The sequence below is a fragment of the Dendrobates tinctorius genome, unplaced genomic scaffold, assembly GCF_039654945.1.
Source record: "Dendrobates tinctorius isolate UK_male_01 unplaced genomic scaffold, ASM3965494v1 ptg000039l, whole genome shotgun sequence".
Classification (NCBI taxonomy): Eukaryota; Metazoa; Chordata; class Amphibia; order Anura; family Dendrobatidae; genus Dendrobates; species Dendrobates tinctorius.
The window spans coordinates 65219951-65364129 of NW_027361707.1; the positions used below are offsets into that span (position 1 = coordinate 65219951).

General features: G+C 43.5%; 1 protein-coding gene across 1 annotated transcript; it reads left to right on the forward strand.

The window, feature by feature from the left end:
• The first annotated feature begins 2207 nt into the window (after positions 1-2207).
• Positions 2208-114399, forward strand: DTHD1 (death domain containing 1). The gene is made up of 10 exons (XM_073574726.1): positions 2208-2807; positions 13429-13957; positions 18985-19315; positions 22027-22206; positions 32590-32834; positions 48169-48327; positions 85858-86147; positions 91557-91801; positions 103001-103058; positions 113667-114399. Exons 1-10 carry the CDS (start codon positions 2522-2524, stop codon positions 113966-113968), a joined length of 2625 nt encoding a protein of 874 aa, XP_073430827.1. The 5' UTR covers positions 2208-2521; the 3' UTR covers positions 113969-114399.
• The last annotated feature ends 29780 nt before the right edge of the window (positions 114400-144179 follow it).

A 144179-nucleotide genomic window follows, 5' to 3' on the forward strand; every position in this document is an offset into this window, starting at 1 on the left:
AGTGTGAAAGAGGCCTTATGAGACCCCCCACCATGGATTATTCAAAAGACGCCTGAGAAATGCATAGGTCAGTAGAAAAGTGCTCACAGTTCATGCATACAGAAGAGTATGGATGCAATAGGAAACACGTGGGGCACAAAGCATTAAGTCTAGCATTCACACCAGTCTTGTTGAGGGAATATTCTGGAGTCTGACACAACTGATATATGAAGAAGCAGAACCCTTTTCATGAATCAGGAGCACCAGATGAGCAGTGTACACCTCTGTGTGCGCCTCACCACATATCCTACTTTAGTCCCTACTGGAGTAATATTTGTGGCATAGCGAATCCAGGTTGGATGATGACAGTTAAAAGCACAAGTGGTTTCACACTTGCGTTTTTTTGCGCTGTTTTTTAGCGCAAAAAAATGCATGCGTTTTTTTCCCCTATCTTTTACATGGGTGTGCATAGGTGCACATACACATGCGTTTGTACACGTTTGTATGTGCATGCTTTTTTTTGCAGTGTGCGCTCGGGCGCACAAAATGCATCCTGTTGCATTTTTTGTGCATCCGACTTGCCCCCAAAAAGCGCATGCGCACGCAGTGCGTTTTTTTTTACAGCAAAACACCCATTATAGTCTAAACGGATGAAAACCCGCAAAAAAATGCACACAAACGCATGATGCGTTTTTTTCATGCGTTTGTGTGCTCAAAAAATGTACAGCAAAAAAACGCAAGTGTGAAAGTAGCCTAACATTTTTTTTTCCTAAAGCTGTGTGCTTTAGTGTGGTTTTTGCCCCTGGTGGCCATTGGGATTATTGCACTGTGGTGTCCTTGTTCTAAGTTTGCCCCCGGTGGTGGTGAGCGTCATTGCACTCTTGTGTCTTTAGTTTAGTGCACATGATTATAATGCAGGTGTGATTGGTGGCTCTGCTATAAAAGAGTCACAGGTGTTGCAATCAGCGTTGGTGATAGTATTCATTTCCAACCACACTTGGTGGAGAAAGGAGCTGGAGAGAGCCCCTTGCAGCATGGTCAGAACCCTGGTGTGGAAGGAGTCATAGGGGATTTCCTTGTAGCTCTGACAGAGCTTGGTGGCAGCGTTTCAGGAGGAGAGCTGCATTCTGGTGGTGGACTCTGTTGCCAGGAGCAAGTGCAACAGAGTAAAGCTAAGTGGTGTTTCCCTGTTTGTGCCTTTCCTTTATGTGTTTCAGTGCAGTGGTGGGATTAGTCTCTGCACTGGCCATTTCACTAGAAAGGGGTAGGTGCATGGCGAGCTAGGGTTTAAAGGTATCCTGAGTGGCGCCCAGTGCGGAACCGGCTTAGGGATCGGTAGGAGTGTAGTGACACTGACTCAGGGGAGTGCAGGAGGTCTCCACGTCCCCTTTCCCTATCGCAGGGCCCACCATTGTAATTGTTTCCCTGGTGTTTCCCCTTATTATTTAAATTCGCCCTGCTGGAGGCGGTGTATCCGGTTTTACGTGTATTTCTGAAATTCGCCTGCTGGAGGCGGTGTATCTGGCTGCACATCTTATTATTTAAATTCGCCCTACTGGAGGCGGTGTATCCAGGGTCGCGTGTGTCATATAAATTCGCCCTGCTGGAGGTGGTGTGTCCAGTCACACATAACCATTACAGCGAACACCACTGCTCTTCATGAATTTCATGAGTGGTAGTCACTATGCCTCTGTCTCACCCCACCTTTGCCCATTTGGCCAGAACTCAAAGAAACTTTCATGAGGATGGCAAAAGTCTCAAAACTTTGGCACAGCTTCCAGTTGACTTGTAAATTTTGTAACTTTCAAAAGCTTGTTCACCAGAATTCTTGCATGAGTGCATTGATTCATCAGGTCCATAGACTTTCTATATAATCCTTACTCCGCTCAATGACCATGCTTAAGAAGATGTGGACTCCTGTCTCCTCTAACTGCACATTTCACAGGGATTTTTTGAGTGATCACTGGAATTCTCAGGACATGGAAAATCACCTATCTACAGCAAGATGACCAAAAACAATTATTATGATTATTTTTTTTTTGCAAAGGTTTAGTTACTACTTAAAGATGTAATACTAATTTTAGATTTTTGGCACAATCCCTTTAATCTTATTTTTCTTTCAATTTGTGTTAAGTAACAGGAACATATCTGTATAAATAAAAGTAAATCCACATTGTTTCAGTAAGTATATTTGATGTGCTTAGATCAAACACAGATAAGCCCAGACTGCTGACTGTTTACAGCATATGGATTTGCGTTTGTAAGTCCCACAAACAAAGAACATGTCATTGAAGTGATGGACTGCAGTAGTGGACAATTCCCTTCCTTATCTGGGATCTCTGTGTACTGTGCTGTCTCTGCCACTCCTTGCAGTGGCTATAGTAACTTGCAGCCATTAGTCATCCAATGACTGGGAGCTGGAAGAAAACCTGCTCAGATCACTTTAAGAGGTAGAAACAGCGGACAGGGAAACATCATTCAAATCTCACTGCAACCTGGTAATAACCAGCCAGGAACAGAATTATAGAATTTCACGGTAAGGATGGAAATGCCATCAAGTAATTGCCCAAATGCTAGGGATGATGATCTGACTCTGATTCTGGCACAGATTAAACGGTACAATGAGAGTGTGAAAGATGCCCTAGAGGAATCATATCCCAAAAATCATCAAGACTTTAAAGAACTCATGTGTCTATTAATTCCTTTAATCCGTGACCTTAGCAAAACTCTGTGTGTGAAACTGAGTGGAATAACAAAGACCCTGCAAAGCACGCTTCATATTTTAAAGGGACTTCAGGAGAAATGTAAAGATCTCAACACAACAAACGGTAAGATTACTGAAACTGAATGCATGCAAAATAAATAAACTGCTGAGGGAACGTATACTATATATATATATATATATATATATATATATATATATATATATATATATTTGTGTGTGTGTATGTATGCAAAGAGGATTTGGAGTCTTGATGGAAATTGATGCCATTCCATCCTTTATCAAGTATAAGCTACAATCTTCTCACTATCTCCAGTAAAAAAAAATAATAAAAATATTGGTGGAAGAAAAAGAAAAAAATAATAATGTCTAAACATGATTAAAAACTTACCTCCTTTTTGTATTTTTAAATTAAGAGCAATTAAAGTAAGTATTTATTATGTATATATATATATATATATATATATATATATATATATGTATATACTGCTCAAAAAAATAAAGGGAACACATCCTAGTACATTGTGTTGGTTAAGTGTTCCCTTTATTTTTTTGGGCAATATATACTGTACATATATATATAGAGAAAGAGAGAGTGCTGTGTAAAATATTCTAGGAGGTTATGGAAAATTGCTGCAATGTATGAATGGTTTCAAATATGCAAGGTTTAAAAGTTATTTTTTATCAATTAACAAAATACGACATACCGCATTTACTCGTGTATAAGTCGACCTAAGTATAAGCCGAGGCACCTAATTTTGCCCCGAAAAACTGGGAAAACTTATTGACTCGAGTAAATAAGCCCGGTATGCATTGTCCCCTCATCCCCATCTTTGTATGCATGGCTCCCCTTCTCCATACTTGTATGCACGTCTCCCCGTCCCTTTCCTTGTATGCATCTCTCCCCATCCCTGTCCTTGTATGCATGGCTCTATATCTCTGTATGCATGGCTCCTTAATCCCCTATCCTTGTATGCATGACTCCCAATCCCTGTCCTTGTATGCATGTCTTCCAGTCCCTGTCGTTGTATGCATGGCTCTCCGTCCTTGTATGCATAGCTCTCTGTCCCTGTATGCATAGTTCCTTATCCCCGATCCTTGTATGCATGGCTCCCCGTCCCCATCCTTCTATGCATGGCTCCCCATCCCTGTCCTTGTATTTATGGCTCCTCGTCCCCATCTTTGTATTTAGGGCACCTCGTCCCCATCCTTGTATGCATGGCTCCCCATCCCTGTCCTTGTATGCATGGCTCCATGTCCCAATCGTTGTATGCATGGTTACTCATCTCTGTATGCATGGCCCCTTAACCCTATCCTTGTGTGCATGGCTCCCCGTCCCTGTCCTTGTGTGCATGGCTCCCCATCCCTGTCCTTATATTTATGGCTCCTCATCCCCATGTTTGTATTTATGGCTCCTCGTCCCTATCCTTGTATGCATGTCTCCCCGTCCCTGTCCTTGTATGCATGGCTCCCCATCCCTATCCTTGTATGCATGGCTCCACGTCCCAATCGTTGCATGCATGGTTACTCATCTCTGTATGCATGGCTCCTTATCCCTATCCTTGTGTGCATGGCTCCCCATCCCTGTCCTTGTATGCATAGTAAAAAAAACAAAAAAACCCAAATCCTTCTTGCCTTCCCTGAGCACCCTCACTGCATCTCGTTCCGGTGCCAGAAGCTCTTCCGGCCTAGCGATCGCGTGTCCCTGCTCATTAAGGTAATTATAATGAATATTCACCTCTTTCCACTCCTATGGGAGTGGAATGTGGTGAATATTCATAACTTTAATGAGTGGGCACCCGTGATGGCCCTGCAGCTGCTGGAAGCTGGCGACTGTGGCTGTAGCTGTGAGCGCTATAAGAGAAATGAATATTCACTGTCAGTGCAGTGAATATTCATTTCTCTTTAGCAGTGAGCACAGGCTTTAGCCGCAGCCACTGGCTCCTGCCTCTGTGACTCGCTGCTCCACAGCTCCCCCTCCCTCGCAGTCTTTCTGGGACAATGACTCATGTATAAGATGAGGGAGGCGGTTTCAGCACAAAAAAAGTGATGCAAAACTTGGCTTATACACGAGTATATACAGTAAATGAACAAAGGAGAAATCTGATTCTGATCAATATATGGTGGGACAGCCCTTGCCCGGCCTTCAGAACAGCATTAATGCATCACTTATTCTAGGTACATCTGCACACAGTTGTTGAAGGAACTAGGCAAGGGTTTTTTTCCAAATATTTTGATAAACTCATCACAGATCTTCTGGCTATGAGGCTTAGACCACATTCACAAAATTATAGAATGTTAGAGCTGGAAGGAACATCCAGGGTCACCGTGTTCAACCCCCTGCTCAATGCAGGATTTACTAATTTTTCAGTATTTGTTCAGCATTTTGCATCAATATTGGTAAGCCAAAACCAGGAGAGGGTGATAAATACAGAAGTGGTGATGGAATAAGTTTGGTGCAACAACTCTATTCCTGTCTATGAGTGTTTAATTGCTAAATTTGTTAAATTTGTATGCTGTTCATAAAGTTAGAACAAAAAAAAACCCAGAGGCTCACACAGGGAGAGCATGTGACTGTATTTCCTGTTTTCCTGTGTCTGTGTATGAGAGAAGCAGCCTGCTGCTGTAGATGCACAGATAGAGACACACAAATGATTTATTCCTGATCTATTAAGTTTTTCATATATTTTTCCTGTTTGTTCCTGAATAAAGAAGCTCTGTTGTCACACACTTGGAGAGTATCCTGAATAATCCGCTGCCAACAAGTGGTGACATGTTTCTATTATATTTTTCCTCTGATTGTTCCATTCTTGGTTTTGGCTACAAATACTGATGAAAAATACTGATCAAATACAGAACTTGTGAACATGGCTTTATGCAAATCATCAAATCATTCTGACTCTTCATATAATCCCAGAGATATTAGATGATGTTGAGATTAGGGCTCTGTGGGGACCGTATCATAATTTCCATGATTCCTTATGCTGAGTTTTGGGATTTTAAGCAATATACGGTCACAAAGTAATAAATATTTGTGGAGTGTAAAGGGAATGAATGATATATGGTTTTCTAAATATTTAAAAAATATGAGTTTGAAAAGTTTGACGTAAATTTGTATTCAGCCCTCTTGAATATATACTTTGTAGGACCACCTTTTGTGGCAATTACTGCTGAAAGAGTTTAGGGGTATGTCTCTACTAGCTTTGCACATCTAGAGGCTATAATGTTTGCCTATTCTTCTTTGCAGACTAGCTCTTACTCAGTGAGATTGGATAAAGTCTGTGAACAGTAGTTTTCCAGTCTTTCCACAGATTCTCAACGTGGGTGGAGAGGTGCGAAATTTAGAGCTGTCAGCTATCTGGTTTGTTTTCAACTTTAAGGCAGAGACACACTGGCAAATTTTTCGTCCCACAATCGGATCGTAAAACTTGCCCTGGCCGGCACCTCTCCTGACCTAAGCATGACAGCCTGATGGATTACTATGCAGCTGTCAAGTTCAGGTCAGGAGAGGTGCCAGCCACGGCAAGTTTTACGATCCGATTCTCGGACGAAAAATTCACCAGTGTGTCTCTGCCCTTACTCTGTAAAGTGTGCCTATCACTTCTAATGTTGCGTTCACATTGCGTTTCTGCACCTGTTCAGTGGGCCCGTCGGAGTTAACATCTGAACCACCAACAAAATGGGGTTTGGACATGTGCGCCAAAGGACTGTAATAGTGACGACAAAGCGAATATGAGCTCCGCCCTGAATCATTTTCAAGAATGTATGCCTATGGGAGATGGACACTTAGCTGTCACCATCACAGTGTTATGATTCCACCACACGGCGGGGGAAGAAGGTGCCACTGAGCTCCACCCCCTACTGACCCTACCTACTTGCCGGTCCCACCCTAGCCGGTGGGCGACAACTGGGCGGCGGTCCCTACCTCGGCGTAAGTGCAGGGAGCTACAGTGAGGGTAAGCCGAGGGTGGAATGAGTGCAGGACAACCTAAGAGAGACAAGCAGCAGCAAGGAGGACTACTAGTGTGAAACTAAAGAGTGAATGAACCTGAAGGGGAAAACCACGAAACCCCAAACTAACACAAAAAGTACTAAGCTTACAGCAAAGACAAAAGCGGAAAGCTGGAGTCCCAGGGGTACTCGAAGAAAGAGAGACCGGGAAGCTGTCAGAGGTTGTACCGGACAGCGCTGTAGGGAGACAGGAATCCGTACCACAGAAGAATCACCGGCAAGGAGTGAAAGCCCTGTGGAGTGCTAAATAGGAAAAAGGCGGGACATAAGCACAGGAAACAGTGAAGCAGCCAATCACCAGAACGGAGGAAGAACGAAAAAGAACTAGTTGATCAGAAACTGTATATTAAGACTGGTTGTGTGGCGCAACCAGTAAGGCAGCGAGACTTGCTGTGGAACACAGACTAGACCCCGGTATGAATCCTGACATTACCCCCTCCTTTATGAGGGGCCCCTGGACCCTCACACAGGGAAGGCTTCTCAGGAAAATTGATATGGAACCTCTTACATAACCTGGGAGCATGAACCTCAGAATGAGACACCCACGACCTCTCCTCAGGGCCATACCCCTTCCAGTCCACCAGGTACTGCAGGACCCCACGAACTTTCCTGGAATCCAAGATCTTTCTTACCTCAAACTCGGGGTGACCAAGTACAACAACAGGAGCAGGAGGTGTGTCAGCCGGACAAACTGGAGGTACATAAGGTTTTAGGAGAGAGACATGGAAAACCTTATGCACTCTCATAGCCTGGGGGAGATCCAATTTGACAGAAACAGAGTTGATTATCTGAGATATTTTAAAAGGACCAATGTACCGGGGAGCCAGTTTACCAGAGGGGACTCTTAGTTTCAGATTTTTAGTAGAAAGCCACACTTTCTGCCCAACTTCAAAGGAAGGACTTCTCCTTCTTTTCATATTAGCGAAGTGGCATTGTGACTCATGAGCCTTTTTGATGCTGCTTTGGACTTGCTCCCAAACTGACCGCAGATCAGAGGAAACAATCTCTACCTCAGGATTGTCCGAGGGATCCTCAGAGAAAGAGCTGGATTTAGGGTGAAATCCCATGTTACAGAAGAAGGGAGATATCCCTGTGGAAGAGTTCACCCTATTATTTATGGCAAACTCTGCCAGGGCAATAAAATATGCCCAGGTCTCTTGCTTATCAGCCACATAGCAACGTAAGAATTGTTCAAGGGCTTGATTGGCCCGTTCTGTCTGCCCATTGGTCTCCGGGTGAAAGGCCGATGAGAAAGCAAGGGAAACGCCAATTTTACTACAGAAAGCTCTCCAGAATTTGGAGACAAATTGGGTACCCCTATCCGACACAATATTAGAAGGAATTCCATGCAGCCGCACCACATGATTTAGAAACAAGGGGACCAATTGCTTGGCGGATGGCAATTTGGGTAAAGGAATAAAGTGCGCCATCTTACTAAAGCGATCCACCACAACCCACAAGGTAGTCATTCCCAGGGAGGAAGGTAAATCAGTAACAAAGTCCATGGAAAGATGGGTCCATGGCTTGGAGGGAACAGGTAGAGGACATAGTTCACCCAAAGGCCGTGAGCGGTTAACCTTAGACCGGGCACAAATGTCACACGCCTTGACATAGGCAGTGGCATCCCGGCGTAAAGTCGGCCACCAAAAATTTCTGGAGATTGACTCCATAGTACCAGAGTGACCTGAAAGAGGAGAGTTGTGGTGTTCATTCAGCAGTCTCAAACGCAAATGACAGGGAACGAACCATTTATTATCAGGAGAGCCGGACGGAGACAAATGTTGAAATTGCTTAACTTCAGCAAACAAATCAGAGGAATTAGCAGCCAAAAATACTTTATCAGGTAAAATGGGAACAGGTGGGTTGTTTGACTGTTGTTCAGGCAAGAAGCTTCTAGAAAGCGTGTCTGCTCTGGCGTTTTTGCAGCCGGGTCTGAAAGAAATCACAAAATTAAAACGTGAAAAGAACAACGCCCACCTTGCCTGTCTTGGATTAAGCCGTTTGGCCGTTTTGAGATATTCAAGATTTTTATGGTCGGTGAGGACAGTAACAGGATGTTTGCCCCCTTCCAGGAAATGTCGCCATTCCTCAAAGGCCAATTTTATAGCGAGCAGTTCCCTATTCCCAATATCATAATTTTTTTCAGCTGGGGAAAACTTCTTTGAGAAGAACGCACAGGGTTTCAAATGAGTCAAAGACGAAGTCCCCTGTGAAAGTACTGCCCCCACCCCTGCCTCCGAGGCGTCAACCTCAACAACAAAGGGTCTCTCCTGATCGGGCTGGGTAAGAACAGGAGCAGTGGCAAAGCTCTCCTTAAGAAACGTGAAGGCGTCCACTGCATCTTTACTCCAGTTTACCAAGTCGGAACCTTTCACAGTAAGATCTGTGAGAGGTTTCACCACAATGGAGAAGTTTTTTATAAACTTGCGGTAAAAATTGGCAAACCCCAGAAATCTTTGAAGAGCTTTCAAAGATGCAGGACGAGCCCAATTAAGAACCGCTTCTACCTTCTCCGGCTCCATTGTGATGGCCTGGGGTGTCAAAATATGACCCAAAAAAGATAGACTTTGGACCCCGAAAATACATTTTTCTTGCTTGGCGAAAAGTTGGTTATTGCGGAGTACCTGGAGAACATCCCTTACATGATTTAAATGTGAGTCCCAGTCAGGAGAGAACACTAAAATATCATCCAGATAGACAATTACATAGCGGCCAATAGCATGTTGGAAAATATCATTAGTGAAATTTTGAAAAATCGCCGGAGCATTGCACAGCCCATAGGGCATAACTAGACACTCGAAGTGGCCCTCGGGGGTATTGAAGGCGTTCTTCCACTCGTCGCCAGCCTTTACATGAATGAGATTATACGCCCCCCTCAGGTCCAACTTCGAGAACCATCGAGCCCCCTGAACCTGGTTAAACAGGTCCGGAATCAACGGTAGTGGATATTGGTTACGGACAGTTATTTCATTAAGACCTCGGTAGTCTACACACGGCCTAAGTCCTCCATCCTTTTTACTGACGAAAAAGAAACCTGCGGCCAGGGGTGAGGTGGACGGACGGATATGCCCCTTTCTTAGAGCCTCTTGTACATATTCACGTAAAGCTTCTCTTTCAGGAGGTGATAAATTATATAGGCGTCCCTTAGGGGATTTACAATTGGGAACCAAATTGATAGTACAGTCATAGGGGCGATGAGGTGGCAACTGCTCAGACTCCTTCATAGAAAAGACATCTGCGATGTGCCCAAAAGATTCTGAAGAGAAGCTTGTACGGAGACGATACCACAAACGTGTGTTAACAAGCATTTCTGTGAACAATCTGCACCCCACTTCTCCAATTCACCAGAAACCCAGTTAATGTTGGGGTTATGGAGCTGGAGCCATGGAAGCCCCAGTATGACACTAGTTGGGAGGTCATGCATAACCAAAAATGACAGCTGTTCCACATGCAGTACACCAACCTGAAATGATAGCAATGGAGTACAGAGACTAATCTCCCCCTTTGCTAGTGGGGTGTTATCAATACCAACTAATTTAGTGGGGTGAGCAAGTGGAATTAAAGAAATACCCAATGAGACAGCAAACTCATAACACATAAAATTAGCAGTAGCCCCTGAATCAATCATGGCAACTCCTTCTCCCTTAGAGGAGGTGAAAGCAATAGAAATTGGCACTAAGAGTCTCTTAGAACTTAAAGGAATTACCTGTCCACCCACAGGCCTAGGTGGTGTATTCCGAGAAGATTCCTGTGGAGTGCCAGGGCGCCGCGGGCAATCCTTTATCCAGTGCCGAAGATCTCCGCAGTAAAAACAGGTTCCAAGTGCGTGGCGTGGATGGCGAGGACTAGGATATGTGGTCGCTTGCATGGCTCCCAAATCCATAGGTTCGGCAGCTGGCAGATTCGGAACAGCCGGAGTGACCCTAGAGAAAACGGAAACTTGCGCTGCTGCCTGCTCCGATCTCCTCGCCCTTAACCTGTGATCTATTCTGACCATTAAAGCCATCAGCTCCTCCAGAGACTGGGGCAGGGTGTAGTGTACCAATTCATCCTTTAGGGCTGGTGAAAGGCCCCGCTGAAATTGATTCCGAAGGGCGGGATCATTCCAACGGGTAGCTAAGCTCCATCTGCGAAACTGGGTGCAATAAACCTCTACCTCCTGATCACCCTGGGTCAGGGAGGTAAGGTTTGCCTCGGCCAGAGCGACTTGGTCAGGCTCATCATAAATATTCCCCAAGGCTTGAAAGAAGTTGTCTACTGAATCCCGGAGATTTGAATCTGGCGGCAGAGAGAAGGCCCACTCTTGGGGTCCCTCCCGTAAGCGAGAGATTATGATACGGACTCTTTGAGCTGGGGGGCCAGAAGAAATAGGTCGTAATTGAAAATATAATTTACAATTTTCTCTAAAAGAAGCAAATTGGCTTCTATCTCCGAAAAATGGCTCGGGTAAGTTAACTCTAGGCTCAGAATTAGTTGTCCCTGCAACGGCAGCTGCTTGAATCTGCTCCTGACGCTGGACCTGCGCAGCAAGATCTTGCACCAGCTGAGTAAGACCCTGCATTTGATTGACTAAAGAGGTCATAGCGTCCATAGGGATGGCCGGTGATTCTGTTGTTATTCCACCACACGGCAGGGGAAGAAGGTGCCACTGAGCTCCACCCCCTACTGACCCTACCTACTTGCCGGTCCCACCCTAGCCGGTGGGCGACAACTGGGTGGTGGTCCCTACATTGGCGTAAGTGCAGGGAGCTACAGTGAGGGTAAGCCGAGGGTGGAATGAGTGCAGGACAACCTAAGAGAGACAAGAGCAGCAAGGAGGACTACTAGTGTGAAACTAAAGAGTGAATGAACCTGAAGGGGAAAACCACGAAACCCCAAACTAACACAAAAAGTACTAAGCTTACAGCAAAGACAAAAGCGGAAAGCTGGAGTCCCAGGGGTACTCGAAGAAAGAGAGACCGGGAAGCTGTCAGAGGTTGTACCGGACAGCGCTGTAGGGAGACAGGAATCCGTACCACAGAAGAATCACCGGCAAGGAGTGAAAGCCCTGTGGAGTGCTAAATAGGAAAAAGGCGGGACATAAGCACAGGAAACAGTGAAGCAGCCAATCACCAGAACGGAGGAAGAACGAAAAAGAACTAGTTGATCAGAAACTGTATATTAAGACTGGTTGTGTGGCGCAACCAGTAAGGCAGCGAGACTTGCTGTGGAACACAGACTAGACCCCGGTACGAATCCTGACACACAGTCTCTGGTCCCATCGAAGCATACATCCGAATCCAGTTTTGTCGGGGGTTCAGACGTAAACTGCGATGGGAGACTGAAAAGGTGCAAAAACGCAATGTGAAAGCACCATAAGAAAAACACAATTCTTATGCAGGTCCATCCCATAGCCTGGAACAGCTCATTAACATATAAGAAAAACATGCATTTCTCTGGAATAAGATATCAGATCTCAGATAACAAGGTGTCATTTTATTCAGCTTCCTATGACCCACAGGCCTCTATAGACAGCTTAGGAGGTTCGGACGTAAACTGCGATGGGAGACTGAAAAGGTGCAAAAACGCAATGTGAAAGCACCATAAGAAAAACACAATTCTTATGCAGGTCCATCCCATAGCCTGGAACAGCTCATTAACATATAAGAAAAACATGCATTTCTCTGGAATAAGATATCAGATCTCAGATAACAAGGTGTCATTTTATTCAGCTTCCTATGACCCACAGGCCTCTATAGACAGCTTAGGAGGGATGACCCTACTAACAGATTCCCTTTAAGGGCCCCGTCACATATAGCGATCTCGCTAGCGAGATCGCTGCTTAGTCACAAGTTTTGTGACACAACAGCGATCTCACCAGCGAGATCGCTGTGTGTGACAGCGATCAGCGACCGCCCCCCCTGCCAGTATCGCTGATTGCTGTAGGAAAGCCCTGGACTTTTCTTTGGTCGCTGGTATCCCGCTGGCCAGCACGCATCGCTGCGTGTGACAGGCGGGAGACCAGCGATCAGCTGGTAACTAACGTACACATCGGATATCCAAGGGACGTGCGTCCCTTAAAAACCCGATGTGTATGTTAGTTACCAGCGCGCGGATGCATGGAGCTGGTAACTAATGTACACATCGGGTATCTAAGTGACGCACGTCCCTTGGATACCCGATGTGTACGTTAGTTACCAGCTCCCTGCATCAGCGCGCTGGTAACTAACGAATACAGCAAAGCCGCGCGCTGGGCGCCACTGTGCTGATCGCTGGTGAAGCTGTCTGTTTGACAGCTCACCAGCGATCATGTAGCGACTCACCAGCGATCCTGACACATTGATATCGTTGTCGGGATTGCTGGTGAGTCGTTATGTGTGACGGGGCCTTTAGTCTCAATGTCATAATTGGTAAAATGTTAAGTAAGCTGAACAGATAAGTGATTGTATTATGGTTCTCTTTGAAGAGATCTACTTTGATTTCCAGAATCTTGTAATACGCAGTTTATTGCTCATATACAGATTAGTTATAGCTCCCGTGGTAGAGTGATTAGAAGGTATCTAAAACAAAATAAAGCTAAAGATGAGGCCTCATAACGGAAACTCAAATAGAGCTGGTAGTGGTGTGACTGCCTTCATAGGCACTGATTTGAATCTGAGATTAGAAAAGTCAATAATGATGAGAAAAATGTCACAAAATTAAAGTTTCATTAATCTCATTTTGTTCCCTACATTCAGATTACATCAATTACCTTATTATGGTCAACCAAATACTTGAAGCTACAGAGAGAAGTCTGAAGCTTAGTGAAGAACATTTGGAAAGCATTGATGCAGAACCAAAACTATGTGCCAGTGAAAATCATAACAATGATGCTGCTTTAAGAATTAATTCCGAAAATATCAATGGAATTGCTAAAAATGAGGAAAGCGCAATTACTACAGAATCTTCTGAATTGAATGAAGATACAAGTCAGGAGAGAAAAATAGAGACAAATGTACAGAGGGAGGAACCTGACAATTTAGTAATAATCAATGACGGTGGTGATGAAACCAATGAGCCAGAATTCATGGACAACAATCATTTCTCAGTAACTGAGGAGCAAGCTCATTTACATAACACAAATATAACCTGTGACCAGAAAATAAATCCTCAACCAGAACAAAGGCAGGAGAATGTAATGGAGCAGTCTAGTTCAGAGGTCATAGTTAATGGGACAAGGCATAAAGCTGATTGTTTATCGGATTCGGGAGCCTGGACCTATAAAGAGTAAGGAACATTTTATAGCTTCTCGCTATTATAATGTTCATCTTTTTGGGACAGTAAGGGTGAAGCTAGCATTTTTCATTAAACACATCAGGCCCGATGCCTCAAAACTCTTACACAGGAATTCTAGTGTGAAAGCTTTGAAAAGTCGAAAATGCAGCCGCAACTCAGAGTTACGTCTAAATTTTGGAAGATTTAGCGTTCTCAGGCCAGTTCTTCCCAGCTCTGACAAAATAAGAATACCAGAGGTAAGACTGAAGAATGATGAGTATCGCACATCAAATTGACGAGCAGCGGCCTTCGCTACTCTACACATCTTATTCCAGCAGGGGCAGGAGTAAGATTTGTGGCGGGGCGCACACAGATGTGTACACCCCTCATCTGGTGCTTCTGATTCATGAAGAGGCACATGCCTTTTCATGAATAAGGAACATCTGACTCCAGCACGCCCCCTCATCAAGACCAGCATGAACAACACCAACCTTGATGAATTTGGCCCATCTTTTATGTTATAGCAACATGCTACCAAAACCCTTGACCAGTTTCAAAATATATCACAACAATGTATTGGTCAAAACATAGAGACATATAGCACTGACATCTGGTGTCAGAGTATCACAAAATCATGATTTTTTTTTTAAGTTGGTAATCTTACACACAACATATCTCACAATATGTTGAACCAGGAGGGAAAAGGTATGTTAGGAAACATTTGTAGTTGTCAATTTTGAATCTGACAGCTGCTGTTACATTATACATTAGGATTGTTTTTTATTATCTGTGTTCTTTCCTCTTCTTTCTTCCTGAAACATAATGGAAACAGCTATTGATTGTTCTTTCTAACATTCATTTTATTATAATATATTATCAATAGCGTGTGCTGTCCCTGACTTGTAGGTTTTCCCTTTATTGTATTACAATTTTAAATATAAGCAGTCTATGAAGCTGTGGCTCTTCAGAAGACTAAGATTTTTTTTATATACCTATAGTATAGCAAAGGCTAATCAAACTTTTTCTACTAGAGCAAAATTTGGTGATACTTATATTTCTCCAATTTTCCGTGGCAAATTTCAACATTTATTTCAATGTCTGGGTTTCAACATTGACTGTGGCCAAGGGACGCTGTAATTGACAGGTAAACCGCCCCTATGTGACTGTGAGTTTTGTGAGTGACAGTTCAGTCCAATCTGATCCTGAGGCATGCTGGGTTGTAAGAATGTTGATTAACAGGTCTGCTGCTCAATCTGATCTAGTCTGTGGGCATTTCCCCAGGTGCCTCCCAACCTTAATCATTTGCAAGGTATTTAGCTGGCTAGCTGATAGCAGTCAGTGTCCGTTGTAGCTTTGCTTAAGTTAGGAGTGTTTGCTTAGTCCTGTGTCTCTTTTCTCTCACTTTGTTGCTGGACCTAGAATTTGTAGGGACTACTCTTGTGGATTACACCCCTCTGACTTCAGGTATCGGACCCCAGACTTGGTCTCCTACTATAGGTTTGTTTTACTCCCTTGTCTTGACATATTTTTCTGGCTTTTGACCCTGGACTGCAACCTGACCATGCCTTTGTCTTATTCCTCTGTACTACAAGCCCTCCAAGTTTCTGACCTTGGACCGCCTGACTATCCTGTATCATGGTTTGTTCATGAGAAGTGACTCAGTGTCACATTCAGTTTATCTTTTGCTTGTCTCCTAAACCTAGTTAAATAGTATCAATGGGTGGTACTTTATCGATGAGGTTAGTCTTATATTGTATGTATGATGAAAACAATGGTATGACATGTTCAAGTATACCTAAAATTTCAACTAACTTTTCAGAAAAAGCTGTCTTGTGTATATATTAGGAATAGCTAACTCTGACCATTATATGACTTGCATCCTGCATTTTTCATCAGTTTTCTCAACAAGATCTATCTCTAATTTTAAGTTGTTCCTGAGCTAGTGGGTGAAAACTAGCTGATATAATCTCTCTCATTCATTGAACACATTAACATCCAAGGGATTTGTGAGGATCTGATGTTGTGGGTTAAAGGCAGGTTAACAATGTAACTATTTTTTATTCCTTATGTCCATGGATTTACAGCAAATACGGGTAGATGGCCAAAATGCATTGCCCCCAGTCCACAAGATGCCCTCCCCGGGACAGGTAGTCCCACTGTTCCTGTACTAGGCCATACTCACTGTCGCCCAACTTTTGGTTGGCCCACAGATTTTGTATCTCCCACCAGTATAGTCAGAACTCACTGTTCATGAAAACCAGATGACAGATTCCTGAACCTTAACAGGGGGATCCAGTCCAGCCGGCACCTGATCTCCAAAAGTCTATAGGCCATCCATCCATGGCTCCAGGACCTCAGCCTAGATCTTCTCCTCTCAATTTCACTCTCTCAACTCTCTGACTAAAATATATGGCTTCTTTTTCTCCCTCCCCCTTAAACATTTGCTTTTAGCGCAAAAGAATGAAGTCTGGCCTTATGTATGCATATCATCTAGCCTGCACGTCTTCCTCTGCTTACTGTCACTGAATGGAACATTGATTCCTGAGGCTGAACTGACAAGCAAGCAAATGTTTAATAAAGCACAACAATAATATAGATTAGATGTAATCGGAGCCCCATGCTGGGAAAAGTCTGCATTTCTTAGAGCTGTGGACTCTGTTCTACGTGCATTGGTCCAATAGTCTTTAGTAAGTGGCCAGCTCCTCACAGGACACCTGTTCTTGTTTTTTTTATGTAGCACAAAGACAAAAGCAGAACTTAGAACAATTTACAGCAGGCTGGAGGATAATATACAGTAATACTTAGCATTTTGTTATCCCTTAAAAAACTGACATTTCTGCATTATTATTTAGCATTTTTTGTATAGCTCTATTATATTCTGCAACACTTTACATTCTTAATTCCCTATCAGTAATCAGTCTTTGGAGCATGGGAGGAAACTGGAAAACCCAGAAGAAACCCATGCAAACGTGGGGATAACATACAAACTCCTTGTATGTATTGTCCTTGGTGGGATTTGAACCCAGACACCAAGTGCTGCCAAGCTGCAGTGCTAACCACTGAGCCACCATGCTGCCATATAAATGTGGCCTAAGTTATAGTCTGGAAGTAATTAAAGAAAACAAAATCAAACACATGAGTGAAAATATTAGACTTTTAATTTTTTTGTTTATTGAGGAAAATAATCTGCTATCACATATTTGCTTTTGGCAAAAGCACTTAGGATTAGCAGATAATTTGAGAGTAAAGTTAGAGTCTGGTGTTTTAAATCAGTAAGATGACAATTCAGTGTGAGTGAGCGACCAATTATACTTAAAGAACCGGTATCTATCAGAGTCTGATTTTCACAAAACATGCTTATGACAGTACAGTTCAGCAAGACATACACTAGGGAGAGGACCTCAGAAGAAGAATTGCTGATGTTGATCAGACTGGAAAACATTAAAAAACAATTTAAAGAGTTTGGAAGTCACCAATCCACTGTTTAAGATGGAGTGTACAAAGAGAAGACATTCATAACCTTTACCTTCCCCTTTAGTGTTGACCAACAAAGATCACTCCAAGACCAAGTCATACAATAGTCCATGAAGTCGCCAAGCAACCAAGGTAACCTCTAGCCAACTAAAAGCTTTTCTTGCAATAGTTAATGATCATCACTAGTCCTCCATCAGGAGAACACTGAACAGCAATAGTGTGCATGGCAGGATTGTAAAGAGAAATCATATCTTTCGTTTGCTGTAGACCACTTGAACAAGCTAGAAGGCCATAAGAAGAAAGTTTTGTGGTTAGATGAGACAAAACTTTAGTTTTTTTTTTGTTCAATTGAGAAGCATTATGAAAAATATTGCATTGTAGCATGAAAACCTCATACCAAGTGTGAAAAACGGTGGAGGTGGTGGTCGTATCATGGATTGGGCCACTTTTGTAGCATCGAGGCCAGGACAACTTACCATCAACAATTAGCCTCACTTGTTCAATGTGTAGTCATACTTCAAAGAGGATGAAGTGACAGTTTTTATCTCTTCTGCAAATGTATTATGGATTTTCATTTTCTTGTATGACAGAAATGTTGTGGAAAAAACTAAAGCAAGCGATTCATGAGAGAATACTAACCAACATAACAGAATTAAAGATGTTTAGTAGGGTGAAATGAGCTCAAATTCCTGTATGCCAGATGAAGGACTAATCAACAATTACTTAAAGCATTTAAATGCAGTTATTACTGTTCATTCTAAAAGCAATAATTTACATAATTTTGCTACTTACAGATGTGATATTGGTTACTTTTCTTCATTGAAATTAATCGCAAAGTGTAATATGTTCGAGGTCATTTGTTTGATTTGGTTCTCTTTAAGTTTTTGAAAATCTGAGTTAATTTTAGGTCAAATGTATGCAGAATTATGGAAAATTTGAAAGAGTTCACAAACTTTCTAGAACCATTCTACATCAACACTGAGGGGTATAGCTGTGAATCCATTACTGAAGAAAGATAAGCACTAAAGAGCTGCAACCCAATCTATGTCTGTGCTTCTCCCAGCACCTTATTTCTACTCTCCTTCTCTTTCAATAAGTAGTTATAGTATTATCCTTCAATGACCTTGATAGTCTGTCTTTTCTTTGACCAATACAGATTTTAGCAGTTTTTAAAAGTGAATGATTGAAGGGGTGAGGGTAGAAATGCTCATATGTGAAGACAGAAACATATTTCCCTGATTAAATGCATTAAAAAGTTTTTTATATATTTGTTTGCACTATTGATTTATTCAAAGATTGGTTGACAACTGAGACCTTTTAAGGTTTATTACATGAAGATATAAAACATTCAACACTTACAATATTATTCAATGTGTATTTTCCATACACAAAAAGCAGTCCAGTTTTATTTTTTTGGAACCTTTAGATTTTAGATTTTAGCAATATTGAAAAAAATGCCCATTGTAGTATGAAATATAAGTGTGGTCAACTTTAATATATTTAAAAAAAAATTTTCTGTAGATTGGCAGCTTTGAATTGTAATTGTGATTTTTTTTTTGTTATAGATTTACTCTACAAGATGATGAGGTCGGTGAAGAACTTCTTGCCTGCTTTATTAGGGCACCTTCTTCCATCTTGCAGAAACTACAGTGCAGATTTATGGATGAGATTAGCTCTTTAGTGGTATCGAATTCAGAAGAATTGGTCAGCAAGGTGTTGAATATATCTTGTCTTGATGATCGCTTAAAAATCCCTTACCCGATTAGTATTTCAATTCCATTTAGTAGCCATTACAGAGGAAGTTATAAGGATATAATGGTAAAAGTCATTGATAAAAAGTTCCATTCAAGTTATTTAACGCCTAATTCTTTAGAAGGACGTCATGGAGAACACAAGGTAAGTAACACAGTTTATAACGTCTATTATACATACTTTTAATACCATTCTAAACATTCTTCTGTAATAAGTTGATTTCACAAAGTCATAATGTAGCTATATATTAACAAGCAAATTTTGGCTACAAAATCTGGATTTCCACTTAAGTATGAGACCCTTAGAGTTCTCTTGTCATCTAAGTTTGGTACAGTAGAACAGCAATCTAGGTTTTAAACCCATAACTGAAATATTAAAGAGAGTTCTTATGTGAACAGGCTACTGGGATACAACAATGCAGATAATGATGATGCGGAAGTAATCAACAAAAGCTGTTTATTTTCCTACCCCAACATGAAAGTTTAACTATAGGAACAGATGGTTATTCGGGTATAGGGTAATAAATCACACAACCTTAGCAATAATGACCATAACAACAGTACAGCAATTGCAATATCTTGTTCTATGTTCTATCTGGTTATCTCTCAGTTAAACAACTATCAATGTCTTTCTGCCTTAGCTCAATGGGCGTCAATCCCAATGATAGGCCCATGATCGTAATATGTTCTTCTAGCACCTTTGATTATTATACTGGCACTAAAAGGGATCATCGATATTTCCCGCTAGTCCTTCCTAAGCGAGTCATTCAGTACCCTGTGTGAGTTCATCACACTAGCCACACTCAGTTCTTTCTGACGTGTGGCCCAGGCCCACAACCTGTACCGTAAGTCTAAGCTGGAAGTAATGGCCTAGTTCACTCGGGTCTCTTTGCCACCAAGGTAGACGTCTAGCCTCGTACAATCATCAATATCCGACATTTGGTGCTTGATCCATGGCATCTGTATATCAGATCTTGGCTGGTGAAGACTAGACTTCAGGTCTTGACAAATGGAGTCTGGGCCTCGGGTATTGACTGACAAGGTCTGGGCTTTGGTGCTTCTCCAACGATGTGCCGCCTTCCTCGGCCTCCAGCCACCCTTCGGTCATTCTGCATCGCAACAATCACCCAACCTCTCTGTCTCACTTGCTGGTGCCAACCCCCTTCCTGCCTTACCACGCCAACCTTTTCTATTTGATAACTGCTACCACCTGATCTAGCTTACACTTCAAGTCCATCCCTCCAGAAATGTTTACTCTATTTTTTAGTTCTACCCTACTCAGTTCACAGAGTAGATGGTAACATTTGGTTGTGCCATAGAACATTAATGAACCACATCTTCTGCTCTCCACCCTCATGCACTTATGAAACCTGTAAGTCAATAAACTTATCTTGTTGCCAATGCAATGCAATCCAATAGATTTGCAAATTACCAAAAGTGATGTTTTCAACATGAAAAATTTCTAAAACATTCTGGACATTAGTTGTCTCCCTTTTGACTATCTTGCCATCCACTGCCTGTTGTCAAGTGTAATCCATCTCTAGCAGTAGAAATACCAAGATGGATTGCAGTAAATGAGAAGGACTTTGCCTTTCTGTTCTGAGGGAAAATGTAGTTCCAGTATTTACAGTGCTAGCAAAATGCTGAGGGCATGATGAATTACAAAGTATAACAATTTGGAGAATTTCTGAAAATTTTGGACTGCTATTTGCACGAAAAAGAAGTTTTAACTTGAGCTGCATGATGATGACAATATCATGTATATTCTGATATAGCGTAAAATGAAGGCCTATATTGTCAGATCATTGGTGATAACTGTCTCAGTAAATATATACCTGATAGCTGTTTTCCAGAAAGATACTGCCTCTTAGACCATGTATAGGTGGATACATTGTTAATGTCCATCACTGCAAAAGCCTTGAAACAATTTTACATTTTTCTGTGTTTCTGTAAACCCCATAAACAGTGAATAAAGCAGCAGGGTAAATGTTCAGGCGCTCCATTCAAGATTCTGTTTAATGTGGTCATGCACTGAGGAGAAAAAAGGGACTCAGGACCACCTATTCTAATGATCATGGGAAGGCCAACTGTTGGAATGTTGGAACTCCAGCAATCAGACATTTATCACTTCTTATGCAGATAAGTGATACATTATCATTTTAGGACATCTATTTTTAGGTTTCCCAATTTGGCTGGATTTCGACAAACAGTATATATTCCCTAGCAATGACAAATTATGGTAATTTTTAGGTCATCTACTCTTATTTTTCCTGTCTGTAAACCAGTGGCAGGGACGAACCTTTGATACGCATGCCGTTGTCTTCTGGCTTGATTAGGGATTCTTTACACAATATGTTTTTCCATATGTTTTTTAAGTTGAAAAATCAGTGTTTTGCAGAACCAAAGTGAATGAAGATTGATGACATCTCGCGCACATGCTGCTTATTGTTTCATTGAAGATTTGAACCTTCAAAATGTTTTTCAAATCTGCAGGATGTCAATCCTTTCAGCTTTTTGCAGCATTTTTCACCCATTCAAATGAATATGAAAAAAAAATACAAGAAAAAAACACATAAAAAATGCAGCAAAAAAGCACTTATTTTTGCAGTTTTTCCTGCCAACACTGGTTTTTGCAGCAGAAAAATCTACTGCAAATACTGAACGCTTCAATTGTTTTTTTTTACAAGTTAATTTGAACACGAGTATAATTGTGGGCTGATTTTATACTCTAGACTTGTTCTTTTCAGTTTGGCTCATATTCTTTATGTTTTCTGCAAAATGTTATGTGCAGCAATTTCATATTATCATCTCACAGGCTCCTTACACAGTTTTATTTCTGCCATTTGTTTAATGCAGGGGAGTTTTGCAGAGGTTAAAGTGTATAAACTTGGCACGTTTTCTGTGGTTTCATGTCTGAAAAAGGAGAATTTCAATGTTCTTAAAAAAGGATTATCTTTAAAGCTGAGCGTGGATTCACGGATTTCCTTAAATTACCCCCCAGGCTGTTTCAGCTCTTCAGTAATTGTGCAGTTTAAGGTAAGTCTGAATTTGTATCTTTCCTTTAAAATGTGTTACATCTGGAACATAAATCGTCAGAGTTATTCCCCAAAGCAGCAGTCCTTGAGTCAAAAGTGGGGAAGGCATTATTACAACTTAGACTCATTGTAATGTGCTGGCAATGATAAGTACTCCTAAGGGGGTAAGTATTTCAAGAAACTGACTTTTATGTACTCACCTTAAATTTCACCATCTGCAGGTATAAAGACTCCTCTGGATAATCTCCAAGATGAACTAAGCTATTTTCAGTTTTAAAAAATCATAGTTAATGTTCATGGAAATTTCACACTTCCTAAATGAACCCCTTGGGTTGGTCAGACAACATCTGAATTAGTAATAGAGCTGTATGAAAGCGAGAATCTACCTACTAGTCAGAAGCGAGTATACACGTTGCTTGGGTTTCCCCGAGCATGCTCGGGTGTCCTCCAGGTATTTTGGCATCCTCGGAGATTTTGTTTCTGTCGATGCTGCTGCATGTTTTGTGGCTGCTGGACAGGCTGAATACATGTGAGGAATGACTGTTTGTTAGGGAATCCCCATGTGTATTCAGGCTGTCCAGCAGCCGTAAATCATGCAGCTGAGGCGATGAAAACTAAATCTCAGAGCACGCCAAAATAGTCAGAGGACACGCGAGCAACGAGTATACTCGCTCATCACTGCTACCTACTAGTAATATTCTGTAAGGATATGCAGGTTTGTGATAATATATATATATATATATATATATATTTTCATAAAATAACTTTTCAATAAAAGTAATACTACTACATAAAAAGGATGTGAAATTCATTATATAAACTTTTCACATCTTTGTTTGTAATTTGATTAAAATTAATATATTGGAAACTATTAGATCAGTAACATGGTGATTGTCACCCACCTGTCCCAGATCAAGGTTTTTTTTTCTCGATCTGCTATACTCTGTTGTGCTCAACACTGGCCTTTGCAGGTGAGTGATCCCATGTGATTATCTGAACCTACAGTAAATAAGGTCTTACATGACACACACCTGCGTTTTGGAGATAAGACATAAGTGCTCCGTAGTCCTTTCTGGCTGTAGCCTCCAGGACATTTGCTACCTGTTCCCAGTCTCCAGTCTTACTATGGTCTCCAGGACTTCTGCTTCCTTTCTGTGGTCTCCAGGACCTCTGCTACCTTTTAGATATCTCCTGTCCAATTGCAATCTTTATGACCTCTGCTACCTGTCTGCATTCTCCAGGATCTCTGCTACCTATCTGTTGTTTCCAGGACCTCTTTTTCACCTGCGGTTTCCAAGACCTGTGCTATTTGTGTATAGACTCCTGCATCTCTGCTATCATAGAATTATAGAAAGGTAGAGTTGGAAGGTACCTCCAGGGTCATCTGGCCCAATCCCCTGCTATGTGTCTGCAGTCTGCAGGACCTGCTCCCAGTCTCCTGTCTACCTGCGTTCATCAAGACCTCTGCTGCCCATTCCTGGTCTCTTGACCAGTTGCAGTCTCCAGGACCTCTGCTACCTGTTTATGGTCTCCTGGGCTTCTGCTACTTTCTTCTAGATCTCCTATCCATCTACGGTATCCAGTATGTCTGCTGCCTGTTTCCCACCTGCTTCATCTGCCTGCTTCACCAATGTCCCATGTGCCCAATCAGACCTTGGGCTTTGACAAAAAAGCTTGACACAAACATAAGACTTCTAAAAAAGGGAATAATGTAACCATATTATCCAAGTACATTAACTGGTCCTAGAGATGCTGAGAAATAAACTTTGAGGACCACAGACTCCCATTTTTTTTTGCTCAAGCTCATGAAAGCTGTGGAGTTCCAAAAAATATACCATGAATCACTAAATGGAACACACTGGAAATGTAGTCAAATAATAAAAGGGGTTGTCCAAGACTAGCACATTGATGAACTATCCATACCATGGGTCATCAGTTTCAGATCAGCAAGAGTCCAACACCTGGCACCCTAACCTATCAGCTGTTAACTGGAAACTCCACCAATTAGCTGTTTGCTGTAACAATGACAGCTTGATGACAGCAGGGGCATGCATTTTAGTTACTTACAGCAAACAGCTAATTGGTGGAGTTGCAAAGTGTTAGACCCCCACATATATAATACTAATGATTTATGCTAATGATTTATATTAAGGGAAAGAAGGATCAACCCTCCTAAGCCATCTATATGGAAATGCAGGGCACAGGAAGTTGAATAAAATGACATCTTGATGTCTGCAGTCCAAAGTTTTATTCAAGAGAAATCCCCATTTTTCTTATATGTAAATGAGCTGTTCAAGACTATGGGATGGACACTAATCTGCATGAGAATCTGCCTCCAAGGCATATTTTACATGAAGGGGACATTTTCATTGTGATATTTAATGTCCACTCTCTGCTCTCCTGATCACACTGCAGAGCTGTATGTGATTATATCTGACACATCTGCAGGCTCCTCTCAGCTTCAGCTTCCATCTCACAGGAAGCCAATGTTGCAATACAGCAGAGCTGTGAGAGCTGTAGTAATTGTGTTTGTTGGAACACAAAGTTCAGTTCTACTGTACTGCATAAGTTCCATGTCTCTTTCCATCTTATCCAAGGACTTATCTACTTATCTGTTACTTCTGACTATAACAAAGTGATCACTATGGTCTACTCTTTTTTTGTATGCAAATTTTTTATTTTTAAGAAACTTTTTTAAAAAATTGTGGCTGCATATCACCAGGAAAATATGAAAAGAATTTCAAACAGTCTTTTTTTTATTTCTCACGCTCAGATTTCTTCTGTGCCCTGGCATTTGTTTCCAAAGCAGCATTATCTAGGTGTGGCAATATGATATATTAATATCATGCGTTTTCCATAGGCTTTTCTTTAAAGGGTAAAAAAACGAAAAATAGAATAAAAAATATGATAAAGGAAATGCTTGAAGGTGGCAGGGAAAACTGTATACCAAATTATGAAATAAGTGAGTAAGTAAGAGTAATAACCCTGTGACCAAGAAGCAAAGAGCAAAAGCCACAGAAAAAACGACCATAAAGTCCCATATATTATTGGAATAATAATAAATTTTATTTCTGTAGCGCCGACAGCAGCACTTTACATTTCAGAGGGGACTTGTACAGACAATAGACATTACAGCATAACAATAATCACATAGATTATAACAAATACCAAGAGGAATGAGGGCCCTGCTCGCAAGCTTACAATCTATGAGGTATAAAAATACAATCATTTATTAGTTAAACAGGTACAATAACAACGTTTTTCTATAAAAACAATACATAAAAATTTCATACAGATAGCGATGCACCTAGGAAGATAAGGTACTAAATGGAAAAGCCAGGGGGGATATGCAAAAACAAGTATCAAGTTCTGAAAAATCCCCAAAATGTGCAAATTGTATAAAAGTGCTTATGTAAACAAAGGGGAATTAAAATCACAATTGATGCAAGTACATGATAAATATCAAAGTGTGGGTCATTAGATTCAAAGTACTCATTGTGAATGTGAAAAAAGTCACATACATAGTGTAACACAGAATAAGGTGTGCATAAATGCACACTGAAATAATAAGGATAAATTGTATCCAAAGTGGAAAATAACTTACAATGGCAGTGTGAATCCCTGGCACCCAGATGGCGCCCTCCCCAACGCGCATTTCAGCACACTGCCATTATTTTTTATTGATAAAATTTTATCTGTTCTCTGTTATTGTACCTGTTTAACTAATAAATTATTGCATTTTTATACTTTAATATACAGGACTTTTTGATCGTTTTTTCTGTGGCTCTTGCTCTTTTCTCTTTTCTACTAGGACAACACCTTCTTATTCCCCATGTTTGGCCCTTATAAAATAAAAAAAAACATTCATACTCAACTGCGGTGCCAACTCTGTTCCAGCTATGTTATCTCTCAAGAAGGAGTGGGAGCAGCAGCTGGTTGCTCACTTACTCTTAATTACTAAAGGCCCCTTTACATTTAGCGATGCACCAGTGATCCTAACCACAATACGACCCGGTCAGGATCGCTGGTGCATCGCTAAATGGTCGCTAGTGAGCTGCCAAACAGGCAGATCTCACTAGCGATGCAGCAGCGGCCGGCGGTCGTACTTACCTTTCAGACGCGTCGAGGGTGTCCGTCTTTCGCCTGTGTCCATGGCTCGCTCGTCGCCGCCAGCAGGAAGCCGACAATGAGAAATGGACCAGGCCGATCTTGCGCGATCAGCGATAGCCAGCGGGGGAGCCGGTCAGAGGTAAGTATCACATGTAGCGATATCGCTAGCAATATTGCTGCTGCGTCACAAAATCGATGATGCTTTAGCAATATTGCTAGCGATATCGCTATGTGTAAAGCCCCCTTTATACGTCCGAAGGTGGGGGACAGTGGCATCAGCGACGATTGGACACAGGGCTCACGTGTCATAAAATCCACACGTGAACCCCTGGAGCATGAGTATGTGTGTTTTAATTTTGTTGGCTCCAAACATGAGGAATGAGAAGAGCTCTTCCTAGTACTGGGCAACTCCTTTTAAAGCTACATGTAAACAAATGCATGAAAATCTTGTTTTTTTCACAAACAAAAATGATGCCATTAAACAAAGTAGTTGTACGTTATCAGAAAGCAGCTCTTCCATTAATGTTACATTTATAAATTACCATTCTCTTTGAAAGATTCTGGATAGATACATTTGTGGCGCCCCTGAGGCTCAGTCGCCACAGAGGTACTGCACCTCCTCCTAAGGTGTGGTATCCCATCATCCAGGTAAGGTGGAGACTCCTGACCACACTCCAACACCTGCACCCCACACCACAAAGTAGTGTAGCAAAGCACTTTTGGAGGCTCCCTGCTTGGAGTATAGCAAAGCACCCATTGGTGGCTACCTGCTTGGAACACGAAACGTGCTGGGAGGTGGGTGGAGTTAGATTACATTACAAGGAGCGGGAATAATTTAGGATTAGAGGTCAGTTGGTTGGAGAGCTAGAGAGAAGTAGATCCCCGGAGAGAGGGATAGATGGATGGAAGTGCTGCAGCAGATGCCAGTGACCTGGGTCTACTGGCACGGGAAAAGGAGAGAGAGAGCAACATAAACTGAAAACCTGATTCTCCATAGAAAGAAAGGATTAGTACGGAACGTGAGGAGTACAAGAGAACAGAGGACGTGGATGAGAAGAGAAACCTTCCTAGAATTTCTAAGCCCAAGGCCGGGGCCCGGTCCCCAAGGTTGTATGGATACTAATGGTCCTGCAGCAGACACTGGAGGAATAGAAGTAGTGACCACTCTATTCCCACACAAGACTTGGGGGCATAACAGCAACTGGATAGTGAGCCGGGACTTAGCAGCAAGGAGTCCCCGAAGCAGACTACAGCTGTCTGACATACAAGTAGAGTTCATAGGAACATCAGACAGGAGGAACTCCAGTGTAACTCAGTACTAGAAGTACTTCATCTAAAGGCACTATAAGAGGAGATGTTCGGAAAGTAGGGATGGGCGAATCCTGAAATACTCGGAATCGCTAGACTCTAACGAGTCCGACTCGGAAACTCGCTACTCGTTGCGAGTCTAGCGAGTCCAATGTTAATGAATGGGGATGCGAGTATTGCAGCGATTCCTGTGCTGCCATTTTTTTTGTTCCAGTTACTTCCCGCATGTGGCTGTGCCCACCATGCGGAAAGTAAGCAGAACAATTGCGGATGGTACCCACGGTCCGGAGGAGAGGAGACTGTCCTCCGGGCTTTGGGCACCATATCCCTGTAAAAAATAGCATTTAAAAATAAAAAATATTGTTATTCTTACCCTCCGACGTCCCGCGCAGCCTTCCCGCCTCTCCACGCATCCGTTCCCAGTAGTCCTTTGCGAAAATGCCCGCGATGGCGTCCGTTCTCGCGGGATCGCGAAGTCTCGAGGTCATTCGCGCGACGTCATCGCGAATTACCGCGAGACATCGCGATCCCGCGAGAACGGACGTCATCGCGGGCATTTTCGCAAAGGATTACTGGGAACGGATGCGTGGAGAGGCGGGAAGGCTGCGTGGGACGTCGGAGGGTAAGAATAACAATATTTTTTATTTTTTTTACATTTTATCTTTTACTACTGATGCTGCATAGGCGGCCTCAGTAGTAAAAAGTTGGTCACACTTGTCAAACACTATGTTTGACGAGTGTGACCAACCTGTCAATCAGTTCTCCAAGCGAAGCTACAGATCGCTTGGAAAACGCTAGCATTTTGCAAGCTAATTACGCTTGCAAAATGCTAGTTTTTCTGTGGGAAAATCGCGGGAATTTAAAATGCAATTTTCCCGCGGAATGGAATTCCGGAATTCTCGCGGTAATTTCCGCGAGAGTTCCGGTACTTGTGCACTTAGCCTTATTTGCATTGGACTCGTTACTGTGCGAGTAATCGCTTGGAAACTCGCAGAGTACCGACTCCTGCGAGTCCCCTACTACTCGCAGAGTAACGAGTCCTAACGAGTAGATTCGCCCATCCCTAGCGGAAAGGCATAGGTTGGCGGAGTCTTGGAAAGGAGTATTCCATCTGGCCTGGGGGTTGACTGAGTCCCTTACCCGGAGGACACGGCACGGAGGCAGGCACCTGTTTGTACAACAGACTGTGAGTAAAGCTTTGGAACTACATGCCCTGGTGTCCTCCACTTATTCCTGCGCCAACCTGTCCAGCACTGCTGCATCCCTTGCGCCTGACACCACACCAACTACGTGTCACCTCACTTACTCTGCCCTGGGACTACAGTCCTGCCTGTGGAGGTCTATAACATCATTGCTGCACCACACCATCAGTCCCAGAGGATCTGCATGCAGCGTCAGCTTAACACCTCCCTTGCCAAACACCACAGGTGGCGTCACGAACTATTCTTTTCCATTACAAAACATCATTCAATTTCCATTTTACTTGGGTGCCCAGGGCCATGGATCGGGTCACCGCTGCTGTGATCATCCCCTCTGAGAGACTGGCCCGGTACCGAGTACCCCACAGCCCTGGGAGGGTGACCCAAAACTTGACATCACGAACAGGATGACGAGACCCAATGCCATTGTGTTCTGTGTGCCTAAGACTCAAAGTTTTTGAAAATGTGCAGAATACCCAATGTAATAGACTGTAAAATGAACGCTAAAAATGGCCGCTGGCGCGGTGAAGAAGGGCGTGACAACATGGGTGGTCCTAAGAAAAGACCGCGGACTGTCCTGGGCCTCCCCTGTCTGAACTTGTATGCGACAAAGACATGGCTCACCCCCCGAGCGGTTCGTATACTGGCTTGGTATGGAGGACTTGGAAGAAGACACCGCCCTCAGAAGGAGGGGCGAGGGCCAGTGGCGGGAAAAGAGCTCAGGCAGGAAGAAGAATGCGAGAATGCCATGATGGAAGGAGGAAAGAAGCCAGAAGAACAGGGGGAGGAAAAGCAACTTGCCCCCAGGCCGCCCCTGCGGAGTATACATCTGCTGAGACACCCTCTGCAGCACCTGTCACCAACTCAAAGCAGATATTGTCACTGGTTAAGGCCTGCCTGGAGGAGGTACATGAGGGATCCAGAGCAAAATGGAGAACTGGGACCGCGGCCCCGTCTGGACCGGGCGTGACCGCACAGGACCCTGCTGACGGCCTTGGCAGAAACCAACCTGGCCCCTGGCCGGATCCAGCTGTGACCTGCCCTGCTGGCAACTCCGGGAATTGCGGCCGCTGCTGCTCACAACCCTGCACCCGCACAGGGACCAGAACCTCAGCATGGAGCGCAAGGTATGATTACCGCTCCGGGCATGACCTTGGTGTTGGGAGTAGAGCCAATGAATCGGAATGGCCTGATTGACCCTTGCCGGTGGCCCCAAGCTACGGTACCCATCACGGAAGTCCCGATGGAACTGGAGGAGGACGATCCAGTGGTGCCGGCGATAACACCTGCTGAACCACTGACTGCAGCAGAGGTACCCCTGGAAATTGCTGACGCACCATCCCCTGAGGCAGTCGATGTCTCCATGGCCCTTTCGATTACCCCGACTGGTCCCAATCTCACCCTTTGGGAAGCAGAGTACCTGCGATTAGCAAGCAATCAATCACAAGATGAGAATACCCAGAGCATCTCCCCTGGAAGCAGCCCAAGCAATCAGCTTCCAGAAACCCAGGAGGGGATCACCACCAGTAATGTACAGTAAACGAACTTTGTTGCCCAGGAGGGTATTTGCACCATCGTGCCTGTTTTTTCAGTTTTTAATATTTTTCTATTTTTGATTATGTTATCTGTTGATCCAGTTGTTGCCTAGTTCCATTGGCAGCCTTTGCACTTGAACTGTGGAGATCATGGATGCTGAGTGATCCGGAACTGTAAATGTAAATAGTTTGCACCTCTTAGGTGCTCTCTCTTGGTTTTACATAGGAACCTTCCCTTGAACAAGGACTACCTCGTTACAAGGACATTTCAAGACATAATGGCTGGACCAGTGTTTACTCTTTGCACTTGTTGATAATGATTAATATATTTTGAATAAGAAGCTAGACAATGATAGTGTGTAGTGAAAGTATTAATGGCAGATTTTATAGGGTCTAATTGAGAAAGAAATACAGTGACTGTGTTACAGAGTTTGAATAAAGACGTGAGAGTTAAATAAAAATGTGAAAGATAAATGGAGAAGAAAAGTGTCACAAGCAAATGTGTTGCTCGAGTGATAGTGAATCTGTTCCTGTAGCACTTTGAATTAGGTAGCATAACTTTAAATATAGATAGACAGTTAACTTGTTTGTAACGTTCAAGAAACAGTGCCTCCCACATTGGGAAGTTTAGCATAAGACATGTTTATTATGCAATATAAAAATTTTGTATGTTCCTATATTGTCAACGTTGTTTGCCTTGCAGCCCGCGAACGTGCTGTGTTTAATGGGGGGGTATGTGGCGCCCCTGAGGCTCAGTCACCACAGAGGTACTGCACCTCCTCCTGAGGTGTGGTATCCCACCATCCAGGTAAGGTGGAGACTCCTGACCACACTCCAACACCTGCACCCCACACCACAAAGTAGTGTAGCAAAGCACCTTTGGCGGCTCCCTGCTTGGAGTATAGCAAAGTACCCATTGGTGGCTCCCTGCTTGGAGCACGAAACATGCTGGGAGGTGGGTGGAGTTAGATTACATTACAAGGAGCGGGAAGAGTTTAGGATTAGAGATCAGTTGGTTTCGAGAGCTAGAGAGAAGAAGATCCCCGGAGAGAGGGATAGATGGATGGAAGTGCTGCAGCAGATCCCAGTGACCTTGGTCTGCTGGCATGGGAAAAGGAGAGAGAGAGCAACATAGACTGAAAGCCTGATTCTCCATAGAAAGAAAGGATTAGTATGGAACGTGAGGAGTAAAAGAGAACAGATGACGTGGGTGAGAAGAGAACCCTTCCTAGAAGTTCTAAGCGCAAGGCAAGGGCCCGGTCCCCGAGGTTGTGTGGATACTAATGGTCATGCAGCAGACACCGTAGGAATAGAAGTAGTGACCACTCTATTCCCACACAAGACTTGAGGGCACAACAGCAACTGGATAGTGAGCCGGGACTTAGTAGCAAGGAGTCCCCGAAGCAGGCTACAGCTGTCTGCCATACAAGTAGAGTTCATAGGAATATCAGACAGGAGGAACTCCAGTGTAACTCAGTACTAGGAGTACTTCATCTAAAGGCGCTATAAGAGGAGACGTTCGGAAAGGCACATGTTGGAGGAATGTTGGAAAGGAGTATTCCATCTGGCATGGGGGTTGACTGAGTCCCTTACCCGGAAGACACGGCACAGAGGCAGGCACCTGTTTGTACAACAGACTGTGAGTAAAGCTTTGGAACTACATGCCCTGGTGTCCTCCACTTATTCCTGCGTCAACCTGTCCAGCACTGCTGCATCCCTTGCGCCTGACACCACACCAACTACGTGTCACCTCACTTACTCTGCCCTGGGACTACAGCCCTGCCTGTGGAGGGCTATAACATCATTGCTGCACCACACCATCAGTCCCAGATGATCTGCATGCAGCGTCAGCTTAACACCTCCCTTGCCGAACACCACAGCTGGCGTCACAAACTAATCATTTCCATTACAAAACATCATTCAATCTCCCTTTTACTTGGGTGCCCAGGGCCACAGACCGGGTCACCGCTGCTGTGACCATCCCCTCTGAGAGACCGGCCCAGTACCGAGTACCCCACAGCCCTGGGAGGGCGACCCACATTTATTACACTCATATCTCATAACAAATCATCTGATCGCAGCTTGGGTCTTCTCTTGACAATTTCTTTTTCGCACTGAAATCCAATATTCACTTGGTTTTTCATCAAGAAAATGGCAATGGTCAAATTCTCACTACAAATTTCTACTTCTACAGTTTCAAAGCCATTTGTAACTTTTATATTATTATTGCAGGTTCAACCAATAGATACATCATTGATCTCTGTACTGAAGGTGAAACATGATATATATCATCCAGTCGTGTCAAGCAGCCCACTCATTCAAGTGAAGCAACCATTAGTTCAGGCTTTCCACAAGCCCGTCACGGTTTTCCTTCCTTGCCCTCCGAATCCAGAGAAAAAGAAGACAGGTGATGATGAAGAAAATAGGAGGGCAGCAAGCGCTGCAGCTTCAAAAACTACAGGAACACATCAGATTCGGTAAGGGTTTTTTTTATAGAACACTGAATCCTTTGTTGTTGCTTTTAAAGCTCCTATTATCTGTAACATACACTGTAAATTCTTTATCACATTTTAGTCAGTTTTAATTTTCTCTTAAAACACATTTAATTATTGGAATATATTATGCTCCTTTGCATTCCATTTTTTAAGAGAAAAAAAACAATTAAGAAACTGAAAGGGAACCTGTTGCCTAATTCAGGCTGCACAAACCGGCAGCAGCTTGAGTCAGAGCCTCACTGAATGACTGCAGCTATGTGGGTTTTTCTTTGAAACTAGACTCGGCTTCTCCCAGCACCACTGCAGGTGATTGACAGGTCTTTCTCATAGCGTGATTGACATGCCTCTTTCTGTGTGTTCATGAGACTTATTGGAAGACTATGGGAATATTGCGCATTTCAAAGCCAATTTACCATGTGGTAATCACGTATCTTAAAACCAGTATACCATGTGGTCTCTATGTAATTTCCTATGACTTTGTGCAGGGTTTGAAGTATTTTTTGTTGGTGATATATTTTATTAGTTTATTAATTTAATGTCTTTTGATACTTAAATTAGATGATGATTTGTTAATGAAGGACTAATTTCCTGTCTTACAAGCATTTATATTCCTGTGTAAAGCACAATTTCTATCTTTATACATTTGTGACTTTGGGATTGTGTGCTCCACCATGGAATGTTGGGATATAAAATCTTTTGTTATAAATATTTACAAATACTCGTCTCTTTGCATTCCATAGTGGAACGCTGTATAATGGAACCATCTGTTCCAAAGTGAATTGCTGAATTATGTAATTCTGGTCTAATAGTTTTATGCATTCCGAGGTGAAACGTAATCCTGGAATTTCTGGGTTGCAAACACGTCCCTGATTGGTACACGTAACAACAAGGGTAATGTTTGACTTGCGAATCTGCCAATACTGTATTTTTCGGACTATAAGACGCACTTTTTTCCTCCCAAAATGCGGAGGAAAATGAATGGTGTGTCTTATAATCCGGATGTACCTGCTCTGGCTGTGGTGGGAAGGTGGGGGAGCGATTTTGGCAGAGCAGCAGGTCACAGAGGCTGGAGCTGGCAACTGTGGCTAACTCCTGTGCTCACTGTTAAAGAGAAATGAAAATTCACTGCATTCCACCCCCATGGGATGGGACCATGCATACCAGGACTGGGATGGGATGGGGCCAATCATACCAGGATAAGAATGGAACCATAAGCTAATTATGGTTCAAAATATCAAATTAAACTTCAACCGATGTACACCAAGTTAATGACATCATGTCCAAGGCTTAAATATAAGAACCATCACAATAATTGATTACGTTAAAAATTTCAAATTTTTATTAATTCAATAAAATCACAGAATCAATTAAAATAGTCATATACAAGGTGCCTCAAATAGATATGGGAACAATACAGCCCGAGTGTATATAATAATTAATTAATTAACAGAATAATATAACACAAAAGACCATCCAAAAATTCAAGTTGGAAGTACGGCGAAGTCTAAAAATCACTAAAATTGACAAATCCCCGGACCCGGATGGGATACACCCCCGCGTACTGCAGGAATTAAGTACAGTCATAGATAGACCATTATTTTTAATCTTTAAAGATTCCATAATAACAGGGTCTGTACCACAGGACTGGCGTATAGCAAATGTGGTGCCTATATTCAAAAATGGGACAAAAACTGAACTTTGCAATTATAGGCCAGGAAGCTTAACCTCAACTGTGGGTAAATGTCATGATCCAGGTTGGATTATGAAAGATTTTGCACAAGTAACCTTTTTTTTTCCTTTAAGCTGTTGGCTTAAATTTATTTTTGCCCCGGTGGCCATTAGGGTCATTACAGTGTGGTTGTTTTAGTTCTAGTTTTGCCCCCGGTGGCCGTTAGGGTCATTGCACTCTGGTTACTTTGGTTCAGTTGCCCCCGGTGGCCGCTGGTGTTAGTGCACGTGATTATGAAGCAGGTGTGATTCCCTGGCTCCTACCTATAAAGGAGTAGCAGGTGGTCTCACTCACTAGTGGCGATATTGCTCTTTTCCAACCAAGTCTGGTGAAGGAAGGAACTACAGGGAGGAGTTCCTGGAAGCTCAGGGGAGCTCTTGTGTAATAGCTTCAGGCGGAAGCTGAATTCAGGTGTTGAGACTCAGGGGTGAAGCTGAACTTTGGTGTTGTACTCTGTTGCTGGGAGCAAAAGCAACAGAGCAAAGTTAAGTGGTGTTTTTCCCTGTTTGTGACTTTCCTTGAGTGTTTATTAGTGCAGTGGTGGGATTAGTTTCTGCACCGTCCAGTTCACTAGAAAGGGATAGGTGCAGGGCGAGCTAGGGATTGAGGTATCCAGCTCGTCGCCAGGTGCAGAACCTGCCTAGGGATCATCAGGAGTGTAGGGACACTGACTCAGGGGACTGCAGGAGGTATCCACGTCCCCGTTCCCTATTGCAGGGCCCTCCATTGTAACGGTTTCCCCAGTGTTTCCCTTAACTCTGTTTAAATTCACCCTGCTGGAGGTGGTGTATCCAGGTTCACGGGTGTTATAGAAATTCGCCTTGCTGGAGGCGGTGTATCCAGTCACACGTGACATTACAGTAAAATTCTGGAGGGTTTTCTAAAAAATACTATACTGGAGTGTCTGAAGATGAATAACCTCATGACCCAATATCATCATGGGTTTACGAGGGACAGTTCCTGTCAGACTAATCTAATAAGCTTTTATGAAGAGGTAAGTTCTGGACTGGACCGGGGAAATGCAGTGGACGTGGTATACATGGACTTTTCAAAAGCTTTTGATATGGTGCCACACAAAAGGTTGATACATAAAATGAGAACAATGGGAATAGGGGAAAATATGAGTAAGTGGGTTAAGAGCTGGCTCAGGGATAGGAAACAAAGGGTGGTTATTAATGGAGCACACTCGGACTGAGTCACGGTTAGCAGTGGGGTACCACAGGGGTCAGTATTGGGCCCGCTTCCTTTTAACATATTTATTAATGACCTTGTAGAGGTCATAGAGAGTAGAATTTCAATATTTGCAGATGACATTAAACTCTGCAGGGTAATCAATACAGAGGAGGACAATTTTATTGGAGGATTTATGTAAACTAGAAGTTTGGGCTGATAATTGGCAAATGAGCTTTAATGGGGATAAATGTAAGGTCATGCACTTGGGTAGAGCAAATAAGATGTATAATTATGTGCTTAATTATAAAACACTGGGCAAAACTGTCACCGAAAAAGACCTGGGTGTATGGGTGGACGACAAACTCACATTTAGTGGCCAGTGTCAGGCAGCTGCTGCAAAGGCAAATAAAATATTGGGATGCATTAAAAGAGGCATAGATCCAATGAGATATTTCAGTTTTTCTTTTTTAATAAATTTGCAAAAATTTCTAAATTTCTGTTTTTTTTCAGTCAAGATGGGGTGCAGAGTATACATACATGAGAAAAAGAAATTAACTTTTTTGAATTTACCAAACGGCTGCAATGAAACAAAATGTGAAAAATTTTAAGGGGTCTGAATACTTTCTGTACTCACTGTATAGGATGTCACACAAACATTTAATCAGGTACAATACATAGGATGTGTCACAGGTGGGGAAGTCTTTAATATGATATCTTTTGCCAGTATAGGGGTGGTGGACGTAGTTCCCCTTTAGTACATTGTTACACTGGTGGCACTGTAAGCACAAAAAGTAAAGGGCATGTTTGAAACATGGAAGAAATGATGATTGGCATTCTGTTATGTATGGATATGCTAATTATAAAATGATCCAATGTTTTCACCTCATTTTAGCCCTATCAGCTGCTGGCACTGCCATCAGGGGCTTATCTACAGCATTCTGTAATGCTGTAGATAAGCCCCCGATGCAACCTGAAAGAGAAGAAAAACAAGTTAGATTATACTCACCCTGGTGTCCGGTCCGATGGGTGTTGCGGTCCGGTCCAGCGCCTCCCATCTTCATACGATGCCATTCTCTTCCTTACTTCTGCTGCGGCTCCTGCGCAGGTGTACTTTCTCTGCCCTGTTGAGGGCAGAGTAAAGTACTGCAGTGCGCAGGCGCCGGACCTCTCTGACCTTTCCCGGTGCCTGCGCACTGCAGTACTTTACTCTGCCCTCAACAGGGCAGAGTAAGTATGCCTGCACAGGAGCCGCGGCAGAAGTAAGAAGGAGGACTTCATCTCTGGAAGATGGGAGGTGCCGGACCGGACCGCGACACCCACCGCACCCGCCCCTCCCTGCCCCCCCCTGCCCCCCCCGGTGAGTATAATCTAACTTGATTTTCTTATCTTTCAGGTTTCATCGGGAGCTTATCTACAGCATTACAGAATGCTGTAGATAAGCCCTGATAGTGGTGCCAGCAGCTGTTAGGGCTAAAAAAAAAAGGTGATAGATTCCCTTTAAGGAATTAAACATAGGGAGGCCTTTTGAATCCATGAGCTTCAAGCTCTGGTTCCACAAGGTCTAAATAAAGATTATGATTTACTTGTTTATATATATGTGAACTGTTCTATATTATATATAACTTGACCTTTTTATTACAGGGATTTCGCACAACTGTATATGATGCAGGCACTGTGCGGTAATGTATTTTGCATGTGATGGGTACTCAGTTGAGTTCATCTGATACAAGGCTGACTGAGTACACAGGTAACCTGTAAAATACACCAAAGCTGCACAAGCATAGAATTGGGAAGTAATTAAGGAAGCTACTAATCAAGAGCACATCTGTATGCTACCCCTTGAGATTTATAGGGGTTATCCCCCCAAAAAAGTGCATCATTAGATCTTGGAATAATAATAAGATAATGAGATATTCTTATAAATGTGCCCCTACTGTGTACTGTGCAATGGCTGTGTCTGACCATATAGGGACATGGTCTGATCATACCACAGCTCCTGGTCAGGAGAGAAAGTAAAAGAGAGTATTCAGACAGGACAGCACGGGGTCACAAATTATTCTTTCTGGGAGATAAAATCTTTCCCTTCCTGTTTAGGCCTGTTTCACACTTCAGTTTTTTCAAATCAGTCAAAATCCACCAAAAAGTGAAAATGGCGGATCCGCTAAAAATGTGTAAAATCGGATGCTAGCGGATGATACAGATCCGTTTTTTGACGGATCCGCTATATGGATTTGTGTACGGATCCGTCAAAAACTGGATCCGTTCCATCCGCTTGCATCTGTTTTTTCCATCCGTTGGGTCCGTTTTCTGACGGATCCGTTTTTACACACCTTCCAAATGGGATGCTCCCAAATATGATTGGCTCTTGGAAAATGCTCCCAAATGTGATTGGCTCCTGGAAACTAGGGAAAACTATATCTATGGTGTTATTATACAATATCTTTGAAAGGTTGTAGAGCTAGTGGCAGAGATGGAAGGAGTAATAGCGAATATTAACACCCTCTGTGTGGAATTAGATTTTCAATGCAATCGTTTGGCAATTCTTGCTCTGCAGAGGGAGAAAAGAAGACTGCGAATCCTGAGTCGGAGGAAGAGACGGCAGTGGATTCAGCCTATCAATGCACAGAGGTTTATCCTTGGCGTGTTTTCAACACTTTATCTGGAATTGAGGGATAACCCGGACAAGTTCTTTAATTATGTGCGCATGAGACAGGACTTGTTTGAGATTTTGGTGGAGCATGTTGGAGCACAAATTCAGAGAAGGGACACCTACATGCTCTTTTCTGTATCACCGGCGGAGCGTTTGATGGTGACCCTTCGGTAAGTTATCTATTTTTTAAAAGTTTTCAGATTCTTCAGACTTTTATTGTCATGTGGCTTGTAGTTTGTATTAATTTTAAATTTTACCCTTTTTTTAACAGATTCCTGGGAACTGGAGAATCCTTCACCTCCCTCCATTACCAGTTCCGGCTTGGGATATCGACAATCTCTGGAATAGTCCAACAGACCTGCCGGGCATTGTGGGATTGTCTACACGAGGAGTACATCCCACAGCCAACACAGGAAAGGTGGCTGGAGATTGCGGACAACTTTCAAGAAATCTGCCAGTTTCCGAATTGTGTTGGTGCAGTTGATGGGAAGCATATAAGGATTGTGAAACCCATTGGATCTGGATCAGAATTTTTCAACTACAAGAAATTCTTCTCCAATGTATTGATGGCCATTGCAGACTCAAAATGCAAATTTATTGCGGTCGACATTGGTGCGTATGGTCGATCCAACAATTCGTAGGTATTCAAGATGTCCGCAATGGGCCGTCGTTTGTATGGAGACAATTTTGAATTCCCACCTCCAAGACCACTCCCTGGAACAACAGGCCCACCAATGCCATTTGTATGTGTTGGTGACGACGCATTTCAACTCTCCAAACATCTTCTCAAGCCATATGGAAGTCATGGATTGACACACACCAAAAAAATCTTTAACTATCGCTTGACAAGAGCGCGAAGAGTGGTGGAGTGCGCTTTTGGGATTTTAACTGCAAAATGGAGATTGCTGTTAACTGCCATTAAAATGAAAACTGAGACTGTGGATGAGGTGGTGAAGACGTGTGTCATCCTGCACAATTTTGTAATTTCAAAGGAACCTGTTTCCATGGAAGAAAATGTTTGTGAAACCACCTTGTGGGATTATCAACACACACGTGTTCGGAGTACTGGGTCAGTGTCAAGAATGAGGGACACATTTGCTGACTATTTTCTGTCACCAGAAGGAAGAGTTGACAGGCAAGATTTTTTCTTTTATTTTATACCAAGGTTCCTTTTTTTAGATAAGAAAAACTTTAGTAATTTTTCCGTTTTTCTTTCATAGATTTGATACCTTTACACCAATTGTGTGTAATAAAAGTGTGGTGTATTTGTACCTGTACATCATCGGTGTACTTTGAACCTTTACCAAGTGTTGTGTTTTTTTTACCTGTACACCACCGGTGTACTTTGAACCTTTACCAAGTGTTGTGTATTTGTACCTGTACACCACCGGTGTACTTTCAACCTTTACCAAGAAGTGTTTACGTTAAAGAAAAAAATTAAACCACAGAATAAAATTCTTTTGAAACAAAAAATAATTTATTTTAATAATTTTAAAAAAAATTGTTACAGATGCCGGTATTGTTGGGTGGAGATATCATCGGAGGGGTTAACAGGGTTGACTACATCGAGGGGAGGGGTGGAGGACTGGGAACGGAGTTGGTGAGGATCAGAAGTGGAAGGGGGGTTGAAAACATGAGGTTGGGGTGGGAGTTGAACAGAGGATGTTTGTGGGAACATTGAAGGTGTGTGTGGGGGTGGGTATGATGAGGGTATTGGGGTATAATGCAATGGGGAAGGAAGGTACTGGGAAGAATACTGGGAAGAATGGAATGGGGAACTAGAGAAAGGAGAAGGAGTGGTAGGAGGATGGACAGTGATAGGAGGGACGGTGGTAGGAGGATGGACGGTGGAAGAATGGACGGGGGAAGGATGGACAGAGGGAGGATGGACGGTGGAATGAGGTAATGGAATAGGTGCATGGGTAGATTTGGAGGACTGGGATACTGCAGTCAATAGAGCATTGTGACAGGCTTGCATCACATGCATCTGCAGGTGAGTATTTAAACCTTCCATTTGCCGGACAACTGAATGAAAAAAAAATATGTCTAGGCATCTGGTTTGACTCTACATTCATCCGTTCCATGTAACTTCTGAGTTCCATGATACTTTGATTGATCATGTTCAACTCAGAAGTTAACTGTTACCCCAAAATACAGAATGCATTCTGAACGGTTGAATTCAGATTCAAACAGTCAGACAAGGTTATCCTTTCCTGATCTCTGAGACGCTGCCGTCCAGAACCAAAAGTTGGTCGAGATGTTGCGGCAGTGTCAGAGGGATGGGGTAAAGGGAACTCTAAATAGTCACATAGTCACCTGCAGCTTCATGTGATGAAGACTGCCCTGCTGCTCCAGTGCTGGTGGAGGGGATAGAGGGACGAGACAAGAGGGAAGGTACAGAGGGGTAGGATACCTCGATATGGTCCCCGGTGGCGGTCTCTGAAAGGATCACTCCAGAGGGAGGTAACTCAGAAGCAGGCTCCCAAGTGCTGCAGATGGTGCTAGAAAAGAGAAAAAAAAATTAATATATTTACATTTCATTTAGCATTGCTAAAAAAAAAAATTAGGTTAAACATGGAAACATACAGAAATGGTGTTTAATATTTACCTTCTGCTCACCATCGTCGACCACAGGAACGACAGGGCTCTGTAGTGTTTATACTGGGTGCTCCTGCGTCCTCTCGATCCACTCGGGGCCTGCATCTCCTTGTTGAAGTCCCTCTTGAAGCGATCCCTGACCGACCGCCACCGTATGATAACCCTGTCACCTGTGAAGGGAAAAAAAAAAAAAAGTGGTTAGTATTAAAAACTTCACATGCTGTAATATTAAGTTACTGAAATTGGACTACTTACACACAAAATCCCTGGCCCTCGCATCGAGCTCCTCCCAGTTGTCTGCAACCTCCGAACACGCCTCATCCCATAGCCGTCGGGTGGTTGGTTGGTCGGCATGGAAGCGGTTTCCCATGTTCCACAGCGGCTCCCATGGTTGCACAGCCTCGATGAGGGCATCCACATCTATGATTATCCCCTCTTCCACTGGTATTTGGGAAGCACGCTGTGAAACCTGTGGAAAAAAAAAAAGATTATTAAATTGAAACACATGAGCTTAATCAATCAACCAAATAAAGGGTTACTTACTGTTCGCCGACCACTAGAGGCATCACCTCGACGACGCTGGGATGTCCTGAGAGTCGCTCTAGTGCGGGCACCGGATTGTGAAGACTGTAAAAAAAAAAGGTATGTGGTTGGATGGATGTGGAGTTATTGTGTGTGCTGTGTGGAATGTTTGTGTTGGCTGTAGCATTATACAGTCATATGTTAAAGTTTGGGCACCCCTATTAATGTTAACCTTTTTTCTTTATAACAATTTTGGTTTTTGCAACCGCTATTTCAGTTTCATATATCTAATAACTGATGGACTCAGTTATATTTCTGGATTCAAATGAGGTTTATTGTACTAACAGAAAATGTGCAATCTGCATTTTAACAAAATTTGACTGGTGCAAAAGTATGGGCACCCTTATCATTTTCTTGATTTGAGCACTCCTAACTACTTTTTACTGACTTCCTGAAGCACTAAATTGGTTTTGTAACCTCATTGAGCTTTGACCTTCATAGCCAGGTGCATCAAATCATGAGAAAAGGTATTTGAGGTTGCCACTTGCAAGTAGTTCTCCTATTTGATTCTCCTATGAAGAGTGGCATCATGCGCTCCTCAAAACAACTCTCAAATGATCTGAAAACAAACATTATTCAACATAGCTTTTCAGGGGAAGGATACAAAAAGTTGTCTCAGAGATTTAACCTGTCAGTTTCCACTGTGAGGAACATAATAAGGAAATGGAAGAACACAGGTACAGTTCTTGTTAAGCCCAGAAGTGGCAGGCCAAGAAAAATATCAGAAAGGCAGAGAAGAAGAATGGTGAGAACAGTCAAGGACAATCCACAGACCACCTCCAAAGACCTGCAGCATCATCTTGCTGCAGATGGTGTCACTGTGCATCGGTCAACAATACAGCGCACTTTGCACAAGGAGAAGCTGTATGCGAGAGTGATGCGAAATAAGCCGTTTCTGCAAGCACGCCACAAACAGAGTCACCTGAGGTATGCAAAAGCACATTTGGACAAGCCAGTTACATTTTGGAAGACGGTCCTGTGGACTGATGAAGCAAAGATTGAGTTGTTTGGTCATACAAAAAGGCATTATGCATGGAGGCTAAAAAACACAGCATTCCAAGAAAAACACTTGCTACCCACAGTAAAATTTGGTGGAGGTTCCATCATGCTTTGGGGCTGTGTGGCCAATGCCGGCACCTGGAATCTTGTTAAAGTTGAGGGTCGCATGGATTCAACTCAGTATCAGCAGATTCTTGACAATAATGTGCAAGAATCAGTGACGAAGTTGAAGTTACGCAGGGGATGGATATTTCAGCAAGACAATGATCCAAAACACCGCTCCAAATCTACTCAGGCATTCATGCAGAGGAACAATTACAATGTTCTCGAATGGCCATCCCAGTCCCCAGACCTGAATATCATTGAACATCTGTGGGATGATTTGAAGCGTGCTGTCCATGCTCGGCGACCATCAAACTTAGCTGAACTGGAATTGTTTTGTAAACAGGAATGGTCACAAATACCTTCAACTAGGATCCAGGAACTCATTAATAGCTACAGGAAGTGACTAGAGGCTGTTATTTTTGCAAAAGGAGGATCTGCGAAATATTAATGTCACTTTTATGTTGAGGTGCCCATACTTTTGCACCGGTCAAATTTTGTTTAAATGCAGATTGCACATTTTCTGTTAGTACAATAAACCTCATTTGAATCCAGAAATATAACTGAGTCCATCAGTTATTAGATATATGAAACTGAAATAGCTGTTGCAAAAACCAAAATTGTTATAAAGAAAAAAGGTTAACATTAATAGGGGTGCCCAAACTTTAACATATGACTGTATATGAATGTGAGTTTTTGTATGTGCTAAACTTACACTCTGCACGCCCCCTCCTTGCATTTCTCCACCCTGCATGTCTCCTCCTGGAAGCTCCTCAGATACAGCTTCCTGTGAAAACAGAATACATGCATATATGGTTAATAAAAATTTACTTGTAAAAAAAAACATTATTTATATTACCTCAGTTCGCTGATGATGTGAGGGGGAGCTCCCAGAAGAAGACATTATTTGGTCTGCTGCGGCCTGGCGGGTCTGCTGCGGTCCGGTTGCGTTTCTTCCTAAACAGATCTGCAAGTATAAATACACTTGTTAAGCTACTATACAAAGGATAACAAAAGCTTTCAGGCCTTTATACTTACTGAGAAAATATAACTCTTTTATTTGGTCTGCTGCGGCCTGGCGGGTCTGCTGCGGTCCGTTTGCGGTTCTTCCTAAACGGATCTGCAAGTATAAAGAGACTTGCTAAGCTACTATACAAAGGATAACAAAAGCTTTCAGGCCTTTATACTTACTGAGAAAATGTAACTTTTATTTGGTCTGCTGCGGCCTGGCGGGTCTGCTGCGGCCTGTGGGTATGGTGCGGTCCAGTTGCGGTTCTTCCTAAACGGATCTGCAAGTATAAATACACTTGTTAAGCTACTATACAAAGGATAACAGAAGCTTTCAGGTCTTTATACTTACTTAACTCTTTTATTTGCTATGCTGCGGGCTGGCGAGTTTCCTGCGGTATAGTGGGTTTGCTGCTGCCTGGTGGGTATGCAGTGCTTTCTGAACTGATCTGCAAGTATAAATACAATTTTAATAACTTAAAAAAAAATCTTGATTGGTATTGCATGTGTGTGCAATTCCCACACAATCTCTGAGAGTTTACCCACACTTTTAAGTGATTGCATGTGTGTAATTCCCTGACAATCTCTTACTAAGAGTTTACCCACACTTTTAAGTGATTGCATATGTTTAATTACCCTAACAATCACTCACTGAGAGTATACCCACACTGTTGATTGTATGTGTGTAAAGGCCCCGTCACACATGATGATTTACTAGCGATCCCGACAATGATATCAACATGTCAGGATCACTGGTAAGTCGCTAAGTGATCTCTGGTGAGCTATCAAATAGACAGCTTCACCAGCGATTAGCACAGCGATGCCGAGCGTGTGGCATCGCTGTGTTCTGTTAGTTACCAGTGCGCTGATGCAGGTAGCTGGTAACTAACGTACACATCGGGTATCCAAGGGACGTGCGTCCCTTAGATACCCGATGTGTAAGTTAGTTACCAGGTACCTGCATCAGCGCGTTTGGTAACTAATGTACACATCGGGTATCCAAGGGACGCACGTTCCTTGGATACCCGATGTGTACATTAGCTACCAGCTGATCGCTGGGCTCCCGCCGGTCACACGCAGCGATGCGTGCTGGCCAGCGGGAGCCCAGTGACCAAAGAAATGTCCTGGGCTTTCCTGCAGCGATCAGCGATACCGGCAGGGGGGCCGGTCGCTGATCGCTGTCACACACAGCAATCTCGCTGGTGAGATCGCTGTTGTGTCACAAAAATTGTGACTCAGCAGCGATCTCGCTAACGAGATCGCTATGTGTGACTGGGCCTTAATTCCCTGAGAATATCTCACTGATAGTATACCCACACTTTTAAGTGCTTGAATGTGCAATTCCCTAACAATTTCTCACTGAGAGTTTACCCACACTTTTAAGTAATTGCATATGTGTAATTTCCCTTACAATCTCTCACTGAGAATATACCCACACTGTGATTGTAAAATCTCTCACTGAGAGTATTACGAAACTTGGATACCAAACACCTACACTTAGTTACCTTTTTTGAAGATATACCCATACTTAATTTTACCTGGTTTTAAAATAATACTACGGACAGTTTTTCTACAGTTTTTATTGATTTTTTTTTAATTTAATTTTTCTTTCAAAAGTAGGAGCTACTCTGCTCTTTATTTTAAATACCACAATAAATGAACAATAAAAAAAATACAGAACACATAGTACAGTGACACCACATACAATACCACAGTTACACCGCATACAATACACATAACACAATCACAGCACACTTGCAAATATGCAAATAAAATTACAATAGTATGAAAATAAAATGCAGTACACATGCAACAGAAAAACAAAGTATGAAAAAAAGCATAATAAAAATACACACACACAGACATGCAACACTGGGAGGTCATGGACATACAGGCAGGACGGCAGACCACACACACAGGCAGGCAAGCCACAGACACACACAGACATGCCCCACACAAATAGGTTTTATACTCACACAATTTCAGGCTTTGCTGGCAGGCTGTTGGTGCTGGCTGGCACTGGCAGGCCTCTCGATCTTGGCTTGGAGCTAGGCAGGTGCTAGCAGGCCTCTTGTGGTGGCAGGCATCTTGGTGCTGGGCAGGCAGGCAGGCTGTCTCTTCTCTTTTCTCTCTTCTTGTTGCTGGTGCCAGATGTCTGGGCCCAATGATTAATTAGCCCACTTTTATATAGTTTTGGACTGTCTGGAAAAGTATCTTTTTTTCTGAGCATGCTCAGTGCGAAAAAGCGGATTCCGCCGGCAGATTCTGCAAAATAGCGGATCCCGGCGGACCCGCCGCCCATAGGCGGCCATTCTATCAAATGGCGGACGACGGCGGATCCGCCGTCTCCCGCCATTTTGACGGCGCCAAAAAACGTTGCAAAGTTCGTTCACCTCAGACAGAATCCGCCAAAAATCTGGCGGATCCGCCGAATAGCGGACGTAAGGGACGACCATCCGCCAAAATCCGTCACTAATGTATCTCAATGGGAAAAAATGACAGATCTGCCACAAGAACAGCGGATCTTCCATTTTCACTTTTTGGTGGATTTTGACTGATTTGAAAAAACTGATGTGTGAAACAGGCCTTAAATTCATGTTTTACCTCACAGAAAGAATCAGCTGTGATCTAATCCTTTGCTGTAATGTCCATATACTCTCTTTTGCCTCCTCCCCTGCCCAGGTGGTATGATCAGACATTACACAGTACACAGCAGGGGCACATTCATAAGATTACCTCAGCACAGGAACACTTGTTTTACACGTTTAATTGTTCAACTTATTTTTATTCTAAGATCTCTTGATTAAAATGTATTTTGTTCATAGAACAACCCTTTTTATTGGACTGAATAGGAGAGGTAGCTGAGTAAAAGATGCTGAGAGTATGAAGTGGTTATGAATACAGCAAGTTGACAAATACCTGACCGAAGAGATGAGCCAATTGATCCGTGGAGGATGGAGAAAAAGTTGAATTTCCTGAAATTAAGGGTTTCACGCGAATTCAAACATTTTGAAATCTGATATCGGGCTCACAAAAAATAAATGTTGCCGGGTACCATTTCTTACACTGCTGAAGCACCAGAGAGCGACCTACTGTCATTTTTCGCTGTTCCGCGAACCTCCCCATAATGCCCTGAAGCTATGACATCTTATGGATTATCATACCGTGTGCAATGGTGGTCAATACCTCGGCTATCACAGATCAGCGGCTTCAAGCATAGCACAATTTGTATGACAGTTTTCCATGTCCATAGTCACTTGATAAGACTCATGCTTATGTAGCTATAAGTTCTTATGGTCAGCTGGGTTCTCTCTCTCGCCTGTAAAGTATAAGCTGCTACGGTCAGCAGGATCCTCTCTCTTTGTCTCGCTTGTAGAATATATGCTCTTATGGTCAACAGGATCCTCTATCTTCTGTAGAGTGTAAGCTCTTATGGTCAGCAGGGTCTTCTCTTTCTCTCTCCTGTCGAGTATAAGCTCTTACGGTCAGCAGGATCCTCTCTCTTTCTCTGGCCTGTAGAATGTAAGACCTTATGGTCATCAGGGTCTTCTCTCTTCTGTAGAGTATAAGCGCTTATGGTCAGCGGGATAATCTCTCTCTCTTGTGTAGAGTGTAAGCTCTAATGGTCATCAGGGTCTTCTCTCTTCTGTAGAGTGTAAGCTCTTATGGTCAAGATGTATCTTTCTCTCTCCTGTAGAGTTTAAGCTCTTATAGTTAGCGGAGTCCTCTTTCTCGATCCTCTCCTCAATGTATATTTTCCAAGCAATTATAAGCTTTAGAGAGATTCACACAAATGTATTCACCAATAATCTAATTTTTGGTGAAAATTAGTTGAAGTCGACAAATTTGAATTTCGAAAGATGGGCTCATCTCAACCTGACACCAATCTGTGATGTGAGCACATCTTGTCCACATGGTCAGAGGTAGGTTATACAGTAGTTGATGAGCATTGGTTGGGTAGTTCTTTTTTAATGCTTGTATGTATATTGGATATCTATAATGGAAATTTTTTGTTGCTGATTATGCAAAAAAAGGACACACAATGACTTTCTGGTCTCTACTGGCTAGTTCAATCTGTAAACTGTAATTCATGGAGAGTAAACTGAAACAATGGTGATTCCAAGATCACCTACTGTACGCAGATGTGAAAGTCATGGATCTATATTCTAGTCATGGATTATTTTAAGGTACCTCTACAGCTCTAATATACTGTATTTGTGACTGCTAGAAAAGTGCTATTCTTGCTACCAAAATACCAATATAGCCAATGGAACCCTCAATAGAGGCTACTCATGCAAGTTATTCTCATAAATTTTGGACTTCACTATGCACAACAGCCCATTTCCTCTAATTCCAAATGATTTTTCTTTTTAATAAATATTTAATATTTCAAAGGTATGGAAATATGTTTTATTGTATATTGCATTTTAACTCTTGTCTTAATGTTGGATAAATGTTGCTCTTTTATATTACAGAGCAGTCAGTGCCTCGGTGAGGAAGCACGGTGATAATCCTAGTGAATTATTGAAATTACTCGCATTAAAAGAAGATCAGTGGATTATTTTAGATGACATTGTGGTTAAAAATGTACAGAATGGCTTAGTCTCACTTGAAGTAACTGAGTATATGCAGAGGTAAAATATTGCTCACATTGCATGGTTATGATTATTTTAATATGTTTTTTTCCCTTAATTGGGCAGATGTTTCAAACTATTTACAATAGTTTTCACTCATTCATAATATTTGTGAATCTCTTTTTCTGATCGTCACATTTATTTTAACTCATTTTTGGAATTTTCTGGCACTTTTCCACAGCTATATACACTGCTCAAAAAATAAAGAGAACACTAAAGTACTACATCCTAGATATCACTGAATGTAATATTTCAGTTGGAAATCTTTATTCATTATATAATGTGACACGTTGAGAACAATAAAACATAAAAATGAGCAGTTTAAATCAAAATTAATATCCCATGGGGGTCTGGATTTGGAATGATACTCAAAATCAAAGTGGAAAATCAAATTACAGGCTGATCCAACTTCAGTGAAAATGCCTTAAGACAAAAGACAAAGAAATGATGCTCAATAGTGTGTGTGGCCTCCACGTGCCTACATGACCTTCCTACAATGCCTGGGCATGCTCCTGATTAATCTCCTCCCAGACCTGGATTAAAGCAACAGTCTACTCCTGGACAGGCTGTGTGGCCCTCCAAAGAAATGCCTCCCTACACCATTACTGACCCAGTTCTGTCCTCACTAAATGAGGCAGACTCATTGTAGCTTAATCAGACAGCTAAACCACTATACTGAGGTCCAATAAGGAGAATGTCTGTGCTTTTATTGAACTTGATAGTATATTGGCATGGTGAAACTGTAAACAATCATAATACATACAATCAGTGTAGGGTACAGCAGAAATACATATTATGCATGTCATACATTGGTCATGAACATCTACAAAGCTAGTAACTGACCCAGGAGTAGGACTCACTAAGCTAGGCTAATATTGGTACAGGAATCTAATATATAAAGCTCAAAGTGTGTATGTATGTATGTATGTGTGTATGTGTGTATGTGTGTATGTCCGGGATAGGCATCCGCACCGTCGCAGCTACAGCCACAAAATTTGGCACAGTCATACGTCTGGACCCCGAGAGCATCCTAAGCTATGTTGTGAGGTGAAATTTTATCCCCGCGCGTTTCAATTCACCAAACAATTTTGCCCCTATCTACATACTGGGGAAAAAGTGTGTGTGCGTCAAGCCTCGCCCCTCATTATGATGTCATAATGCCCCTATCTACATACTGGGGAAACAGTGTGTGCGTATCAAACCCCGCCCCTCATTATGATGTCACAATGGTTGCCATGGCGACGCTGATGTCATCATAGGTTGCAAGCCCCGCCGCTCATTATGATGTCTTAATGGTTGACTATGGGATGGAGGATGTGTGATGGGTATATGGGCACTGGACTATGGGATGGAGGATATGTATGAATGGATATGGGCACGGGACTATGGGATGGACGAAATGTATGATGGGTATATGGGCATGGGACTATGAGATGAAGGATGTGTGATGGGTGTATGGGCACTCGACTATGGGATGGCGAATATGTATGATGGGTATATGGGCATGGGACTATGGGATGGAGAATATGTATGATGGGTATATGGGCATGGGACTATGGGATGGAGGATGTGTGATGGGTATAAGGGCACTCGACTATGGGTTGGAGGATATGTATGATAGGTATATGGGCACAGGCCTATGGGATCGTGGATAAATATGATGGGTATATGGGCACGGGACTATGGGATGGAGGATAATTATAATTTGTTATAACTAACCACAGTTAGTTACTATGCCCGGGCAGCGCCGGGCTCTTCAGCTAGTTAGCTATAAAGAGCATAAATACTTACCGGCAATGTAATCGCAAGGGGACAGCAATGGATGAGCTCCTTCTTAGATACAAGCTGAAGGAAAATGTAGGAAAGTGGAGGGAAAGCCACCATAATGCATTGCAAAGAAGGGAGGAGATTCAGACACAGAGAATAGAAAAAACAGTAAATAGACTGTGAACATGACTCTGGCCCAAATAAAGATTGTTAAGACTCCTAAATATACAAATTAAACTACAAAATTATGCAAACAAACATTCAGATAACAATTAGATGATTAGATGTTGGAGACAGAACAGACCCACTGCCAAACCAGTAATACTGGAGGATGTTGCAGGCAGCAGAAATTTCTCCATTGGGGTCTCCAGACTCAGTCATGTCTGTCACACCTGCTCAATGTAAACCTGCTCTCATCCGTGAAGACCACAGGGCACCAATGTCGAATCTGCCAATCTTGGTGTTCTCTGGCAAATGTAAATCACCTTGAACAGTGTTGCACTGTAAGCACAATACCCACTTGTGGACATCAGGCCCTCATACCTCCCTCAAAGAGTCTGTTTCTGACAGTTTGAGCAGACACATGGATGTTAGTGGCATGCTGGAGATGATTTTGCAGGGCTCTGGCACTGCTTCTCCTGTTACTTCTTGCACAAAGGAGGAGGTAGCAGTTCTGCTGCTGGGTTGTTGTCCTCCTGTGACCCCCTCCACATCTCCTGGTGTACTGGTCTGTCTCCTGGTATCAGCTGGACACCGTGCTGACAGACACAGCTACCCTTCTTGCAACAGCTCACATTCATGTGCCATCCTGGATGAGCTGCATTGCCTGAGCAACTTTTGTGGGTTGTAGACACCATGTTAGGGTTGTGGATTGCACTAAATATAAAATATAAGGAAGTGCGATCGCAACCTGCGGTCCACCGTGCATAGATGGAAAACTACAGCTTAGTAATGGCGGAGAACTAAGTGAACACCGACGGGTTAACCACTGACCCGGTGTGCACAGGAGCGAAGCCTGTTAACTCCACTGGACTCGGCAGAGGAACGCATAGCGTAAGGTCACAGAACTCGGCCCTTAGACCGCAGGACTGGAGTCCGTCTAGACTGATAGCGCTCTGCGCCGCGAATGCAGTGCCAGCAAGAGTCACTATAACAGATAACGTGTGCAAGTGTGCACAGTGCCGCTAAGGCAGACACCACTAATCGCCCAGGATTGGGCCAGAAAAGGGCACAGGTTGCGCAAGGTGTTTGCACAGGAGTGGCTGTCACTTGCCATGCTACAATAGTGCCCTGCAGTGGGCAACACCATCGGACGCTAGTGTGCAGAAGACGACTGCACTGTGGCGTATACACTAGCCACTGACAGGCGCTGACTCTTACCACTAAACCCTAACAACAGACACAACCAAGGGTAGGGGTTTCATAAGGAGTCAGTCACCAGATACATGCATGCATCATCATACACTCCATAAGTATTTGAGTTTATACTAGTTCACAATCCTCTTGCAACAGGACAAGCTGGATGGCAAAACAAATGTTAGTAATATCCCAAAAGTAAAAGGAATGGGAAAAAAACTTTTAACCATGCCAAAGGAGCTGAAAAGAAAAGTCTTGAGTAGTGTTGAGCGATACCTTCCGATATCGTAAAATATCGGATCGGATTGGATCGGACCGATACCCAAAAAGTATCGGATATCACCGATTCCGATACCAGAAACCAATGCAAGTCAATGGGAAAGAAATATCGGAATTAAAATAAACCCTTTCTTTCCTTGTAGGTTAATTCTATATTCCATTTTTTTTGGAAGTGCATTGAGCAGCAAGGTGGTGTGCTGGTAAAAGGGGAAAAAAAAAAAAAAAACCTCTTAAATCTTCTTCCTGAGCGAGTGTGAACGAGCTGAGTGTGACCTGAGCGTAAGTGCGAACTGTGGTAAGTGTGTGACTTGAAATTCATTGAAGAGGTATTTGGAAAACCTATAACAAATACCTGTGTGAGTTGCTGAATTGTAAGTCGCTGAGTGCTTTCTACCTGTTCAATTTTTGCGGGGCTTTGGGGGCTTGTTTAACCTATATTTTCTCTCTTCAGGGTTAATCTCTTATTTTACTATCTGTGTTTTTAAGGGTTAACTATATTGCATTTAAATCTTGAGGTGTAACTATATTCACAAGGGGTTAATTAAGGGTGGGAGTTCATACAGTAATTAAGGGTTTATAAGGGGCAGTTTATAAGGGGCAGCTGGTTGGGGCTCAACTCCTTTGGAAGTGCATTGAGCAGCAAGGTGGTGTGCTGGTAAAAGGGGAAAAAAAACAAACAAACAAACTCTTAAATCTTCTTCCTGAGCGAGTGTGAACGAGCTGAGTGTGACCTGAGTGTAAGTGCGAACTGTGGTAAGTGTGTGACTTGAAATTCAGTGACTTTAGATTCAGGGAGTTTCCAAGGGAGGTATTACTGAATTGCTGTTTTATTAATACTTTTTATTTATTTTTGCTTATCTTATTGTCTGGTGCAATCCCCATTAGGATGTGCTCCACTATTGCCAATGCCATCCAGTGCACGTCTTGCCACATGTATGAAATCCTTGAACAGCCGGTCGAGGGTGCATACTGCTGTGCGAGATGTGAGCACGTTGTGCATTTGGATCCAGATACTGGATCTAAATGTGCAGCTGGCAACACTGAGATCCATAGACAATATGGAAAGGAGTCTTCTGCTCACTGAGCAGACGCTCAATGGGATAGATGAGGGGGGGATGCTAGGTTGGAGCTGCAGGACAATGAAGCAGCTAGCTGGGTGACAGTTAGAAGGCGGGGTAGAGGGAAGAGCACCAGGGAGGCTAGTCCTGATCTGGCACACCCCAATAAGTTTGCTAAGTTGGCAGATGAGGGGAGTGTTAGTGCAGGAGTAGCACTGCTGCAGCAAGGCATGTCCTCTGAAAGCCGGAGGAGTGTCTGCTCCAATAAGGGGGGAAATAGGAGAGCAGGGCAGGCCAGACAGGTTCTGGTAGTGGGGGACTCAATTATTAGGGGAACAGATAGGGCAATCTGTCACAAAGACAGGGATCGTCGAACGGTGTGCTGCCTACCTGGCACTCGAGTCCGACACATCGCTGATCGGGTTGACAGATTACTGGGAGGGGCTGGAGAGGATCCAGCGGTCATGGTGCACATTGGCACAAATGACAAAGTTAGAGGTAGGTGGAAGGTCCTTAAAGATGATTTCAGGGAATTAGGCTGTAAGCTTAAAGCATGGACCTCCAAGGTGGTATTTTCGGAAATACTTCCTGTACCACGTGCCACGCCAGAGAGGCAACGGGAGATTAGGGAGGTTAATAAGTGGCTCAGGAATTGGTGTAGGAAGGAGGGGTTTGGGTTCCTGCAGAACTGGGCCGACTTCTCAGTTGGCTACAGGTTCTACGCTAGGGACGGGCTGCACCTCAATGGGGAGGGTGCAGCTGTGCTGGGGGAGAAAATGGCTAGAAGGTTGGAGGAGTGTTTAAACTAGGGACGGGGGGGAGGGTATTCCTTTTATAGGAGGGGAAGACAGTGCAGATAGAGACCTGGGCACAAATAATGACATTGGAGGTGGAGGTGGCATGGGGGGTGGGGTTAGAACAGTTAATAATTTAAGAAAGAATAGAGGTACAGAGAGATACATAAAGTGCATGTATACTAATGCCAGAAGTCTCGCCAACAAAATGGAGGAATTGGAGTTAATGTTGTTGGAACATAATTATGACATGGTGGGGATATCTGAGACGTGGCTGGACGAGAGCCATGACTGGGCGGTTAATTTACAGGGCTATAGTCTGTTCAGAAATGACCGTACAAATAAGCGAGGGGGAGGCGTGTGTTTATATGTAAAATCATCCTTAAAACCCATCCTTTGTGATAATATATATGAATCTAATGAAAATGTAGAGTCCCTGTGGGTAGAGATAAGGGGAGGGGGGAAAAATAATAAATTACTGATAGGGGTTTGTTATAAATCTCCAAAAATAATGGAAGCTACAGAGAATATCCTCATAAAGCAAATAGATGAAGCAGCGACTCAAGGAGAAGTCATTATTATGGGGGACTTCAACTACCCTGAAATACATTGGGGAACCGAAACCTGCAGTTCCAGCAAAGGTAATAGGTTTCTGACAACGATGAGAGACAATTACCTTTCACAACTGGTTCAGGACCCAACAAGAGGGGGGGCACTGCTAGACCTAATATTAACCAACAGGCCAGACCGCATATCAAATGTAAGGGTTGAGGGTCACTTGGGTAATAGTGATCACAAATTAATACGTTTTCATGTATCCTTTAATAAGATGTGTAGTAGAGGGGTTACAAGGACACTAAACTTCAGGAAGGCAAATTTCCAACGGATGAGAGATGATCTTGGTGCAATTAACTGGGACGATATCCTGAGACATAAAAATACACAAAGAAAATGGGAGACGTTTATTAGCATCCTGAATAGGACCTGTGCACAATATATACCGTATGGGAATAAACATGCGAGAAATAGGAGGAAACCACTATGGCTAAATAGAGCTGTAAGGGGCGCAATAAGAGATAAAAATAAAGCATTTAGAGAATTAAAGCAAGTAGGTAGTGATGAGGCATTAAATAAATACAGAAGATTAAATAAATTCTGTAAAAAGCAAATCAAGACAGCAAAGATTGAGACAGAGAGACTCTTTGCCAGAGAAAGTAAAAATAATCCCAAAATATTCTTTAACTACATAAATAGTAAGAAGCTAAAAAATGATAGTGTTGGTCCCCTTAAAAATAGTCTGGGTGAAATGGTGGATGAGAATGAGGAAAAAGCCAATATGCTAAATGACTTTTTTTCAACAGTATTTACACAAGAAAATCCCATGACAGATAACATGATCAGGGATAAAAATTCTCCATTAAATGTCACCTGCTTAACCCAGCAGGAAGTACGGCGGCGTCTACAAATCACTAAAATTGACAAATCCCCGGGCCCGGATGGGATACACCCCCGAGTACTGCAGGAATTAAGCACAGTCATAGATAGACCACTATTTTTAATCTTTAAAGATTCCATAATAACAGGGTCTGTACCACAGGACTGGCGTATAGCAAATGTGGTGCCAATATTCAAAAAGGGGACAAAAACTGAACTTGGAAATTATAGGCCAGTAAGTTTAACCTCAACTGTGGGTAAAATCCTGGAGGGTTTTCTAAGAGATACTATACTGGAGTATCTGAAGAAGAATAACCTCATGACCCAATATCAACATGGGTTTACAAGGGACCGTTCCTGTCAGACTAATCTGATAAGCTTTTATGAAGAGGTAAGTTCCGGACTGGACCAAGGGAATGCAGTGGACGTGGTGTACATGGACTTTTCAAAAGCTTTTGATACGGTGCCACACAAAAGGTTGATACATAAAATGAGAACAATGGGGATAGGGGAAAATATGTGTAGGTGGGTTAAGAGCTGGCTCAGGGATAGGAAACAAAGGGTGGTTATTAATGGAGCACACTCGGACTGGGTCACGGTTAGCAGTGGGGTACTACAGGGGTCAGTTTTGGGCCCGCTTCTTTTTAACATATTAATGACCTTGTAGGGGGCATAGAGAGTAGAATTTCAATATTTGCAGATGACACTAAACTCTGCAGGGTAATTAATACAGAGGAGGACAATTTTATATTACAGGAGGATTTATGTAAACTAGAAGCTTGGGCTGATAAATGGCAAATGAGCTTTAATGGGGATAAATGTAAGGTCATGCACTTGGGTAGAACGAACAAGTTGTATAATTATGTGCTTAATTGTAAAACACTGGGCAAAACAGTCACTGAAAAAGACCTGGGTGTATGGGTGGACGACAAACTCACATTTAGTGGCCAGAGTCAAGCAGCTGCTGCAAAGGCAAATAAAATAATGGGATGCATTAAAAGAGGCATAGATGCTCATGAGGAGAACATAATTTTACCTCTATATAAGTCACTAGTGCGACCACACTTAGAATACTGTGTACAGTTCTGGTCTCCGGTGTATAAGAAAGACATAGCTGAACTGGAGCAGGTGCAGAGAAGAGCGACCAAGGTTATTAGGGAACTAGGGGGTCTGCAATACCAAGACAGGTTATTACACTTGGGGTTATTTAGTTTGGAGAATCGAAGGCTTAGGGGTGATCTTATTACAATGTATAAATATATGTGGGGACAATACAAAGACCTTTCTAATGATCTTTTTACTCTTAGACCTGTGACGGGGACAAGGGGGCATCCTCTACGTCTGGAGGAAAGAAGGTTTAAGCATACTCACAGACGCGGATTCTTTACTGTAAGAGCAGTGAGACTATGGAACTCTCTGCCATATGATGTTGTAATGAGTGATTCACTACTAAAATTTAAGAAGGGACTGGATGCCTTTCTTGAAAAGTATAATATTACAGGGTATATACACTAGTCTCCTTAATATTGCGTTGATCCAGGGAGCTAGTCTGATTGCCGTATGTGGAGTCGGGAAGGAATTTTTTTCCCCAATGTGAAGCTTACTGTTTCCACATGGGGTTTTTTTGCCTTCCTCTGGATCAACATGTTAGGGCAAGTTAGGATAGGATATGGGTTGAACTAGATGGACTTAAAGTCTCCCTTCAACCTTAATAACTATGTTACTATGTTACTATGTATATGAGGAAAAACAACTAATAATAATGTAGAATGTATTGGGAGAGGTGGAGGAGACATTAAAGGCATAGAGGTTTAGCCCAATCAAATGGAATAGCAGGAATAATTTTTTTTTTTCTAAGACGTTCGGAGTTACAAAGATATTGACTATGTTAACTTTTTTATATTTTGTCAGATATTGTTTCATTACTTCCATGCTCTTCACCTTGTTTTTTACTTCTCCCACACTTTCTCCTTCATGATCCTCAGCAGCAGCATCTTTTTCATAAACTTCTTCTTCACCTTCTTCATCTTCTTCTTCACCTTCTTCCTATTATTCTTTTTTTTTACATTCTTCATATTCTTCTTATTCAACTATTATTCTTCTTCATATTCTACTTCATCTTTTTCATATTCTTCTTCTTCATCATATTCTTATTTGTGACAGGCATTCCTGTAGTTGTTATCTATAAAAGTTTGAAGATCTTGATGCAGCCATTCTGCCTGTCACAAAAGATTTACAACAGGATTTGTGCATGTTCAGTTTTGCCTGCAGCAGCAGGCATTTTCCAGGGGCACCACGAGGAGGAACGGACTCACCCCCATACACTGCTTAGTCTTCTTCTGCTTATAATTTAGATAATATCTTTTGCTCTGATTTTTAGTCTTATGCTTAATGTTCTTCTTCTTTTTGTTCTTGTGCTTTTTGTTCTTCTGCTTCTTGGTCTTCTGTCTCTTGTTGTTCTGTATCTTGGTCTTGGTGGTTGTCTTCATGTTCGTTGTCCTCTTGGTCATCTTCTTCAGGGTCATCTTTTAGGTCTTCTTTGGGGTGGTCTTCAGGGTCGTCGTCAGGGAGATCCAGAGTGATTACCAAAAACCATTTCAAAAAGTTTGAACTTGGAAATGTAGCAGAAGGTACAAGAAGGCTGAGGAATTGCCGAGAACCAGCTGACGGTACTGGAACCCGAATGGGTGGCAGAAGGTACAAGAGCCAATGGCACTACCGAGGACCAGCTGATGGTACTGGAAACCGGTTACTAAGGAGGAGGTACCTGTGCTAGTAAGCACTACCAAGGACCAGCAGACGTTGCTGGAATTTGGATACCGAGAAGAAGGCACCTAAGCCAAAGGCACTGCCGAGAACCTGCTGATGGTGCTGGAACCCGGATGGGTAGCAGAAGGTACCCATGAAAAACAAATTTGCAAGGCCGAGAACCGGCCGCAGTTACCAAAACCCACAGTCCTACAGAGGGTGCTTGTCCTATTGGCACTATGGAACCAGCCTTTATTGCCAGATCCCGCAGCCCACATAGGAAGCACCTAAACTGCAGGCACTATAGAGTCGGCTAACCCGACCGCAACACGACAGGACAAAGTATTGGTGGCAAAGTGACGTTGAGACAACCCGGAAACAGCTGGCGTGCTTGAACCAGGCTGGGCAGGAGGGACTACCCATGCCAAAGACACTGCCGGGAACCAGTTGGCGGTGCTGGAACCCAGGGTAAATACTACAAACAGAGTGGAGACAGAGGCCTATTTGGAGCAAGTTTAAAATCTGTAGTTGTGTGAGTGTGGACAGAGCAGGAGAAATTGCCGGACACACAGCTGGGGATCACCTGACATTACTGAACCCCAATAACACTGGAGCATATGTTGACTGTGCAGATGGCACTTCTGAGCAGCAACTGGCAGTGTTGGAGCCAAGGGTTAATACTACAAACATAGTGGAGCCAGAGGCCTAATTGGATCAAGATTATTATCTATTGTAGACTACAACTGATTTTAAACTTGCTCCAATTAGGCCTCTGGCTCCACTCTGTTTCTAGTATTTACCCTGGGCTCCAACACCGCCAGTTGCTGCTCAGAAGTGCCGTCTGCACAGTCAACACTTGCTCCTGTGTTATTGGGGTTCAGTAACGTCAGCTGATCCCCTGCTGTGTGTCTGGCAATTTCACCTGCTCTGTCCACATTCCAGTGGGAATGTGGACAGAGCAGGAGAAATTGCCAGACACACAGCAGGGGATCAGCTGACGTTACTGAACCCGAGTAACACAGGAGCAAGTGTCGATTGTGCAGACGGCACTTCTGAGCAGCAACTGACAGTGTTGGAGCCCAGGGTAAATACTAGACACAGAGTGGAGCCAGAGGCCTAATTGGATCAAGCTTAAAATCAGTAGTAGTGTGAATGTGGACAGAGCAGGAGACATTGCTGGACACACAGCAGGGGAGCAGCTGGCGTTACTGAACCCCACTAACACAGGAGCTAGTGTTTTTTTCTGTGCAGATGGCACTTCTGAGCAACAACTGGTGGTGTTGGAGCCCAGGGTCAATCAAGGAGTAGGCTGAGGCCTAATTGGAGCAAGTTTAATATCTGATGTGGGGTGAATGTGGAGGGAGCAGGAGATATTGCCGTACACACAGCAGGGGAGCAACTGCCGTTACAGAACCCCAGTAACACAGGAGCTAGTGTTTTTTTCTGTGCAGATGGCACTTCTGAGCAACAACTGGTGGTGATGGAGCAGAGGATCAATCATGGTGTAGGCTGAAGCCTACTTGGAGCAAGTTTAAAATCTGATGTAGTTTGAATGTGGAGGGAGCAGGAGACATTGCCAGACACACAGCAGGGGAGCAGCTGGCGTTACTGAACCCCACTAACACAGGAGCTAGTATTTTTCTCTGTGCAGACGGCACTTCTGAGCAGCAACTGGCAGTGTTGGAGCCCAGGATCAATCATGGTGTAGGCTGAGGCCTACTTGGAGCAAGTTTAAAATCTGATGGAGTTTGAATGTGGAGGGAGCAGGAGACATTGCCGGCCACACAGCAGGGGAGCAGCTGGTGTTACTGAACCCCACTAACACAGGAGCTAGTGTTTTTTTCTGTGCAGACGGCACTTCTGAGCAACAACTGGTGGTGATGGAGCAGAGGATCAATCATGGTGTAGGCTGAAGCCTACTTGGAGCAAGTTTAAAATCTGATGTAGTTTGAATGTGGAAGGAGCAGGAGACATTGCCAGACACACAGCAGGGGAGCAGCTGGCTTTACTGAACCCCAATAACAGAGGAGCTAGTGTTTTTTCTGTGCAGACGGCACTTCTGAGTAAAAACTGGCGGTGTTGAAGCCAAGAATCAATCATGGAGTAGGCTGAGGCCTACTTGGAGCAAGTTTAATATCTGATGTACTGTAGTTTGAATGTGGAGGGAGCAGGAGATATTGCCGGACACACAGCAGGAGAGCAGCTGGAGTTACTGAACCCCACTAACACAGGAACTAGTGTTTTTTTTCTGTTCAGACGGCACTTCTGAGCAACAACTGGCGGTGTTGGAGCCCAGAGTCAATCAAGGAGTAGGCTGAGGCCTAATTGGAGCAAGTTTAATATCTGATGCGGGGTGAATGAGGAGGGAGCAGGCGATATTGCCATACACACAGCAGGGGAGCAGCTGGTGTTACTGAACCCCACTAACACAGGAGCTAGTGTTTTTCTCTGTGCAGACGGTACTTCTGAGCAACAACTGGCGGTGTTGGAGTCCAGGATCAATCATGGTGTAGGCTGAGGCCTACTTGGAGCAAGTTTAAAATCTGATGTAGCTTGAATGTGGAGGAAGCAGGAGACATTGCCAGACACACAGCAGGGGAGCAGCTGGCATTACTGAACCCCACTAACACAGGAGCTAGTGTTTTTCACTGTGCAGACGGCATTTCTGAGCAACAACTGTCTGTGTTGGAGCCCAGGGTCATTCATGGTGTAGGCTGAGGCCTACTTGGAGCAAGTTTAAAATCTGATGGAGTTTGAATGTGGAGGGAGCAGGAGACATTGCTGGCCACATAGCAGGGGAGCAGCTGGTGTTACTGAACCCCACTAACACAGGAGCTAGTGTTTTTTTCTGTGCAGACGGCACTTCTGAGCAACAACTGGTGGTGATGGAGCAGAGGATCAATCATGGTGTAGGCTGAAGCCTACTTGGAGCAAGTTTAAAATCTGATGTAGTTTGAATGTGGAAGGAGCAGGAGACATTGCCAGACACACAGCAGGGGAGCAGCTGGCTTTACTGAACCCCAATAACAGAGGAGCTAGTGTTTTTTCTGTGCAGACGGCACTTCTGAGTAAAAACTGGCGGTGTTGAAGCCAAGAATCAATCATGGAGTAGGCTGAGGCCTACTTGGAGCAAGTTTAATATCTGATGTACTGTAGTTTGAATGTGGAGGGAGCAGGAGATATTGCCGGACACACAGCAGGAGAGCAGCTGGAGTTACTGAACCCCACTAACACAGGAACTAGTGTTTTTTTTCTGTTCAGACGGCACTTCTGAGCAACAACTGGCGGTGTTGGAGCCCAGAGTCAATCAAGAAGTAGGATGAGGCCTAATTGGAGCAAGTTTAATATCTGATGCGGGGTGAATGAGGAGGGAGCAGGCGATATTGCCATACACACAGCAGGGGAGCAGCTGGTGTTACTGAACCCCACTAACACAGGAGCTAGTGTTTTTCTCTGTGCAGACGGTACTTCTGAGCAACAACTGGCGGTGTTGGAGCCCAGGATCAATCATGGTGTAGGCTGAGGCCTACTTGGAGCAAGTTTAAAATCTGATGTAGCTTGAATGTGGAGGAAGCAGGAGACATTGCCAGACACACAGCAGGGGAGCAGCTGGCATTACTGAACCCCACTAACACAGGAGCTAGTGTTTTTCACTGTGCAGACGGCATTTCTGAGCAACAACTGTCGGTGTTGGAGCCCAGGGTCATTCATGGAGTAGGCTGAGGCCTACTTGGAGCAAGTTTAAAATCTGATGTAGTTTGAATGTGGAGGGAGCAGGAGATATTGCCGGAAACACAGCAGGGGAGCAGCTTGCGTTACTGAACCCCACTAACACATGAGCTAGTGCTTTTTCTGTGCAGAAGGCACTTCCGAGCAGCAACTGGTCGTGTTGGAGCCCAGGGATTACAGTTCAGGTGGTAGAATCATGAACACAACAGGAGACCTGGATACTGTTGCCAACCAATTATTTAATCTGGAAGAGGACTGGCAAATTCAGGCGAGATCCAGGCCTTGTTCATTTTCAGAAAAGCAAGCCAGTCAACGTTATCGGAGGATAGTCGCATGCGACGGTCTGTTAGTACACCACCTGCGGCACTAAAGACGCGTTCCAATAATACAGTCATGGCCAAAAGTCTTGAGATTGACACAAATATTATATTTTCACATGATCTGCTGCCCTCTGGTTTTTATGTGTATTTGTCAGATGTTTTTATCACATACAGAAATATAATTGCAATCATATTATGAGTAACAAAAGGTTATATTGACAGTTAGAATGCGTTAATGCAGCAAGTCAATATTTGCAGTGTTGACCCTTCTTCTTCAGGACCTCAGCAATTCTCCCTGGCATGCTCTTAATCAACTTCTGGATCAAATCCTGACTGATAGCAGTCCATTCTTGCAAAATCAATGCTTTTATTTTGTCTGAATTTGAAGGTTTTTGCTTGTCCACCCGTCTCTTGATGATTGACCACAAGTTCTCAATGGGATTAAGATCTGGGGAGTTTCCAGCCCATGGTCCCAAAATCTCTATGTTTTGTTCCCTGAGCCATTTAGTTATCACCTTTGCTTTATGACAAGGTGCTCCATCATGTTGAAAAAGGCATTGTTGATCTCCAAACTGCTCTTGGACGGTTGGGAGAAGTTGCTCTTGGAGGACATTCTGGTACCATTCTTTATTCATGGCTGTGTTTTAGGCAAGACTGAGAGAGAGCCTATTCCCTTGGCTGAGAAGCCACCCCACACATGAATGGTTTCAGGATGCTTGACAGTTGGCATGAGACAAGACTGGTGGTAGCGCTCACCTGGTCTTCTCCGAATAAGCCGTTTTCCAGATGTCCCAAACAATCGAAAAGGGGATTCATCAGAGAAAATGACTTTACCCCAGTCCTCAGCAGTCCACTCCCTGTACCTCTTGCAGAATATCAGTCTGTCCATGATGTTTTTTCTGGAGAGAAGTGGCTTCTTTGCTGCCCTCCTTGAGACCAGGCCTTGCTCCAAGAGTCTCCGCCTCACAGTGTGTGCAGATGCACTCACACCTGCCTGCTGCCATTCCTGAGCAAGCTCTGCACTGCTGGTAGCCCGATCCGCAGCTGAAACACTTTTAAGAGACGGTCCTGGCGCTTGCTGGTCTTTCTTGGGCGCCCTGGAGCCTTTTTGGCAACAAGGGAACCTCTCTCCTTGAAGTTCTTGATGATGCGATAGATTGTTGACTGAGGTGCAATCTTTCTAGCTGCGATACTCTTCCCTGTTAGGCCATTTTTGTGCAGTGCAATGATGACTGCACGTGTTTCTTTAGAGATAACCATGGTTAACAGAAGAGAAACAATGATGCCAAGCACCAGCCACCTTTTAAAGTGTCCAGTGGTGTCATTCTTACTTAATCATGACAGATTGATCTCCAGCCCTGTCCTCATCAACACCCACACCTGTGTTAATGGAGCAATTACTGAAACGATGTTAGCTGGTCTTTTTAAGGCAGGGCTGCAATGATGTTGAAATGTGTTTTGGGGGATAAAGTTAATTTTCTAGGCAAATATTGACTTTGCAAGTAATTGCTGTTAAGCTGATAACTCTTTATAACATTCTGGAGTATATGCAAATTGCCATTAGAAAAAATGAAGCAGTAGACTTTGTAAAAATTAATATTTGTGTCATTCTCAAAACTTTTGGCCATGACTGTACACTAGCAGCAGGGCAAGCCAGCACCTCCAATGCATACTGGCTAAGCTCTGGCCAAGTATCCAGCTTAGAGACCCAAAACTTGAAGGGGGAAGAGTCGTCTGGGAGTACATTGAGAGGGCAAGACATGTAGTCTGTCACCATCTGATGGAAATGTTGCCTCCTGCTGACTGGAGCTGTCTGTGATGGTGTAGACATTTGTGGCGGGCACACAAAACTCTGCCACATTTTGGCCATACTGGTCTTGCCTTGTGCTGAGGCACTGCTTCTGCTCCCTCTTTGTGCAGAGCTTCCTCCACTGCCCCAACGCACTGAGCTGCTTTGTAAAGCACTAGCAGCACTGCTCTGGGGTGGAATGGAGAACATGATGGAATGCACCAGTGTGTCTTGATAGTCCCGCATTTTACGCTCCCGGTTCAACGGTGTTATGAGGCTTTGTAAGTTGTCCCAGTAGCGAGGATCTAGTAGGGTGTACACCCAATAATCAGCCGTGTTCAGAATGTGTGCGATGCGGCGGTCGTTTCTCAGGCACTGCAGCATGAAATCAACCATGTGCTGCAGACTCCCAACTGGCCAAGAAACGCTGTCCCCTGCTTGAGGCGTTATCTCTGCCAGCTCTGCATCACCCCACCCTCGCTCTACATACTGACTACTAAAGCATTGTGTACCTCCCTCCTCTGGAGAGATGTCTCCCTCCTCCATTAACTCCTCCTCATCCTCCTCACAAAGTTTCCCCTGCCTAGGCCTTTGTGAGGAACCCCGTTGCGCAGACTGTCCAGAAGCAGATGGCATTTGTGACTCCTGATCCTCCACCTCTTCCAAAACCTCCTCCCTTTGTGCTTACAGTGTTTTTTGAAGCAGGCAGATAAGGGGGACAGTCATGCTGACTAGTACATCATCTGCACTCGCCATCCACGTGAAATCATCGAAGGCACGCAAAATGTGGCAGATGTCCTTCATAGAGGCCCACTCAGTGGTGGTGAAGTGTGACTGGCACGCTGTGCGACTTGTTTGTGCCTGATGCTGCTGGTACTCCATGACTGCTGCCTGCTGCTCACACAACCGCTCCAACATATGTAACATTGAATTTCACCTGGTGGGTAGGTCACATACGATGCGATGTTCCGGAAGGCGGAATCGGCGCTGCAGAGCTGCAATGCGCGATCTTGCCATGCTGGAACGCCACAAGTGAGCGCACTCTATGCGGACCTAGGCCCAGAGCTGCCACCAGATTTTGGCCATTGTCACAGACTACCAAACCTGGCTGGAGATTCGTTGGCACAAATCACACGTTGCTTTCCTGCTTGATGGCATTCCAGAGCTCCTGCGCTGTGTGGCTTCGATTCCCCAAAGAAATTAATTTCAGTACGGCCTGTTGACGTTTGGCCACGGCTGTGCTCATATCGGTCGTAACAGGTAAGCGTTCACGGGTCCATGTGGAGGTAGACCGTGACGGCTCCTGCAGAGCTGATTCTGAGGAAATGGAGTATGAGGAGGAGTCAATGTGTACAGACTGGATTCCTGCATTCCTTGGAGTTGGCAGAACACGTACAGAGCCACTCTCAAGATCTGTACCCGGCTCCACAACATTGACCCAATGGGCAGTGAGGGAAAGGTATCGTCCCTGTCCATGGTTACTGGTCCACGCATCGGTGGTCAGGTGGACCTTGCTACTGACGGCGTTTAGTAGTGCATGTTTAATTTTTCCCTCCACATGCTTTTGCAGGGCAGGGACGGCTTGCCTGCTGAAATAAAAGCGGCTGGGCATGGTGTATTGTGGGACTGCCAATGCCATGAAGATACGGAAGGTGTCAGTCTCCACCAGCCTGAATGAGAGCATTTCAAGGGCCAGTAGTTTTGCAATGCCAGCATTCAGAGCCTTTGCTCGGGGATGGTTTGCCGAGTATGGCCACCTTTTCTCCCATGCCTGTGCTACCGATGGCTGTAGAGTGGCCTGGGAGTGTGAGGATGACAGGGAACGTGGTGCTGTGGGTGGAATGTCACTGGGTCTCTGGACAACAGTGCCAGAGGTTCTTCCATGGCGATCCTGTGAGGAAGCCGAACCAGCTGTGTGTGAGCTGGAGGAAGAGGCTACAACACGAGCTGAAGAGGTGGTCGGTGGTGCTGTAGGTTGGCCTACGTCTTCAGTGTGTTGTAACTCCACCACGTGCTTGGTCCGCACATGTTTCCACATATTTGTGGTATTGAGGTTGCTGACACTTTTCCCTCTTTTGACTTTCTGATTACACAGCTTGCATTTGACAAAGCAAATGTCATCTGCAACTGTGTCAAAAAAGGAACCCGCACTGCAAGTCCTGGGAGCACCTGTTTTGGGTTTTGGAAGAGGACTGCTCCTAATGGGTGCCGAAGTGGAGGCTACAGGCAACCAAGTCTGCCCCCTCCCTCTCCCTCCTGTTTTGGCCGTTCGGGGAATCTTTTCCTCAGAGCTGCTCCCACCACCTTACTGTTCCTCAAGCCATGATGGGTCAAGGGCCTTATCTTCTACACTCCCCTCTTCAAACACCTGCTTCCCCTGGGTAGTCTCACCAGCACAGTACACACCAGAAAGTGGCACCTGAGTCTCATCATCTGATGCGTACTGAGGTGTGCTGACCATAGGCACTGGCCCACTCGCCTCTTGAGATTCAGAGGGACAAAGCAGTTGCGCATAACTGCATACTCCCTCTTCTTCACATTCTAGAATGCTGCTTGGCTGGCCCCCTGTTTCCAAGCCAAGAGATTCATAGAACAGAAGTAGAGATGGCTCCTGTCTAGGGCTCTCTGACTGCCTGGACAATTTGGCAGGTGGTGAAGAGACAGATGGTTGCTCTTCAGTGCTCTGGCACTGAGAGGATGTGGAAGTAATTGAAGTGGATGCGTTAGCTGCCATCCATCCGACAACGGCTTCAATTTGTTCGTCCTGCAGCAGTGGGGTACGGCAAGGTCCTACAAAGCTGCGCATAAAGGACTGTTCCCTGGTAAAACTGGGGGATGCTGAGTCACTGGTGCCCGCAGCAGGCACAGAATCCCCACGTCCTCTCCCTGCTGAAGTGAAGTGTTTGGTGAACTTTACGTGTTTTTTTTTTCAAAAAAACAAAAAGGATGTGACCAAAGATATGAAAGCGATAGTATCACAAACTTTTTGGAGCTATTACAATGCAGGAAGGTAACCTACAATGCAATAGATGAGGCTCCAAAAAATAGGCTAATATTAATCTGGCTGGGGCTGCAGGGCACAAGCCAGAAAAAAGGCTCCTCTATCTACTCCTATATAGTGTTTGCAAACAATCTAGCTGGATACAGATGGAAGCACACTAATAGGAGAAATTCAGGAAAAATAAGCAGCACTACAGCAAAAAAGAACAATGTATGAGGCAGTGACGCACACTGAGCGGACTAGAACCAGAGGTGGCTGCAGAACACACTACAGCGTGAGCTGCACTCACACACAGAGACCTCACAGACAGCCGTGAACAGTGCAGAGAACTGTGCACTAGCACTGAAAGGCTGCAGAAAGGCTCCGCTGTCTACTCCTATATAGTGTTTGCAACCAATGTAGATGCATATGGATGGATGCACACTAATAGGAGAATTAATGAAAAATGAGCAGCAATAAAACAAAAATAAATATGTATGAGGCAGTGACGCACGCTGAGTGGCCTACAACCAGAGGTGGCTGCAGGACACAATACAGCATGAGCTGCACTCACACAGACCTTGCAGACAGCTGTGAACAGCGCTGCAAGGCAAAAGAAAGCTCCTCACAGGGGTTGCTAAACTAGCCTGGGCAAAACACAATCTAGCAAATCGATATTTCTAACTGTCCCTCAGAGTCAGAAGAGCAGCGTCCTGTCCCTAACTGAATTCACAGCAGAGTGAACTCAAAATGGCGGCGGCGGCTTTTATAGTGCATCATGACATCATTTCAGCAGCCAATCACAGCCATGCCATAAGTTAACATGCCTACATGCCTAAAAGGATGTGCTCACACTTCTTAGGATTCCTCATTGGCTGAATCAAATCAAACTGGCTCATAGCATTATGGGAACTTCCGATTCCGGTATTCGATATGCTAAAAGTATCGGAACTCAGTATCGGAACTCCGATACCGCGAATATCAGCCGATACCCGATATTGCAGTATCGGAATGCTCAACACTATTTGTAATACAACTGTGTTGTACTGAGGAATTAGGAGGACACGTTTACTCTTAAAAATCATTAGGTATAAGAGTGTTGTTCAGGCACATTATAAGAAAATAGACAGTAATCATTTACTGACAGGTGACTGACATGTGTGGACCTAATGTTGTGAAACAGCAGGTTAATGTTAATGAAAGCTCAACTGAACAAACACCTTCTCGTCCTATCCAAAGACCACTGACAACATCTGTTACTGGACATGTTAATGTAAAGGAGAGAGGTTCGTTGGATGCAGTGAAGTGCCAGAGGCAGAGAAGGGGCCAAAAGGATTTACTGGACAGGTAATTAACAAGTAATACTCCCCGCAGGGAGGCAAAATTAGTATGGCAGCGGCTGGAATGGCACACAAACACAATGCTTGAGAATAAGAAATACAAAACAAGATAACATTGTTTGCAGTTCTTGCAGGGGAAAGGCTGGAAAATCTCTCGGTGGCATCGCAAAACGTGGACAAAGTCTCTGGCTCTGCTACAGAGGAACGAGAAGCACTGTCTCCCAATGGTGCTGATGGATCCAGTCTTGCTTGGCTTAAGTGCACTGGAACTTGGAAATAGTCATTTATGAGGATTTCTCAGAAATGGGGCTGAGCACAAGCTGTGGGAAAGCTCACAGACTGCAGCAGCGGGCGGTTCTTTGGAGTAGTCTCTAGACATTTTATCTGTTACCACAGACAGGACAGGGCTGTCCAAATGAGCAGGGTCAGATGATAACTTAATAGTGTCAAAGTCAATCTTATAGTCAGCACGCTGATAGATGAGTGGCGTGGAGTTGTCAGCCGGAGCAGCAGAGAGGGAGTCAACCTTCTCCTGTCGCTTTCCTGCCAAGTCTGACCCATTCCCGTGCTCAGTCCTCCTTATATTCCCTATGCTCCCTGCTGTCCAGTATGAAGATCCGTCCCTCCTAGAAGAAACCTCCCTCGGCAACAGTGGTGACAGTCCCAATAGTTCCGGCCTTAAAGGGCACCGGAAACCGCTAACTCTGTCTCGACTCATCTTCTTACACCACTCCGCTCCCTTTTTTTGGCAGCCGCACAGCGGATGGCAAGCTCTGCATGAAGTGGCCTCTCCTCTTTCTTCACCATAACATCACACACAGTACAATCCTAAGAGGTGGCACCCCAATTACCCTTGTTTCCCCCGCGTCACAAATTTCCAAACGCCCAATTGACTGTGGGGAAACACAGATGGTCCATTCTGCAAAGCTGTTCACACATTCCATTCCTTAGGCATCAGAGATCTGCTCAAAAAGATTCACAGAATCCAGAGGAGGAAAGCATTTGTACTGGTGACATAAAGTTTTTCATGTTGGATCCTGGGCCAGAGAAAATAGCGTTCAAGCAGAATCCAGACCCTTATCACAAGACTTTAACCACCAGGGATGGAGGTGATCATGATGAGACTCAGATACCAGAGGCGCACGTGGAATGTACTGTGGTGTCAGGGCAGGAAGAGGAGGAGGGTGACTCCCAGGGTAAGGACTATGAGAAGAAAATAGATGATGATATGGTTGTAGATCCCACTTGGTGTGAACCCAAAGGTACACTGCTGAGTAGCTAAGCAGAAGAGGTGAAAGATGAGGAAGGTGAGGAGGTTATGTTGTGGCTTCCCACACAGACATGGAATGGTGTAACCACGACAAGCACAGCATCCTCATCCACAACTCTGGCTTTTGCCAGCAGCAGTTGCAAATCTGCAGTTCACAGGGGTGGCAAGGGTTGCCTAGCCTTGGGCTTTTTTGAGACCGCAAAGGATGACTCAATGCACATTATCTGCCAAATTTGCAAAAAAAGACTCAGTAGAGGCAAAAGTTGCAATAATTTGACTACCACATGCGTGATCAACATGCCTTAGTCTCGGAATCTCACTGCACTAAAATGCAGACTAGCAGGTTTCGCCAACCTCCGGCTGTCCCATCTGCTGCTACTTCCTTCTACATCACCATGCCAAGTGTTATCACACAAGTCTCCAGCCACAGTAACTGCACTTGTTTACCCCCTGCAGTCGGGGTGAGTGAGAGCATGCCAGCTGTTATGGAAGTGGAAATGGCTGCTGTTTTTCTTTCACCGAGCTCAACATATCTTTCTCAATTCTCCATAACATCTCACCTGCACCTCATTTCACAGTCTATCAGCTTGTCCTGTTCACCCAATTCAACCCAGCAGCCAGCCGTCGATCCTCCAGTTGTGGTCACGTAAAAGAATGTTTCCTCCTACACATACCAAAGCTAAGAGCTTGAACTCCACCATCTCTAATTTGTGTGCCACAGAAATGCTGCATTTCCAGCTGGTGGATACAGGCGGTTTCAGAGAGTTGATGGACGTTGCAGTCCCCCAGTACCATTTGCCCTGTCACAATTATTTCTTTAACAAAGATGTGCCTGCGCTACACCAACACGTTGCAAACAACATCACCAGTGCCCTGAAAAAATCTATATCTGCAAGAATGCATTTCACCACTGACACCTGGACGAGCAAACATGGGCAGGTGCATTACATCTTGCTGAATAGGCACTGGGTGAAACTTGTGGCTGTGTGGGCAGGCAGGCAGGCGGGCAAGGGGCTGCTCCACAAGTCTTGGACTCCCTGCTTGTGGCTCCTCTACCTTCTCTAAGGCCTCCACCTGTGCCCTCAACCTCCTTCTTAATGTGACAGGTGCTCCAACAGTGCAGAGATTATCCCCCCTCACCTCCACACTGCACAGCCAGAGCTCACTGCCATCAGTGTTAAGATTAATATGTCTCAGAGATCGCAGACACACAGATCAAGAATTGTAGACCGCTATCCAGGCCAAGTTAGAGCAATGGCTGCTTGCACTGAACCTGTGTGCTCACTTCTGATGATCGCACCCTGCAGATCATCAACTTGCATCACTGCGGAGGTCTTTCGATCTATCAGTTAACTGTTTGATTTACGATGTTCTGACATGGTGGAATTACACTCTGCACATGATGTAGCAACTGTGGCAGTAGCAACGAGCACTGGTGCAGTATGCCCTTTTTCATAGCCTAGGCCAACACAGTACGGATATGGTTCAAGTCACACTTTTAAGGTTGGCACAGATGAAGGACCTCTGCTCCCTTCGGCCCAGTTTTGAAATGGCTACTAAGTTGTTTATCACTGATGATGCCATCATCTGCATTATTCCAGTCATCTACATGCTGGAGCAGTACAGTAAATTTTGCCATATGCTCCCCCCTCTGGAAAGTGACATTCACATGCTGAAATATCAAAATACACTTGTAGACAATCTTAAGAGTGGTTTTCCCCAAGACAGCAGTGAGGCACACACTGTACTTCGCAGTTCTAGACTTCCAACCCCGGGAACATCAAGTCTTAATCGCAAAAACATAGGCAGCTGCAGTGTAAGTGGCATACTTAATTTCTGTGAGTCATTTCACGCATTTTTTATACCAGCCCGTGAACCAGAAGAATGAAATACAAGTCTGACATGTTATGAATGACTGGCGAGGATAACACCAGATTATCTTGCGCTCAATATAAATGCCATCTTGGGGAATTTGGACCCTTTTGCATTCTGGTCTTCAAAAATGGAGGAGTGGCCTGAGCTCACGTGTCAAGCTTTGGAGGTTTTGTCATGCCCGGCAGCCAGAGTTCTCTCAGAACATATCTTCAGCACTGCTGTGTAGATTACCTAACTTTCATCAAAATGAACAAGTCATTGATCTCCAATGACTTTTACACACCCGTCGCAGACAGGGCAGACTAGGCGATGGTGTAGTTTTTAGTGTCATGCATTCATCTCGCATTATTGTAATCTGTGCCATTTTTGTCATGGCTTCTGTGCCTGTTATTGCTACTGCTGCTGATGTTACAAATAATTTTTTGAAATGTGGAGACTAGAGTTGAGCGACTTTTGGTTTTTTAGGGTCGCGTTTCGTTTCGTGAAACCCGACTTTTCCAAAAGTCGGGTCGAGCAAGATCGTCCGATTATAGGGAAAAGTCGGGGTCGTCCCGAAACACGAAACCCAATGTAAGTCAATGGGGAATAAAAGTCGGCAGTGAGAGGAGGACAGGAAACACACCTACAGTGCCCATTTGAATGCCAAAAGCATCAATTCTTCTTTCTTAAGCTTGTCAACCTTAATTAACTTCATAATACAAGTTACGCACTGAAAAATGGGGGTTATTTGGCTACAAACTGTGGGGGGGGGAGGGCTGGCTCCAGGTTTTCATGTGCCCTGGGCGAAAGAGCGCCCCTTTAACACATACCACAACTCATCATGCTCCGATACGGCAGAGAAATAGCGGTATACTCCAATGAAAAATACCTCACTTTTTACATCTCATGACGAGGCCCATCTATTTCTCCATACAGAATCATTGGTCCCATATAATGTTTGAAACAGTATATGATGAGCTCCATATAATGCTACAGTATATGTTGGTCCCCATGGATGAAGCTCCACTGTCTTATGGGCCCAAATAATGCTCCAAACATAATGGGCCCCATTTCTAATGCTCTAGTGTATAATGGGCCCTGTAAATGCTGCTCCAGTGTCTGATGTCCACCTTTGGAATGTTCCAGTGTATGGTGGGCCCCATCTATCATTCTCCAGAGTATAGTGCTCCCCAAAAATTGATGTCCCAACATTGAAAACAATCAAATAAGTCTCCTCACTAGGGAATCCCTGTAATTGTCTGGACAGGTGCTATAGCTTGCTTAACAGCTCGCCAGCCGTTCTCACGCCCAGTATGGATTACACGTGATTGCACAAAGGTGAGAAAGGGTACCGTATCCCCAGATAACATGTATGGATAGCGTACACATTCAAAATATATGTCTCAGGAGGCAGGCTCAGACGGTGTTAAGCCCAGTATGGATTGCACGTGATTGCACAAAGGTTAGAAAGGGTACCGTATCACCGGATAACATGTATGGATAGCGTACACATTCAAAATATATGTCTATACAGCATGAGGCAGGCTCAGACGGTGTTAGGCCCAGTATGGATTGCACGTGATTGCACAAAGGTTAGAAAGGGTACCGTATCCCCAGATAACATGTATGGATAGCGTACACATTCAAAATATATGTCTCAGGAGGCAGGCTCAGACGGTGTTAGGCCCAGTATGGATTGCACGTGATTGCACAAAGGTTAGAAAGGGTACCGTATCCCCGGATAACATGTATGGATAGCGTACACATTCAAAATATATGTCTATACAGCATGAGGCAGGCTCAGACGGTGTTAGGCCCATTATGGATTGCACGTGATTGCACAAAGGTTAGAAAGGGTACCGTATCCCTGGATAACATGTATGGATAGCGTACACATTCAAAATATATGTCTCAGGAGGCAGGCTCAGACGGTGTTAGGCCCAGTATGGATTGCACGTGATTGCACAAAGGTTAGAAAGGGTACCGTATCACCGGATAACATGTATGGATAGCGTACACATTCAAAATATATGTCTATACAGCATGAGGCAGGCTCAGACGGTGTTAGGCCCAGTATGGATTGCACGTGATTGCACAAAGGTTAGAAAGGGTACCGTATCCCCAGATAACATGTATGGATAGCGTACACATTCAAAATATATGTCTCAGGAGGCAGGCTCAGACGGTGTTAGGCCCAGTATGGATTGCACGTGATTGCACAAAGGTTAGAAAGGGTACCGTATCCCCGGATAACATGTATGGATAGCGTACACATTCAAAATATATGTCTATACAGCATGAGGCAGGCTCAGACGGTGTTAGGCCCAGTATGGATTGCACGTGATTGCACAAAGGTTAGAAAGGGTACCGTATCACCGGATAACATGTATGGATAGCGTACACATTCAAAATATATGTCTATACAGCATGAGGCAGGCTCAGACGGTGTTAGGCCCAGTATGGATTGCACGTGATTGCACAAAGGTTAGAAAGGGTACCGTATCACCGGATAACATGTATGGATAGCGTACACATTCAAAATATATGTCTATACAGCATGAGGCAGGCTCAGACGGTGTTAGGCCCAGTATGGATTGCACGTGATTGCACAAAGGTTAGAAAGGGTACCGTATCCCCGGATAACATGTATGGATAGCGTACACATTCAAAATATATGTCTATACATCAGGAGGCAGGCTCAGACGGTGTCAGGCACAGTATGGATTTGACGGCCCAGATTACACAGCGGAGGAGCAGGGAGAGGTAAAGATTGCAAATGCTAGGGCCCTGCCCAAGCAAGGGGGGCCCACTCGTGGGCGTCGGTACTGGCACTGGGCCCCTCATAGTACAGCAGTGTGTCTGACGGCGGGTGTGCACCACCACCGTCAGAGACACTTGATTGCACTATGAGGGACCCTGTGCCAGTGCCCGCGCCCATGAGTCGGCCTACCCACCTGTCCAGGGCAACGGCACTCGCACGGTGTCGTGCGTTAGGTGGTGACCCCGGCCATGGGGGGGGAGGCAGCACAGTTAGGGAGATTTAGAAAGTGGCATATGTTGATGTTGGACATTCAGCTGATGCAAAAGGCGAAATAGGTGAAGTACCAGGAAGAGGTGGACCAAAGCAAGCCATTTTTCTGTCACCCTATGTGTCATCAGGGGAAGGTGGGACAAAATCCTTGGAAACCCATGCGTGGTTCATTTTAATGAAGGTTAGATCATCCACATTTTGGGTTGACAGACGGGTCCTTTTTTCTGTCAGGATTGATCCAGCTGCACTGAAGACTCTTTCCGATAGCACACTTGCAGCTGGGCAAGCGAGCTCCTGTAAGGCATATTGGGCCAATTGAGGCCAGGTGTCCAGTTTAGCGGCCCAATAGTCAAAGGGGAATGACCTGTGTGGGAGAACATCGATATGGGAGGAAAAGTAGTTTGTAACCATAGTTGACAACTGCTGTCTCCTGTCACTTTCCATCGATGCAGTATAACCAGTTGTGTGAGCGGTATTTGAAAAATCAGTCCACAACATTGTCATGAAACCCCTGTCTCCAACGCCACTTCTGCTGTGTGCACCACGAACACCTCTGCCAAGCTGCCCCCGGCCCGTACGGCTCGTGTGAGAACCATCACCGCTGCTGTGTGCTGGGAATGCCTCAAGCAACCGATTTACCAGAGTTGCTTGTTTATTAGCCAATATTAGGTCAAGGTTCTCCTGTGGCATGATGTTTTGTAATTTGCCTTTATAGCGTGGATCCAGGATGCTGGCCAACCAGTAGTCGTCATCGTTCATCATTTTGGCAATGCGGGGGTCCCTTTTTAGGATCCGCAAGGCATAATCTGACATGTGGGCCAATGTTCCCGGTGTCAATGATGCACTGCGAGTGCTGGGTGGAGGAGCACTTTCTCGCAAATCCACATCCCTCCAGTCACGCACAAACCTTGTACCAGACCTTGCCACGCCAACATTTTCACTTGCCCCACGAGATGCATCCTCCTCCCCTAAGTAATCATCCCCATCATCATCCTCCTCCTCTTCTTCCTCCACCTCGTCCAGGAGAGGTCCCTGAGCAGACAATGGCTGAATGTCATCAAGGATTCCCTCCTCCTCTTCCTCCTCATCAACATTGGCTGCAGACGCCTGCTCCTTAAGGTGCGTCAAAGTTTGCATGAGCAGACGCATAAGTGGGATGCTCATGCTTAGGATGGCGTCGTCTGCGCTTACCAGCCGTGTGCATTCCTCAAAACACTGAAGGACTTTACAAAGGTCTTTCAGCTTCGACCACTGCACACCTGTCAACTCCATGTCTGCTCTCAAAGTGCCTGGCCGTGTATCCTCCCACAAATGCATTATGGCCTGCCTCTGCTCGCACAGCCGCTCCACCATGTGCAGGGTGGAGTTCCACCTTGTTGCAATGTCGATAATGAGGTGGTGGTTGGGAAGGTGGAGCAATCGCTGCAGCTTCTGCATACGAACGGAGTGTACAGGCGACCGGCGGATGTGCGCGCACAGTCTTCGCACCTTCTGGAGCAGGGCTGTTAACTCCGGATAATTTTTGAGGAAGCTCTGCACCACCAGGTTCAAGGTGTGAGCCAAGCAAGGTATGTGGCTGAGTTTTGAAAGGGCTATGGCTGCCACAAAATTACGGCCGTTATCACTAACTACCTTGCCTGCCTCAAGATGTACACTGCCCAGCCATGACTCAGTTTGTCGCTTCAAGTACTCGGCCAGCACCTCGGCGGTGTGTCTGTCGCCCAAACACATCATCTGCAACACAGCCTGCTGACGCTTTCCACTAGCTGCTCGATAGGGGGACACATCGTGTGCAACAGTGGCAGCTGCAGATGGAGTGCTCGTACGACTGCGCTCTGTGGACGAGCTTTCGCTTCTGGAGGAGGAGGAGGAGGAGGGTCGAACGCCTACAGCCAACTGTTTCCTATACCGTGGGCTAGGCAGCACTGTCCCACCACCGCTGTCCCCTGTGGACCCTGCATCCACCACATTAACCCAGTGCGCAGTGATGGACACGTAACGGCCCTGGCCATGCCGACTGGACCATGCATCAGTTGTGAGGTGCACCTTTCCGCTCACTGACTGCTTGAGTGCATGGACAATGCGGTCTTTCACATGATGGTGGAGGGCTGGGATGGCTTTGCGAGAGAAGAAGTGGCGACTGGGTAGGTCATAGTGTGGTACTGCATAGGCGATGAGTTCACGGAAAGCTGTGCTTTCCACCAACCGAAAGGGCATCATCTCAAACGAGATAAGTTTGGCAATGTGGGCGTTCAAACCCAGTGTACGCGGATGAGAGACTGAGTACTTTCTTGACCTACTCATAGTGTCTGGGAGGGTGAGCTGGACTTGAGAGCTGCATATGGTGGAAGTAGCGGTGGACAGGGCGGACTGAGAGAGGGTTGATGATGGTGATGGAGTTGGTGTTCTTTCTGATGGCCTAGAATCAGTCTTTCGTTGATATAATAGTGGGATTCCCTGACTGCTGTGGTCTTGCAACGACACCTCAACATTTGCTGCTGTGCTAACCGGTGGGCTTACAGTGGGGGAAACAATGTAGCGTTGCTGACTACCTTCGTTGTGATCAGTTGCACATGTGGCACTTGAGGTTTGGTGTTGTGTCCACGCTTGCAAGTGCATGCTGGTTAAATGTCTAAGCATGCAACTGGTATTCAAATTTTTCAGATTTTTCCCTCGGCTAAAGGTCTTTGCGCACTTCTTACAGATAACCTTGGCCTGATCATGAGGATTTTGTTCAAAAAAGTGCCACACTGCACTCTTCCTACTTTGGCAGACATTTTGCGGCCTAGCACGCTGTGATCTTTTGACCCTCTGGACAAGCTGTCCAGCAACTCTTTTGATGTTTGGAACCTGTCTTTGGAGTGCTCCGGGCCTGCCAGATAACAGCTGTTGCGATGTCGATGTCTGCTGTGGATGCTCCTCATCTGAGCTATTGGAAGCAGCACCCTCTTCCCCCAATGGATGCCAATCTGGGTCAACAACTGGGTCATCCATCACCTCCTCTTCTATGTCATGTGCACCTTCCTCTGTGTCACCGTGTATGGTGGTATAGTGTGCGGGAAGGGGCACCTGAGTTTCATCAGGGTCAGAATCTGGCTCTGTACACTTCGAGGACAATGTAGTGCTCTGAGTGAATGTACCAGCAGAATCATCCATCAGCGGCTGTGCATCAGTGCACTCCATGTCAGATTCATCTTGGCCTGGGTAATTCACCATTTGACTTGATAATCCAGGCATGGTATGTGAAAACAGCTCCATGGAGTAATCAGTAGTATGGCCTGCGTCATCCTTCAATCTTGGTTGGGGTGAAGGACACAAGGAAAGGTGTGGTTCATGAACATGAGCCTCCAATGACGACTCAGTGCTTTTACTTTTTACAACTGAAGAAGAGGAGGCGATAGAGCTGGAGGCTGAGTCAGCAATGTAAGACAAAACTTTTTCCTGATGCTCTGGCTTTAAAAGTGGTTTGCCAACTCCTAGAAAACTAAGCGTTCGAGGCCTTATGTAGCCAGACGATGACGCAGGGTCAGCACCTCCTGCATTCGGTCCTATTTTGCTCTTGCCACTACCATCAGATCCACCACCAACACCATCATTACCAGCTGCCAACCCCCGCCCAATTCCACGGCCTCTTCCACCAGCCTTCCTCATTTTTGGTAGAAATGTAGACAAAATCCAACAAACTATATAGTAATGTAAAACAAGGTACAAGGTGTCTATAGGACAGGGGAGATTTTGAATATCTGCACACACTTTTGGACACTGGACACTTTTGGATTGTGTGAGGCCCACTGATATCTGAGCGCTATGTGACAGGCTCGATGGCACTGCTGTGACAAAAGTGACTAGAGGATAAGGGAGATTTTGAATATCTGCACACACTTTTGGACACTGGACACTTTTGGATTGTGTGAGGCCCACTGATATCTCAGCGCTATGTGACAGGCTCGATGGCACTGCTGTGACAAAAGTGACTAGAGGATATGGGAGATTTTGAATATCTGCACACACTTTTGGACACTGGACACTTTTGGATTTTGTGAGGCCCACTGATATCTCAGCGCTATGTGACAGGCTCGATGGCACTGCTGTGACAAAAGTGACTAGAGGATAAGGGAGATTTTGAATATCTGCACACACTTTTGGACAGTGGACACTTTTGGATTGTGTGAGGCCCAATGAATATCTGAGCGCTATGTGACAGGCTCGATGGCACAGCTGTGACCAAAGTGACTAGAGGATAAGGGAGATTGGATTGCTTTTAAAAAAGCAGTTTGCGGAGCAGTGGGTAAACAGCAATGCCAGCCTGTCAGGAAGCCTTAAAAGGCAGCCCAACAACCAACACCACTGATACACCACTATATAGCCTCCCCTTGCACTGCACACACAGTGATTGGTGTGTTGTGCAGGCCAAATTGCTATCAGCAGCAGAAGCAGTTTTTTTTTCTTATCAGCAGGACAAAAAAAAAAAATTGGGATTGCTTAAGCAGTTTGAGGCCCAATGAATATCTGAGCGCTATGTGACAGGCTCGATGGCGCAGCTGTGACCAAAGTGACTAGAGGATAAGGGAGATTGGATTGCTTTTAAAAAAGCAGTTTGTGGAGCAGTGGGTAAACAGCAATGCCAGCCTGTCAGGAAGCCTTAGAAGGCAGCCCAACAACCAACACCACTGATACACCACTATATAGCCTCCCCTTGCACTACTATATATATACATATATTACTATATAGTAATGTAAAACAAGGTACAAGGTGTCTATAGGACAGGGGAGATTTTGAATATCTGCACACACTTTTGGACACTGCACACTTTTGGATTGTGTGAGGCCCACTGATATCTGAGCGCTATGTGACAGGCTCGATGGCACTGCTGTGACAAAAGTGACTAGAGGATAAGGGAGATTTTGAATATCTGCACACACTTTTGGACACTGGACACTTTTGGATTGTGTGAGGCCCACTGATATCTCAGCGCTATGTGACAGGCTCGATGGCACTGCTGTGACAAAAGTGACTAGAGGATATGGGAGATTTTGAATATCTGCACACACTTTTGGACACTGGACACTTTTGGATTTTGTGAGGCCCACTGATATCTCAGCGCTATGTGACAGGCTCGATGGCACTGCTGTGACAAAAGTGACTAGAGGTTAAGGGAGATTTTGAATATCTGCACACACTTTTGGACAGTGGACACTTTTGGATTGCGTGAGGCCCACTGTTATCTCAGCGCTATGTGACAGGCTCGATGGCACTGCTGTGACCTAAGTGACTAGAGGATAAGGGAGATTTTGAATATCTGCACACACTTTTGGACACTGCACACTTTTGGATTGTGTGAGGCCCACTAATATCTCAGCGCTATGTGACAGGCTCGATGGCACTGCTGTGACAAAAGTGACTAGAGGATAAGGGAGATTTTGAATATCTGCACACACTTTTGGACACTGGACACTTTTGGATTGTGTGAGGCCCACTGATATCTCAGCGCTATGTGACAGGCTCGATGGCACTGCTGTGACAAAAGTGACTAGAGGATAAGGGAGATTTTGAATATCTGCACACACTTTTGGACAGTGGACACTTTTGGATTGTGTGAGGCCCAATGAATATCTGAGCGCTATGTGACAGGCTCGATGGCGCAGCTGTGACCAAAGTGACTAGAGGATAAGGGAGATTGGATTGCTTTTAAAAAAGCAGTTTGTGGAGCAGTGGGTAAACAGCAATGCCAGCCTGTCAGGAAGCCTTAGAAGGCAGCCCAACAACCAACACCACTGATACACCACTATATAGCCTCCCCTTGCACTGCACACACAGTGACTGGTGTGTTGTGCAGGCCAAATCGCTAGCAGCAGAAGCAGTTTTTTTGTCTTCTTCCCTGCCTAACGCTCTCCCTACAGAATCAGCAGCAACCTCTCCCTATGCTAAGATCGGCAGAAGTAAGATGGCGATCGGCGTGCACGCCCTTTTAAACCCCCTGTGACGCCCACCAAAGCAAGCCAATCACTTGCATGCCCTTCTGAAAGATGGTGGTGACCCGTGCCTATGTCATCACGTTGCCCACATTGTCCGTGGATCCTGATTGGCTGAAAAAGAGCGCAAAACAAACTTTTGAAACGCGACTTTGGCGCGTAAGTCGCCGACCTCGTGGTCGACCTCATCCTAGGGTCGGGTTTCGTTTCATGAAACCCGACTTTGCCAAAAGTCGGCGACTTTTGAATTTTTTCGACCCGTTTCGCTCAACTCTAGTGGAGACTCCAAGTTAGGCCTCCATCTGGTGGGTTGCCTGTAGTGGAAGGTATATCAGAGGCCTATTATACTGTTTCTACTCTGTGGAAATTGATGCCACTTTAGTGGCGTGTGAGAGTATTTTTTTGGAATGTGGAGACTCCAACTTAGGTCTCCATCTGGGTGGTTGTCTGTAGTGGATGGTGTGTCAGAGGCCTATTATACAGTTTCTACTCTATGGCAATTGATGCCACTTTAGGGGTGTGTGACAATAAGTTTTTTAAATGGAGGCCTAACTTGGAGTCTCCACATTTCAAAAAAAATATTTGTAACATCAGCAGCAGTAGCAATAACAGGCACAGAAGCCATGACAAAAATGGCACAGATTACAATAATTTTTAAATGTTGATAATCCAAATTGCTGTTCTTTCTTGTGTGTTGTCTTTAGAAGAAGTGCACCAAGACAGTCAGGCCTTTCACTCAACTACCTGTGTTACTATCCTTTTATTTTTTTTGCCAATAGTACTCTATGAAACTGATCTTTGTGCCATCTGCATAAGGCTGGGAAAAAAAATTGGAGCTGTTGCAGGTCTTCATTGAGACTTTAATTCAAAAAGCTGTAAATGCTGACCCAGACCCTGATACATCAGGCATGGCCCATGCCTGGCTGCTTCTGTGCCATTATAAAGTGTTCTACTGTGGGTCAATTGATTAGTCAACTACCTATGTTACTTTCCTTATATTTTTATACCAATAGTACTCTATAAAACTGATATTTGTGCCGTGTAAATGTGACTGGGAAAAAAATTAGAGCTATTGCATGAGGTATCAAGGCTCCCAGCATAGAAGGCTTACACCATTCCCTTAACAACCTGGCCTTCATTGACACTTCAATTCAAAGCTGTAAATGCTGGCACAGAGCCAGATACTTCAAGCATGGCCTATGAGAGACTGGTGCTCTTCTATTTACAAATTTCTACTTTGGGTCAATTGATACCACTTTTGAAGGTGTCTGCCCCTAACTTTATCCATTTGGGAAGCTTTTTGTCACCCCTTAAGTTGTTGTGTATACATTTGGTTTGGCCTCCCATTGAATATTATGTGCTTTGCTGAAAAGACATTGGGACGTTCGGCGAACCAAACCGAATCAAACCTTGAAAGATTCGCTCATTTCTAATTATGACTCAAGCATAGCTGGTATCATTGATTACAAATGGAACAATGGCCCCAATTCAATAAGAATGTTATTTCTCACGTGTATCTTTATAAGGAGCGTACAGGAATAAGAAGTGTCAAATTCATTAGGAGGCACATGCTACTCAATTTATTTGCGTTTCTTATCAGTTGTGTACACCTCACCAGAAATGTTAGTCCAATTAGAAACTGAAGTAATATGTCTGGAGTAAAGCCCCCGTCACACATAGCGATCTCGCTAGCGAGATCGCTGCTGAGTCACTTTTGTGACGCAACAGCGATCTCACCAGTGTTATTGCTGTGTGTGACACTTCTCAGCAACCGGCCCCCTTGCCGGGCATCGCTGATCATCCTGGAATTGCCAGGACATTTTTTTTATCTCGTTGTGAAGGGAGCTGGTAACCAAGGTACACATCGGGTTTCTAAGTGCCGCGCGCCGCTTAGAAACCCGATGTGCACCTTGGTTACCAGCTCCCTGCACCAGCACGCTGGTAGCTAAGGTACACAGTGGGTAACTAAGCGACATGCGCCGCTTGTTACCCGCGTGTCGCTGGTGCTGATCGCTAGTGAAGCTGCCTGTTTGGCAGCTCACCAGCGATCATGTAGCGACACACTAGCGATCCTGACAAGGTAATATTGCTGTCAGGATCGCTGGTGCGTTGCTATGTGTGGCGGGGCCCTAACAAACACCTACACTAGTTATTAATTTGATGGACCAATTTACCTGTGCCCCATACCGCACTGGCTCTATTGTGGCATTCCATCCATTGTGGCAGAGCTGCTTGAAACTGGCATGATAATGTCAATACAATGGCTATACCTTTTTAAACTCTGCATTGTGCAATAAATGGAGACTTTTAAAGCATTTTACACCAAACGTGGAATAAACAACTTTGGAAATTGGGGCCATTGTTTATATAGAAAAGCACTCTCATTCTCATTCCTTAAAGGGGTTGTCCGGCCTAAAATGACAAGTCTGCAGTTACTTTATATGAATGCAGACTTGTGAATCCTCGCATCACACGCCGGTTCCAGTCACATTCTGACTAGATTGTATCCAACCTTACTCAGTACAATTGCACTGGCTGCCATACAGATGATCATGTGCAAACTAAATGGGCACACATAAAGTGACTGCACACTTTTCATTTTAGACCGGACAACCCTTTTAATGTTTTCTTATTAGTTTTAATCACATTGGACTACAGAATCTGTTATTGTGATGCTAGTCACTACTCATGGACAACTGCAAAGAAAGGAAAATAAGTTCCAGCACCAGGCATCTTTTCATTAAAATCTTCAATATTATATTTATATGTCAAGAATAAAACATCATGCGGGGACTACTCATGTACAGACTGTGAGGCAGAGAAGTCAGACTTTCTGGGGTCAAAATATCAGGAGATAATGGATCAAAGCAGACGGAAAGACAAAGGGATTGTCAGAACACGGTCCAAAGGGTCAAACAAAGAAGATCAGAACTCAGAACAAAAGGATCAAGAATAAACTATGTCTGGCAGGGATCAGAGGCAGACAGCTCAGTTAAGCAGCTGGGCATTGTAAAGAACAGAGAACACTTGGAGAAAGTCCAGCACCTCCCAGTCACAGATTGGATGGCTTAGTTGTCAATCAAAGTACTGACAGCTCAGCGCGCCCATCACAACATTGGACTGCCGAGCTTTCAATTAAAATACTGACAACTCAGTATGTCCCAGATTCCATAGGGAAGCAAAAAAGTCACTCAATGAGAAGAGGAATTGTGTCAGTACCCCCTCTTTTAGGGGGCCACCAGACCCCTAGGTTTCCCAGGAAGCCAATACTGTTAGGCCCTGACTGTACGATTGGAGTTTAAAACTTGAGCAGGGACTCAAGATCTCTCCTCCGGTACATAACCTTTCCAATAAATGAGGTACTGGAGGGAATTACGAACTTTCCAAGAATCAACAATCTTTTGCACTTCAAACTCAAAACTGTCATTGACATAAATCACCGGACGTGGAAATGAAGGAGAAAAAACGAAAGGACAGACTCTTTTAGCAGTGATTTATGGAATACATTTTGGAATGTGAAAAGATTGGAGGAGTTTTTATCTGAAAGCCACAAGGTTAACTACCTCCACAGTCTCAACTTTGCTGATGGCCCTTTCAATGTAAAATTTTTGGAAGACACCCAGATCTTATGACAAACTTTGAATATAGGAAAGCCACCTCAATATTCTTTTATACCTCCCTCCATACTTCCCCAAGTTTCTGAATGGCAAACTCTACTCCAGGCCAATCAAAACTCATCCTAGAGAATTCTCCAAAATGAAGATGCAAACCATAATTGCAAAAAAGTTGAGGTTCCAGTGGACTGGTTAACCAGACTGTTAACAAGAACTCAGCAAGAGGTAAAAATGAGGACCAGTCCTTCTGCTGACCCTCATCAAACACCTTATAATTTGTTCTCTGTTTGAACATTGGTTTCAACGTGGTAAGCAGAGGAAAATGATAAGTCAGTCCCTAAATTCTTACAAAAAGCTCTCCAAAAGTTGAAGACATCCTGCACCTCATTATCCGATACAATATTTAAAGGAATGTCATTCAATCTCACCACATGATTGATAAATAACCTGGAAAGCATATCCACATTAGGTAACCCCGATAATGGAAAAAATGAGTTTGTTTACTGAATTGGTGAACTATCACCCAAATAACAGTTTTACCACTAAACAAAGGCAAATCAGGAATGAAATCAATGGTCAAATGAGTTTACGGTCTTTCTGGAATAGGAAATGTAGCCAATTCCCTGGCTGGTCAGTTATGACAAACTTTAGCGCGTGTGCAAACCTCACAAGTGGATCCAAAACTTTTAATATTGTTAAGCATGGATGGTTACCAAAAGAGCCTACATATAGCTTTTCTTCTAGCAGTGACCTTGGGATGACCACTTGAGGCAGTGTCATGAAAGTCTTCCAACAGATGTAATCTTAGACACATGGGCGCAAATAATTTAGACCCAGGAGTAAAGGAAGAAGCCAATGACTGGACTTTGCAAATCTCAGCCTCCAAATCTGAGGATACCATAGAAATTACTATACCCTGAGAAAGAATGGAGGATAGATATTCTGGAAGAGAAGCTGAATCAAAGCAGCGTGGCAAAACTTCAGCCCTAACATATTTAGACCCCGGCCTGAACATGATGGAAAAATTAAATTTAGGAAAAAAATAAGGACCACCTGGCCTGTCTCAGGGTTAGATGTTTAGCAGATTCAATATAGGCTACATTTTTTATGATCAGTCACAACCGAATAGCTCGCTCCCAAAAAATGCTTCCATTCTTCAAAAGCAAACTTGACAGCGAGCAACTCGCAATTTCCAACATCAAAATTTGTCTCAGCAGACAAAAATTTCAAAGAAAAAAATGCATGTGGCCATAAGTTAGTCAGAGCTTTGGGACAAAACAGCCGCTACCACAACCTCTGAGGCATCCACCTCTACAATGAACAGTTTCTGAAGATCAGGTTGAATCAAAACTGGAGCAGACAAGAAGCACTCTAAAGGTACTGTCACACTTAGCGATGCACCAGCGATCCCGACCAGCGATATGACGCAGTCAGGATCGCTGGTGCATCGCTAAGTGGTCACTAGTGAGCTGCCACACAGGCAGATCTCACCAGCGACATAGCAGCGGTCGGGGGTCGCTACTTACCTGTCAGACGAGGCGATCCTGACATCCTCCCACCCGCGTCCACGCGTCGCTCGTCGGCGCCACAGGAAGCCCAGCAGGAAGCTGACGACGAGAAACGGCCCAGGATGTTCTCGCGCGATCAGCGATAATCAGCGGGGGAGCCGGTCGGAGGTAAGTATCAGACACAGCGATATGGCTAGCAATATCGCTATAAAGTCACAAAATCAGTGACGTTATAGCGATATTGCTAGTGATATCGCTTAGTGTGACAGCTCCTTTATTTTATAAAAGGCCCAATGGCATCTGACAACCAAATCTTAAGATCCACCCCCTTACATGTGAGTTTAGTAAGAGGTTTAGTGATTTGCGAAAAACACAAAAGTTTTGTACTGCTTTAAAGTCATGAGGTTGAACACAATCATAGTCTGCACCATCCCAGGATCTTAAATCCTTCAGCAGATACAATGAACCCCATGAACTATATTTGTTTAACAGCAAAGTACACTTTCCTAATTTAGCAAACAAAGAGTTTTTGTAGCAAAAAAATTAACATAAAATTTTAACACAGACAATTCAGCATAACCCAGATTCCATAGGGTAGCAAAACAGTCACTCAGAGGGGAGGAATCATGATAGTCCTATTATTAATGATACACATTTCAATAACCTTTTAATCTCTCATTTTACAGATTTATTGTAGTTCGTCTTTCTTCAGCTATGGACGACTCTCACTTGATTACATTTATTCAAAGCCTGGAATACGCCATCTACAGCTCAATGGTCAATGTTGTGTTGTACAGAAAGAATAACAACTTTAACAAAGTCATTGTTGGACTGGTTCCATCCAAGGAGTTAAACTGGGAAATCAATGCTCTCCTGGAGGCTGGATACAGTGGCCCACCTGAACCCTCTGAAACAATTGTCCTTCAAGAGGGAGACCAAATTCACTTTACATTTTGTGGAAATATAGCAGCATCAGGTAAAGCTAATTTCTACAATGTTCCAATACCCAAAATTGTAATTTAATATTTTTTGTGAATAAGTTATTCTTGTAAAAGCGTATTAAAACATATGTGAGTATGAGCAAGAGAACATTAACAGGATCTATAAAGGATAGAACAGGTCCATAGAGGTTTAAAATAAGGATATTCTTTTTGTATGTGTAGGGAAGGTGACCTGACGGACGGACGGACTAGTCAGAGTGAAGAAAGATAGGTTTGCACAGTGTAGGTAGGAGTCAGTGATTACAGTGGGAAAACAACTAGGAAAGTGTAGTGGACGTGCAGTACCTTGGGATGACCATTAGATGGCAGGGAGGAGTGTGAGCAAAGGACTTTACAGCAGCTTAGGGCTTTAGAAACCGTTGGTCATGGGGGGCGTAGTGACAGTTAGAGTGACAGTTTCAAGGAACCGGGAGAGTTATAAATACTGAGGGAGGGTTCCAGAAGGTTCCAGTCCCCAGGGGGAGCTCAGGTGACAGGAGGACTACGCCAGTCTGTGTGCCCTGAGGAGAATCCGACCAAGGGGACTGAGGAGAGGAAACGTCAGGGGGGTGGTCCTGACAGGAAAGGACCGCAGCAGAGACAAGGCTCTGGGTGAAGGACACCGTATGTAACACGACGACTGAGCAGTAGAAGCGCTGTTGGTTTACGGGCCTAAGGCGGCCACAGTGACGGACCTGTCAGGAGCGTCGACAGTAAAGGAGGGGACGGTGTGTGCAGACACGTCCCTAGTGTACGGTGTGAGAAGCGGCTCTGGAAACGGAGGGCCGCGAGGTGTGCCGTCAGTCGGACGGCCAGCGTGAATAAACTTGGACCTGTTGCACCCAGAATCTGCCTCCATCGTGTCTCTGTTATCATCTCTGCGCGGTAAGAAGTGGGACCACCCCCTATCATCCCCCAGCTCGGCCCACTACCAACACTACATATGCATTCCCACCTAAACCCAACAACTGAAATCACTCTTGGGCATACATAGTTAAAGCTTCTCAATCTTCCCAATATTGCTGATCCTATACCAAATTTTGTGTTTTTCGCTCCCCTCCTTCCCAGAACCATAACTTTTTTATTTTTCTGTCAATATGGCCATGTGAGGGCTTATTTTTTGCAAAACGAGTTGAATTTTGATCAACACTATTGGTTTTACCATGTTGTGTACTAGAAAATGGTAAAAGAATTCCTAGTGCGGTGAAATTGCAAAAATAGTGCAATCCCACACTTGTTTTTTGTTTGGCTTTTTTGCTAGGTTCACTAAATGCTAAAACTGACCTGCCATTATGATTCTCCAGATCATTACGAGTTCATATACACCAAACATGTCTAGCTTCTTTTTTATATAATTTGTGAAAAAAATGTCAAACTTTGCTAACAAAAGAAAAAAAAATGCGCCATTTTATGATACCCATAGCATCTCCATTTTTCGTGATCTCGGGTGGGGTGCGGACTAATTTTTTGCATGCCGGGCATGCAATGTCGCGGCGACCAAAAAAAGTAATTCTGGTGTTTTGACTTTTTTCCTCGCCACGCAGTAGAGCTATTAGGTTAATCCTTCTTTGATTGATAGATCGGGCAATTCTGAATGCAGCGATACATAATATGTGTATGTTTGATTTTATTTTTATTGTTTTATTTTGAACGGGGCAAAAGGGGGGTGATTTGAACTTTTATATTTTTTTATATTTTTAAACACTTTTTTTTTTACTTTTGGTATGCTTCAATAGTCTCCATGTGAGACTAGAAGCTGCCATAGCCCGATCAGCTCTGCTACACAGAGGCGATGATAAGTTCTCCTCTATTTACAGTTGTGGCCAAAAGTATTGATACCCCTGCAATTCTGTCAGATAATACTCCATTTCTTCCTGAAAATGACTGCAAACACAAATTCTTTGGTATTATTATCTTCATTTAATTTGTCTTAAATGAAAAAACACAAAAGAGAATGAAGAAAAAAGCAAAACATTGATCATTTCACACAAAACTCCAAAAATGGGATAGACAATAGTATTGGCACCCTCAGCCTAATACTTGGTTGCACAACCTTTAGCCAAAATAACTGCGACCAACCGCTTCCGGTAACCATCAATGAGTTTCTTACAATGCTCTGCTGGAATTTTAGACCATTTTTCTTTGGCAAACTGCTCCAGGTCCCTGATATTTGAAGGGTGCCTTCTCCAAACTGCCATTTTTAGATCTCTCCACAGGTGTTCTATGGGATTCAGGTCTGGACTTATTGCTGGCCACCTTAGAAGTCTCCAGTGCTTTCTCTCAAACCATTTTCTAGTGCTTTTTGAAGTGTGTTTTGGGTCATTGTCCTGCTGGAAGACCCATGACCTCTGAGGGAGACCCAGCTTTCTCACACTGGGCCCTACATTATGCTGCAAAATTATACGGCCATTTTTGGAGCTGACTGGGGCTAATTAGCCCCTTAAGTACCTCTGTCAATGCCAACAATGGTGTTTAACTGTTTCCGAGGGGGTCACAAGACCCCCTTGCTAATCATCGGACCCCTGCGATGAGAATCCCGGGTCTCGATGGTTGCCAAGGTTCACATGTGATGTCTCCAGGGTACAGTGCTCTGCGAGATACAGCTACAAGCTGGGTCTCACAGCATGAGTCAATGACTTAATGACTGCTCTCATGCCTTGCAGTATACATTGACTGCAGTGTATGAGACCAGTGATCAAAATAACAATTATACATGTCCCACAGAGGGATTAAGTGAAAAAGTTAAAAGAGTAGAATAAAATATGTAAAAACATAAGAAAACCGCAAATCACAAAAAGCCGTTTCGCCACGAAAAACACAGCATTTTTGATGAAAGAAAAATAAACAAAAAAGAACCACATTAAAAAACAAGCCAAAAATGTCGCTTTTCATTATACTCCTCTATTTTGCTTTCATTATATTGACTCCCCAAAAAGTGAAAAAGCTATCAAAAAGTTGTATGAAAAAAACGGTATAAATGAAAACACCAAACATCCCGCAAAAAACAAGCTCTGATAGGGCTCATTCAGCAAACAAATTCAGTTTTGTAAAATGTTGTTTTTAGTGTGTAAAAATAGCAAAGCAAAAAAAAATCTGCATAAAAATCTGCATAAATCAGGTATCGCTGTAATCTTAACGACCCGATGAATAAATCGGTTTTATCACTTTTACCGCATGGTGAACTTGCCAAAAAAATAAGAAACAGACAATAACTGAATTTCTGGTTTTGTTCATTCTGTGCATGAAAAATCTGAATAAAAAGTGATCCAAAAATATTTTGTGCCCCAAAATGGTAACAAAAAAATCTGCAAATTGACTGGCAACAAAAAAAAAATTGGCCCTCATACAGCTCGGTTTGCCAAAAAATAAAAAAGTTACAGCTCTCAGAATATGGTGACAAAAAAACCCTACTTTTCATAAAAAAGCATTTTTACTGCATGATAGAAGCAAAACCTAAAAAAACCCATAAATCTGGTATCACTGTAAAAGCACCGACCCGAAGAATAAATCCGCCTTATCACATATACTGCACGGTGACCTGCACAAAAATAAAAATAAGAACTATTCTTGTACTTCTGTCTATTTGTTCATTCTACCTCCCAAAAATCAAAATAAGGCTCTGCTCACATTTATCCTGTGCTCTTCACTGCATGCTTACGTCAGGGTTTCCAAGCAAATTCAATTCCCCCAAACCGTGATCCATACAAAACCCCAAGGGAACTACTCACTTATGAGGCAGATGGAGTCACTTTGGACCTGTCTGTATTCTGGCAGTGTCCCAACATTTTAGGTGTCTTTTTAACGCACAAGTGTGGGCGACCACAGATCTGTGGAGACTACCGAAGCCAAAGCCAAACGGACTCCAAAGTGTCGCTATCTGCCTCATTATTGTGGGTGATTCCCTGGGGGTTTATGTCTGAATAGCATTTTTGGAGTATTTGCACCGAAAACCTGATGTATCTGCTCAGTGTCGAACATAAGAATGTGATCCAGTCTTATTATAGAAGCAATTAAAAATTATTGTATACTCCAAAATGTTACCAATAAAAACCCCAATTTATCCCGCATAAAACCAACCCCCACTCAGGTCCGTCATCTGTCACTGGAACTATAGGGGATTCCCACGTTACTGGTAGAACAAAGACTCTGGAAAAGCGACATGGCTCCTGCCCCTCAAACAGCTTAATGGGCTTCTTAGTGTAGTTTTGATGAAATCATGATTTTATCACCAGGAGATTATCACTACAGAACTAGTAGTGCTGCCATGTAGTCATCCATATTTTTGACCTTTAGATAACCGCACACCCACAACTGATTGTCAGCTTTTTGTATACTGTACATTCTAAATGGGCGTAAAGTTGTCAATCAGTGGTAGAGGTGGGATTAAATAAAACTCAATATTCAGAGAACTGGCCATTCTGCAGCAAACTAATTATTGATTTTATCAAAATGACAGCAAGCAGCTTAGTAGTGACACATCGCTAGAATTGGGGTCTCGCTGCTCTCAGATAGGATGACAAAAACAGAATGACTAATTCCCTTTAATTTGTGTTTAGACTTTTGGAGCTGGTCAAACCTTTTTGGAAGCCACTTCGACTACCTAGGCAATAGGAACTTTCTTAGCTGTAACTAGAAAGCAATGCAAATATGACTTTCTCTGCATTCTAGCTACTGGGATGTATTTAACCAGTTTAGATTTCATTGTTAGAGCTCTACTCCAAATTTAGAATAGAGTTTCCCTAAAACACATTTATTTTATGACATTAAGAAAGTTAATTTGTATTTGCACTTCCCTGCAAGGCCGAGGTCCCACTAGCATATCACATCCGTTGCGAGAGCATCAGATGCAGTGTGCTAATGATACTCGACTCCTGCTCTGCTGTGAATGGAAGCCAAGCATCAGTGCTCTGTGCTCCAATCCGATAGCAGCACAGATGAGGAGACGGAGAAATGAATCTCTCCATCTCCTCTGCTGCTGGCGTCGGCAGGAACGCACCGCACTCGAGTGATATCGGGGTGCAGTGTGATCTGAATTAGGCATGCAACTAGGCATATTTTTTTCTGGTCTGATGGCTATCGGATTGGAGAAGGAAAAAGAAATGTCATTGAGAACAGAAGCATAGGATTAAGTTGGTACGAATGTAATCCGATTTCAATTGGATTGCATTCGTCAGATTTAATCGCAAGTGGGAGCGAGCTCTAATATGAAGAATGACTGCACATGCATTCCCTGCTCTGATCAGAAACCGTGTAGGGACTGTTACTGGCCCAGTGATGGTGATCCCACAAGTTGCATCTTCACTAGTCTGTTTTTTATTGCATGTCTGATCACAGATGAATTTTTAACGTGATATCATTCGATAAACTTCTAATGTGATAATGTTTTATTATTTCGTTACCTTTAGATGTCAAAGGATCTGGAAAGTCATTTAAACTCACATTTCATTCACAAAGAATGCAGAAAAAGTGCATGGACATTAGTGTTGTGGATGAGTTTGGAAACTACAGTTCTCCACATTTTAAGGGAACTGTTGCTTTTTATAAAATATCAAAAGATGAAATTACAGAGAGGTACAAGTCGGGATTGTCCACAGATAACTATATACAGCAAAGGACTCCAGTATGCAAATTGTTAGTAACTCTTCCAAAGGTATTTGTTTTCTGTTGATTTTAAAATGCATATTATTTATTTTTAGGAATTATTTTTTTAAAGTGGTCATGTGCAAATGTAACTCTCCTTTATGCTGCCTCTGTGGGAAGGGTGTCTGATAGTTCTCACCTCAGTATGGTGCAGTGCCTCTGCCCGAATCTTGCTGGGAGCTGTAGTGGCCTGCAGTAGAGTCTTCTTCTTCTGCCAAGGGTCAACTCAGGATACCCCTCTCCATGCTCCATACACAGTCACAAGAGATAAGGTTCAAACACTTAACAGGTTCTTTTATAGGGGGATAAATGGTGAAAAATTTAAAGGGAACAGCAAAACCAATAGTATTAGACAAGCTACAATACAGGTACAAGATAAGCTTAAGCTTTGCAGTATGGCTGAATGTTAAGTATGACATCTCCCCTTTCAGTGACAGCAGACACACTCCTAACTAATCACCCTTATCCTATCAATGGTTGTATCAATTGAAATAGTACAGTTCAATGTTGTTGACCGGTTGACACAAAAGGTGGCGCACTTACAAGAACCATTGGTGCACTTAAAGGGAATCTGTCACCTCATTTTTGGCCTAAGAGACGCTGCCACCACCATCAGGGACTTATCTACAGCATTCTGTAATGCTGTAGATAAGCCCCCGATGTAACTTGAAAGATAATAAAAACGAGTTAGATTATACTCACCCCGGAGTCCGGTCCGATGGGTGTTTCTGCCCGGTCCAGCGCCTCCCATGTTCTAGCGATAACGTCCTCCTTCTTCTATGCCGCAGCTCCTGCGCAGGCGTACTTTATCTGCCCTATTGAGGGCAGAGCAGAGTACTGCAGTGCGCAGGTGCTGGGAAAGGTCAGAGAGGTCCAGCGCCTGTGCACTGCAGTACTTTACTCTGCCCTCAATAGGGCAGATAAAGTATGCCTGCGCAGGAGCCGCTGCAGAAGTAAGGAGGAGGACGTCATTTCTAGAAGATGGGAGGTGCTGGACCGGACCGCAACACCCACCGCCCCGGACCACGCCCTCCCGGTAAGTATAATATATCTTGTTTTTCTTATCTTTCAGGTTACAATGGGGGCTTATCTACAGCATTAAAGATTGCTGTAGATAAGCCCCTGATGGCTGTGGCCGCATCTCATAGGCCAAAAATGAGGTGACAGATTCCCTTTAATACAATGAGACCAAAATCCCTCTACATCTGGTCCTATCATAGACTCCTTGTTCATGGAACCACAAGTTACAGCAGTGCACCCTTGAAGATAGCTTTAGTATACTTCTCAACAGTAAAACCACAAGTCCCAGCAGTTGTCCCTTGAAGATAAAAAGAAAGCATTTAAACTACTAAAGCAGGATGGCATCATTGAAGCTCTAAAAAACTTTAGAGAGAAAAATACTTTATCAAAAAAACTAACTAAAGCTGCCAAAAAGGAAACAGAGAAGCAAATTGCTAAGGAGAGCAAAACTAATCCCAAACTGTTCTTCAACTATATCAATAGTAAAAGAATCATAAGTGAAATTGTTGGCCCCTTAAAAAATAGTGAGGAAAGAATGGTTGTAGATGACGAGGAAAAAACTAGTATATTAAACACCTTCTTCTCCACAGTATTCACAGTGGAAATGCCGAGAGACAAAGAAAACCCTATATTAAGGGTCACGAATCTAACCCAAGAAGAGGTGCACAACCGGCTAAATAAAATTAAAATAGATAAATCTCCGGGTCTGGATGGCATACACCAACGAGTACTAAGAGAATTAAGAAATGTAATAGACAAACCATTATTTTGTTATATTTAGGGACTCTATAGCGACGGGGTGTGTTCCACAGGACTGGCGCATAGCAAATGTGGTACAAATATTCAAAAGGGCTCTAAAAGTGAACCTGGAAATTATAGGCCAGTAAGTCTAACCTCTATTGTTTATTGTTGGTAAAATACTTAAAGGGGTTCTGAGGGATGTTATTCTGGAATATTTCAATGTAAATAACTGTTTAACTCCATATCAGCGAGGAATCGCTCCTGTCAAATCAATATATTCAGTTTTTATGAAGAGGTAAGCTATAGACTGGACCAAGGAGAGTCATTGGATGTGGTATACCTTGATTTTTCCAAACCGTTTGATACCGTGCCACACAAGAGATTGGTACACAAAATGAGAATGCTGGGTCTGGGGGAAAATGTGTGTAAGTGGGTAAGTAACTGGCTTAGTGATAGAAAGCAGAGGGTGGTTATAAATGGTATATTCTCTAACTGGGTCGCTGTGACCAGTGGGGTACCGGAGGGGTTGGTGTTGGGACCTATACTCTTCAACATATTTATTAATGATCTGGTAGAAGGTTTACACAGTAAAATATTGATATTTGCAAATGATACAAAAAACTATGTAAAGCGGTCAATACAAGAGAAGATAGTATTCTGCTACAGATGGACGTGGATAAGGTGGAAGATGTAGTTTAACAATGATAAATGTAAGGTTATACAAATGGGAAGAAGGAATCAATATCACCATTACACACTGAAAGGGAAACCACTGGGTAAATCTGACATGGAGAAGGACTTGAGGATCCTAGCTAATGATAAACTCACCTGGAGCAGCCAGTGCCAGGCAGCCGCTGCCAAGGCAAACAGGATCATGGGGTGCATTAAAAGAGGTCTGGATAGACATGATGAGAGCATTATACTGCCTCTGTACAAATCCCTGGTTAGACCGCACATGGAGTACTGTGTACAGTTTTGGGCACTAGTGCTCAGGAAGCATATAATAGAACTAGAGCGAGTACAAAGGAGGGCAAGGAAATTAAGAGGATGGGGGAACTACAATACCCAGAGAGATTATCAAAATTAGGATTATTTAGTCTACAAAAAAGACAACTGAGGGGCGATTTAATAACCATGTATAAGTATATAAGGGGAGAATAGAAATATCTCCCCAATGATCTGTTTATATGAAGGATGGTTACGGTCACAAGGAGGCATTCTCTGGGTCTGGAGGAGAGAAGGTTTTTCCACCAACATAGAAGAGGATTCTTTACTGTTAGGGTAGTGAGAATCTGGAATTCCTTGCCTGAAGAGGTGGTGATGGTGAACTCAGTCGAGGGGTTCAAGAGAGGCCTGGATGTCTTCCTGGAGCGTAACAATATTGTGTCTTACAGTTATTAGATTCTATAGAAGGACATAGATCTGGGGATTTATACTGATGGAATATAGGCTGAACTGGATGGATAAATGGCTTTTTTCGGCCATTGCTATGTTACTATGAGAGCTTTAGTATACTTACCAACAGTAGAATCACAAGTCCCAGCAGTAGCTATTCACTCCTCGATGTAGCCAATCTGTAGTCACATAGGGTTCCATCTTGGTGCTGCAGGATCCAGGTGCTTGGTTACACAGTGAATGGAAAGTAGAATTCTTCTATGTCGGAAGCCAGGTGGAGATGGGCATCTCCTTGTAACCGGAGTGGTCTGTAGATTTAGTGCAGCTGTGGGATTATCTTCTCTCCATGCAGGCTGAGCAGCCAGGCTGTCACCACTTACTGTATGCTTCTGCCCTTCGCTATCCAGGATCAGACTCAAACCAGTCTGTAATGGAGGATCACACACATTTCTCTATTAAAGTTAAGCGAATATGCTCAGAATCGATTGATGAATCTGGATTTGCCATATTTGTGCCTTATTGGTACCTTAATCGTGCTGAATTTATGTTTGGCAAACGATTCCAAACATATTTGTTCATTTCAACTCACAATTAACTCCAATTACGTGTGGCTGTGTGCCAAAACAATATTTGCCGCCAATCGTAATCGATATCAAATTTAGAAAAATTCACTCAACTCTACTCTCTATATCCAGCTAACTCCATCTTTTTTCTCCACCTTGTTCAGCCAATCTGTCTTTTCCAAAGTTGCTGCTCCTCCTCTTCCAGGTTGCCAAGACAGTGCAGCCTAGAAGGCATTAATGTCTGTTAGTGTGACGCACTCTCTGCTGCTAGATGCTCCAGTCTCTGCACGCCTTGCTTCCACTACAGGGGTACCACAGATATAAAAAGATATACTTTTCTATTTTGATTTAAAATTAATGAGGTCACACTCTAATCTTTTTTACAAAAGTTTTTTCCACCTTGCTTGGTGGGTGATGGAACCAAATTTCTTCTGGTGAATATATTTAAATAAGTCCAAAAACACTCACTGTCATGGTACATTCTTATTTATTTTGCACATTTATATAGCTGTAATGATCAACGTGTGACTGGACACAGCGCCTCCAGCAGGGCGAATTTATGACACACGTGACCCTGGATACAGCGCCTCCAGCGGGGCGAATTTAAATAATAACGGAACGTGCAGCCGGATACACCGCCTCCAGCTGGCGAATTTAAATAATAAGGGGAAACACAGGAACAATTACAGTGGTGGGCCCTGTAATAGGAAATAGGGAAGTGGAGACCTCCTAAGCTCCCCTGAGGAAGCGTCCCTGCACTCCTTACGTTCCCTAAACAGGCTCCGCACCTGTCGCCGCACGCGAACCTTATGCCCTGACTCGCCCTGAACCTAGTCCCTCGCTAGGGCATTGGCCGGTGCAGAAACTAATCCCACCACTGCACTAGATCACACATAAGGAAAGTCACAAACAGGGGAAATAGAAAACTTAGCTCTCTCTGTGCAAATGCTCCAGCACAGAGTCCAGCAACCGACTGCAGCCTTCCTCCTGAATAGCTGCCACCAAGTTCAGTAAGCGCTGCAAAGAACTCCCTTCGGTGACTCCTTCCACATCAGAACTCAGATTGAGCTGAGCAATCTCTCCAGCTCCTTCCACCACCAAGGTTGGTTGCAAATGAACAACTATGAATGAAAAACACCACGTGTGATAATTCCAATGGCCACCGGGGGCAATCAAGTCACACATTGCACTTGACAAAGTAAAAAAAATTCACTTTGTCCAATTTAAAACTGTCAGACCATGACAGTACCCCCTCCTTAATGAGGGGCCTCTGGACCCTCAAGACCACCCCTCATTAGGGAAACCCCTACAGCGGGGACGGCCAGACCCTGAGTTCACCCCACCATCACCTGAATTCAAATTTATGACAAACACACAGCTGGTATTGGCAATAAAGTTTATTTTGGAGGAATCACTCATCTCCATAGCGCCAACCTGGGGAACGAGTTTATGTATGTTTATGTTTGTTTGTTATGAGCTGATCAGGCTCCACAACACACTTCCACAAGATGTTTTTTGGTGGCACCCATACACGCTCGTTCACACACAGGTCCTGACCTGAACGTTCATTGCACACATTCGCTATGTCATAAAATTGGTGAACTCATTCTGGACCTGATAACAGAGGCGTCCCCCTGTGTCACCACACTCACACCCCCGAACTACACCATAGGGTACACCACACTCCAACCCTTTCCACCGCGAGGTCTGCCTCTCACAGGGTTAGCTAGCGGCGAGGGCTGAAACTTGCCCCTACTCTCCCGCCGCACCATCGCTGCTCTCACAGGAGAGGAAGGGGTCCCCTGAAGAGAGACGGCAGAGACAGTAGTCCCAAGGCAGCAGCCCTCACACGACTGCCCCCAGCTGACTACTTCCCTTGCTCGCCAATCTATCCCCGGGTTGTGTTTTTTCAGCCAGGGGAAGCCTAAAACGATAGGTACTGGCATTCCCTCCAAGACGTAGCATGACAAGGACTCCTCATGATGTCCTATACGCAGACGGATGTTTTCTACGACTTGGGTAAGGCTCCCCTGGCTCAGTGGAACAGAGTTAATGGCCTGGACGCTCATAGGTTGGGCCAGCGTCCTACACTTCAGGCCATGAGTCTGGACAAAATGAGCATCCACCAGACTAACCCCTGCTCCACTGTCCACAAGCACCGGTACCACCTCCGGTACCCCGCCAGCAAACACTTCTGCTGACATAATACCTTGGGAGGGCAAAATGGAGGAAATGTACACTCCCTGGTTGCCTTCCTCCAAACGACCAGCGGTCTGCGGCTTCTGAGATGACACAGATATTTTGGCACATAATGGGCACGCCTTAAGGAAATGACCAGTCTGCCCACAGAAAAAACATGCCGACACCACTCCCTGAACCATAGGCAGGCCTGAACACAACCTAACACCTCCTACTTGCATTGGTTCGTCCAGAGACTTGGCACGCCCTGGGCAGGCTCCCATGAAATGGCCCGGCTTCCCACAGGAAAAGCATACCCCCCCACCACGGCGAACCCCAGGCAACCCCCTATTTGTACCAACAACACCGGGCTGCCTGGGTTCCACCAACGTACCGGGGGTCCTCCCCCCCGGAGAGGACTACAGGGGGCACATTTTGTGTATGTCTTTCCCTAAGACGTCTATCCACCCGGATGGCGAGGGACATGACGGCCTCCAGCGACCTGGGGGCGGCGTACTGCACCAGAGTGTCCTGCAATTTTGGAGACAGACCCTGCGCAAATTGACTCCTAAGTGCAGGGTCATTCCACTGAGTGTTAGTGGCCCATCTCCTAAACTCGGAGCAGTACTCCTCAGCAACCCGGGCTCCCTGTTTACACCTACGGAGTCGGGATTCCGCCAGAGAGACGCCATCAGGATCCCCATACACAAGCGCCAAAGCCGCAAAAAACTCGTCCACGGATTCTAAAGATGGTGAATCGTCCGGCAGGGAGAAGGCCCAGGACTGGGGATCCCCCTTCAAAAGGGACATAATGATCCCCACCCATTGCTCTTCGCTCCCTGAAGAACGAGGGCGCAGCCTGAAATATAATTTACAGGCTTGCTGAAATACCAAGAATTGATCTCTCCCTCCAGAAAACCGGTCTGGGAGAGATATCTTGGGTTCTGGCTGAGCCTGTGCCTGAATCAAACCTCCAAAGCCCACCAACAGCTGCAGTTGCTGCACCATCTCACCGCGCAGCCCCCTGATCTCTTCAGTAAAGGTCTGCAGTACCTGGGTAAAGGTTTGCATTAGGTCCATGGCTCAGCAGAAAAAATTTTTTTATGGTTGGTGATAATGTAATGATCAACGTGTGACTGGACACAGCGCCTCCAGCAGGGCGAATTTATGACACACGTGACCCTGGATACAGCGCCTCCAGCGGGGCGAATTTAAATAATAACGGAACGTGCAGCCGGATACACCGCCTCCAGCTGGCTAATTTAAAAAGTACACGTAAAACTGGATACCCCGCCTCCAGCTGGCGAATTTAAATAATAAGGGGAAACACAGGAACAATTACAGTGGTGGGCCCTGTAATAGGAAATAGGGAAGTGGAGACCTCCTAAGCTTCCCTGAGGAAGCGTCCCTGCACTCCTTACGTTCCCTAAACAGGCTCCGCACCTGTCGCCGCACGCGAACCTTATGCCCTGACTCGCCCTGAACCTAGTCCCTCGCTAGGGCATTGGCCGGTGCGGAAACTAATCCCACCACTGCACTAGATCACACATAAGGAAAGTCACAAACAGGGGAAATAGAAAACTTAGCTCTCTCTGTGCAAATGCTCCAGCACAGAGTCCAGCAACCGACTGCAGCCTTCCTCCTGAATAGCTGCCACCAAGTTCAGTAAGCGCTGCAAAGAACTCCCTTCGGTGACTCCTTCCACATCAGAACTCAGATTGAGCTGAGCAATCTCTCCAGCTCCTTCCACCACCAAGGTTGGTTGCAAATGAACAACTATGAATGAAATACACCACGTGTGATAATTCCAATGGCCACCGGGGGCAATCACGTCACACATTGCACTTGACAAAGTAAAAAAAAATTCACTTTGTCCAATTTAAAACTATCAGACCATGACAATAGCACCATTAATTCCACAGCAATTTACAGACATTATTGGCATTGGGGCTCACAATCTAAATTCCCTATTAGTATGTCTTTGGAAGGAAAACGGAGGAAACCCACACAAACACGGGGAGAACATACAAACTCCTTGCAGATGTTGTTCTTGGTGGGATTTGAACCCAGGACCCCAGCGCTGCAAGACTGCACTGCTAACCACTGAGTCACCATGCCACCTTATCAAATAACGTTCATTCTGTGGTTTGGGAAACTAGGAAACTCAAGAGCCAGTGAAGCCAAGATTGAGAATCACTAACCGCCGTTAGTGGCCAGTACACCTTGGCTACTCACAACTATCTCTTGGGCAGTGCGATATTTACTCATTTGGCGCATTGCATAGTTGTGGAGGTGGTAGAATTATGGATATCCAATCCTTTGTCTTTGAGAGAAAAATTAATGGAGTCATTGCAGCCTCTCTAGTTTCACACACATAAATTGATTGAAAATTCACTGCAAAATTTGTCATGAAAGTCAGACAGTTTTGAATTCTGTTGCCTGTAGCTGCGGTGGAGTTGTTGGTACTAGAGTTGAGTGACTTTGGTCGGATCGGGTTTCGTGAAACCCGAATGAAACAAAATAAGTTTCAGATGAAACTCGTCCGACTAGAGCAAAACAAAGTCGGAGTTTCGTCCGAAACCCGACCCCAATGCAAGTCAATGGGAAATAAAAGTCGGACGAAACTCCGACTTTTTTTGCTCTAGTCGGACGAGTTTCATCTGAAACTTATTTTGTTTCATTCGGGTTTCACGAAACCCGATCCGACCAAAGTCGCTCAACTCTAGTTGGTACCAAATTTATTAACGTGTCACACAGTGTTTGAGAAAGTTGGTGCTCCTTCAGATATAACACTTCTGTCTTGCACTGTTTTTTTTATTTTTTATACCATCCTCTTATTGGAGTGATTTTACGACTTTATAAAAAGTGACAATTCAAATATCTGGCTTCACACGTGTGTGTTTCCGCTACATGTAGCATCCATTTGTACATCTACTGGAGACACGTATACAAGCGGAGACAAACCCATTATAATCAATGAGGCTGCGCACATATCCGTTTTTTCACACAGACTGTGTATCCATGTGACCCACTCGTAGACATGTCCACTTTTTTCGGGCAGCGCTGGTTCCAAGGCCCAATAAAAGTATATGAATCTGTGTAGACAAGTACAGCACACAGATGGCATCCATGCGGTGTCCGTGTGACACGTACCAGAACAGATTGCAAAATAGAAATGACAGATTTTTATGTGTTAAATATGTGCAAAGATAATAGATAGATATTCGTAAGATACATAATTTGTGTCTTGTTTGTGTTGCTTGCTGAAAAAAAACCCCAAAAAACGTATGAACTGGCATTTAAACTGGTGTGCATGCAACGTATAAGCGCATGTTCACACTGGCCACTGAACAGAAAAAAAAAGGACAGAAACATAATGACTAAATAAGTACCAAGCAGTTTATAAATAAATAGCATAGTTCGTAAAAATAATATAAGGTATTTAGTTAACATGTTTTTTTTTATAAAAAAAAATGCACTATGCTATTTCTTTATTTACTACAGGGTATTTTTTAATCATTATGTTTCTGTCCTTGTTTTTTTGTGTTGCTTACTGTACATCTTTTATCCTAATAAATAAAGAGCCACCATGCTGCTCAATAAGATAATGTATACAGTTTGCATTGTGAAATCTAGTTACTGTACGACTTATACACAGCATCAATTAAAAGAATTTTCATATGTTATAGGGACTCCTCTGTCCTGCGAGTATGTGGGATTCCGGGTCCTGAGACTGCCACCTATTGATGAAAATACCATCTTGAAGTATGCAGCTCCTATATGAGCTCCATGCTCAGAACAGTGTACAAGGTCAATAGTAAGTCTATGGATCTGTCCACTGCTTTGTGAGAATGGTGTATGGACCCATAGACTTACAAAATTATTAAATGATATTATATACTAAATAAAATACATTAAAAAGGAACCTATCAGTTATGTACTCATCTTATCCCAATGGTGGACACAAACTGAAGATGACCCCTATTTAAGAACCCTTCATGCTTCTATTATAGAAGCTGCATGCCGCTTGTGAGATGGTAGTGGCCCATTTATCTCTTGGGCCTCTGTGTGGCCGCACAGGTTGCACCGATGGTATGTTCGCCCCTGTCCAACATATTAATCTACATCTACCACATTACCATTTATGTGACTTTTCAGTGCAGAAGCTGTGTCGTCCAAAAGCTCAGTCCTATGCGTTGGTCATTAAGGCTACTTTTACACTAACCGCATTTTTGCAGTCTGTTGTAGCGGCCCATTTTTGCGGGCCATATCGCTGCATTTTTTGTGGTCTGCCGCAATAACGGACCGCAAAAAAGTTTGCAAATCGAGGTTTTTGTTTTTTCCAATACTATGGAAAGTATTGGAAAAAAAAACAACGTCCTGCAAAACCGAAAGTCACGGTGCATGGTGCAAACAGAAGCATGTTTTTGCGGGCCCATTGATTTACAATGGGGGCCATGTCCATATGACTTATAAAAGATCGAACAAGCTCAATCTTTTACCACGGCCACAAAAACGGCCCTCATGGCCCTACGGCACACGGCGCACCGTGGAACTTTTTACGGGCCGATTTTGAGGCCCAATAGAAATCTATTGGGGCCGCAAAATCGGCGCGCAAAAACATGGTAACTGTAAAAGCAGCCTAATGGCTAATTTCGAGCTACAACAACATGGACCCGAGATAACTCAAATCCTTGATTTTTAGGTGTACAGTAATACATAAAATAATGGAAATAAAAATGCTTGGTGATTATTAGCCACTTTTGAATCTTTTTCTTTGTACAAAGACCAGACCACATGTCAAATATATTTGCTGGCAACACAAAACTAGGCAGTTCATGTATGGTCTAATGTGAATAGATTTGAAATAGTTTAAAAAGAACTTGGCACTCTAAGAGATATGCGGAGAATGTAGAAACAATTTATTTCAAAATGGCAATCTCCTGTATGCAAACAATTTACATTTCGGTCTTCAGTCAGGTCTTCATCAGAAACAGATTACGTAGAAATAATGGAAAAGGAAATGTATAAACGCTAAGGGATATGGAACAATGTGCTGTTGAATGAGCGCCCATTGAAGAATGAAACATGAATAAATTGTAAATACTGAAGATTGCCATTTTGAAATAACTTGTTTCTACATCCTCTTAACATCTCTTGGAGTGCCAAGTTCTTTTTAACATTATCTTTGGATTGAATCCCTTCCTGAACACTCAATACTTTATTTATTGCATTTGAAATAGAATTTGCTTTCTGATATCATTGCCAATGATTGTTACTACACTTCACTGTTTCTGATTCTCTGGTTACAGGTGGAGAAAAATATCAGTCGTCCATCAAGTACAAAACTTTTGACAGTGGGTCCTAAAGGTAAGAATCATACAATAGCTTTAAAGAAGCACTCACATCAAACGTTATATTTTCTTTAAATTTCACAATCATCATATTATATAGCACTGTGTACAAGCAATTGCTCAATTCACTTTTCTACGCAGCTAATTCTTCTCTTTTCTCTGGTCTATGTAGAAACAGGAAGGCTCTTTTCACTTCCCTTTTCATCTCCCACCCAGCTGCTTCTTCCTCCCCATGTCAGGAACTTTTGCAGGGAAGAGAGACTTCCTGTTTCTACATAGAGCTTAGAAAAATGTAGCTAGTCACTATTTAATCACGTGACGTCATAGCGCTAATGGAAACGAGAAGAATTCACTGTGTAGAGGGGAAAACATGAGCAATTGAAAATACAGAGTGCAATATAATACAATGACTGCAATATATAAAGAAGATGGAAATTTTCATGGAAGGAGGAGTGGTTCTTTAATGTTGCAGCCAATTTTGTTTTTTGCATTTCATATTTTCCTACTTTTACTTTTTTTTCCCCAATAAACATAACTTCAAATCTCTGTCAATATATTGCCATATGAGGGCTTAATTATTGCAGGATGAGTTGCAGTTTATAATGACCCAACTCAATTCACCATAAAATGTACGGTAAAAAATTACAGTTGAGGATAAATGGTGAAAAAAACAGCAATTCCATCATAGTTTTTGGGGATTTGTTTTTGATGTGTTCATTGTATGACAATACCAAACATGTAAAAAAAATTATTTTACTATTTTAGCAGCTTAAAAAAAATCATAAGTTTTTCAAGACTCAACTTCTTTCTTAGGCCTCTTTCACACATCAGGTTTTCGCAGTCAGGCGCGATCCGGCACTTTTGACAAAAACCGGATCCGGCGAAATGCAATGCCGGATCCGGTTTCCCCCCATTGACTTGCATTAGCGCCGGATCGGGCCAGATGGCCATGCGTTTCATCCGGTTTTCGCCGGATCCGGCAATGTGCCGCAATCCGGCGTCTGGAAAAAACGGGTACTGTAACGTTTCTTGTCTCCGGCGAAAAAGCCAGACACGCTGGATCCGGCGTGTCGGGCTTTTTCACACAATGAAAGCCTATGAGCGCCGCAATGTGCCGGATCCGGCGTTAGCCGGATCCGGTGGCCGGATCCGGTTTTTTGGGTCTGAGCATGCTCAGTAGCTCTGCCCACAAGACACATATATAAAAGCATGACAGTGGGACCCTCAGCCACACCCAACATGCCACCAAAGACAGCAACCAGGCGCAGGAGAAGGCAGGAGACCACTGCAGCACCATCAGCACCACCACCACCCCAAATAGAGCAGCATGCTGAACAACGGGAGGGGAGTCCAGCAGCAGATGAGAGAAGGTAATTATCAAATCCCCCATTCCTCAAAACTAGGGCCATGGAATATCAAGATATTCATTGGCCCTTTGCTTCTCTTTATTCAACATCCGCCCAAGAGATGCAGCAGCAGCAGTGGCAGCACTGGCAGCACTGGCAGCAGCAACAGCACCACCCACAGCCATGGAGTCTGGCCAGCAAAAGGACAGCACATCTTCTTCTGGGAGCCCTCCCTTGCATCGTCAGCGTTTGACGGTAAGTTTTTATTTCCAAAATCCATCATCTCTGTAATATATGTCTATTCATTGCCTTTTATTTCAAAACAGGAATCACAAGCTGAAGAGGAGCTCCCAGAAGAAGAAGGAAGGGGTGGACAGACACCTGGAGTGGGCTCACAATTGGTAAGTTTTTTGCATCAAACGCAGAAACACTACATCACACTACACACAACACATAGAAAACAATGTTCTGCAGACCACACACAGCAAACAAATGCCAACATCCAAACACATAATTTTTTTTCTTTTCTTCTCTAGTCTTCCCAATCTGGTGCTCGGCCAAGAGGTCCTCGCAGTGCCTCCCAGGGTCGTCGGCGACAGCAACGCGGCGGTCACCAGCGTGTAAGTATAATATTTAAGTGAAATTTTGGTACACTTTTTATTTCATGTCTTAAGTGTGGTGACTAATTTTGCTATTTTTCTCTTTTACTTTAACAGCCTTCACAGCGTGCTCCCGACTCAGACGGTGAGGATGGAGGAATAGATGTGGACCACCTCATCGATCTCATCACAGAACGGGAGCCGTTATGGAATATGGCTGACCGCCGCCATGCTGACCTGATCGTTACCCGACGACTCTGGGAGGAAATCTGTTCGCTCCTTGTGGCCCGCTGGGAGGACCTCGATGCTCGGGCCCAGATTAAAGAGTGTAAGTATATACAGTACCGGTTGCTTGATGTAAACCAGTGGTTCCCGAACTCCAGTCCTCGTGGTCCCCACGGATCATGTGTTCAGGATTTCTATTTACTATGGAAATCCTGAAAACATGACCCCTGGGGACCATGAGGACTGGAGTTTGGGAAACACTGATGTTGTATACTAACCACTTTGTCCTTTCTTGTTTCAGGGGACAGAATTGTGAAGCGGTGGCAGTCTGTGAGGGATCGTTTCAAGAAGGAGTTCAATAAAGAGATGCGGGCCCCGAGTGGATCTGGAGGACGCAGGAGCAAGTACAAGTACGCACGAGCCCTGTCGTTCCTCCGGGATACAATGGTCACCAGAAGGTAAATATTACACACCACATGTGAAAAAAAAATGTTTAGATGTAACAATTTTTTTTCAGCCAGGGCCATGCCATGTCACTATTTTAATTGTTTTTTTTTCTCTTTATTCCACAGCACGGTGAGCAGCACTCGGGAGCCTGCACGATTGGACCCTTCTGAGGCGATCCCTGAGGAGACCGGCACCGAGGGACACTTCGACCGCCCCTTTACATCTGCACCTTCCCAGCCTTCCCACACATTCGACCCATCTGTCCCATCCACCAGCACAGGAGCATCGTGGCCGCCTACATTACATGAAGCTGCTGGTGAGGAGATCGCTTTCCCTTTACCCCACCCTTCTGCCCCTGCCACCTCTAGTACACCTGCGGATACTGGGCGGCAGCGGCAGAGGGGTCAGGAAAAGACTTATGCACCAGAGTTCTTGCATCTGAATGCATCTTTCCAGAACTGTCTAAAAGTCTTGTCAGAGCAAATCTCCGCAGGCTTTCAGCAGATCAACTCCAGCATTCTGGAGGTGAAGACACTTCTGCAAACCATGCATTCAGAAGCAAGATCTTCGCCAAACCACACCTTTTTCAGGTCTGTTGTGGAGCGCATGGCAACGCTCTCTCCTACCCAGCAGATGCATGTAATGCATTCATGCCATGGTGCTCTCCAGCACGTTACCTCCCAACCTCCTCCTCCCACCCCAGTAGTTCCTCCACCTGCACCCCCTCCAGCCACTTTCCATCCTCCCCCTCCTATTACATACCAGCAACCTCCCCAGTACCAGCAACCTCCCCAGTACCAGACATCTCCCCACTTCCAGCAACCTGCCCCATACCAAACTCCTTCCCCGTACCAAACTCCTTCCCCATACAACTTTCCATCAACATCATCTGCTCCTACAGTCCCTGCCCAACCCTAAACTCCACCACCCACCACCTCTTCTGCCTCCCACATGTCCACCCATTCTGTAGCTTTTTCCACACCTTCACCTCTAACTGTTCCTTCCCCACCATGATCCCAGTCCTCTCTCCACACTCCCAGTGTCGAAGTGTCCCGCAGCCCCTCCAGCAGTATTTCCACCCCACACTACACAGATTTGTAATGTGTGTTTTTTAATAAAAATGCCCATTGGGTTTAAAACCTTTATTAAAAAAGTTTTTTGCACTTTAAAAACATTTTACAAAAAAAAGAAATATTTTAAATAAAAGTTAAATTATCGTTTCACAATGGTTGTCTGTCATTTCTTTCTGCGGCGAAATATTTTTTAAAAAAAGGTTAAATACAGGGTATTTCAATGGCAAAAGGTATTCAAAACCAGGTATATAACTGTGGGTAAATTTGAGCTTTTTGCCACAGTTGTGTTCCTGGTTGTGTTTGAAGCAAAGTATTTCACCTAAAAAGTTGTGTTTATTGTTGGTGATTTCCTAACAATGTACACAACTTTTGTTAAAAGGTGAAATACTTTGCATAAAACACAACCAGGTACACACCTGTGGCCTAAAGGTAAAAATAGTAAGACCATGACGAGATAGCCAACTTTGGTTGGCAAAGGTATATACTGTTGGTACAGAAGGTACACAAGTTTGGTTAAGGGCACAAATCTTTCAGTCTCTGTCATCCTGCCAGTGTACTCTGCCTTGAGGTGACATAAAGTACAGTGCAAAATTGTCCCTCATTACTGAAACCGTCACAGAACTTCTAGTGGTAATGTCATGGTAATCTTGCAAGGTGGTTTCTTCAGAGGGGTCCTCAATGGAAATGGGTTCCTTGCAGATAACAAAATTGTGGAGTACCACGCAAGCTTTGATCACCTCGTCCACTGTTTCTGCCTTGAGGTTGATCGCAGTCAATAGGACCCGCCATTTGGCTGTCAGACTACCAAAGGTACATTCAACCATTCTTCTTGCTCTTGTGAGGCGGTAATTAAAAAGGCGTTTTGTTCTTGACAATCCTCTGCTACCGTACGGTTTCAAAAGGTGTTCTGACAGCTGGAAGGCTTCATCCCCTACACAGACAAATGGCATAGGTGGACCAGATGTTTGCGGCAGCGGTCTAGGGGGTGGGAACTGGAAGGTGTTTCCATACAGATTACGCCCCATGGCAGACAGTTTGAAAACTTGAGAGTCATTGGAGCGGCCATAGGCCCCAATATCAACAGCAATAAATTTGTATTCCGCATCAGCGATGGCCATGAGGACAATGGAAAAATATTTCTTGTAATTGAAATATTCCGATCCCGATCCGGCTGGCTTTACAATGCGGATATGTTTCCCGTCCACAGCATCCAAGCAGTTCGGAAACTGACATATCTGTTGAAACTTTTCTGAAATTTCAATCCACCTCTCTGTTGTGGGCTCTGGTAAAAACTCTTCAGCTAAGGAGTCCCACAGTGCACGGCATGTACTTCACTATTCCAGATATGGTGGAAATCCCGAGTCTGTACTGGAAATGCAGTGACGAAAGGGATTCTCCAGTTGCAAGAAATCTGTGGGGAATTAAAAAACAATCAATTAGTTTAAAATCACAGCATTACATACCAAAAGTCAGCTATAACACTTGGAGCTGCAAACTACCACCAAGATTGCAGTGAAAGTGTGCTCTGATGCGAGCATATCCAATAAATGTGGCTTACCTTAAAGTCACCATCAGACGCTCTGCGGGTGAAACAGAGCAGCGGCAATAGGTGTCCGATTTTCTTATGAGGTGTGCAATGCGCTCCACCAAGTAATCAAAATTCTCCATTTTCATCCGAACATATCCAAAAAATTTATCCGGGTTTCGTCTAAGGTCCATGCAGAGTGTAGAATAGACCCCACGCGTCATTCTCTTGGCTGTGATGGGGTGGATCCACAAACGTCGTCTATGATGCCTGATGCGCTGCTGCTGTCTCGCTCTCTCCTTCTCCAGAACAATCACCCTCAAACGATTCGCCTCCGCTGTAAAATCCACCAAATTCTTCAAAATATTTCCAATCACAACATCCATCTTCGCCAGTAACTTGCTCTTCTCTCCAACCTGCACTTTCTCCTTTACAACCTGTCAAAGAAGGGCTGTAGGAACACGCTATATATGGTTTTTCAGTAGCCAATCCCTTTCGGAAGGCCACAAGGGGCGATTTTAAAAATCGGATCCGGCGTAATCCGTCGAAAAACGGATCGAAAACCGGATGAACCGGATGAGACGGATCCGGTATTGGCTGTCAAGCGCAAGACGGATCCGGCAGAAAACCGGATCCGTCACATCCGATTTTACTAAACATTTGCCGGATCCGGCGCTCCGGCACGACGCCGGAACGCGCCTGACGCCAAAAACCTGATGTGTGAAAGTAGCCTTAGAGGGGTGGCCATTAACAACAGTATTTTCGTTATTTTTATATTTTCTAACTTTACACAAGTAATATAGGGGGTTAAACTTTTTTATATTGTTGTCATACATCAGACTTTTATAGATACATTAATATATGAGTACAACTCCACAGCGGTTTGGACAGAGCGGAAACCTCGCCCCGCCCCCTTCTGGCTGCGCGGTGATTCCAGATGTGCTCAGTGAACACATCTAGAATCACCGCAAGGCACTCTTGAGTAGGCAGTTTACCTTACGGAGACTCAGTGTCTCCGCAAGGTAAACCAACATGCTGCGGTCTGGAAAGATGCGCCGCATGTCTGATTACTCGGGTGTGTCACCCGCGTAATCGGACGCATAGTGGAGTCGGGATTTAATAAAATCCCCTCCACTATGCAGGAACATCTGCCTCAGCGTTCAATCCGCAGCAATTCCTGATTGTTTCCACGCAGCGGAAACACAGCCTTTAAGTTTATATTTTTATTTCTTAATTTCCTTTTATTTTATTTTTTTAAATTTGTATTTTTATTACTTTTTTAAATATTTTTAAAACCTTTTTTTTACTTTACACTTAGTTTAGACCCTAAAGAGAAGTTTAACTCTGCAGTACAGCAGTATAAATGACGAATCATGATCTCTCAAGGAGGCAAGTCTATAACTTGGCTTCACAGAAATGCCAACATATCAGTGAAGAAAAATATTCAGAATTGAGAGTCCTCAGTGGTTGATACCTTTTAATGGCTAACTGAAAAGATGGTAACAAATTGCAAGCTTTCCAGACTACTCAGGTCTCTTCATCAGGCATTGAAGAGACCTGAGAAGTCTCGAAGCTTGCAATTTGTTACCATCTTTTCAGTTAGCCATTAAAAGGTATCAACCACTGAGGACTCTCAATTCTGAATATTTTTCTATCTACTGGCTAACACGGTACCAAGATATACATCTTTCCTGTAACATATCAGTGATGAGGGCCTTCAGCAGTCCCCTGGCTGCAGCAACTGTCATGTTAACTAATCAGCCCCCAAAGATCATGTCATAGGGGGACCAAAGGGCACCCAGAACAGACACCTGGGCAGAATTACACAGGTTAAAACATGCTGTCAGTGACTAACAGCATCATTTAAGTGGAGAACAGCAGAGATAAGTGTTAGCTAATTTCAATCACTGTTGTTTGAGGCAAATGCTGGCTTTGTTACACAGTCAACATCTGCACTGTGTCCTGTGAATGCAACTCCCCAGTTTGTTCCATACACTCAACCACCTGCTCCATGACATACAGTTGTGTGAAAAAGTATTCCTGATTTAATATACTTTTGTATGGTTGTCACACTTAAATGTTTCATATCACCAAATAAATTTAAATATTAGACAAAGATAACACAAGTAAACACAAAATTCAGTTTTTAAATGACGGTCTTTATTATTAAGAGAAAGCGAAATCCAAACCTACAGGGCCATGTGTGAAAAAATGATTGCCCCTCAAATTACCTGTGGTTTATTATATCTTTGGGAAGCTGAATTCAAATTCACTAGCCACACCCAGACCTGATTACTGCCACACCTGTTCTTAATAAAAAAAATCACTTAAATAGGACCTGTCTGACAAAGTAAAGTAGACTAAAAGATCCTCAAAAGCTAGACATCATGTCGCGATCCAAAGAAATTCTGGAATAAATGAGAAACAAAGTATTTGAGATCTCTCAGTCTAGAAAAGGCTATATAGCTATTTCTGAAGCTTTGGGACTCCATCAGACAACAATGAGAGTCATTATCCACAAATGGCGCAAGCATTGAACAGGGCTAAGTCTTCCCAGGCCTGGCCAGCTGACCAAAATTATCCCAAGAGTGCAGCGATGACTCATCCAAGAGGTCACAAAAGACTCTACAACAACATCCAAAGAACTGTAGGCTTCACTTGCCTCAGTTAAGGCCAGTGTTCGTGACTCCACCATAAGAAAGAGACTATGTAAAAATGGCCTGCACGACAGATTTCCAAGACGAAAACCACTGCTGAGCAATAAGAACATAAAGGCTTGTCTTGGTTTTGCTAGAAAACATCTTGATGATCCCCAAGACTTTTGAAAGAATACTGTATGGACTGACGAGATAAAAGTTGACCTTTTTGGAAGTTATATATCCCATTACATCTGGTATAGAAGTAACACGGCATTTCAGAAAAGGAACATCATACCAACAGTAAAATATAGTGGTGGTAGTGTGATGGTCTGGGGCTGTTATGCTACTTCAGGACATGGAAGACATTTTTTATTAATTAATGTATACCATAAAAAATAAAACATGTGATCAGGCTGCAGCGCAGGTGCCGCCACCAGCGTCTGCCTGCAGAAAATAATTTTTTTTCAATATATACAGTATATATGAAATTCAGTATGTAAAATAAGGGGCAGGTCGCTGAGGGATCAATGACCTGTCAGAAGTCATACTGGTAAATACCTAATCAGAGCACCACACGCTGACCCTGCACATAGCCCCGCCCTGGAGCATGAGCATATTGTTAACTCAAAACATGAAAATAAAGATTAAGCAACAACCACAAGACGGATTTCATCAACCAAGGTATCATTGTAATCAGTTTAACGCCGCCATACTGACACTGTCTGTAGCCTACTGTGCACAATCCTGCTAACAATTTCCCTTTAAGGGATTTAGTCAGGCAAATGATGTCCTTAATGCTGAGAAATATTGGCAATAATTTCCCATCATGCAATATCACCAGGGTGGCGTCTGATTGCCTCCAAATTTATTCTGCATCAAAACAGTGACGTCAAACATACAGCCAATGTCATTAAGTAATATCTTCATCATAAAGAAGAACAAGAGGTACTAGAAGTGATGACATGGCCCCCCACAAAGCCCTTATCTCAACATCAATGAATCTGGCTGGGATAACATTAAGAGACAGAAGTATTTGCACAATGAATGACTCAATCCACAGAAGATCCGTGGTTAAAGGCCCCGTCTCACATAGCAAGATCACTAACGAGATCACTGAAGCGTCACCGATTTTGTGATGCAACAGCGACCTCGCCAGCAATCTCGCTACATGTGACACATAGCGGCAACCGGCCCCCGCTATGATCGTGCTCGAATGTCCTGGGCCATTTTTTGATCACTGGTGTCGAGCTGGCCAGCGTGCATCGCTGTTTGACACAGACGAGCGACCTTGGTGGTGACTCAGAAATCATGGACGCAGGCGGGAGTCATCAGAATCACTGCTGTGTGACAAGGTCCCAATGACCTCCGAGTCGTTATACGGATCGCTGGATCATTGCTGCGTCATTGGGTAAATCTGACTGTTTGACAGCTTACTAGCGACCATTTAGCGACACACCAGAGATCCTTACCAGGTCGTATCGTTGTCGGGATCATTGGTGCGTCGCAAAATGTAACGGTACCCTAATTCTCCAAGAAGTTTGGAACAACCTGACTACCAAGTTCCTTCAAACTTTCGTGCAAGTATACCTAAAAGACTCGGTACTATTTTGAAGGCAAAGTCAAATATTGCTTTGATTTCAATTTCTCGTTTGCTCAGTCATTTTTGTTTGCATTTTTTTAGTTATTAACAGTAAAAAAATAAAAAAATATAAAAAACAAAAAATAACGGATCTGAGCCAAGAGTGTACTCATAAGTCCCAGTTCTAAAGGGATGTACAAGGGCACATAGAAGGGCACACAGCTATGATTAGGTAGGTGCTGAATGAAAAATCATTATTGATAATGTGTAGTGACAGTAACGAACACCTACTGTTCGGGCATGGATGGCGAACATGAACTTCTCCAGGAAGTCTGTGTAACTGTTTGGATTCGGCACCCCGAACACTGGGTGTTTCTTGTGCTGTCATCTGCATGACACTGTGAGAAACACTAGCGGCTTTGATTGGTGGTCAGCAGTAGAGATGAGCAAATATCTTCCTGTCACTGCTTATTCGGCAAGTTAGAGCGCTTATCAAATAAGCTGCAGAGGGAACCTGGCTTCCTGGACCCTACATGCTGATCATCGGATTGGTGCCGCAGCTGTATGTGTCACGGCTGTGTGACAGTCACGACAGATGCATGGAGAGCCCAACACACAGGTTCTCCATGCATGTGCTGTGACTGTCACATAGCCGTGACACATGCAGCTGCGGCATCAATCAGCTGAACAGCTGGAACGATCCAGGAAACCAGGTTCCCTCTGCAGCTTATTCGATAAGCGCTATAGCTTGCCGAATAAGCAGCGACCAGAAGATATTCGCTCAACTCAGCAGCTATGACCGGAGGAAAAAGTTTACCTCCGGTGACAAAGGCTTCGGATGTTGACAGAGTACTATTCCCATCACCCTACTTCTGCTGTCACTGATATCAATGAGAGCAGGCTCCCTTAGTATTCAGCTGGTTTCAGAAAGAATTGCAAAGCCATTTTGAAATGACATGTCAAAGTAAGTACACCAGCCGCATCAGGTTTAAAATATATGTACATTGTATAATATTGTATGCAGTTTCTAGTGTGAATTTAGTGACAGAGCCACATAAAGAATATATATATGCTTGTTAATTATTTTTTTTGTTCCCCATGAAAGGTTTCCAGTTTTGGAATCTGTTTTTGAAGGTGTTATACACTTATATAATATGTAATTGTGTCTTTATCTCTATGATTCCAAAATAGATATGTTGTGGGACAGTGTTCTCAAATGGGTGGCTCAAGAACTCTCAGAAGAAGATGCAGCAGAACTGATACATTCTCTACCCATTCGTCGCAGTACCATCCAGCTAGTGAGATTAAAAAGCCCAAATAACTTGACCATTCAGATCTACGAACTCCTGAGTCTATGGAAGAAAAGGCTTCCCACATCTACAGATAAATTCCGACTATTAGGTCGACACCTTCAAAAGAGTGGGAGAAGTGATCTAGTGGAACAGATGAAAGTGAAATGGGAACCCAACATGCTTGGACTAGCAACTCCGTAAACTTTTATGGAAAATCTTTCAGTATATTAAAAAACTTTTCAAAGGGTGGAAACTATTTATGGCAGTAAGAATCTACTGTACACCTGTGGTTTTTTTTTTTGCAAAAAAAATGTGTAAATGGTGCAATGAAAAAAGCTAATAAAAGTAATAATACAAGGAGCAATAGTAAGTAGCAAAAGTAAGAAGTCTGATCAGTACCAGAAATTACACCCTGGACCCGATTGTCATAAAACTCTAAGCATTAGTAAAACCAACACACCATGCCCCCTATCTAGATATATCTAGAGATGTATAATATGGATTTATTTTATATTATTTTGTATAATAACATGCACTAGATAAAATCAATAACATAGCAAGCAAAATTCAGCAAACTTCATTTCATAGCACTGAAAGTACAACACAAACACGGAGATTACTGCTATAATCTAGCACGCACCCATTTTAGCCATTTATTTTTTTTACTTTTGGTGACAATTGCACAAGCAGTAGTATTTGTGCACTTGTAGTTTGGGAACAATATGGATGAATGTTAGGCCAGCAGGGCTAATAAACCTCTACTGTAATTGTAATTAATCCAGAATTTCACTATGAGTGTAGACTACATCTCATATTATACATATATATTTTTTCTATTGTTTCAATATATTTTCATATTATTGATTACACACTAATAAATGATGGTCTGGATGAATCTGCAGTATTAGATCAAATCATAGCAATTATCATCCATCCATTTAGAGGCTTTTGTTTTCTATTAACGTCTGTTTTATGCCTCACTCACTCACTTATGCATTTTTCACTACATGTTCTATCCATATTTTTATGGGTTTTAAAGGGAATATCCAGGACTTTACAAATAACTAAAAATTTACCTAAGCACTAACAGGCAGGTAATTCAAACTTACCTGCCTGTTGTGCACGGTGCCGTTCTTCCCTGGCACAGAGCGGTCACAGCACTATGAGGCTGACCTCCACGGCTCATCTGATCACCTGAGGTCATAAATTAGTATATATGTGTGTGTACAGTACATGAATGTGTGTATGTATGTATGTGCATCTGTGTGTGTATGTATGTACTTTATATGTATGTGTGCATCTATGTGTATGTATGTGTGCGCATCTGTGTGTGTATATGAATGTACGGTATATGTAGATGTGTATCTCTGTGTATGTAGGTGTGTATATCCTTGTGTGTGTATGTATGTACAATATCTGTATGCATGTATCTGTGTGTGTATGTATGTGTGTATCTATGCATGTATGTTTACATCTGTGTATGTACAGTATGTGTGTATCTGTGTGTATGCATTTACAGTATATGGGTATCTATGTGTTTGTATGTATGTGTGTCTATCTATGTATAATATATGTGTGTATCTACAGTATGTGTATATATATGTCTTTACATCTGTGTATGTATGTGTGTTTATATGGTGTATATGTATGTACATGTCTGTACGGTATTTGTATACTATATGTGTATATAAGTGTATGTGTATGTATGTACGGTATATGTATGTACAGTGTATATGTATAGTATGTGTGTATGTGTATCTGTGTGTATGTACGGTATATGTATGTACGATATATGTATGTATGGTATATGTGTGTGTGTATGTATGGTATATGTTTGTACGGTGTATGTTTATGCATATACAGTATACATGTATACGTACGATGTATGTGTGATCCATCAGATTGTGGATAACTTGCTAATCACTGGGGTTTCAACCACTGGGCCCCCCAGAGGTTCTGAGAACAGGGGTCTGCAGTCTCGTCCTGGATGGAGCAGAGTTCTGTGTTCTCGACCTCTACTCTATTCATTATGTATAGAGCTGCTGAGCGCTGCGCTCGGCTATTTCCATCAGTTCTATAGACAATGAATAGAGCAGATACCAAATGATACAGACATCCAATATATAATGTAATATATACATGGTTGGGCTCTGCCGGTTCCAACAGTTATCACGTAACCACGAATATGCGCTTTGCACGCTTGCTGTCATGTGCCAACTAGAGATATATATTTATTACACTCACGCATACAGTATATATATCTTCATCTCACTGAAAAAATATAAGTACAGTGGGGAAAATGTATTTAGTCAATCACCAATTGTGCAAGTTCTCCCACTTAAAAAAAATGAGAGAGGCCTGTAATTGACATCATAGGTAGACCACCACTATGGGCAGGGTGAGGGGCCCAGACACATTTCTTGAACAGGGGCCCCAAGGTGTCAGTGTCTGCCCATAAGCTACACTCAAATACCTACTTCTTATTTATCACAATATGGTTCAGCCTAATAATATGCATAGTCATTGTAACTTCACCAAAATAGATCAAAGCCTATAAATAAGCATATACTATTGTGATAATATAATACAGAGCACTCTCTATGACTTTGAAGTCCCTGGATGGCTAGTCGCCATTAAGCAATCAATTACCTATCACAGAGGTACCTTTTTACATTTTTCTAGGGTGCCACCACTATTGTATATCCACATAAGCTCTGTGAAAGAGATTTCTTCTGACTAGACTTAATAAAGATATACTTGATTACAACATTTATGATATCATTCTCATACTTTCCTTTCAATAAGTATATAAATATGAGGATGGTATAGTTTTACTATTCATTATACAAGAATTAATTCAAAACATCTTTTCCATCTTGCCAAACAGTAGTATCACATTTTCCACAAGATGGCGCTCAAAGACTTAACTTCCTACCACAAAATATGTAAAGTATTCAATTCGGAAAATGTGAATAATATGAAAGGACAGACAGCATAAAACATCTATAAATAGGCCAATCTTAATATATTACATCATTTTTCTAGACAAGTATAAAAAATGTTTTTACGCACTATTTCCAGTATAGAGGCCATTATTATGTTCAATGATATGTTCACAGGATATGTAACTGTATAAATCTTGTATTCTTTATGTACATTTTATGTCAATGCTAAGCTATGTCCGCCATTGGAAGAATTTTTTCACTGTTTTAATGCCTCTGAAAGGAAAAAATAAAACAACTTATCTAAATTAAAAATGTCTCATTGTTGTATATGTACAGAATTTATACAGGCCAACTATGTTTCCAAGGTTGAAGCCATCAAGCAGATCCTGTGTAATCTGACCCTCCAACCTTTTTGGCTTCCATGTGTTTGTTAACAAGAATTCGAGAAATGTTGACAATATAACCGCAATATTTGACTGACTATAGAAAGATTGACAACGCTCTGGAAATGTCTGGGAGACACCTGGGGAAAAGGGGACACCTCATAGAGTCTTGGAAAAGCCAAAAAATTGACCCAAAACCTGCCAGAAATCGGTAACGGTAAGAATTGTGTTCATCCAAGGAAGTTGCAGAATGAGATTGTGGAGATGTTGGCCATTTTGATGTGTGGTGTGGGGAGAAAACGGCAGGCCTTCTATAGGGGCTATGAGGACCAATAATGGGTCATCCACCTTCGTCCCTACCTTTATGTATTGATAGCCTGAATCTTATGGCTTGTGGATTGTTCTACTCAATGTCCGCCATGCCTTTACAATATATTTGATTATTTTCTATTTGACTACTCTAAAGCCCCCCTGACACTATAGATACCTACCGTTTGTTCAGGTGACAGCCATATGAACCAAGTCTCCCAAACACAGGGGCTCTCACTCTGCCGAGAGCTCCTAATTCACCTCGATGTGCCCTATGAGCATTAAAATACCCAGGGCCGGACTGGCCATCTGGGAATTCTGGCAAATGCCAAAAGGGCTTATCTGGTCGTGGGCTGCATTGTCTACTAATTTGTTAACACAATCGGTGTTCTCAAGACAACCATACTGTTAAAAGTTGTGACAGAGCACAGAGTCGCTGACTCCATCACTCACCCCAGCAGGCCACGGGTATCATTAGAAATATTGGTCCTGTAGTAAATCTTGCTTTCCTCCATCCAGGGTAATATTAGTAATATATTCCATCTGGTGCTTGGGGATGGGAACAGCATGGGCCTGTGTGACTTCAAATGCCAGGGCTGAATTTCAGTCCCAGTCTGTTCCTGAATATACCCTACAATGTCCCCATGAGTAAAAAACTGCCCCAAATAGTGCCCTCTCCACAAATACCGTAAATAGCAACTGTAACTCCTATATAAATAAATATATATAATTATTGTACATCCCAAAAGTACGTGACTTGCCACGGCACCAACTAATATACTGAACATGCAGTCACTGTGGTGTCTAGGATTATATCATTAGCCAGTATGACCTTTGTATATAAAATTGTGTGTTGGGCCTCCTGAATGTAAAATTAGGGATGTCTGTGGTCCTCAAAAAATCAATTTAAACTAATCAGATGGTCATATAGAAGACCTAGCTTTTATAAAAAGAAATGCCTGTTGTTTGGTTTTATTAGCGTTCATTATCCAGATAATGATCTTTAATCTTTATGCAAATGTGGGGACACAGTGCACCCTTGTGTAGCCTAAACTTTCAGTGCACCATTCCGTCCCTCCCCTTTGATAACTGACAATGATTTCTGAACTGAAAACTCAGTCATACGTGCGCACACTGATCCTGCTGGAGCAGAGGGCACACAGTGTCAGTGTACGAGTCAAGAAGGGGTGCACACATTCATCTCTCCGGTCTACACACAGCTGACATTTCACTTCAGACAGCACTTTCAATTTGCAAAGGGGGGTGGGGCGGAATGGTGCCCTGAGAGTTTAGGCCATGCCAAGAGTGCACTCAATAACCAACTTTGCAGAAGGAGTAAAGGTTTATTAAAGGTTTGTTCATTTTCTGGGTAATCAAAGCTAAGAAAACTAAACATTTTTTTTTAAGAGAGACTAAGTCCCCTATACTACCATAAGATCTGCTTAAACTGAAAATTTTCAGGGTGACAGACTCCCCTTAAGTCACTGCTGTGTCCTTTCTATATTCAGTGCTACTGGATAAAAGTTTTAAGCAGGTGGGGAAAAATGCTGCAAAGTATGCATGATTTAAAAAATAAGTGTTAATAGTTTTTTTTTTCAATTAATAAAAAGAAACAGCTGTGCAGAGGTCTTAAAACTGGGTGAGGAACAACCAAACTCTGCTAAGAAGGTCTGGTTGTTTGAGACAGTTTCATGTACCAGGTCATACACTATGACTAGACTAAGCGCAGCAGCAAAACACAAGGTAGTTATACTGTATCAGAAAAATCTATACGAGGCAAATATATCACTTGAGTTTTAAGATGTTCTGATCAAGCTCTTTGGAAGAAGCAGCAAGAAATGAGCAACATTGAAGATAACCATTGATGCATTGGGGGGCCAAGGAGCTTTAGTTTAGCAGATGAGATGAGACAAATCATGCGTACCTCCATTTGAAATTGGAAGATGTCCAGCAGTGCCATCAGCTCTAAAATGGACTGGCAGCAACCATTGGAACCAGCTACTGCAATCTACTGTTTGAAGTCTTAATACGTCCAAAAAGTCATACTGTACCTTCCACATAGAAACAAGGTCAAATGACTCAACTATGCATGAATATAGGATCTGAGGTGCCGAAAAAATGGCATCAGATGCTCTGGATTGATGAGTCTAAATTTTAAATATTTGGCTGTAACAGAAGAAAACTTGTTCACCGAGATGTTGTAGAGCGGTACAACACAGTCTGTCTGAAAGCCAAAAAGAAGCATGGTGAATTATCCCTGCAAGTCAAAAGCAGCATAACAACAAATGGAGTTGGGGATTTGGTCAAGTTTAATGATGTCTTCAATGCGGAGAAATACACAGAGATAATGATTTATCCAACAGGAAGACATCTGACTGGCTTCAAAGTTATTCTGCAGAAATAGAATGACCTCAATCATACTGCCGATGTCATTAAAAGTATTGTCAGAGCAAAGAAGTGTTTGGAGTCCTGGAAATGATAATTTGGCCCCCACAGAGCCCTGAAGATCATTAAGGAAGGTGAAGAGTTCTTAGACAGAGCAGAATTATCTCTTCATGTTACAGAAAGAGAAGAAATTCGAAGTGCACCTGAAGAAACAGAGGAATGGAGACATGTGACCCAGAGAAGCAGGAGGATCAGGAGGCAGTCAGCACCCATACTGCTCAGGAACCAGTACCAGGCTCTCACGCAGGAAAACGATGAAGAAATACATCAGGATAAGACTTTGCCAACAAACAACAACCTTGTACGCCTTCAGAGTCCTCCAGGATGGAGAAAGAAAAATGTTGTGAAGAAGAAACGGAGAGTGGTGGTCATGGGGGATTCCCTGTTGAGAGGAACAGAGGCCGCTATCTGCAGACCGGATATAACTTCAAGAGAAATGTGCTGTCTTCCAGGTGCAAAAATTAAAGATGTGTCTGACAGGATATCAGGACTCTTCAGACCTACAGATGACTACCCATTCCTGCTACTACATGTGGGGACAAATGACACCGCAAGAAATGACCTGGAAACCATCTGCAGAGACTTTGAAGACTTAGGCAAGAAAGTGAAAGAACTGGGAGCGCAGGTGGTCTTCTCTTCCATCCTCCCAGTGGATGGCCATGGAACAAGGAGGTGGAATAAGATTCTGCAGGTGAACAACTGGCTACGTCGATGGTGCCGTCAGCAACGATTTGGATTTCTGGATTACGGAGTGAACTACTTATACGATGGACTACTTGCTAGAGATGGGGTGCACCTTACGAAGACTGGAAAGCATGTATTTGGAAGTTGCCTTGCTACACTTGTAAGGAGAGCTTTAAACTAGAACAACATGGGAAGGGAAGCAAAAGACCAGAAAAAGCCATACACCTGACAAATGGTATTGAGAACTCTGCTATTAGAAGTGGAAAGGAAGAACAAAGACGAAAGAATCTAATTAATAAAAAAATTGGAGAAAGAGAAACCAATCACAAACTAAAATGTTTCTATACTAATGCACAAAGCATGGGCAACAAACAAGGAGAATTGGAACTACTAACACAGGAAAAGAAATATGATGTCATTGGAATCACTGAAACTTGGTGGGACAATACACATGATTGGAATACAAGACTAGAAGGATACAACTTATTTGCAAGAAACAGACTTGATAAACGAGGAGGGGGTGTCGCATTGTATGTTAGAAACGCGTATATCTGCACAGAGATTGAAGCTTCAGAGACTGGGAGTTCTGTGGAAACTGTTTGGGTAAGAATACAAGGACAGAACAATGGAAAGGACACCATTGCAGGCATTTACTACAGGCCGCTTGTGCAAGCTGAAGATATGGATGAACTCTTTATGCATCAAATGGCCAAGTTCTCCAAAAAATATGACATAGTTGTCATGGGAGTTTTCAACTATCCAGACATTTGTTGGGAATCTCTCTCAGGCAAAACTAACAGGTCAAGGAAATTCTTATCCTCTCTTGCTGACAACTTTATCTTCCAAAAGGTAAGGGAGAAAACAAGGGGAACTGCTACCTTGGATCTAATCCTTATAAACAGGGAGGAAATGGTTGAGGAGGTAAAAGTGGCTGGGACCCTAGGAGGTAGCGACCATGCTATTTTAGAATTTTGGATAACTAGAGGCGGAAGACCTGTGAAGACTCAGACGTCAAGGTTAGATTTCAGAAAGGCAGATTTTAAGGGATTCAGAAAGAGAATTGGAGGGATCCAATGGCTGGATATCCTAAAAGACAAAAATGTCCAGGAGGGATGGGAAATCTTGAAAAATGAAATTCTCAAAGCACAGTTGTTAACAATTCCGAAAAGAGGGAAGAATAGGAAGCATTTAAGGAAACCAGGATGGATGAACACAGAACTTAAGCACATGCTAAAAAGGAAGAAAAAAATGTTTATAAAATGGAAAGAGGGAGGCATATCTAAAGAAGAATATAATGCTGTCTGCAGAACCTGCAGGGCACAAATCAGATTAGCTAAAGCTGAAAATGAATTGAGGCTTGCAAGAGATGTCAAAAGCAATAATAAAGGATTTTGGGGATATGTCAAAAGTAAAAGAAAAGTCAAAGATGCTATAGGATTTTTACAGGATGAAAATGATGAAATGGTAAGACAGGATGTTGAGAAGGCTGAACTTTTAAATTCCTATTTTGCATCTGTTTTCTCTCAGAAAGGAAATGTAACATCAACTGTTATTCACTGTCCTATTAAGGGAATAGAAGAATCCAGGATATCTATAAACAGAAAGATAGTGAGGAAACACTTAGCTAACCTAAATTAATTCAAGTCTCCAGGTCCAGATGAATTACACCCCAGAGTACTGAAGGAGATAGCAGAAGAAATTTTTGAACCCCTCTCCATAATATTTGAAAATTCTTGGAGAACAGGAGAAGTGCCAGAAGACTGGAGAAGAGCAAATGTTGTTCCTATCTTCAAAAAGGGCAACTATAGGCCGGTGAGTCTGACTTCTATACCAGGAAAGATCTTTGAACAAATTATTAAACAACATGTATGTCAATACCTGGATAAGAATGAAGTGATTAAACAGTCAGCATGGGTTTGTAACTAATAAGTCATGTCAGACTAACTTAATTTCCTTCTATGACGGTATCACTGATTGGGTGGATCAAGGAAATCCTGTAGATATAGTATATCTTGACTTCAGCAAAGCATTTGACAAAGTCTCTCATACAATCCTTATTGAAAAAATGACTAAGTATGGAATGGACAAGGCAACTGTTAGGTGGATTCATAACTGGCTTAGTGATCGGACCCAAAGAGTGGTCGTAAATGGCTGCACATCCAGTTGGAAGAATGTCTCAAGTGGGGTACCACAGGGCTCTGTCCTGGGCCCTGTATTGTTCAACATCTTTATCAACGATTTAGATGAAGGAATTGAGGGTAAACTGATTAAATTTGCTGATGACACAAAGCTAGGAGGGATAGCTAATACTAGAGAAGAGAGAGAGGATTCAAAAAGATTTAAATAAACTGGAGAAGTGGGCAGCAACTAACAGAATGGTTTTTAACAGGGAGAAATGCAAAGTACTACATCTGGGCAATAAAAATGAAAAAAGCATATATAGAATGGGAGGAATAGGGCTAAGTGACAGCACATGTGAAAAAGACTTGGGTATACTAATAGATCACAGACTGAATATGAGTCAACAGTGTGATGCAGCAGCAAAAAAGGCAAATGCAATTCTAGGATGTATTAACAGAAGCATACAGTCTAGATCACGTGAAGTCATTATTTCCCTCTACTCCTCTTTGGTCAGACCTCATCTGGAATATTGTGTCCAGTTTTGGGCACCACATTTTAAAAAAGACATCAACAAACTGGAGCAAGTTCAGAAAAGAGCGACCAGAATGGTGACCGGTCTGCAAACCCTGTCTTATGAGGAAAGGTTGCAGGATTTGGAAATGTTTAGTTTGCAAAAGAGAAGACTGAGAGGAGACTTAATAGCTGTCTACAAATATCTAAAGGGCTGTCACATTGTAGAAGGATCAACTTTATTCTCATTTGCACAAGGAAAGACTAGAAGCAATGGGATGAAACTGAATGGGAGGAGACACAGATTAGATATTAGAAAAAACTTTTTGACAGTTAGAGTGATCAATGAGTGGAACAGGCTGCCACGAGAAGTGGTGAGTTCTCCTTCAATGGAAGTCTTCAAACAGAGGCTGGACAGACATCTGACTGGGATGATTTAGCAAATCCTGCTTTGAGCAGGGGGTTGGACCAGATGGCCCAGGAGGTCCCTTCCAACTCTACGATTCTATGATTCTATGATACTATGATTCTATGATGTCAACATCATCTAATCTGTCTGGGATTATGTGAGGAGACAGGTTTTGCACAAGCAACATCCACAGAATATCTTTACATAATGAAATCGGGGCAATATTCAAAGTATACAATATTTGACAATGTCAGAAATGGCTTTCTCTAATCTGCCAACATGGCAGAAAACTTCCATAAATATACAAAATTAGAAGCATTGAAGTCATGGAATCTGTCTTCAGAGTATATGCAAAATCATTTATTTATACATAGACAATAGATATAAACAACAATGAAATCATTAGATTCACGTAGATGCATTAATCTTACAGTATATAGATAGAATAAATATGAAGGACACAGGTAAAGAAGAGGTCTGGAAGACAACACTAGACTATAAAGTACACGACCGACAGGATCAAGTTCATGAGAAAATAAGCCATAATGTAATGTGCATAGACCAGTGTAATGACTGACTAAGGCTGGTTTCACACTTGCGTTTTTTGCGTTTTTTTTTTTAGCTTTTACATAGGTGCGCATACACATGCGTTTGTACGCGTTTGCATGCGCATGCGTTTTTTTGTAGTGTTCGCTCGGGGACACAAAATGCATCCTGTTGCATTTTTTGTGTGTCCGACTTGCCCCCCAAAAATGCATTTGCACGCAATGCGTTTTTTTACAGCAAAACACCCATTATAGTCTATGGGTGCGCATACGTGCAAATTGTAATGCGCACGTATGCGCAAAAAAAATGTGTTTTTTTTAAAAAACGCACCAAAACCCACAAAAAAACGCATGATGTGTTTTTCATGTGTTTGTGTGCGCAAAAAACGCACCGCAAAAACCGCAAGTGTGAAAGTAGCCTTATAGAGATGGGCGGACACCTGGATGTTCGGGTCCGGCGGGTTCGGGAGAACAGATACAGAAAGTACGGGTTCGGGTACCAGAACAGTACCCGGACCCAAACCTGAACCCGGACCCCATTGACTCGAATGGGGTGCATGAACATCCAGTGTTTGCTGAGCTGTCATGTGCATGACAGCACTGCAAACACCGCTTTTGATCGGAGGGGAATTCAACGGAGGTGTAATGTTTACCTCCAGTCACTGATGTCAGCGGATGGGACTACTGACCCCATCATTCGACAACTGCTACCACTATCTACAGTGACAGCAGGAGTGGCGGATGGGAGTAATCATCAGCCACTCCTGCGTTGTAAATAAATAATTTGAAAAAACTGGCACGGGTTCCTGTGTATTTTTGCTAACCAGCCAGGCAAAACTCACAGCTGGGGGCTGCAACCCTCAGCTGTCATATTAAGCAAGGCTAGTTATCAAGAATAGAAGGGTCCCCGCACTGTTTTTTTTTAAATTATTTAAATAAATAATTTAAAAAAACAGCTTGGGGACCCTCATTTTTGACAACCAGCCTTACTAAAGCAGACAGCTGGGGGCTGGTATTCTCAGGCTGGTAAGGGGTCATAGATATTGGCCCCCTCAGCCTAAAAATAGCAGCCTGCAGCTGCCGAGAAAAGGCACATTTATTAGATGCGCCAATTCTGGCGCATTGCCCGGCTCTTCCCACTTTCCCTGTAGTGGTGGTAAGTGAGGTTCATATTTGTGAGGTTGATGTCACCTTTGTATTGTCAACTGGCATCAAGCCCACGGCTTAGTAATGGAGAAACATCTGTAAGACACTTATCCTTTTCTATTCCTGTAGTTGTATGGTAAATAAAGACACAGCCAGAATAAAGTCCTTTATTTGAAATAAGACTAAACACAGTTTTCCATTTTTATTTAAACGCCTAATCCCAGCGAAGCCCTCGTTCTCCTGTAATAAGAGCAAAATAAAAAAACAGCAATACAACATACCTGTCTGTCGTTCTGTCCCACGCCGTAATCCATGTCTGGGTATAAACAGTTTTCAACATGGACGGTGCCAAGATGAGTCCATCCATGCTGAGAAACACTGGTGACTGAATTGCTTTGAATGCAGCCTCAGAGACCGGTGGTGACATCATCAAGGTTATGACAGGGAATTCTATATGTCCTTTTAATATCAATGTATTTCTGGGGTCTTACATGCATACTCTGTATATGAAAATGCTGTCTCATGATAATGATTACCTATAACCTTATTCTTCATAAGAAATTGTACGTGATGGATAAACTGTTTACTGCACCCAGTTGGACATTGAAACTACACGTCCACATGTTAGGTAGATACTGGGGCCATGAATACTTAGTAAGACAGGTTAATGAGGCTAATGGAGCTATAACTGTCATGAGGATAGATTAATGAGAATAATATTGGGGTCTTGTGTAATTTACCCAAGACCTATTAAAGCTTTCAGCACGTCTACACAAATACTAATAATTAACAGCCGAGTACAATCTGATTGGTTAACAAATATGAATATGATTGGTTGGAACCATTTATGCTTACTGTTGAATGATCAATTGTCCAATGAAATGTGATGATGTAATGTTACCGCCTACTCAAATGAGCATATAAGCTACCTAATTAAATCAGGAAGGGGGGAACATCCTGCAGATACATATCCTGTCTCTGTGTGTGTTTGTTCTCCGCTACTCGAGTAGGCCTCAGACCAAAATATGGCAACCTTCCAGCATATCGATATCCCATTGAGAGATAAACATCAAATCACAAACCCATCAGTGGCGTCTCACTGGGCGGGCTGGTTACAACAGAAGACCCCAGTATCCTGAAATCCGGCACCCGCAGACTGAAGGCCTAGAGGACACACAGATCAAAATCACCGGTGAAGGTAAGAGCCATTGATTCTTACAAATTCTGTGTCTCCCCTCTGCTACATGCTCTGAACCGGCTCTTGGGGTACAGAATAGTCTGTCTTCTTAAATACCAGCGCTAAGAACCGTAGAATATCCTTGTGATACATAATACGTATGCTGGAGGGAGAAACCTAAAAGCTGCTACGTATGATTGCGCATGAATGATTGAACCAACCTTGAGGGTACTAGGAATTCTTTACTGTGCTTTTGCCCCTTGGGAGCGTCTCTCCATGGTAACTGGCTTGCCAGGATTCATGTGAGGACACGTCTCTGGCGGCATACGCATAAAGAAGGCTGCGTACGTCCTCTTGGAGAGTGCTAGAGGTACTATTACGGTGTTAAAACGCCGTTACAGACAGGATAGGTCTATCCACCTTCTATTCTGTCTGATACGCACAAACTGCCCTCTAATGGTGCTAAAGAACTTTGAGGTAGTAGGGATTACATTAGCCTGCATACTAATGATAGCTTTAGTCTTCTGGTTGATAAATAAGATCTCTGAGTATACAAGGCTCAGCAGGTTTAGTTGAGGGAAAAGATTTTTACTGGGCTAATAAGAAAATTTGGGTCATATTAGTCTGCCTACAGTTAATTGGATTTGCTCTCTGGTATATATAGGTTTATTATAACTGTAGAGAAGTGCCATCTCATACTGAGTACGTAGAGATTTAGTGTTAGGTGACCAGGTGGGTCACGAGGTCTGGCCAGACCACTAAATAGTTAACCTTCTTATCAAGGTTCCCATGGGTTTGATGCCTATCAACTGATCAGTTTCAGTTTAGGACACGCAAGTTCAAACAGTGAGCGGGAACCTCTTATAACAACGGGACGCAGTCTATGTATCGAATTCGCGCAGTGCAGTCGGCATGGATATTGCTAAGCAGGAGTGATAATGAAGTACACTTGTTGAGATGTGGGCACACAGTAACAGCGTATATTAAGAGAATAAGTGAATAGCAACCAGAGAAAGAGGCAGATAGAGAGATATGGTCTAGGTGCGGCCTGTACATTGAGTTAGCGAAGTGCAGTCAGTACGGGTCCGCAAGCCATAGGCATTCTACACTTTAGGACAAGCCAGGACTATTTTTAGCCCCCAATACAGTCAAGTATCAACCAGAAAACATAGATAGGATTTTTAGCAGGAGCACCAGGAGGTGATAAGCTTAAGGAGTTAACAGTTTACTGAATCTGTGTGAAGGAATGTGAATGACCTTTGAGACTCTCTGCTGATAAGTGGAAGCGCATGATCTCATGTGTGAAATTCTGTGTGAATGAGAGGACACTGTAGGTTCTGTCTGCAGACTGCGATTTTCAAAAGAAAATCTGATGCAAATCATGTCTGGTATGGCAGATGGATATTTGCTGGGACAGTCCCAGGTACGAATGTGAAGAAATTCCATTACATACAGCGAACTGGTGGAGGGTGCTGTTAGCATTAAACACGCATATCCCTTTAAGTAATGCGTTGAAAGGTCACACGTTACGAGACCTGAGGCTTGGTGAACAGTTTATATTGCAAAGCCCAGACGGACAAGTTTTCCACAATAGACGGTTCCGTGTCAGGAATCGAGGAGGCACCTGTGGTTTAAACTGTGGGTTGTATTGCTTGCCATGTGTGTGTGTGTGTGTGCCAGATATTCCATGAGAAAATGTCGTGCCCTAATTGCACATTTGGATTAATGTTGATTATATCTCCTGAAGGTTGGAGAATTGTCAAAATTATACCAGGAGGGTATATCCAACAGCTCACTGGTTTTGGATTTCTGTCAGACAGATTTCCAGAGTATAAAGTATTTAGGCTCAATGTGCATGGTATTCCTGCAACTCCCTGGGTCGACGGAATTTCATTAAGTGACATAGAAAATTATAATCTTGTCAGATGTCCATTAAATAATGGGCAGCCAGAGACGTACCTGGTTGAAGCGCAGCTTGCAGCTTTGCTCACTGGATTCACATTATAGCATAATACGTATTTGTAGAAGGTATACAGCTAGTTTTTCTTAATGTCAAGTTTTTTTTTTTTTTTTAGAATGCATGTTGATAAGAAAAAAGGAGAGGCAGATGGTTCAAGGTACAACGTTGCCTTTGACTTGAAGCAGTGTTAGATATCCATGGAAGGCAATTGTCAGGTAGTAAAGATAAGGAATGCTTTTAGTATGTGTTAGAAGGAAAAAAAAAAAAAAAAAAGAGGAACTCCCGTTATATGTGTAATGGAAATCCACCACTCTGCCCCCTATTCGGTATTAATATGGTGATTTCAAAAGGGGGGGAGAAGAGAGGAGAGTCAGCTATTTTTAAATATTTTTAATCCATAAAGGTATCTCTCATTAATCTGGATTTTGAGTTTTTCTTTCCGGAAGGTCCAAGAACCTGGTTGTATGGCGATCACACAGCATGAGATAGTAGAAAGCAGAACCACTCCTCCCTCATAACTCTACAGGGGAGGTGGAGTTGACGGCACTCATTGAGGCGTTTAGGGGGCTTTAAGGTAAGCAAGACACCACATATACAAGTCATTGTTTTCAGGTGAACCCACAACTGCAGCCCCATATGGGGAGGAAAGGTCTTTTCTTACATCAACAGGCCCTGGAAGAGGTTGCCATAGTGGAAGTGAGGGTACATATGAGAAGGAACCCGTGGAGCACAAAGCAAACAAAGTGGCTGGGAATCAGCCAGAAGACCAAGGTACTGGGAGACCCCTGAGGCGCCTCCACTGGTCATGGTGAGCATTAAAGATAACCAGTTAGACTTAAGTATCTTACAGGCTCTGACTCGGTCACCAACCGGGGAAGAGACAGAAGTCTGGTCGGAAGCTGGAGCTCAGAACCGTGGATGGTGGGACAGTGGGTATGTTTGCCAAAATCCTTGCACCATGTGATGGCTCATGACTCAACGCACGTGAGTGAAGACAAAAACTATGTGCTCTGAAGAAAGATGCTGGGTCCACCTGTTTAGCTTTACATTAACATAGATTATATGCGCACAACACAGATAGACTAGAAAGATGCCATAGACATACACGTGCACCTGGGCCCTCCTATCCGTTTCAATGACTGCAGATTGACTTCATACAGGCTGCCCAAGGTAAGATGTATGAAGTATGTGCTCGTGTGTGTTGATCTCTTTTCAGGGGACTGGAGGCCTTCCTGATGTCAGAAGCTACCACAACTGAGGTACTCTTTTGTCCACATAGATGTTGTGACTATTTGACAACCCCTGCAGCAGGTCCGGAGTCCAAAAGGGACTCCCATTTGTGTATAAATAAGTTTTTGATTCTATTTTAGTTAATCCAGACATTGGTTGCTGACCAAAAGACACGAAGACCACTGGAGCCACTGGTTGATGGTCCCCGCTAAGCCACATCCGTAGAGTTAAACGGAAGACCGGTCTACACAAGCTACTATGAGGTCCTGGAGTGGAAGAATATGGGTCCTGTCCCTGATGATGTTGGCAGCTTTACTGCAAGAAGGACAAATGGATGAGACACTTCAGAATAGCACATCAGTAACCTTGTGGTTTGACACCAAGGCAGCAACAGCTACATTTAGGGTGGACTTGTGTCAGATAGTGAAGTGTCAATGGAATCTTAAATTTGGGAAGAAGAGTAGCAACCCCAATTATAAATACCTAACAGGAGTTGAAGGGGCGGTGGTATATATCTGTGTAACTAGACCTGGAAATGAGAACTGTAATTCTTGGTCAGATGCAGCTTGGAACACGGGAACTTCATGGGGGTATAAGCCAGAGGAAGCCATGACTCGTGTTAGTTCATCAGGAAAGCCTCTCCTCAAGAGGATGAATATTGCTGTACCCATTCCAAAATGGGGTTGTGATCCAGAGGTTTTGGACTGGAGATTCTCTTGCAATCCTCTCCTTATAACACTGGATGAACCCTCACTTGGAGATGAAGGTCTCTATGTATTGGGACTGTATACCCCAGGTAGACAGGTTTAGCAGGGAACATTTTGGTTAAAAGCTGTTCCTGCACAGGACAAGGACCAAGAGGAGGACAAACCCCAAAGGTCAGGAGAAATGTTGGATGTTGATGGAATTGGGGAATTAGGCTATGAGGAGAAGTTAGCCGTAGAAACAGGCTACACAGAGAGGAATGAATGGTTGCTATGGATGAAGTATACTACAGAGCAAAATAACAAAACTGATTGTATTGCATGTGCAACCGCTAGGCCCCATTTAGGGACTATTCCCCTCAGATATTCAGAACAGGATCAAGTAGACTTACAGTGTATTCTAGCTTTGTATAATGCCACATATGACCCTAGTGATAATGTTCTGTGTCAATCTCTATCAGTCCGGTATCCAATAGCAAAAATTGATCAGGTACCACCTAGAGTTTATGCATATCCAGGTGACTACACTTGCTTCCTGAGAACAGGACCAGGAAGATGGGTAGGAAATCTAACTTCAGAGTTTTGTCACAACACCATCCCAATAAATACAGATACAGGAGGGTTTAAAGCCAGTTGGTTTCAAAACCAAACTATAGCAAGGAGTGACATATGGTGGTTATGTGGAGATATGAAATTAAGGCCTAGGTTGCCACCAGGTTGGGTTGGCAGCTGTGCTCTAGTTCAAGTGCTCATGCCATTTAAAATAATTTCATCAGAAGAGATTAAAGGAGGTGGAATGAATGTTGAAACCCTACACAGAAATAGGAGGTCAGTACCTGCTGGGTCCTTTGATCCTAGAGTTTATATAGACAATATATGGGTACCCAGAGGGGTACCTGATGAGTACAAGGCCAGGAACCAGATAGCAGCAGGTTTTGAATCAATCTTCTTTTGGTGGGTGACAATTAATAAAAATGTGGATTGGATAAATTATATTTATTATAATCAGCAAAGGTTTATAAATTACACAAGGGATGCAGTAAAAGGGATAGCTGAACAATTAGGCCCAACTTCTTTAATGACACATCAGAATAGGATGGCTTTGGATATGATGCTAGCGGAAAAAGGGGGCGTGTGCAAGATGTTTGGAACATTTTGCTGTACCTTCATCCCCAATAATACAAGTCCAGATGGGAGTATCACCAAGGCGTTGGAGGGTCTTACATCCCTGTCCGAAGAATTGGCAGAAAATTCGGGTATCAACAATCCCTTCATGGACTGGTTGGAATCCTGGTTCGGTAGATGGAGTCATCTTGTGTCCAGCCTCCTCATCTCTCTGGCAGTAGTAGCAGCAGTACTTGTGACCTGTGGATGCTGCTGCATACCATGTATCAGAGGACTACTTCAAAGATTGATTGATGCGTCTATTACTAAAACTATGTATATTACAATGAAACCTTACAATAATGATTATGAGCAAATGGTTTGAGGTTGAGAATTAGATATGATCTCCCTTTCCCTATGGGGAATTCGGCAGAAGAAGGGTTAGGAAGTCCGACACTGGCATTAGGCCTTTGAATGTACCTATATGTGAATGGTAGAGTCATATCTGTTCTCAAAAGGGGGGACTGACAGGGAATTCTATATGTCCTTTTAATATCAATGTATTTCTGGGGTCTTACATGCATACTCTGTATATGAAAATGCTGTCTCATGATAATGATTACCTATCTATAACCTTATTCTTCATAAGAAATTGTACGTGATGGATAAACTGTTTACTGCACCCAGTTGGACATTGAAACTACACGTCCACATGTTAGGTAGATACTGGGGCCATGAATACTTAGTAAGACAGGTTAATGAGGCTAATGGAGCTATAACTGTCATGAGGATAGATTAATGAGAATAATATTGGGGTCTTGTGTAATTTACCCAAGACCTATTAAAGCTTTCAGCACGTCTACACAAATACTAATAATTAACAGCCGAGTACAATCTGATTGGTTAACAAATATGAATATGATTGGTTGGAACCATTTATGCTTACTGTTGAATGATCAATTGTCCAATGAAATGTGATGATGTAATGTTACCGCCTACTCAAATGAGCATATAAGCTACCTAATTAAATCAGGAAGGGGGAACATCCTGCAGATACATACCCTGTCTCTGTGTGTGTTTGTTCTCTGCTACTCGAGTAGGCCTCAGACCAAAATATGGCAACCTTCCAGCATATCGATCTCCCATTGAGAGATAAACATCAAATCACAAACCCATCAGTCATGTCAAGTCACTGAGGCTCTGTTCCCAGCAGGGCTGAACTGCTGTGACCTCAGTGACATCACCGCTGGCACCATGAGAAAAACTTCAATTAATGTGGACCAATAATATGCTCATTGGACTCCTACATGAAAAACAAGTTTAAAGAAAAGGGGTAAGATTTAGTGATGAGCGAACGTGCTCAGATATCATGTAATCAGACCATGCTCGAGTGTTATCCAAGTATCTCGGGCATGCTCAAGTTATATGTTCGAGTTCCCACAGCTTCACGTTTCGCTGTTTAGACATCCGCAACACAAGCGGGGATTGTCTAACAAACAATCCATGTATGTGTTGTGCCTGTTGAACAGCCGTGAGACATGCAGCCGCAGGAACTCGAACATATTACTCGAGCATGCCGATGATACTCGGATAATATGATATCCGAGCACACATGTTCATCACTAGTAAAATCCCATCATAAAATATACAAAATAACTCCACAGTGAGTCAAATAATTTTTATGTAATCACACTCTGAACTGACTTTGACCCGAGTGAGATCCATCTTATCAATTCAGAGTATTGATGAAAATCAGACTGCATTCAGACGTCATCTGAGTGCAGTCTGTTGTTTTTCACGGACCGAAAGACATGAATGAGTGAGTGCTATCAGTGGCAAATTATGCATTCTGCAACTTATTTCCTCGGACCACCTTGTTTGAGGAAACAATTGGACAAAGACTCTACTCCATAGAATAATATGGGGACAAGTGTGATGTGGTGTTTTAGCAGATCGCAATCAGACCAAAACTACAGTCGTCTGCATGAACCCTGACATTATATATACTGGAAACATGAAACAAATTCCAAGGGAAGAAAATTGTGAAAAAACAATGAAATTCTGCCATGATCATTAGGGGTGTGTTTTTACGACCATCATTCTTTGGAAAATATGACTTTGAATGGTTCTCTAGATCAGTATAATTAACAAGCTTGCATTGATTTTTTTTTTTTTTTTATTTAACTGGAAAAAAAAGTCATAAATTTGTAAAAAAAACAAAACAAACAAACATGTTTTGATATCAGCATTTACCAAGGGCTAATCATAATATTTTTATTTTTCTGATGATCAAGGTTTGTGAGACCTTGTTTTTGTGTGCACGTTGACATTTAATTTTACATAATTTGGGCTAGACACAACTTTTTGTTCCCTTTTTTTCCTTTTTTAAATAAGAAATAAAACTGAAAAATCACAATCCTTTCATTTTGATTTTTTTCTTGTTTATTGATTCAGCTTACATAATATAACTTGATAGATCAGACTATTACAGACATGGTGGTTTCACATATGTTTATTTTCAAAATGTATTTATTTTTGATGAAGGAAAAGGGTGGTGTTTACATTCTTATATTTACATATAATATATATTTTTTAAATCTTTTATTTTTTAATGGATTTTTACTTTCCTCAAGGAGATTGTACCTACGATCATCTGATTATTTAAAATCCATAATGCAACCCAATAGCGTTACGGTGTACAGTGAAACTTGCCCGGCCACAGGAGTTTTACAATGGCAGCCATGGGACTTCCCTGATGTAGCCCATCAGTGCTCCTCGATCACATACTAGTCAGACAACGACAGCGGCATTTAAATGGTTAGCAGCTATGATTGAAGCTCATCTATGGTTTCTGTGGTTAGGCACAGATTTTGGCTATGTAACAAAACATACATGTGCTCCTTTGCCCTCTCCACATGCTGTCACCCCAGTAATCATGTACTAGTTTGTGATTCTGGAAAAAGTGTCAAAAAATACATTTAACACAAAAGTTTGATTTAAAGTGAACCTGTCAGCAGGACTGTGCTGAGTAACCTACAGACAGTGTCAGGTTGGCGCCATTATACTGATTAATATGATAACTGGGTTGATGAAATCCATGTTAGAAAAAAAAATTTACATTCAGCAAAATGGCACCAGCGGCAGCGCCTCCACAATAGCATCTATTGCATAATTCATGTAATATTGTTAGGTAAAAAGTTAGTTTCAGCAAAATGACGGCGGCGCATGCGCAGTAGCACCTGTCACTTTCCAATAGACCAATAGATGCTACTGCACAAGCACAGCCGCTGGCACGATTTTGCAGCAGCCATTTTTTTTTCCTCCAGCAAAATTGCGGCGGTATTTACGCAGTAGCCTCAACCAGCAAGCAATAGATGCAAATGCGCATGCACCGCTGCCAGCGTCATTTTGCTGGATGTAAATTTTTTTCTAACCCCACAATATTCTATGCAATATATAAAATAAGGGGCAGGTGACTGAAGGATCATTGACCTGTCATAAGCCCTTACAGATGCATATGTAAGCAGAGAACCACATAAAGCCCCGCCCAAAAGCCGCCCCGAGAATCTTATTAACTGAATACTGCAAATAAAGATTAAACAACAACCACAAGACAGATTCCATCACCTCAGGTATCATTTTAATCAGTATAATGGCGCTGACCTGACTCTGTAGGTTACTGAGCACAGTTCTGCTGTCAGGTTCGCTTTAAAGAATGGATCACTTTCTGATATCACACTCCTATTAAAGGGAATCTGTCAGCAGGTTTTCACTAAGTAATCTGAGAACACCATGATGTAGGGGCAGAGACATTGATTTCAGCGAGGTGTCACTTATTAGGCTGGGTGCTGCTGTTTCAATAGAGTGAGTGTGTTAGCACCACGAGATAATCATTGCCTGGACTAGTACTCACATGCATCCTGGTCCAACCCCATCCCCACCATTGATTAGCAGCTTACTGTCAATGTACAGTGTACAGAGAAATCTGCTAAACAAGGGTGTGGGTAGGTTTATCTCTCTGATCTCTGCTATGTGTTACATCTAAAAACTTTTCTCACAACTGCTTCACCCAGCAAAGTAAGTGACACATCACTGGAATCACTGTCTATTTTACTAAATCAGGCTGTTCTCATATGTGGCAGAAAAATCTGCTGAAAGATTCCCTTTAAGTACAGGAAGCCTCACCTCTACCATTATTATCATGAATTAAAATGAATACGATCAGCTGTCCTGCATTGCGGGTCAATGTGATTTAATTTATACTTGGAAGTAAATGAGAAGCTGATCAGAATCTATGCGGATCATTGTGACAGCTCGGCTTCTATTTTATAATCAAACTGACAGCGTTAGAATGAGCCGGACCAAGGATGCATAAATGTACACATCCCATTAGTTCCCCTGTCGGCTAATCCTCTGCCTCTGACAGTGAACGGAGCGCAGAGCGGATTTAGAGATGTATCTTTAAATATTGAAGCTAATGAGTGTTGTGATTTCTGCATCAATGCTGCTTGAGAATCACTTTGACACGTTGCCAGAAAGTATTTTGCAATTAATGCGAGGACCGGAGAAAATGTCAATCTTGTTTATTCTATAGCAGCAATATATTCAGCCCAGCAGATGGTTTCAATGATGCTGGAGCCGTTTGAGCAGATAAATACAGTAAATTGCTATTAACTTTATAGGCAATTTAATGAGCCGGCTTTGTAGCCTAAATAGAAATAAAATATTTCTCCCACCTGAAATATTCCTCCGTTTCTGGCGAATGGAGATAAACAGGTGCATAGAATAAGCCCCCCATGTAATCTTAGTCTTTATTATAGGTCACCCCAGACTGGGCAGATTACTTATGCTGCCTTAGCCTCTTTATCTTTCACATGTCATTCTTATAAAAGTGCCATTTTTATTATTTTTATTTTGACCTTTTCATTTCGAGCATCCAGTGTATTCAATCATTAAAAAAACCTCCCCAAAGTACTAGTCATTGTATGATTTTCCCCATTTCTTATACTCTATATGTAACTACCGGTACATGCGTTCAGCTTGAGCTTTTCTTAAACCGATGCATTTACTACTTCTTCCACTAGATGGAGCTTTAGAGTGCTGGACAGAACCTGCCGGAATGCATTGTGCACCATGGTGCTGTGAAATGATCTTCATATAAAGGGCCAGTGAGGTAGATTTAGTTATTAAGAACGGAAATTTCACTTATAGGCCGGGATCACACATGCAAGAAACTCGGACGAGTCTCGCATGTTAATGCCCGGCGCTGCCGACGGCACTCGGATTGGAGTGTGCGGCCGTATAGCAATACATGCAGCCGCATGCTCCACTCCCGAGTGCCGGGTATTAACATGCGAGACTCGTCCGAGTATCTCGCATCTGTGATCCCGGCCATAGGGTCATATGCGCACAGGGCTTACCAGAACATCTTCAGCTAAATTCTCAAATGCAAAATCCAATAGAGACCAATACTATTAAAGACTTGTGATAATTGGGGGCCACGTTGAAGCTTTTGTGGGGCCCATGAGCTTCAAACTACACTACATGCATGACGCTGTGCCTGTTAATCAGAAGAGGCGCTGGGGATGCTGACAGGTATGGTAGATTGACACGAACTCATACAGAATCATTTCATCTAGAAAAGTAAGATGATATTTTTCTCATTTGTCATCCATATACAATCTGGTTTTTACACCACCGGCTATTAAACATTAGTTTCCTTTGTTAGAGAACCACAATGTATCTTTAAAAATTGTATGCTATACTGGATATCTATATGGCACCCATTTTTTTGTGATCACCCATAGATTTCAATGGGGGTGAGTCTCATCTGATTTCCAGAAGAAACTAGAGCAAGCTGCAATTTTTTTTCCCTTGCAGATTCAGTTAGTGAAAAAAGATAGCTCATCTGCACTGCCCCGTTATATATTTTACTCATTTATTTAGCGCCATTAATTCCACAGCGCTTTACAGACATTATCATCACTGTCCCCGATGGGGCTCACAATCTAAATTCCCTATCAGTATGTCTTTGGAGTGCGGGAGGAAAGCGGAGAACCTGGTGTAAATCCACACAAACGTGGAGATCATACAAACTCCTTGCAGGTGTTGTCCTTGGTGGGATTTTAACCCAGGACCTCAGCTCTGCAAGGCTGCAGCGCTAACCACTGAGTCACTGGCCTGCCCATTGAATGACATTGGTTGGAGTGCTGTCTATTTTTTTATGGCTAGCACTCCTCAGACTAGAAATAAGTTCATCTGAATGAGCCCATAGAAGGAGATTCCATGGGATGTGGTCCATGATGGATAACCAGAGTGGCCACTGTACCAGGGTCCTGTTCATCTTTTCTCCTGGCTGTGTATAGATGTGATGGATGACTGATGAGCTGAGATGTATTGTCTGGTCTGGGGATGGAGCTAAGTTGGGTGCCCCTTAGACATGTCACGCCCTTCAGAGAAGCCACTGCCATTTTTGCTGTGACCTACTGCCCCTCCGTGTGAAACATTACCCCATCTTGACACATCTCAGCATTACAAGGGAAATGTTGTAATGGTTTCATTCTAGTGATCTTCATTCTGTGCCATGAAAATATTTGCTATAAAGAAGTAATCAGAACCTGGAACATTAAAGTCATCCAGTAGTATATTAGAGGGGTTTTGACTTTTGATTGTTATAGAAGTATTTCCTGTTGTATTAACTATATCATTAGATATATATATATATATGTATATATAAAAGGGTCCCTCGGGTATCTGAATAATGAGCTCTTTCCACCCCACCAGTGGCTAAAGGTAAAACTTGTCACCAAGATTAAATTTTCCCACAGTGCCATTGAGAGGTGACCCATGTGATGCGAAGATGTGGCCGACCAGTAAAGCATAAAACTGGAGAAACAAAATGGGTTATTCTGCTATTCCAGGGAGAAAAAATGAAGGATGCCAATCCAATTACAGTTGTTTTTATTGGTCAACGCATTTCAAAATATACAACTTCATCATCGTGGTTTGCCCTGATGGAAAAGTTATATATCCTTCGAAATGCGTTGACAAATAAAACCACCTGAAATTGCATTGGTTTCCTTCAGTTTTTCTCTCTGGCAACGAAGAATAACCCATTTGTTTCTCCAGTTCTGTGCATTTATCTCCTCATGGGTCTGTAGCAGACTTAAGGGGGTTTTACACATAGCGATATCGCTAGCAATATCGCTGAAATGTCACCGATTTTGTGACGCGCTAGCGATATCGCTATGTGTGATACTTACCTCCGACCGGCTCCCCCGCTGTCCATCGCTGATCGCGCGAGAATGTCTGGCTCCATTTCTCGTCGGGCGCTTCCTGCTGGCGCCGACAAGCGACGCGTGGAGGCGGGCGGGTGGACGTCTGGATCGGTGTGTGTGAAAGGTGAGTATCGTCCGCTGCATCGCTGTGAGATCTTCAGGTTTGAAAGCTCACTAGCGATCATTTAGCGATGCACCAGCGATCCTGATCGGGTTGGATCGCTGGTCGGATCGCTGGTGCATCGCTAAATGTAAAGGGTTTTTAAGCTTTATAAGCAGTTGTGTGCACAAAACCCATCCAGGTGAGCGCCATAGTGCATATCCTTCTATATTGTTACCCAGATAAGACCCTATCTGCAGTTTCTCTGTCTTCAGCCAGTAAAGCAATCTCTTTAGTTGTCCTTCACCCAGATGATAGCTTGTGACCCAATGACCCACTGACCTCCATCTATTAAATCAGAATTCACTAAAATGTTATTTGAAAATGTGTTTTCTAAACCAGATCACCCCATTAGGTGGCTACAGCTCAGTCCATAAATAATATACACAGTCCTTCCACATTGCACTTACATGTGATCTACATTTCTGTACCTTACAATACCATGGTGGCCATTAGATATTCACTTACCCTACATGTTCTCTCTTCACTTTCTTCAAGTATTTTGTCAACATCACAAATCTTGTGAGCATCGTGACAGATCTGGTTCAGAAGACTCTCAAGCTGAGCTGTGCTCTTCAGGGAAACATATGTGCAGACATCAGCGCATTGGAAAAGGTGAGATCCTCAGCTCAGCGTTGTCTAATCAGTGAACACTGGCAATCATTCATTTAGATCCTGTGGTGCTGCTCAAGACATCACATTGGAGGAATTCATCATGGATTGTATCGGTCGCAAATTCGTAAAGCAAAAGATTCTGCATCAGACAGAGGCCGAGATGTCGCAGCATTTCCTAATTTAGAGTATTTCTCTAAGGCCACATGCACACATTGAGTATTTGGTGAGTTTTTTACCCAAGTATTTGTAAGTCAAAACTAGGAGTGGAACGGTCAGAGGAAAAGTATAATAGAAACCCGTCACCACTTCTGTATTTGTCACCCAAAAAAGGAGAAAAAAAAAGGTCCTATTTCCAGACCGAAAAATTGGACGAGTGCCATGCGATTGCCATGCGAATGCGAGTGCCATGCGAGTGTAATGCGATTTCCATGCGATTTTTACATGGTTCATCCGTATGACATGCGTATGCAATGCGATTTTAACTTTTGTTTTTACATACAGCAGTTCTATCTATGTAAAAGCTCATGTTAATATCGCATTGTAATACAAATTGTAAACATCATTTTAAAAGCAATTTTTCTTAAAAACGTATATATATATATACATATATATATATATAGTATATTAGATAGATAGATAGATTAAAAGCTTGCAAATTATCTGCTGCATACAGAATAGAATGGAATAGAATAGGTTAGAATAGAATAGATATATGCACATAGAATAAGTGTGTATATATACTAGAGGTGTGCCCAATGCTATCGCATCGGGAGGGAAGTGTGTGTGAGTAAGTGTGTGTGTACGTGTGAGTATGTGTCTGTGTGAGTACGTGTGTGCGTGTGAGTACGTGTGTGTGCATGTGTGTGCATGTGTGTACATGTGTGTGCGTGTGTGTACATGTGTGCGTGTGTGTACATGTGTGTGTGTGAGTACCGTACGTGTGTACATGTGTGTGCGTGTGTGCATGTGTGTGTGAGTACATGTGTGTGTACGTGTGTATGTACGTGTGTGTGAGTACATTTGCGTGTGTGTGAGTATGTGTGTCCCGCAGCTGCCTGCCCACCTCCGTGAAGTCACATCCGGCAGGAAAGAGGGTGGTTTGCGGCCGGTGCTGGAGATGTGAGTACATGTGAATGTGTATGTGAGTACGTGTGTGTGTGTACATGTGTGTGTGAGTGTGCATACATGTGTCTGTGTATGTACATGTGTGTGTGTGATACCCCCCTCGTTACACCCCCCTCGTTGGCAGTGGCAGGTACAGCCGGGGGGTCCGGCGGCGTGGACAGCAGCAGCGGCGGGGGAGGTCCTAGTGGTGGCGGACAGCCGGCATGAAAGACTGCGGCTTGCGGCCTGTGCTGGAGATGGGGTGTGGCACCACCAGAGGGCGCCCGGCCCCATCTCCAGCACAGGCCGCAAGCAGTGGTCTTTCCTGCCAGCTGTGACTGCATGGAGGTGGGTGGGAAGGCAGCAGCGGCGGGTCCGGTGGTGGCGGGACCAGAAGCGGCGGCGGTGGGTCCAGCAGCAGCGACGGCAGGTCCAGCAGCGGCAACGGCAGGTCCAGCCGCAGCGATGGCGGGTCCAGCGGCGGGGGGGTTTGGCAGCTGCGGGGTATTCTGACGGTGTCCCGCTGGTGGTACTATGGAAGGGCCTGGTACCACAAGCGGGTGCCATATTGGAATACCCATCACTTGGGTAATCCAATATGGCGGTCGGCGTATTTCCGGTGCAGCGTGGTGGATTGTGGGATTCGGGGACATCCAGATGGAAGTGGAAGACAGACAATTTAAGGCAATTATATTTATATATACTAGCTGTACTACCCGGCTTCGCCCGGGTTAATAACTGCTGTTAGCAAAATAGAATTTGTTAACAAAAATTTATTCTGCACACAAAAACTACAAAACAAATAGATAGAAATGTAATTATTAAAAGGCAAAAACTAAGCTAATAGAAGCATTTCACAACATTGGCTCTTGAGGAAGCAGTTCTTGTTCTCTTGTCTGCAAGCCTCGCTTCCCTCTCCTCAGAAAGTTCACTGGCTCTTGAGGAAGCAGCTGCTATTCTCATGTGTGTCAGCCTTGTTTCTCATTTTCATTGGCCCGTAATGCAGCTTTTCTTTTTGCATCAGCTGACATTCGTGCCATGGAATTCCTTATCTTATGAGGCATTATTGTTGTAAAAATAGTCTGTAACTGCAGTTTCTATATCCTCTCACATAGTGGTAATGTGACTGTCATCAGCCTTTCCACCAACACACCCTAACGACATGCTATTACCTCACACAAGCTTTTTTATACTGAGAATGTCCTTTGTTGCCTATATTAACCAATCAGAGGTCAGAGTAATTAACTGTAGCAAAATAGAAGCTGAGCTGTGATCGGTTGCTATTGGCGGCCTGATAAATCCCCAGCCAACAGGAAGCCCTCCCCCCTGGCAGTATATATTAGCTCACACATGCACATAATAAACAGGTCATGTGACTGACGGCTGCCGTATTTCCTATATGGTACATTTATTGCTCTTGTAGTTTGTCTACTTATTAATCAGATTTTTATTTTTGAAGGATAATACCAGACTTGTGTGTGTTTAGGGCGAGTTTCATGTGTCAAGTTGTGTGTGTTGAGTTGCATGTGGCGACATGCATGTAGCAACTTTTTGTGTGTAGAGTTGCATGTGACAGGTTAGTGTAGCAAGTTGTGTGCACCAAGCTTTGCGCATGGTGAGTTTTGCGCGTGGTGAGTTTTATGTGTGGTGCGTTTTGAGTATGTGCAAGTTTTGTGTGAGGCAACTTTTGCATGTGGCAATTTTTCCGTGTGTGCAAGTTTTGCATGCGGCGAGATTTCCATGACGTGAGTTTTGCACGTGTGGCGAGTTTTGAGTGAGCCTAGTTTTGCATGGGCAAGTTTTGCATGTGGTGAATTTTGCGCGTGGCGAGACTTTTATGTTTCGACTTTTATGTGGCAAGGTTCGAGTATGTGTGGTGAAATGTGTGCTGAGGGTGGTAGATGTGCTGAAGCACGTGGTAGTGTGTGGCACATTTTGTGTGTGTGTTCATATCCCCGTGTGTGGTGAGTAGAGTTGAGCGAAACGGGTCGAAAAAAATTTAAAAGTCGCCGACTTTTAGCAAAGTCGGGTTTCATGAAACGAAACCCGACCCTAGGATGAGGTCGGCCACGAGGTCGGCGACTTACGCGCCAAAGTCGAGTTTCAAAAGTTTGTTTTGCGCTCTTTTTCAGCCAATCAGGATCCACGGACACTGTGGGCAACGTGATGACATAGGCACGGGTCACCACCATCTTTCAGAAGGGCATGCAAGTGATTGGCTTGCTTTGGTGGGCGTCACAGGGGGTATAAAAGGGCGTGCACGCCGACCGCCATCTTACTTCTGCCGATCTTAGTATAGGGAGAGGTTGCTGCTGATTCTGTAGGGAGAGCGTTAGGCAGGGAAGAAGACAAAAAAACTGCTTCTGCTGCTAGCGATTTAGCCTGCACAACACACCAGTCACTGTGTGTGCAGTGCAAGGGGAGGCTATATAGTGGTGTATCAGTGGTGTTGGTTGTTGGGCTGCCTTCTAAGGCTTCCTGACATTCATGCATTGCTGTTTACCCACTGCTCCGCAAACTGCTTTTGTAAAAGCAATCCCAATTTTTTTTTTGTCCTGCTGAGAAGAAAAAAAAAACTGCTTCTGCTGCTAGCAATTTGGCCTGCACAACACACCAGTCAATGTGCTTGCAGTGCAAGGGGAGGCTATATAGTGGTGTATCAGTGGTGTTGGTTGTTGGGCTGCCTTCTAAGGCTTCCTGACATTCCTGCATTGCTGTTTACCCACTGCTCCGCAAACTGCTTTTTTAAAAGCAATCCAATCTCCCTTATCCTCTAGTCACTTTTGTCACAGCTGTGCCATCGAGCCTGTCACATAGCGCTCAGATATCAGTGGGCCTCACACAATCCAAAAGTGTCCATCCAGTGTCCAAAAGTGTGTGCAGAGATTCAAAATCTCCCTTATCCTCTAGTCACTTTGGTCACAGCTGTGCCATCGAGCCTGTCACATAGCGCTCAGATATCAGTGGGCCTCACACAATCCAAAAGTGTCCATCCAGTGTCCAAAAGTGTGTGCAGAGATTCAAAATCTCCCTTATCCTCTAGTCACTTTGGTCACAGCTGTGCCATCGAGCCTGTCACATAGCGCTCAGATATCAGTGGGCCTCACACAATCCAAAAGTGTCCAGTGTCCAAAAGTGTGTGCAGAGATTCAAAATCTCCCTTATCCTCTAGTCACTTTTGTCACAGCTGTGACATCGAGCCTGTCACATAGCGCTCAGATATTCATTGGGCCTCACACAATCCAAAAGTGTCCAGTGTCCAAAAGTGTGTGCAGAGATTCAAAATCTCCCTTATCCTCTAGTCACTTTGGTCACAGCTGTGCCATCGAGCCTGTCACATAGCGCTCAGATATCAGTGGGCCTCACACAATCCAAAAGTGTCCATCCAGTGTCCAAAAGTGTGTGCAGAGATTCAAAATCTCCCTTATCCTCTAGTCACTTTGGTCACAGCTGTGCCATCGAGCCTGTCACATAGCGCTCAGATATCAGTGGGCCTCACACAATCCAAAAGTGTCCATCCAGTGTCCAAAAGTGTGTGCAGAGATTCAAAATCTCCCTTATCCTCTAGTCACTTTGGTCACAGC

Bases quoted from the DNA above. Each gene is read 5' to 3' on its own strand.
- DTHD1 (XM_073574726.1), top strand. From the start codon at position 2,522: ATGGAAATGCCATCAAGTAATTGCCCAAATGCTAGGGATGATGATCTG. The intron at 86,148-91,556 runs GTAAAGCTAATT...CGTTACCTTTAG, and splicing joins TGGAAATATAGCAGCATCAG to ATGTCAAAGGATCTGGAAAG. The intron at 91,802-103,000 runs GTATTTGTTTTC...CTCTGGTTACAG, and splicing joins TGTTAGTAACTCTTCCAAAG to GTGGAGAAAAATATCAGTCG.